This window comes from Xiphias gladius, chromosome 14 (assembly GCF_016859285.1).
Source record: "Xiphias gladius isolate SHS-SW01 ecotype Sanya breed wild chromosome 14, ASM1685928v1, whole genome shotgun sequence".
Classification (NCBI taxonomy): domain Eukaryota; kingdom Metazoa; phylum Chordata; class Actinopteri; order Istiophoriformes; family Xiphiidae; genus Xiphias; species Xiphias gladius.
In genome coordinates, this window is record NC_053413.1 from 3,590,788 (window position 1) to 3,734,966 (window position 144,179).

General features: G+C 39.5%; 5 protein-coding genes across 6 annotated transcripts in view; 2 read left to right on the forward strand and 3 right to left on the reverse strand.

Moving 5' to 3' along the window:
- Positions 1 to 25,851: 25,851 nt before the first annotated feature.
- tmem70 (transmembrane protein 70) lies at positions 25,852 to 31,647 on the forward strand. The gene is made up of 3 exons (XM_040142726.1): positions 25,852 to 26,158; positions 27,397 to 27,496; positions 30,164 to 31,647. Exons 1-3 carry the CDS (start codon positions 25,982 to 25,984, stop codon positions 30,607 to 30,609), a joined length of 723 nt encoding a protein of 240 aa, XP_039998660.1. The 5' UTR covers positions 25,852 to 25,981; the 3' UTR covers positions 30,610 to 31,647.
- Positions 31,648 to 40,876: 9,229 nt separating this feature from the next.
- Positions 40,877 to 53,780, reverse strand: bpnt2 (3'(2'), 5'-bisphosphate nucleotidase 2). Of its 2 annotated transcripts, none has more exons than XM_040144705.1 (8): positions 53,162 to 53,780; positions 50,406 to 50,478; positions 49,371 to 49,517; positions 48,254 to 48,413; positions 44,758 to 44,853; positions 44,214 to 44,375; positions 43,298 to 43,432; positions 40,877 to 42,491 (listed from the first exon to the last, which is right to left on the reverse strand). In XM_040144705.1, exons 1-8 carry the CDS (start codon positions 53,278 to 53,280, stop codon positions 42,349 to 42,351), a joined length of 1,035 nt encoding a protein of 344 aa, XP_040000639.1. In that variant the 5' UTR covers positions 53,281 to 53,780; the 3' UTR covers positions 40,877 to 42,348. The 2 variants fall into 2 exon arrangements, with proteins under 2 accessions (XP_040000639.1, XP_040000641.1); XM_040144707.1 differs by lacking the exon at positions 53,162 to 53,780 and adding an exon at positions 51,897 to 52,803.
- Positions 53,781 to 57,072: 3,292 nt separating this feature from the next.
- Positions 57,073 to 72,647, reverse strand: dars2 (aspartyl-tRNA synthetase 2, mitochondrial). Its single transcript, XM_040143407.1, has 18 exons — positions 72,536 to 72,647; positions 69,551 to 70,208; positions 69,088 to 69,187; positions 68,197 to 68,263; positions 67,885 to 67,986; positions 67,100 to 67,195; positions 66,822 to 66,945; positions 66,473 to 66,519; positions 65,984 to 66,090; positions 64,991 to 65,060; positions 64,207 to 64,386; positions 62,205 to 62,312; positions 61,975 to 62,037; positions 60,798 to 60,950; positions 60,414 to 60,632; positions 60,198 to 60,308; positions 60,025 to 60,100; positions 57,073 to 57,871 (listed from the first exon to the last, which is right to left on the reverse strand). Exons 2-18 carry the CDS (start codon positions 69,723 to 69,725, stop codon positions 57,681 to 57,683), a joined length of 1,989 nt encoding a protein of 662 aa, XP_039999341.1. The 5' UTR covers positions 69,726 to 70,208; positions 72,536 to 72,647; the 3' UTR covers positions 57,073 to 57,680.
- Positions 71,310 to 78,552, forward strand: cryz (crystallin, zeta (quinone reductase)). The gene is made up of 8 exons (XM_040143408.1): positions 71,310 to 71,495; positions 72,645 to 72,797; positions 73,117 to 73,280; positions 74,270 to 74,321; positions 74,424 to 74,573; positions 75,504 to 75,605; positions 76,833 to 76,928; positions 77,354 to 78,552. Exons 1-8 carry the CDS (start codon positions 71,388 to 71,390, stop codon positions 77,513 to 77,515), a joined length of 987 nt encoding a protein of 328 aa, XP_039999342.1. The 5' UTR covers positions 71,310 to 71,387; the 3' UTR covers positions 77,516 to 78,552.
- Positions 78,553 to 96,982: 18,430 nt separating this feature from the next.
- Positions 96,983 to 144,179, reverse strand: part of tox (thymocyte selection-associated high mobility group box) — a 53,909-nt gene continuing 6,712 nt past the window's right edge. Inside the window, exons 2-10 of the mRNA XM_040144142.1 lie at positions 131,210 to 131,275; positions 123,980 to 124,090; positions 116,865 to 117,149; positions 110,382 to 110,627; positions 107,263 to 107,499; positions 105,175 to 105,255; positions 104,558 to 105,052; positions 99,395 to 99,555; positions 96,983 to 98,330 (exon numbers count right to left, since the gene is read on the reverse strand). Of these exons, the coding sequence (XP_040000076.1) occupies positions 98,294 to 98,330; positions 99,395 to 99,555; positions 104,558 to 105,052; positions 105,175 to 105,255; positions 107,263 to 107,499; positions 110,382 to 110,627; positions 116,865 to 117,149; positions 123,980 to 124,090; positions 131,210 to 131,275 (1,719 nt within the window). The 3' untranslated portion in view covers positions 96,983 to 98,293. The remainder of the gene's footprint in view (positions 98,331 to 99,394; positions 99,556 to 104,557; positions 105,053 to 105,174; positions 105,256 to 107,262; positions 107,500 to 110,381; positions 110,628 to 116,864; positions 117,150 to 123,979; positions 124,091 to 131,209; positions 131,276 to 144,179) is intronic.

Consider the following 144,179-nt stretch of genomic DNA (forward strand, 5'->3'; position numbering starts at 1 on the left):
TACATTTACTGAGTTTATTTGCCTGTTGCTGCTTTATAGCTTGGGTGTAACTCCATCGCTCATTGGTGCTGTATTTAATACTGAAAGTTTGAATACTGCTTGATGAATTGTCATATATTTAAATTAGCGGCTCTTTATATTTCCGGGGACCGAAAGAAGGGATGAGAAGAAAGGAGAAAAAGACAGGAACTGATTCAGCACTTGCCCAAAGAGTCAGGTGATGGAGAGACATGGAGGTCTAACTCTTTCCTTTCTGATCAGGAGACCAGGTGTGTGTGTGTGTGTGTGTGTGTGTGTGTGTGTGTGTGTGTGTGTGTGTGTGTGTGTGTGTGTGTGTGTGTGTGTGTGTGTGTGTGTGTGTGTGTGCGTGTGTGTGTGCGCGTGTGAGAAAAAGAGAGAGAAAGTGTGAGAGAGAGAGAGACATTGAGACATTGTGGGATGTTAAGGTGCCAGGTGTCTATCGCATTACACCCCACCCCACGCCCAACTTTTTCTGTGAGTGGGTCAGCATAGTTATCTTGATGATTAAAGTACATTTCTTTACCATGCCATTTTTATATCGACAAATTGTTTTGCTGATATAACGTCAGATAGTAATGTCACGCTATCTTGCAAGGGTATTATGTAATTCTTTCGTAAACAAATTTGTCAATAAATCCCTCAACTCTATCAATCAAATGACAATGTGAAAACTATTTGACAAAGTCAAAGGGGTAACTTGTAGCGATGAACGTGCAGAGAATATCAGCTGAATCTGCAGCTCCTCTCAGCTTTATGGAGCTTTCAGCTCATTGCTTAGCTCTCCACCTCGCAACTATAATGCTTTGGTTGACTCTCACTGCTCTCATAGCGTCATAGCGCCCACAGCAGCAGCTGTTTTCAGAGAAAAGGCTCTAAAAAACCCACTCTACACTCCCTGCACAGCAGCAAACAGTAGACAGACACAGTTTGAGACCAGCTGGTGAACATAGTGGAGCATTCAACAGTTAAAGAGCCAGATGTTTCCTGCAGGATTCAGTGGAGGGGAGTAAAGGGGAGTAAACATCGGACTTACATTCACCAGGTAGACAGAAACACAACTCCAAATAAATAATAATGTTGCTCAATATGTGCTGGAAATGTAAATAAACAACTGTATGCTAACAAAAAATATAAATAAATAGATATATAAATAAAAATATAACAAATATCAAGTCACAGCTTCTTTATGCTGCCCCCAAAAAATCAGTTATTGCAGGTTTAATGATTAATGATCATTAAGAAAATCCTCTGGCTATGGCACTGAGCAAGTAAGCAAATTTCTAAAATGTAAGTTATAGAACTGTGCCGCCTCACTGCTTCAGTGTAGAAGGTTAAACACATTTTCTCAGCATGAGCAAGTCTCTATGCTATTATCCAAAATGTATTTTTGCTAGTTAATATGAAAGATATGCTAACAATTTTGGCAAGTATCTGCCCATTACAGCTGAACTCATGTAACCTTTAATAACCCACATTAGCCTGCAGTAACCTCTGCAGTCCAGACATAAACAGCTGACTGGGAAGGATACAGATTAATGCCACATCCCCAACTAATGGGTAAAACAAAGGTGTAATGTGTTGCTGATAACATACACACAGTTTTTTCAAGTCAAGGCTAGCTGTTCGGATACCTGTTAAGTATGGTATTCATTACACTGTGGAGACAATGATGTTATTTCACAATCACATTGGGAAGACTCACCTGTCAGGTGCCGACTGAAAAGCCAGTCCCTACAGGTCTGCTCATTTATTCGACTTGCTTTTCGGTTTGATGTTACAATGATGGTTATGTAGTTCGTGAGATGGTGTTGATGATGTGAAGAGGATGAAGGAGGCTCCGCTGACACCGCCTTGATTGCATATAAAGGTTTATTACAAAGAAGTACAGCGTCAAGTCAAGCATCTGCAGATCTGCTTGTGAGAGGGTGTGAAGCCGATGAACCACTCTGAAAATCAGCCTCGGTCACCGACTCTTAAATAGGGCAGTTGTTTTCCTAAAAACTGTCACTCACATATGGTTTCAGTTACAAAACATTACCTTCCTTTGTGAACTGCAAGACTTTTGACCTATGGCCTCTGAGCCATGCCTCTATTTTCAACACATGGTTTCAATTCTACATATATGGCCATACACCTCATTTACAATGGCTAGGCTGAGGTTAGGGTTTGGCTAAGGCTACATGTAGCTATGGTAAAGGTTAGGAGAAGCCTCAAAGAAATGAATGTGAGACAGTACAAGTATGATAATACTTCGTAATGTACAGTATATGTGCATGTGTGTATATTTTTTTACCTTCGAGGGAACACAATCAAATCTCAAGCACACATAAAGGGTAATAAGCAACCAGAGGTTATATCGTGTACAGGACAAGACTGATGATAGTCCACATTGTTCTCATTGTCAAAAAAAAAAACTTTAAACAGCCCCAAAGGTGTTTTAACTAGGGGGTCAAATTAGTTGCCACAAATATTTACTCCTGCCTGAGTGTTGTTTTTCTCCCTTATCAATAATCTGTCCATCGTGCATTGTACATGTCATTTTGCTCTCTGAGTAGATGCTATAAACCTGAATCTTTCTAGTCCTGCTAGTATCAGAGAACTACTGTTTCTCCTCAGTGCAGTCAGTGTACAATAAGTACACTCAGTTCCCAAGTTATTAGGTCCACATAGCTAAAGATTACATAGTCTAATACAGCCCTCCAACAAATCCTGTCTTAATGATTATAGTAATGATTAGTTTTGCTGGCAATTTGATGACACTGTCAAAGAGTTGAGTTCATTTTTGACCTTAGAAACACCAGTTTGAAAAAAAAATCTAGCTAGCTTTTTTTGAAGCTTTCAACCATGTCATGTCAGCAGACCTTGAACTGAGATTTTCTTTGTTGTTGTTTTTGTTGTTGTTGTTGTCGTTGCAGCAGCTTTAGAGACGTGGTCATTGTGGAGCCTGTAGTTCCTCTTCTTTACATAGGAACGACTGTCAACGTGTGTTAAATTCTGGCGATTTGCTAACAAAAAACAAAGGCCTAGGGGCCTTAAGCATAACAGGCATATATTTTAATAACATACAGGCCCTACTCCGGGGAATAGTGATGAGAGGTTAATGCAGGTGAAACCATGACAATATGGCTCAGTAAGACTATGACTTTTTTGGATATATCTGTGTAGATATTATTATGACACTGCAGCTGTGTATATGGATTGTGATAGACTGCTAAAATTGAGACCATAACATGAGCTCATGACTCACTTATGTTGTCCACATCTTACTCGAATTAGCTGCCATGTTGACAGATCCTAAAATGGCAGTGCAATGTGTCATTCTAGCAGGTGTATAGCACATGTGGAAGAGCTTCATCCTGATAAATTGAGCCGGTATATTAAAAACATGTTAATCTTTCCTTGAGGTCACAGTGTCAGTGGGATAGGAAGGACTCATGATAGGAAGGACTTTGAAGCACTTTCCTATCAACAGGGGGGCACATTAAAAATTACCTTGGTCTCCCGTCACAGTGTCTGTTTATGTACGGCAGACGTAAATACCCCCATCCTTCGCCATAACCTCTGTATAAACAGTGTGCGAGAGCAAACATGTCGTTGAGAAATATTAGTTTGAACTGGAAAAGCCCCCACGGATGACGCTGCAGCTTCACAGGCTGACAGGTTCCTACTGGTCAGAGTAGGAATAGGAGAAACTGAATCCATCCACTCTACAAAAGCTCCTCTAGATCCACTTTACCCCCGATAGTAAACTGCATTTTGGGTGTTCACACTGTCTCCAAATGGAGCAAGTGCTCATGAGGAGGTGGATGGTGGCTGGTGTATTGAGTGTCTACTTGCTCATGAAAGTATAGGATTCTTGTAAACAAAAAAAAAAACAAAAGAAAAAAAGACTGGTAAGAGGAGCCTCACCCCCAGCCTTCTCTGCTACATTTGTAGTGGCTCTAGTTCACTGCAGCTCTCTTCTAAAAGCAGCCTATGCACAAATGTTGTGGTTGCTTGAAGTGATTTACATTTCAGGCATTATTTTATTTTCAAGGGAGTGTTAATTTGGGCTCTGTTGAGCAACCAAAGAGAACTGTGTTCAAAAGACCTCACTTACACGCACACTGGAATTTTATTTAAATTTTTAACAGCTTGAAGTTGCATGAGTACAGTACGATTTTATATATGACTCTTCATACTATATATGACAACTTCATTATTTGTTAAAAAACTCAAACTTTATTTCAATTCAGTTTTATTTGTATAGCACCAAATCATAACATACATTGTCTCAAGGCACATTAAAGATTAGGATCAAGACCTTACAATATTATAGAGAGACACCCAACAGTTCCACCTTGAGCAAGCACATGGCAACAGTGGAGAGGGAAAACTCTGACAGAAGCAGACTGAGGATGGGCAGCCATCTGCCTTGACCAGTTGGGTTGAAAGGAAAGAAATAGGTGAGAGAGGAGAAAGAGGGGGGAGAGGGGGAGAGAGATGAGAGACAGACCAGGAACAGCTACTGTATATACACTGCTATAGTCTGACTGATTGTTATAATGGTAATACTAACAGTGATACATATACATACAACAGTGTTATTAATAGTAACAGCAGCAATGTTAGCAGCACCAAATAATAACAATAATAATAGTAATAATAATAATAATAATGATTAGGTGAGTGCTGAGTAGTAGTAGCAGATCTGGATCCTGCAGCTCGGGAGTCACAGATACCTCTAGAATGAGGACAGGGAGAGAGAGGACAGAGAGGAAAAGCACAAACTCCAGGAGAGAGAAGACAAAAACTAATGACATGCAGTAGTGTGATATAAATGCATGGGGAGAGAGAGAGAGAAGAAGAGAGAAGACTTGCTCAGTGCATCATGGGAGTTCCCCCAGCAGCCTCAGCCTATAGCAGCATAAGTAAGGGATGGTTCAGGGCTCACCTCAGCCAGTCCTAAATATGAGCTTTATCAAAGAGGAAAGTTTTAAGACTAATTTTAAATGTAGAGAGGGCGTCTGCCTCCCGACCCCAAACTGGGAGCTGCTTCCACAGGAGAGAAGCCGATAGCTGAAGGCTCTGCCCCCCATTCTAATCTAGGAGACTCTAGGAACCACGAGTAAACCTGCATTTTGAGAGCTGATTTTTCTATTGGGATAATAGGGTACTTTGAGGTCTTTAAGATATGACGGAGCTTAAGTGGAGGCTTTTCACAGTTACTGGGACATCCTGATAATAAAGAATTACAGTAGTCCAGTCTCTTGGTAGCAAATGCATGGACTGGTTTTCTTGCATCATTTTGAAACAGGGTGTTTCCGATTTTCACAATATTGCGTAGGTGGAAGAAGGCCATGTTCCAAGTCAGGTCATTTATGTCTTTAAGACATGCTTGAAGTATGACTAGCTGATTAGTTTCATCTGGCTTCATAGATAAATTCAGCTGGGTGTCAAACAAACTGGAATCTATCCGAAAGATATGGCTTAAACCATCTCAATGACATGTTCCAGTCTGTATAATAAAATCTTGTGATCAACGGTGTCAAATGCAGCACTAAGATCTAGCGGGACAAGTATAGACACGAATCCATTGTCTGAAGTCATGAGAAGATTGTTGGTAACTTGAACCACTGCTGTTTCTGTGCTATGATGTACTCTGAAACCTGATTGAAAATCTTCGAACATACCATTTCTATTCAAATAATAACATAATTGGTTTGCAACAGTGTATTTTTTAGAAATAAAGGGGAGGTTGAATACAGGTCTATAGTTGGCTAAAACATCTGGATCAAAAGTAGGTTTCTTAAATAGAGGTCTAATTAGTGCAACCATAAAAGCCTGCGGCACATAGCCTGTTAATAAAGATAAAGTGATCAGAGCTAATATTGATGCGTTAATTAAAGGTAAAAATTCTTGAACAGCCTTGAACAGTTGGAATAGTTGTTGTTGTTGAAGTTAGCTAAGAGAGAACTGTAGGAGAGACACAGTGTACATATAAATCAGGTTTTGCAGTTGATTCTAAGGCCACTATACTGACAATAATTCTATCACAGTTTTGGGAAGGAGGTGATGAATTTTTTCTCAAATAGTTACTATTCTATTTGTAAAAAAGCTCATGGAGTCATTACTACTCAGAGTTAAAGGAATTCATGGCACAATGGAGCTATGATTCTGTCAGCCTGGCTATAGTGCTAAAAAGAAACCTGGGGTTGTTCTTATTTTCTTCTATTTATGATGAATAATAGGGGCTCTGTTATATAGAGTTTTTTTTTATTATATATTTTATTAGATTATCTTTCCAGGCTAGGAGTAATTCTTCTAGAGTGGTGGAAAGCCACTTCTAGTCCAGCTTTTGCGATATCTGCTTTAAAGCACACATTTGTGAGTTGTACCACGGAGCTAGCCTCCTCTGATTCTCTAGCTTGTACTTCAGAGGGGCAACAGTGTCAAGTGTTGTACGCAGTGAGGCTGCTGCACTATCAAAAGGGTCATTAACTTGTGTGGGAGTAACATTGAGACACAATGGAATTCTTTTCTTAAATTTGATTACAGCATTATCAGACACCTACTGTAATGGATTTTTTTCCCAAATGCTGTGTAGTCCATTATTGTGAACTCAGAAATTACTATAAATGGTCAGGCAAAAGAGGGTTTGGGTGAAATATTACTGAATGTTCAGATTCTATGCCATATGTCAGAACAAGATCGAATGTGTGATTAAAACAGTGAGTGGGTTATTTAACATTTTGAGAAAGCCAAGTGAGTCTGATAGTGAATTGAATGCAGAAGTAAGGCTGTCGCTGTTTTCAGTTTGGATGTGAAAGACATAACTAAAGAATGTCATAACTAAGTTGAAGTCTAAGGTTGATTAATAGGCTGGAGTGAAAAATTGCTGCTACCAGTGAAGGAAAAGTTGGTTTATCATTTGTTCACTTTTGGTGATGCTCCTATAGGAGGTTCAAGGTCTCTTCCAGTGGCCTTAGACAGATGTTTTATGAGTCCAGGGGGCCTACATATGGAGCAGCCTGTCACCTTACCATAAATGGAAATAAGCCCAGCTATGCCTGTCTTAGGGTCAATTTATGGCCAGTGCATGGGTAGCATGTGAACATCATAAAAGTTTTTATCTTACTGATGTGTTTGGGTTGAAGTAAAGATAACCAATTGGAAATAAGTTCATCATCTTAAGAAACACTATAGAGGATGTTCGTAAGACTCTTTCTATTGAGAGACTCTCCTTTTACTTCTTGTGATAAGGTTTGTTACTTAGAATATATTTCACTTTAACCCTATCAGTGTTTTGTGTGTTTAATTGTGTTCAGTCTTTTGTAGAAAATCTTCCACAACAAACCCCTCCTCCTCGGCCTGCTCTTCGAGGAATGTGAGACTTAATATGAGCAGGGGGTGTTGATTTATTTAGATTAACATATTATTTTTGCCGCAACCAGATTTCAGTAATAAAGAATTCATCAATGTGATCAGTCTTCAAATCAATTACTAATAGGGATTTACATGACAGTGTTCTAATATTTAATAGTCCAAATATAACTGTCCTGTATCCTGGTTCTATTATAATAGTTGTATCAATTTTTATTATTTTATGAATTACTCCTCTTTTGTTGACTTTTGATTTATTTAATTTAGGTGGTCAAGGGGAGTTTTGGGAGGGTGACAGCTCCAAGGAAACTGCAGAGAAGTGTGTAAGACTGCAACTCTGACTGCTTGTCTCAACTCTGGGATGTCATGGCTTTGGCTTTCTAATAACCTCTATCAGATTTCTAGAGAAGAGAGCTGCACTATCCAAAGTGGGATGAATTCCGTCTCTCCTATTCAGACCAGGTCTTCCCCAGAAGGTCTTCCAAGTGTCTATGTAGCCCACATTGTTTGCGGAACACAACCTCAACAGCCATCAGTTGAATGACGACATGTATAGCCGCTTGTCGTCACTGGTCAGATTTGGTAGGGGTCCAGAGAAAACTATGGCGTTCAACATTGTTTCAGCAAAATTGCACTAATTTTACTTTATTTACGCTTATCCTTTGCCAGCAGTTTCAAATATGATTGAATGTTGTCCACTCTGGCCCCAGGGATACATTTAACTGTGGTCACTAGAGTTGTTAATTTCACATTTCTTGAAATAGAGCTGCCAATTGCCAATTACCAGACTTTGATCAGCGGGTGTGTCGCTGAGAGGGGAGACTCTATTAAAAATGTAAAGGTGTTAGTGGTGAACTGGGGACTTCTGTTTAGGGCTATGCTTCCTACAAACTGTCTCCAAGCTGCTTGGAACCTGACAGGGGACGGCTAACAGGAGCTATAATTGGTCGGCCCTCACCGGCTACTGGGGCCTGGTTAGCTGCCACAGCTAAAGTGTTATTTATACTCTATATTAATAGACCTTATACTGTAACAGCGCAAAAGCGATCAGGCAATAAGCAATAAAAATTAAACAACTGATTACATATAGATCAAAGGTGAAATCATAATAATTATGAAATAATTGGAAATTACACATGAAAGGTCAATGAACCAGTGAGAAAAATGTAATAGAAATGTTGACCATTTAATCCTAAATAAATGTTTAAATCCCAAGTATGACTGAAAACGTGTAAAATACAATTAAAGTTCAATTAAAGTTAAAACATCTTTGAAACCTTTTGCTTATCCAGGATGTGGTAGCAACAAGGTTCAAGGTTAAAGGTCTTTATTTGTCAGTTGCACAACAATTCTAGGCTTGCAGTCATTGCTGGTGATGAAATGCTTCGGCAAAAGATTTTTTTAAAAATAACATCTGCAGATAAAATGAGTAAGTAAAATAAATGTGATAAAATAATTTTAAAAATTAGATTAAAAATATAAAATACATTTAAGTTAACTATAAGAAACATATGGTTAAGGTTGTGGAACAGTCATGGTTTGGTTAGGTTTAGGCACTAAAACTACTCGGTTTAGGAAAACACTGTAGTTTGGGTTAAAATAACTACCTCCTTAGGGTTAGTGGACCTTCCTCATCATGGTTACAATGATCAACATGAAGAGGCTGACCTTTTGATCTAATAATACAATTAATGGCAGGTTGTAAAATTTCTTTATTACCCTTGTGGTCATCCAGCTGTGGAACTCTGGAAAATTTTTCAAAGCAATGTCTTCACTTATTAAACACAGCTGACTCTCTCTCTCTCTCTCTCTTTCTTTCTACTTATATATATAAATGTATGTGTGGGGGTGTGTATATTTATTGCAACACCCCCTTGCTTCCCCTCTCACTCTCTGATAAGAGCCATGCACACTCTGTCATAAATTGTCAAAAATATTCCTAATTGACATTGTACTGATTTTCTCCTTGTTTAAATGAAATGTCTGAAAATAAACATAAATCAGTTGCTCGGCTATTCAGTAATTCAGTTAATATTAAATGTTTTTATGAATATCAGTCCAAGTCCCATGTTTGTGTGATATAAAATGACCCAAATAAGAGATATAAAATGTAATTCAATGTTCACAGTGTGACCGTGGGTAGGTATGTCCTTGCAGCCCTTATGTAATCTTCAGAGTATGCACATCTATATTTATGAATTTGAATATGAATAGTAAATATACTAGACTGTAGGACTGTACTTTATTATATTGTTAATCAAATTAGTTATCTTTTAACTTCTGTTCAGCTATTAATAGTATTGAACATCATCTTGATAGATAACTAGTCCTGTAAACCATTCTGAATGATTCCTTAATATGCTGCACTGTGTTGTTATTGTTATCACCCTATGCTTTTCTTCATAGTCAGTATAATATGCTCTTACATACAATTTGTGTTTTCTTATTATGTTCTTATTATTGATTGACTATACTGATAAACTAAAGTGTGATCTCTGCATGTATAACTTCAATCAAATTAATCTCCCAACAGAAAAGAAAATTATCAAATCAGCTCCTACTCCCCCCGTCTCTTGAAAAAAAAAGTGGACGCTCACTGAAGGCAAGTTGAAGTTTTGGCACGAAGGCTGGTTCTCCAACCAGAATACACAGTTGACAAAGAGAGCCACGCCGCTTGCAGTTTTGCCTTTGTCTAGACTGGCATTCCTGTAACAATTTTTTGTATTCTTTGTTAAGCTGCGTGCGCATTTTGATCTTTATCTGAAACCAGCCTCAGTTTGTAACGCAATACCAAATTGAGTGAGCTCAAGTTTTGTCTTGATAGTGTTTTGGAAGTTTTGTCATCCGGCCAATAAAATCACTTTCAAGACTCTTCAACAACTGTAGTTAGGCAAAGTGAAAATAGTTTATCCTACAGAAAATATTTATCCAACAACAATTTCTGCAAAAAAAAGGACCAACTATGGCTGCATCACAACTCTTCCTCACGAATCACCAAGTAGTGGTCCTGGAAGGCTATTCCTTCAAAGCAGAAACAAGAGATCCCTGAACTGAGAGCTAATTATAAGACTGATTCATTTGGTTTATATATTTTCCTTTAACTGAAGGTGGTGCCCCATTTTTCACTCAAAGAGTAGTCTGTCTGCTAAACCAAGCAGCTAGTCCTCATCCCTAAATCTTTTCTTTGGTAAAAACCAAAAAATACTTTTGAAAACACTTCTGATGAAGTATAAATATCACCTTTGTATCGGTTGTCCAAGTAAGTTTTCTGGCATGGCGTCCTCTACGCCTCACTGGGGTATGCTAAAACACAAGGGACAATTTACTTCCTGCCAAGGCGAGAGGTCCAATGGCACAGTTGTTGAGAACCACAAGTGTAGTGGGTGTTTTTCCCCAAGCAGTCAAAAGTAGCAACAATCAGCCCATTACACATTCGAAAAACAAACTTCAACAAGCAAACCAAAGGTGAGATTTATACTTTATTGGAGGAGTTTACAAACATTATTTTTCAGTTTTACAAGAGAGAAGACTTTAGGGATGAGGACTAACTGGTTGGTTTTGCAAATGTATGCCTGGTTAACCACTCCACTTCCATTAAAGTTCAGCACACAATCACTTCCCAGAGCTTTTCTATGGGAGCTTCTGGGGTCTACACCTGCATATGTGAGCATAATAATCACACAGTGGAGCCTCGTAGGTACCACTACCAGAACAAGCACTGATTAAACAGAGCGGTTAGACTATGCTGCTGGCTTGTAGGAATTTGCGTCATAAAAATGACGTGAACAGGCTCAAAATCAAATCATGAGATACTTTTCGGGAGTATCTATATTTGCCTTAACCACAGCTGTGACAGGAGAGATGGGATTGGAAGTAAATTGGGCTGTTTGCATGAGTAGACTGTTGAAAATATTAGTAGGTATGAACAATAGCATCTGTGTAAGAAACTCCTCATGTGGAACACAAATACAATATGTGGTCCTCTGCAAGAGTACATGCACATTTTATCTAAAAAGGGTGTGAGGAAGCTTATATTAAGAATATATTATATGGTGGCCCTGAGAGCTCCATGCCGAAGCACAGGCAATCACATGCAAATAAACATATATAAGCAGATAAGGAAAAATGCTTAATCAATTAGACAACACGTGATGAAAACGAAAAACAGAAAACACAATCAAATACAGAAACACTGCAAAAAAGAAATTTCAACCAAATAGAGAAACAAGCTCCAAAAACAGAATGCAAAACCAAATACAGAAAAGCTGCATGTTATATAATAGTTAATAGCTGAATTGGTACGCTACTAATCACTGCTACTAATATCACTGTAGATTAAATGCAGTAAGTAGCAGAAAGCTGGAACCAAACTTAAACTTGAAACTTGAGTCAGTGGTATGGTGCAGACCAACCTGACAGGTGTTTCTTAAAAGGTGCTATATGTAAGTTTCCTCTTCCGCCGACCATTGTTTCTTCCCAAGAGTGGTTGGTGGTGATGGTCACTTGCCAAGTGCTTAAGCCATCAATGCATTTAAAAGACAAGAGGTTAGAATACGCCCTCTGAGCTACTTCTTCATCCTCTCTATTGGACTGAGGGCAGACTGGAAGCTTCATATCACTATCGCAATATAACATTATGAGACTGGACAGGTTGGGGCTAGCTAGTTAGCATGCTAACTTCAAAAGAAGTGATAGAAGCAAAACAAGAGTTAACATTAACGTTGCTTTCCACTTCTGGAGACAGCTCTTGGTGAGTAAAGGAATGAAGTTTGACACTGAACTCCCAACGTTTCTTCTAGAATGGTAAGCAGACAGCTGTTAATGCTAACATTGGCTATGTAGCAATGGCAAAAATGTACATAAAGCACTTTTAAAGTACGACTGCCAGTTAAACCAGGCTGATAACAGGAAGTCAGGCTTATTTTCTGGTTCTGTTTCATAAGGTGGTTTAAATGGAAATGTGAAATGTACATAGCCTGGTACTGGCCAGGCTAGTTTTGTTTTACCTTCACCTGAGGCTGAAACAGTGTTACAATAAATCTGATTTATTGAAACGTAAAATTTACATCAGATATTGATATGGGATGCTCTTAATTGCGTAATTAAAATCTGAGGTAATATTTTAAATCCATTGCACTTAAAATAAAGCTAATAAACAGCATTATTTTTGACGCCTGGTGCCCTATGGATGGGGGGTCATCCTGTCGCTCCACTAATTTTTCAGGTTTTTCCCTCAATATGTCACCTGTCTGTATGTATCACGGACGACAAAATACTGCAAATGGTGATGGAAAACACAAACAAGTATGGAAGAACATACATGGAGTCTGATTTGCTCCGCAAAAAATTACACTGATAAGAAAGGTGCGCAAAACAATGCCTGAGGTGCCACCAGAGTTTAGTGCGCACAGGGGAAGAGCTCCAGAATCAGGTCTGTTTGGACTTTGCTAGAAGCAAGCTGGAGATGGTGTATTATGTCCCAAAGAAGGGAAAAGTGGTCATACTGCTGTCCAGCATGCATGACAGGAATGAGGTGGATGAGAGATCTGGACAGTCTATGAAGGTTAGAGATTTTAATAAGACAAAGGGTGCTGTGGACCAGCTGTGTCAAAACTACAGTATAGAGCAACAAACAAGCGCTGGCCCCTGGCTAATTTCTTCAACTGCCTCAACCTTGCTGCTATAAACGCTCAAGTGGTGTTCCTGGCCAAATTTTAAACTTAAGAAGCCAGAAGATGTAACTGGCGACACACTTTCCTGGAAAAGCTCAGGTTCCCACTGCCGTGGCTTGGCTGGAGAAAAGGAAAGAGGTGCTACAATTTCCAAAAGTTATGATGGATGCTCTGAAATTGTGGTTTTTCCAGTGTTAACTGGTTCCGATGGACTCCAAGATCTAATGCAAGTGTCAATCTTGGCACTGCTCAGGAGCGAAGGCCACAATCCGATGAAGTCCTGTTCCTATTGGTTTAGTTCACAAGTACTGCCAAGGGGCTCGAGTTCCTAGGACTACTATGCTACCTGCCTATCAGTTAGGTTTTCAGGTTTGTCGTTTGTTTACGCATTGTAGTAGTACACCAGTGTGAGCGAGAATGAATATCTTGCGCAGTGTCTCTAATCACTGGGTGAAATAATAATAAGAACACAGTAACTTATTATTATCAGTAAAATCAGTATGTGTTAAAGAGGTCTTTTCTCCTCCTAGAAATGTGTTAGTGTCTGACAGAGAGCAACAGCACCGAGGCAGGTATTTCCCTTGTTCTAAGCTTAACGTTGGATACAGCGGCTCCTGTCCTAACAAATTTACTGCTATTCCCTCTCTTGAGGAGTATACATTAGCATATGTAAAATATTAGAGAACTGTTAGAGAGCAAGGGGCCTTACCAAGAAGTAGTTGAAGAGGCCTTGGATGAGTGAGCGGACAGGACCAAAAAGATGAAAAGGTGTCTTTCAACAGATCGAAATGATCCACTTTGTTTTATTTAGCACAGCAAGCAAATACAAAATCTAAAAATACAGAAAAGTAAAAAAAGGTAAATACTCCTTGTTAAATCAAGGAAGTAATTCTTCCTAAAAAAAAAAAATCCTCTAAGCCATTTTTCCCTAAGGTATTTATCCCTAAGTTCCTTCTTCAGTTTTCTTATTAAGCATCTTCTAAGCTAATATCTACCCAAGACAATTACACCCTTATCAGAGTTACAGTTTTTATATCTACCATATCAACAATCCATACATAGTATACAGCACATCTTAGAATTCTAGGCATTTGATTGGTTTAGACTCAAAAGCATTTCATTGCTGCTCTGGAACAGGCATTCGGTGAAGACGAAGGCAGATGACATTACATGCGTTGTGCACACGATCACGCGTAAGCTAAGCCCTGTTTTCTGAGAAGTCGCACGTACGCTGTTATTTCTACAAACGGTACCACTCTACTCATAACTGATAAGCAGCAGCAGCAAACATTAACAGTACATCACAATCACTTAAACAACAGCTCTCAAATGTCCTTTCAGTCTGTGAAATAAAGCAGTCATTTTCTCTCTTCTCTTCCTTTCTTTTGCTTTCCTTATAAGGTCTCATAACAGGGGGCTCGGGCAGAATGCGCTCTTGATCTGTGCGATTTCCCACACAACCATGCTGCAGTGACCACAGGCAAGTGACTGTGATATCTGATTACTTTGCGGACTAAGCTGTTTTTGGTAAGTTCTTGTCTATGTGAAGTTACAGCAGCCTATGTGTAAGATATAGTGTAGAAACATGAGATGTAAGTCTTGGTTTAATATTGAAATAATATATAGGGCCTTGAAGCACGAGACAAGATGAGTTTATTTTATCAACAATTAACTGACACCAACATCTTCCCTATGCCCACCAACCACACATACTAATATTTACATTAGTATGTAAATGTTATTTTAAGGGAACAAGGTTTCGTAACCTTACCTACAAACTAACACTGAGTAAACACATCAGTATCTTCATTGTCATTACTGAACAGCATACTGAAATACCTAAAATGGTTGTACACATTACATATCTAAACTTGTTCCAAAAGTACTCATCACACCCCTTACGCTATACCTTAGTCCCTCCTGGAAACTTTAAATTGGTGCTGGAGACTCTTATTGTCAAGCAAGGTAAGTGAAGGACCAAAGACTTTGCACTTATTATGGCACACTGTCATTCAGTCATTCACTTTCATTTAATCATGTTTGGTACATGTTACCCAACAACTGAAAACTTTGTTTCATGTTGGACCAAAATTTGCCTAAACCTCTTTCCATTTCATTCACAGGACAGACCCTAAATCAGTGCCAGCAGGGAGGCGGCTACAAAGCACTCAACAAAGTATTAACGCTCACTGTCATGGTACAAATCCAAAAACCCTCCAAAATTTCAATAAAATACATTCTAGTTTGTGCAAATATTTCTTATAATTTATACATATAGTCATAGGGCAAAACAGTAACAGCAACTCATTACACAATATGTTTCAGCTTGAGATTAAAGGTGGCATAGCTTTTCTGAATTCTGAATACCCTCATTAATGTGACTACATTGCATTGTGCATTTTGAAATGTCACGGTAGGAAAAGTGAAGGAGGAAATAACGAAATGAGTGAAAGCATTGACAAATTACATTTGATGTGCAAATCAAACATTATTATCAATATGAACATTTCACTTGTGCCAACAGCAGGCCACACTTCTACTTACAGTACAGTAATTCTATAGATTATTATGCCTTTGAAGGTTTGCGGCCTTGACTTATTATCCATTCTGAGAAAAATTGTTGTGTGGTGTTGTGCTGCCCCCTGCTGGATGACTGGAAGTGCTGCACCTGGGTGCATCAGGAGAAACTTCAAATGGCACTATGGAGTCGATATTTGATTTGGCAGCCGCATCAGTTTCCCCCTAATGTAGCCACACCAAGGCTATATTCCTATCACGGCTAGAGCCTGTCACAATCACTGCAATGGACGCAGCCTGAGAAAAAAACTCGTGGTCGAGCCAGAATGTGGCTAGTCTAGTTTGCGCCAGATGTCAGTCTTGTTTATAGAATAAAAGACATTTTTATTAAATGTTGTAAGAAATTCTGCAATATTTTCATTTACTGTGTCTGCTCCACAGAATAATTGGGGTGACAGAAGCTGTATACCCTTTATATATGAACTAAAATCAGCCTACACTTTTTCCAGTTCCATGTCTCGCTTCAGTGATACTCACACCTGGTTCTGTGGAAACCATGGAGAGAAATATTACATTGACTACCATTCCTTTACTTAAGTAAAAGTAGTTATACTTCAATACTCCACTAAAACTAAATGTCCAGCATGCAAAAATGTACATAAGTAGGTGAACAGAAGTATTATCAGCAAAATTTACTTTAATATTATTTTAACATTGGTGCATCATTTTGTAAGCTGAATTTCATTGCTGTAACAGAGTAGAAGATGAGCTCATTTTGGAAATTTTGTAACTATAACAGTGTATTTTATTATGTAAAATCTTATTCTGCAAAGCAACAGTAAGCACAGCTGTAAGGTAAAAGTATTGTAGTAAAAAATAAAGTATTTGTATTGTGAAATGTAGTGGAGTAGAAAAGACGGATAATTTGAAAATACTTACTGTAGTAGCTATTGCGGAAAGTACCTCAAAATTGTACTTAAGTGCAGTACTTGAGTAAATGTACTTAGTCACATTCCATCCCCTGTTGACAACCACGCTCACTGACTTTTAAAAGAGCTTTGAATATGTAAGTTTTTGTGGCTACATAGGCTACGTTAGCATTAACAGTGGTTTACTTACCAGTCTGGAAAAAACGCTGCAACTTCAGCCTCAAACCTCATTCCTTCACTCCCCAAGATCTGCCTCCAGCGGTGGAAAGCAACATCAATGTTACCTCTCGTTTTGCTTCTATGTCTATCACTGCTTTTCTCCTACTGAAGTTAGCATGCTAACCAGCTAGCCCAAGGCGGCCCGTCTCATCACTCTCCAATAGCAAGTCCCCGTAGCCTCCAGTCTGCCCTGAAGTAGTAGTGCTGCTCTGAGGGCGTATTATAACTGATTGTATTGTAAATGCAACGATGGCTGAAGCTTTTAGCAAGCAACCCTCTATGGTTGTCTTGGTGAGCATTAGCCCCACAGCTATGTCCACATCACGCACGCATTGCACCCAGTCCTGGGCGGAAAGGCCAAGCGCTACAGACAGGACACAACCAGAAGAGTTACAGGTTATCTATTAGAGACAAAAAATTGCTGAGGGTAACCATGTATGCAGATGTGCAATGAATGACTGATTCGTTTAAAAATATGAAGACTAAAAGTAAATGGAGACCAGCCCAGTACCTTGTGTGGGTCAGGAGAGATAAAACTACTACAATCAACAAGGTATGGAGTCTTAGGGACCATCTCATAAACATGCACTCGGCTGTTGCCCTGGAAAATGGATGAAATATCTAAATGTTACATCGATTCTGTCACCACTACTATCAAAGCTGTTATTAATACTCTTACTTTTCCAGTGAGAATGACCAAACTGATGTCAGGGTTGTAAAAAGGCATGAGTGGAGCGGGAGATGTCCTCAGGAGTGCTGGCTACTGCTCCAGAGGACAGGGAGTCAGCAGAGTACTGGTAGAGTACTCTCACTGCCACTGCAGGGGCAGGACATGAAGGGTGATTAAATCCGGTCGCATGATTTAATAGAATAAAAGGCTTTTGTCGAAAGCTCACACACCTCTGTATTGTTAAAGTTGCAGAAGTCACTTGTTGTTGAATTCACTCAAATAACTCAAATATATATATATATATATATATATATATATATATATTTATGGTACTGTAACACTGTAACACTCTGTTTTGAGCACCTGTCAAATTCTAACACAAGCAGGTACTTGTCCTCACACACACACAACACTGACTTGGAGCTCATCTGTGGCCTAGTTGTTAATATTTAAGCATCAATATGAGAAGGGAGTAGGAGAAGCTGCTACATGTTAGTACAGAGCTGTGGAGTAGAGCTATGTATGTGTTTTACCATTTTAACAACAACACACACACAAAGACGAATATTATCCTTTTATGGATGCAAGCCTAAAAACTTCCCTTGGTTGTTGTACATACCTGCATAAGTGAAGAGTCATAGATGCAGACTTTCCTATCTTTGCACACAGTGGCCAGGAGCTGGGCTCCAAGCCCGGCTCCAAGCCATGCAAGAAGAAACTCGGGGGCATTCAAAATGAACAATGTGGTATCTACAACTGTGATCAATTTCTTGGCATACTAATTTACAGTATCCTCTCATCATGACTGAATGAAAACTCTTTAGACTCATACTCTGTTTTGATATAATAGTTTGTCAGTATTTAGTATTGTATTTTGAGATTAAGATTTAAGTGGTTCCTGGTCCTCATGTCAAGTTAGGACCTGCTCTCCGCTCTCCAGGTTCGACAGTCTGATTGTGAGATCATCGGATGAAGACACCAGGACTCCACTGGCCACAGGGCAAAATACATACACTGACTCACCCACAGCAAGCCGGTGTGCGTCGAAGGGCTCCCAACAGAGGTCCAAAAAATTTGCAGAGTTTTGGATGGTGGGGAAAGCTGTGTCTGGCAGCCTGCCTGGCTGAGAGCGCTGAAAGAGGAGATGAATTAAATCAGTCTAACACACACACGCAGTGTTGCAAAGCCCTTCTCAATAACATCTGTTTGTTCTATGTCAGCGGTTCCAAGATGATGCCAGTCATTATCCGGTCATTCAGATACTTGACAGATCCTCCAACTTCAATCAGTCGACCCAGAAAACTGACTTTCAGAGAAGCACTGGTGTGCTGAGAGTTCAACTTTGTTCCCTCGTACAGTTCTCTCACTCCACAATATGAAACCTATAGAAAGCAGGAAAAATCAGCCATCTGCCAGGCAGGTAAATTATGTTGTTAACATACAGTCCCAGTAAGAGCTGATATCAGATAACAGATGTAATTATATTTTAATCAGTCCTGCTGTCTACGTAGACTGCTTTATGGCTTGCATTTCAATCAAGCTATACATGCGTAATCCTGGCCCCCTTTTTTTCCCCTCCATTTTACACATGTAATCACAGTAACTGTGTGTTATTCTTTGAGCACTGCCATAGCACAGGTGACCTAGACTCATTACTGAGCCTGAACGCATTGTTGTAGACACAAACGAAATATTTGATGCTGGTGCTGCCACTCCGGAGACGTGCTGTTTTCGATCAACCAAATGAATTGCTATAGATCTGTAGATGTTTGTGGGGAAATTGCCGAATATAGCTATTAAGTATGTTTTAAAGTGATTATTAAAGGATTTATAAGCAACTGTAACTTATCCTGTGGGGCATCTGTAATTGGAGTATAAACCATAGATCTTCTTGAGCCACAAAATGCAAGTCTGACTCAAGATTCAAATCTTCGCTGACCTCCAGTGGTTTAACTTCTCACTTTGCTGCAGTGATGTACAAGTGTACTCAAGGGTGTGTCAGTACACCATGACAACACTGTTGGATGTGTTTGCAGGTGCAAAAGAGCACACTTCTGGCCACACCTATCAGTTATGCTGAACATAGGAACAGTATTTAGGGGATAATACAAGTTGTACATTCCACGATTGTAATTGATGACGCAGAGGCTATGAGGGTCCATTACAATCATGGCACATATTGTATATGTTAGCAAAATGTGAGACAGACAGTCTGAGAGGCAGTCTCGTATATCTAACAATTATTTACTAAAAAGGAATGACAAACCTGACAAAGATACATTAAAAGAATACAGTTCAATATCTTCTATCATTTCATGTATTCTCTGCTACTGACTCCTCCACCTTTTCGGCTCCATGTCTGACAAAAAGCTGATGTCCCCGGAAACATCTTATCGCAAAACACTTGATTTATCATTGTTCTTAATATTAAGAATATGAATCGCTGAAAAGTAGCCACTGCTGCCTCCTGTGCATCTTTCAGCCCCCTGGAGGCGAGGAGAGTGGCAAAGAGACAGAGAGAGCAAGATGCTGTTTATCTCAATAAGTACACTTCAATGCTGATAGAAAATATGTTCAAAGACCATTTTACTAATCCACCCTCCTGTGGATTAGTAAAATGGTCTACTTGCACTTGTATTCCTTGAGTGCAATGGTTCATACATTGGTTAACTATTTTATTTTCCATTTTACATGGGCGAGAAAGAAAACCCAATCCTTTTCTGAGTATTGTATCTGCTGTTTCTGAACATGACACCCTATAAATTTGGATATGTTTAGATTGGCTGTCAGTGTTTTGATTGTTCATCAAATCGCTCTGAAAGCGATCCCAACTATATCGTTCGCCACTGTCGTTGTTGTTATAGTTGTGGTGTGGACTCCACCATCCACTTGAGTTAGAACGATTTTTAAAATGATATATTTATTGTTATCTTCATAGTTATTGCTCTTGGTGTGGACGGCTTATAAGAGTCTACATGCTAGCAGCCTTTGAAGCTGTTCTTGGGTACAGCGGTGCTTTGAGCAAAATGATAAATGCTAAGTGTGTTAGCACACCAATTACCATTAAACACAAACTACTGCTGAGGGTGATGGGAATGTCATTAATTTTGTGGACATAAACCAAAGTATTGAACATATTATTGGATGGAAACTCATAGTAGCCCTAGGGGAAAAGTAGGAAGACTGCCAAAGTCACTAGGCTCCATTATCTGTGCACAATAGATATCTGTACCAAGTTTCACGTCAACCCATGCAAACATTTCAATAAAAGCCAAAAGTGTCAACCTATTGGTGGTGCTAGAAGAAAAGTCAGGGGATCACCTTAGTCAGTAAGATTCATCATCTGGGTACCATGAATGTGTGTTCAAAATTTCATCTAGTAATATCTGATATATATCGGTCTTGACCAAACTGGTGGACCAACTGACAGACCAACATTGAAATCCCTTGAGCATTGCCGTTAGCCATTGCCAGTAGCTAAAAATTAATGCAGCGCACTATTTAACTATCAGCTGTTTCTATACACTTTTCATTCTTCCCATATTACTTCATATTTTCAGCCGACATCATTCCTTTCTCTATTATTTAATATTTTGACTCCAATGCCTGTGTTTGTGAATACCAATTGGCACTTCTGCAATACTTGTTTGTTTTAAAGAATGTCACTCACTACATGCACATTTAATATGTAATGTTCACATTTAGCTTGTATTTTTTTTACATATTGCCTAATACAAAATATCCTGAAGTCATTAGCAACTGTACATCTTTAAATGTGATTTATGACCCATCTATCTATCCTGATCAGAGTTTGTTTTCAAAATGTGCTACAGGCTAATGTATACTTGAAAAGGAAATATTGGGAATTGAATGTAAATCAGTGCTTTCGTACTATAATACCACCTGTGTGGTGGTTTTAGGAATTAGATATGACAGCATACACTTTGTCCTTTTCTATCCTTAGTTTGACAAAAGTCTATTTTTAAAGTCCAGGTACAGTACTGTACAGTACTTCTAGGTTTTTATGTTTGCTTCAAAATTCAGTGTGACAACTTGTTCAAATCAAATGCTTTTCAAATGCTCTAATAAACCAATAAGCAATTGATGTAGACAAACTGTAAGACTGATGCTGGTTGCAATAACAGAGACTTAAATGTTACATCTTTTTGGGAATACCTTGATGTTAAAACACTTTTGTCATATGCACTGTACGTAATTGTGGATATTTTATATATTACATGACCTGTTTGTGTCTCTTCTGGAGTCATGGAGGGAACTCTGGTATTCCAAAAGCAGGTAATTTAATGGTGGTGACTGTTTAGCCTGGGAGCTAATGACTCACTTTGCTGTGCTGTATCGCAGTCTTGGTCACAGTCTGAGATGATCAATTTTACTAGTTGTAGGGGAATTTTCCAAGAACATAGTGCAAAAAATCTCATTACTTCTGCCAAGGAGGTTATGAAATCACCTGTGTCTGTTTTTTGGTTTATTTGTCAGCAGGATTAAGCAAAAACTACCGAACCAATTTGCACTGAACTTGGTGGATGGGTGGAGCATGGGCCAGGGAAGAGCCCATTAAATTTTGGGGCAGATCATTTACTATGAATTAGAATTTTTTCCTCTGAATGTTGACATTGGCCTTGGAGGAGGTCTGTGCTCTACTGAGGGCATTTTCTAGTATTTTAATTGCATTTCCGTTAAGAGCTCTCAAGGGCAAACACATGTAAATGATTAAGCATGATAACGCTGGCTATCCATACAGCCTATACATTTTTTGTAGAGACAACAATAAACTCATTTGAATTGACAGATGTCTGTCTAGCCATCTGTGCATACACTCTGTGCATGTTTTATTTATGGTGATATAACTTTATTTATATATCGTATCGATCCAAGCTGAGAAAACCAGTTGAAAGGGCTGATGTTGGGCTTTCAAACAGAAACTAATTTATGTCTGTTGACCATCAACCAAATAAATAGTGAAGTAATATTTTCTAAATGTTGAAATGTTTTATTATAATATTTTGAGAGATTTTAATAGGCGTCTGTATTATTTGTCTTTTTTCTTTATTATTTCTTATTATTTCTTCTTTCTTTATTTTGGCATATTGGCAGCTTTGTACTTTGTTAAACTGAGTTTGTGCTGAAAAATAAGGATACATGCATGATGGGTAAAGACAGTCTTAAAGGTTCTAAACAAAGACAAAAACTAATGCATAGAAAGTTGGCAAAAGTGAACCAAATGAACCTTGACGCCAGTGGGTTAAATTAAATGAACCGATTGACTTACTTGGCCCAATAAAATCCCTGCATGTAATTTCATCTGATGCCAAGAGATGACACATGTTTTGCCTCCAGCTATGTGCGGGCTTACAAAGGACAATATGCGCAGGTGTTTTGATGTGTCACTGTGTTTTGCCTAATCGACTTTGACAGAGCTGGCTGCTGCTGGAAGCCCAGTAGCAAATGTTTTGTGATCCTGTATCGACTGACTTTGGTGATCCCCTGACTTCACCTCTAGCACAAACAGCAGGTAATAGTTGACACTGATCCAGTGAAATATCTACAAATCTACTAGATGAATTGGCACAGGATTTTGTGCAGTCATTTCTGGTTTCCAGATGATGAATCCTAATGACTTTGGTGATTCCCTCTCTTTTTCTCTGGTGCCACCCAGAGGTTGACCATTAGCCTATGGTTTTTGTCTCAACAGTGATTGGATGGATGACTTGGTGATCCTTAACCTTAACCTTTTTTCATTTGTCCAATGCAATGCCTAGTACCTACACAACCAATGACATTCCATCAGCCTAAGCTGTACTTTGTCTGCAAATTAACAAATGTTAGCATGCTAACATGCTAAACTCAGATGTTGAACATGGTAAACATTATACGTGCAAAACATCAGAGTGATAGCATTGTCATTGTGAGCATTGTTAGCATGCTGTCTTTAGCATGTAGCTCACAGCACTACAGTGCCTGAGTAGAGCCTCACAGAGCTAGTGTATTCACATTATCACAGACAAACAGCTTTCAAACGCTTTACCATTATTCAAATTTGTTCAACTTTAACCAGAGCTGCGCAGACATTTGTGGGTGCAGCCTACTGCTGTTGACCACTGCTTGAACTGAAAGAGGGACAGAAAAATAATTACTTGTGTGTCTGAATTTCTTGAACTGTACAATAACAGATTGGCCTCTGGTTTTAATCTTCATTGACTAGAATTCTATTCTTGTAATAGTATATGGTTGCTGCTGTATTTGTCATTGGCTATGTCTGCTGCAAAAAAAAGGTTTTGGCTCTTTCTCACATTTTGGTTACCGCTTCATCTGAGAAGTATCACTGGTCTCTTGTGGGTGGAACAACAACCATAGTGTTTCCTATTGAGGTGAAAACTAATAAAGAACCTCTCTTTCCAGCTCTGACTGATTTGGGACGGTCTTTGTTTCCTCCATCATCTTTACATGGGACCTAATAATGCTGATCTCTCTCTCTTTATGATCCAGCCACTGAAATAGTTTTTCATCTCTGAATGATTTTTCCCTGACTTTTTGAAATGAAATCTTATTTTCTTTACCTGACTGGTTGGAGGGTAATTTTTTCGCCATGGTCCACTGTCATAAATGGTTTTTTGACTCTACCCTAATCAAGTGATGGATGGAATTCCATTTGTATGCTCACAGAGTCGAAATGAACATTTTAGCAACATCTCTCTTCAGAATCAGTGGCCAAGAACACAATAGGTGAATGGATAATCCCCAGAATACACTAAGGTTTTCAAGGGGAATGTTTTCTGCCAAGGAAAAAGTTCCTATGAAAATTGCCCACAATGAGGTCTGTGGGAATTCCATTCACTTCCATTATATTAAGGTGGGGCAGAAATCACACAGACAGATATTTAAAATGAAATCAAACTTTGCAGCATAGCTTTAAATTGAAAATGACTGCCTTACCTGACATAAGCCTACCTCTACCTGAAATACTGTACATCATTTGTTACTAACTTGGCTTCTTCTCTCTCCCGTAGTTTTGTGCTTTCTTGTCTCTCTCCTCTCTCTTCCTGTTGCTTTCTTCAGGTATCTCTGCCCCCGGTGCTGGAGAGTCTGGATCTGTGACTGCAAACCACCTACTGCCTCCATGATCCCGCTCAACATCCACTGCTACAATTATTATGATTATTATTATTATTATCATATTAGTCTGATATAATTATTATTAGTCTTATTATTAGACTTATTATTATAATTAGTTTTATTATTAGTCTCATTGTTATTATACATCTTTATGTGGAACCTGTATTGTGCGATGTTCTCTTTCCTCCCTCCTGCCCTGAGATAAATTCTGTTATGATTTGGTGATGTATAAATAAAAAGGAATTGAATTGAATTGAATCCTTACGTTCCTGCTAGATGAAAGTATGAACAGGAACCAAACTCCAAACCTAAGACATCCATTTAAAAGCTACAGAGGAGCCAAAAGATGAACACAGTGGAAAATAATAATAATGATAATAATGATAATAATAATAATAATAATAATAATAATAATAATAATAATAATAGAATGGAGCTTTTGTGCACTCATCAGCTGCTCATTCACAGGACTATCAGGGGCATATTTTAGATACACTCATTTTGGGTGTATGGTGCCCTGCCAGACAGAACAGCATCATTTCTGTGCCAGAAAATTTCAGATAATGGACACAGATTAAATTTATACAAAAGCCCATGGAAAGAATTTACATATCTAGTTCTACAGTATGATGAAAAGTATACATGGAATAGCCATATAGGTCAAAAGGTAAAAAAAAAAAAAAAAAGTGTTGAATTAATGAGGTGTGTCGCTGGATTTGACTGTTCATTTTGTTGCTGCAATACACGGTCTAAAACCAGAACGAAAAGACGAAAATGAAAGAACCGAAATTCATGTGAGTCTGGTAAACCTTCAGCGATAGGAAATGATTTACATTATTTTTTGGATTTTGGATCATGTTGGAGAAGCAGAAAAGGAGGCAGTTGATAAGTTGGCAAAAAGAGCTTTAAAACAAAGAGACAATGATTTCTTAGGAATTATGTTTGGTAGAACGGCAGCAAAGTCTGTTATATGCTTTGGCAATAAAGGTGGGGATTTAGTGTTAGATTTAGAAATTATAGAGGTTGTGTTGAAAGTCAGATTTAGTCTCTTCAAGTCTAAGATTAGGATATACAGGACTCAACAAAACACTTTATATCGTGAACATTTATAAACGCACAGAAAATGTTGAGCATGTACTGTTAAGCACAATGTTGAAAGTGAAAGATTTGAGGCTGTGGCTAAAATACATAACTGGAAGGGCCTGGAGAATTAAAGGTTAGAGATAGGAAATAACAAGCGGGAGGCAGGAAGTATGTGTTTCAGTATCTCCAGGAAACAGGTTCATTATCCAGGTTGTACACTCTTAATGGACTCGTGACGTTGAACACTCCGGTGCAGTAGGTGGCGACATGCACCTTTCGTGCTGGTTTGTAACCCGCTATTAAACGAAGAAGAGGTATTTCAAGCAGGTGTGAAATTTCGGAAGTCATTGAATCGGACAGGATCATATACAACAATGTTTCTTGTAAATATCCCGCGTAAATTACGACCCAGCGTTGTTTCCCAGTTGTTCAGTTACATTCACATTACGGCCGCGCAACACGGCGCGCCGTCTCCCGTGGCTTGTTTCCGCGGAGCTAGCGGGAAACAGCTACATGCTGTCAGAAGGTCGTTCCTCAATCTAAACAACAAGGTATTTAACTCCGAACTAACACCGTGTTTTCTTGACAGCTACGTGGTTTAGTCAGCAGGCTAATTCTTCACTGGACATATTTACATGACTAATGTACCTGCAAACAAAACTGTCTTAGATTAAGTCAATTAGCATTAGCCGCTAAGATCAGTCTGCCTGGAATCGACTGGTCGTCCCTGCGGGAGTGTCAGATGTCTACTACAGGTCTGCTCGAATATCTCGCCAAAACGGTGCAAATACTGTTTTTTAGACTTCAGATTCTACACTGTACAAACTACAAATGTGTCATACGGGGTACAGAAAAAATGACCAGATGTTCAACAAAAAATTTCCCCAAGAATATGTCCTGTAGTAATTGTGCAGGATTTGGTAAGGGAATTGCTTTACTCTTAAAAGGACAGCCATGCCGATGCGTCTTTCTTTTAGGCCTGAACAGTAACAGCGCAAGGACTGTGTAACAAAAGAGAAAAAGCTGATTTCACTCTTTGTCAAATGGACAGACAGGTATATGTCTGATAGGTTTGTTCTGTTTGTTCAGCCTAATGATGGCCTCCTTCATTTGCATCAACACCTCTTTGGACCGCTTACTCAGAGTTCCCATGAACAGCTACCAAATGCAAATTCAACACTCGGAATCAGCTCCAGACCTTTTATCTGCTTAATTTGTCATGAAATAACAAGGGAACGGGCCACAGCTGCTCATGAAACTGATTTTCAGTTAATTGTCCAACTACTTTTGAGCCTCTGAAAAAAAGGGGGCACTATGTATGCAAATGGCTATAATTCCTAAACGGTTAATGCAATATTTTTGTAATCCCCCCCCCCCCCCAAAAAAAATGACGAAAATTGTGTTGATGTCCAAATACTTACGTATCTAACTGTTTATGCATCATAAAAGTAGACTTTATGGCAGAACAGTACATACTCTCTGCAGCCAGATGGGACTAGGGTGACAAATGTGTTGAGGGCATGTCCTGGGTCATGGTGCCTCTGGTGTGTGCCATGCAAGTAATGGCTCTGTTTTTGAGATCTGAGTTTGTTTGGGATTTGTTTTGTATGTTTGTTTTTAGATAGATAGCATAGATAGCAAGCCATTTAGAATGATAACGAATATCTTATAGAACATCACAACAGACTTTCGGTCAAGACTTTTAACAAAAGTCTTAACTGAAAGACTTCTGTCTTTCATATACAGAGCCGGTTTTTACTGTGTGTTTTTCTTCTGTTTGTTTGAGTAGGTGCAGTCCCACTGTCCGTCCACCCGTTTCCTCTCTGCACAGACCCACTCCGAGAATGGGAACCTCATTTACACTGGCAGCCTGGGCAGCGCTGTTCGAGGTGAGTCGCTCTCACCTTGTTACATCTGAGAGTGAAACACCTGATCGCCTTCTCTCTCTTTTCCTTTATCTGATGCTAGTTATATCTAAGTCACAATTCAGGCCCTAAATTTTTTTTTACTATATATATTAGTGAGGGTGTTTTAAAGCTGTTCATGCTATAGCAAACGCAAAGTGATTGTCCTTCCCTTTAACTTCTAGAAATGTCATCAAGAATCTGACTGATTTTTGGCCGGTTTTAAACACTATGACAGTGGGGGAAAGTTCCAAACATAAACTGCTGCTCCTCTGTCAGTCTGACTTAAGGAAATAATGCCCTTTTAATGGCAACATACTTTTTAAATGTGGAAAAGTTACCTGGTGCAAGACCCTCCCCCAGTGTTGTTAATATTTTCTTTGCGAAATCCTCCCCAAACATCTCAAAGTAATATGACAGTATTGAGTTAGTACAAGTCGTTTCACTGTAAATAACTAACAGCGAATAATGTTTTAACCTTAATTTGTCAATGCGACAATAATTTTCACGATTGCACATTAGAAGTGGAATTACAAAATGATGCATCCTGTTAACCAAATGTTCCAGCTACTCTCTATTTTTGAACTAAAAGTAGCAATATTTTTTGTCTTTGTAGGATATATTTTTTTGAACTCGTAGGACATGCTGTAATTGTTTCTGAAGCATGATGTATTAGAAATACGAAGTGTATTTGTTTGATAGATAGGTTTTTATTTGCAAAAGATAATGCATTCGTTTGTTAATGTTGTTTTGTATTTGCAAAACACACCGTGTTTGTTGCTGAATCTTAGAGCACTTGTAAAACAGGTTTTGTTTGTTTAAGTTTTGGCTGGAAATTAGCTCCATACCCGATATGTATGAACTCATATGTTTGACTGTTCTCCGTAACCTGACCAATAACATGACAACTGCTCTAGACAATGTCTGGTTTTATACCTTATGCAATATTTTTAGACAGAGGAAGTTAAGTAAAAAAGGCTCTATACTCTTCCTTTTCAGTAACAGGCATATTTGATCTAGTAAAGCCATCTCCACTGCAAATCTTATGGCTGCTGTTACTATCACTCTCACAGTGAATTAAACAATGTAAACATGATTTCTTCAGCTATTAATGATCACACAGCAATAGTGTAGTTTTCAGTTGTTAGTTCAACAAGGCAAACCTTTCTTTTAGGGCTGTATATGAACTTTCTAAGTCGAGTCACCAAATAATAACAGCCCAGTAAAAGTACACTCCAGCCTCACACTAACCTCCATAACAACTACATGAATCTCATGTTGTCTTGTGTTTCAACTGTAAGACTCATGTTTTGTTTTTTTAACTTGGTCTTTTTATACAAATCACAAAAGGCATATAGCCAAACGGACCATAGAGCAGGCATCCTGTAGTTGGTTTGATTATGGAGGAGAGTCAAAGTGTAAGAAAGAATTTATCACAATTATTGTGGAGTACACATGATATGGTATGATACCATGTCGTGTCGCAGTGATGCTCTAAATATGTGAAGTCCAACGCTGAATCAAAGCTGTGTGCAGTGATGATCGGGCCCTCGAACCGTCATGCACATTGGCGGTTCTGGCTTGGGATGTTACATGTATGTAACAAATTTTGCAAATGTCGGTGAAACATACTGCGAATGCCACTTTGTTGAAATTTCGTGGGGGGCGCTATTGACCCATTTTGCCCGACCCAATCCTAAGACCCATATTGGATATCATTTGTGCCACTTCTGACACATGTGCCAGGTTTCGTGACTTTTCAAGCATCCTTCGTCCCTCAACAACAACTTCCTGTTTCATGGCAGACATCAAAATTTGCTGTGCAGCCAGGGCAACGCAGTTAACACTAAAAAAACACAATCTTCAGAATAAAGCATCATCAAGGTCTTACGGCTTTTATGACCACATTTGAGGTGGATCTGGTCAACCTGTTAGGAGGAGTACATCAAAGTATAAAACATGTCATTTCCTGTTGCCAGTAGGTGGTGCTAGTACCGTAACTTGGCACGTAGGTGTCTTCATGCCTGGACTGTTATCAGATGTGAAGTTTGGGGCAGATAGGACAATGTATATCTGAGTTACAACAACTTCCTCTTTCATGGTGAAACATCAAAATTTGCCATGCCACCATGGACACACCGTTCAACAAAATCTCGAAAGCTTCTTAATTTAGCATCGCAAAAGTCTTAAGATTAGACTGACTGCAAATGATGTTGATCTGATTCATACTCTAGGAGTTCATTAAAGTACAATGCCTGTAAAAGGTAAAAATGCGTCAAAATTGCACAGTAAATTAAAAATGGCTGACTTCCTGTTGGGTTTAGGGGTTTCAATTCCTAAACCAGCGGTACATATAGTGGAACCACTGTACACTGTGACACAAATAGTCTATCTTTAGTATCAAAGTAACTAATATGAATGTAAATTTTATGCATCATAACCGAATTTGCAGTCACCTAAATCTTCAGTTGATGCATAAACTGGGAATTTAACTGTACAGTGAGTGACGTAACTACCTAATGCTGATGGAAGCGCATACAATACTTTGATAGAATGGATAAATGCCTGATGATTGCAGTGTATAGAGAAATGTATTCTGCAGCGGCCCTTCGTTCAGTAACACGCATCCTCTGGATCTTCTCTTGTTGCCAGGGGTAAAGATGTTCTCTTACAGCACCAGCGGCGCCAGCCTCTTCCTCATGCCCCACATCCTCCTGAAGACCGGACTAGGAGTCCAGAGCTTCGCCTTGCAGGCTGCTTTCTGTGGAGTCATCGGCTTCTTCACCTTCCTCACCCCTGTCCTCCTCCACCTGATTACCAAGGGCTATGTGGTCCGTCTGTATCATAATCCAGACAGAGACACGTACACTGCCTTCACCTACAGTGTCTTCCTCACAGAAAAAAAGAGCGTGTTCCACCAGAGCCAGGTCAGGATCCCAGCCGTCAGCAAGATGTTCACCACCCTCTACGTTGACAACACGGGGCTGCTCGTAAACCCGGACCTGTTCACCACCCCACACGACTACAATCACCTGATGGGCTACGATAGGCCCTTCAGCTTCGACACAGATGACATGCAAAGACCTGATAAGAGCTGATAGACTGACTGCAAACAGGTTGAATGTAGTGTTATATGAATTACATCTACAGCTCCGAACTGCACAGTACATACACTCTGTTTCAACCAGGTTGGAACATCAACCAAGGATTTGGCAACCGAAATAATTTCTAGATTACAATTTTTTTGTCAATATTTTGATGGATGTTCATTATCATGACCTGTTATCTGTTTGAAACGGTTTCCTTTTGTTGGCATCATGGTTGGTGTCATGACTAAAGAATAGGTAGCTTGGTTTTAACAGTGCTCGTTTGCCAGTACCTCTACTTGAAGTGAGCTGAGCAGGGTGGGGGAGGTTGTTGGGGGAGGCTGATCATATCCTGATAAAAGAATTAGTAAAGAATTTTACGAATCTGAGCAAGCATACCATGTCAGCTTTGCTTTCAATACATGGATTCACATATTTTGATCGGTATCAGAAACCGTACTGAGGTCCAGCTCCATGTCTCAGCAGATTATGGTTTGATGTTTGCAGGTTTTTAATTTATTAAGTAACTGTCATGACATTATCAACAGGAAGGATCTTGGAGTTAATATTGACAAGATTTTTTTGTCAGTAACTAATAAATTGAAAAAATATGAAATATGATTGAAACATATAATGATATATGAAGAGTGATTTGTTTAGCTGAATAAAACTGAACCAGCCAGAGTCATCGATATCAGTGTTCAGAAGATGAAGAACAAATGTTATTGTATGAATCTGCAAATCAAGGTTGGCTGGTATTGAAAAGGTGAACCCAGCCAATAGTTCTCTTTATTGTACAAGTGGATTTAACTCACGGACTCAAACACTGTCACCAAATGATTCCAACATTTCATATCAACATGCACAGTGGCCAGGTGGTGATTACGAGGAATGGCAGGATAATCTTTATGCAAACAAAACTAAAACAAGACTAAACCTAGTATGTGGCTGGACCGCCCTTTATCTGTTTGCTTCTCTCCTCTTCTCTGTGCTCACGTATACAGTGTTCTAATACAAGCGAAATTCCCAATAAAGCTGTTCTCATTTAAATGTTTTTCTGTTTCTGTTGTCAGACAACGGAGAAAGTGGGAAATAGTGACTGAAATGTGGCCCATTCAGACCACATGTTGACCAGCAGTCACTTCCAAGCCATTTCCAATCTGCTGCTCTCCACTGCTAAAATCCTGAAGATTTTGCAGACAAGTTTCATTAGGAACCACTAGATGGAGGAAAACATTGTTTCATTTGAGTTTTTAAAAAAATACTTTCTCAAAACACAGCATATGTTCATTTTGAGGTGCTTCTGCTGAAAAAAGTTCACATAGATAACATAAGTCATGACTATTCCTATGGATCTTTGAGACCTCACTCAGACCATCACCACGGTCTTTACCTGAATGATGCCATCCTTCTACCTATCTTTGATCTTTTACATTAATAAAGTCGTGACTGACCTCAGCAGGTTTTGCTCGCCATCTATAAAAGCATCCTGGTGATGCTTTTATAGATGGCGGACAGGGACCTGTCCCTGGTTATCTCGTAGCAGGTTCTGTCCTTAGTAGGCATGAGAAATCGTGTTGACCATCCAGTGTGATAGAAATTGTTTAGACAGAAAACTGCAATTTATTTATCACTGTAACATCTGAACAGCTGTGAGTGTCAGCATCTCGGAGACTGAGTAAGCCTAACACCCTTACTGGACACAATGTCTGTAGGTGGGGAAAACACTTCCCCCGAAGAAGAGGCTAACTGGTTGAAATGAGTTTATCTCAGTCACCTGGTTCACTGTCTGGGATTTTACCACCTTCATGAAGAATGACAGATTTAGCCACAGCGACACACCAGTGTTAACAGCCTTCCATCTAAAACACTCCTGACTTACAGATAAAGCATGTAATTCACTAACACTCTTGGCTGAGCATATAGCCGAAAGGAAGACCATTTTATGAGGGAAGAACCTAAGGTCCACATGCTCGAGGAGCTTATAAGGAGGTTAAGTCAGCGATCTTAGCACCAAGGGGAGATGCCTAGATTGATTTCTCGGGTTATGTACCCTTAATGAACTGAGATACCAAGGAATGTCTCCCAACTGACACTCCTCCCACTGCCTTGTGGAAGCAAGACATGGCTACTGTGTAACAACATAATGGTGCTAGATGCTCTAACTAAATCTAAAAGCAACAACAAGAAGCATAGCCCCAGGTGGATAGAGCATGTGGATGGGTCTTGCCGCCTACTTTGACACCATTCAGAGAGCTCTCTCCATTTGTGGTTGAATGTAGTAAGCGTGGAAGGACCCCTAGCATTGCTTGTGGTCTGCATGACAGCCTTTTCCAATTCCTCAGGGAGGAGCTCTGAAGCCATGCCAACAGCTTCACGGTTATTGGTTTAGGGTGGCAAATCTGTTCAAATCTTCCCTGACAGGCAAGGGCCATGGTTGGTCGTGGATCAAACAGAGGACTGCTAGAAACCAATCCCTCCCTGGCTAACGTAATGCCCTTCGTAATGACAGTGCTGTCCTAAAATTGGCAGAATATGTAAAAACAATAGTTCCTTCACTGCTCACCTCTGTATGGATGTGAACACAAACTGTTTAAAGCCCAGTCAGTGCTTTAATCTCAGTAATTGTTTCGTTTTAAATCAAATGAGCTAGACATAGGGTGGGTAGCCTCAGTAGTCCATGCTGTTGACGATGACATTAGCATGAGTAAGTTTATACATTAGCTTACCCATGGAGGACCCACATCTATTAAACAGGGGCACAGGACATTTATTAAATTTACCAAAAAATTTCTTTGGTCTGTATAGTCTTCATCCACACACACAATGCTGGTAACGTGCACATTTGTGAACATTAAGACCACACTAGAACCTTATAAATAACAAGAATAGGTCAAAACCTAGTATATGGCTGGACCACCCTTTGTCTGTTTGCTTCTCTCTTACTCATTATGCTCACAAATATAGTATTGTAATGCTGAAGATTCTTCGAGATGTGGAACAACAGAGAAATAAAGTTTCTGCATATTGAAAATATTTGCAAGAAAATGGTGAGTGAAGAAGAGTTCTGGGTGAAAATAGAGTGACTCAGGGAGTAATAACAGGCATTGTTATTGATGGAGGCAATGTGAGGAGGATAAAGAGATTGTTAAAAACAGTAAAGAGTAGAAAGTTTGTCAGTGCTTCTAGAGTTTCAGGACTCAGCACTTGCGTATATAGTATATAATAAAGATCTGATGTATGAGTTTCCCAATCAGGCCTAATGTTCCTCCTCTGCTTCAATGCTACAAATGTCAGGGGTATGAACATATAGCAGTGGTTTGCAAAGGAAAGCAAAGGTGTGCAGGTGATGATAAATTTGAAGATTGTGGAGATAATGTGCAGATAAAGGGCGGTCCAGCCACATACTGGGTTTTGACCTCGTCTTGTTTTAGTTTTGTTTGCATAAAGATTATCCTGCCAGTTTTCACCTGACTTCACCCCCTCCATTATGGTGGCCAGCACAGTGTAACTTATGGAGGTTGTGAAGTCAGGTGAAAACAGGTAACAACATAATGCAGAAGCAGTGAAGAGGATGCAAGGACAAATGCGAACGGGAATGGAAGAAACCAACAAAATCAAATTTCAAGAACAGGAGCAGGTCAACAAGAGCAAACTAATACAGAACTAACCACAGGAAAGATGAATTTGTCCATTGCCTATGTCATCAATTGTACAGATCATGGGAAACACAAAACTGAAAAAATTAAAATAATTGTGAAGGGAGTCGAAAAATTCTTGGCTATGAAGGATCTAGCCTGGGAACAAATCAACAACAGGCTTGAAGCAGATGGGAACCTGGGGTACTTAGGTAAAAGGACCTAATAATTATTCTTCATTCTTCTGGAATGCAAGGGGTTTAATCGCAAAAGGTCTCTTATTAAAGGTCTCAGACATAGACCAACAATTATAGGTGTTCAAGAAACTTGGCTTAAGCCAGCATTAGACTTAGTTTGGGAGGCTGTATATTTCCAAGAAATGCAATGAAGGAGGCCTGTACTAAGAAGGAGGATTTTGGGGTAGTGAAATAAGTTCAGGTTTAACCCTTGGTTTTCAAGGTCACGCCGGTGGTTGACTTCTTACTTCTTAGGACTGTAGCTGCATGATGGACCGCTGTTTCTCTACTCTCATTACAGCACTGAGTATCTCTGGTCTGGACTTATGTGAACTTCTGGGCCTCGAGCACAAACAGTGAATCTGAGTTCGATTAACTTTTGATGTGGTGTTCGTTGTCTTTGTCAGAACTCAGTCATTTCCAAAGCTTCAAGAGTAGAAGCGGTGAGCTTTGTCTTTAAATGTGACAACATTTGGCAAGCAGGTGAGTGTCCAATCATTCATCAAAATTTAAACGGTTGAAAGTTTGTCGTGCATTTGAAAGTGGGTGCCCCTGAAAGGAAAAATGCGCAAACCCACTGACAGTCGTGTCTTGGTTAGAATCAAAATTTTTATTTGAAGTGGGACTGGATATATTGAGTAATATAAAAAGCTGAGTGATCACATTTCTTAGCCCTTGTGGAAATGTATGCAGGCGTTACAATAAATATAAAAGAATTAGTCATATGTATTAGATGCTAGGTGTAAAGTAATGTGTCGTGTTGTTTTGAGACACAAAACAACGACAAGAGTTTGGGGCCCATAAATGCTCACTCAATGACTCCAGTTCATGTATAGTTGATAGAACAGGTTGGCCTCTGGACCCATTTACGCTGTCAAGCATAACAGCAAGATTGTGACACATTTTTGTTTGGCTCGCTAAGAGTCATTTATCAAATCTGTAGCATCTCTAGCACTCTATCGTCAAATTGTTGAACTGTTTCAAGCAACAACCAAAAGAAAACTGATATGAACTGTACATAGAATCTTCCCTAAAAATACATTTGCTCCAGAACTGGCCATTGTAACTTGTGCTGCACAACTAACCTGCTCCAGACCAGGTAATGTTTGAGATAACAGATCAAAGTGTATAAAAGTTATTTTATACACTTTATATTTAAAATAATTAACAATTATTTTTTTGTTTAAAATGGCAAAGGCACTGAAATATTTGAAGAGGCCCCTGTGCCTGCACGTCACCGTGGGCCAGCACACACCATCTGCGGCCATCACACAGCAGCAAAGTCAATACGAGTGTCTCCACATTGAGCGAGGGGCTGTGCGCAATTTATGCACTTGGCACAGCAGCACTCTCTTCCTTTATTATTGAAGTCTCCTGATGTGGCATTGTGATCCTGTAGAAGCCTCATCAACCTAAATGCCTTTCTGCACAGAAAACAGCTGAGCTGTTGCACGCAGATTCCAAGTTTACACCGTCAAATCGTTGGGAACAAAGCGGCCATGCTCATAGAGTCCAGCACCATCAAAGCTGATGCTACTTTTTTATATTCAGCTAAAGTCCCCACATAATTTTTATCAGTTGGACTACCGTGTTTTTTTCTGGTGTGTCAAGTGAATTACAGGGAGTTTGCAGTTGTGCTGCTTAAATACATTCATATTTGCAGAAGTGGCATTACTGCGAACACGGGACTTTTCTGATCACTTAATTAAACAAGAAAATAAGGTTAGAGTTCGTAGGCCTAATAACGAAAACACAAGTGTACAAAGAATAAATAAGTTACTGTAGATGCCTACAATTGCCTCAGTGCAAAGGTATGTCTTTTTACACATGGACAGAAATGCTATTGTTTCGTGAACCATTAATTCGGTGGCAAAAAAAGGAAAAAGAAATCATTTACTATAGATATCTGGATATCTGTCTTTGAAATTTCACCAATAAAATGGAGGTGAACGGCATTTAAATCCCAATTTACTGTACACTGACTTTGCTAAGATGAATTATAATGATTATATAATGATATAAATACAGCAACAATGCTAATAAGTGTCTTTTCTGTCATTTAATTTTTGTTGTCATCAGCTCAAGTGTTTTTTTTTCACTCTATGTTTCTCCTGTCTCTTGTGTAAATTTCTGCACAGAACATCTGGATGTGTGTATGCCCTGCCAAGTCAGACTGGATTCAGAGCATCAAAAACCCAGCAGTCTCAGACTTCTTAGCCCAAAGGAAAGACATAGAGGACACTCTTCCGCCTGCTCCCAGCAAGCTGCCAGCTCAGTGTAAGTGTTAGTATTATTATTGCACAGGAGTGAGATTTGAGATTTTTTTTTTTTTAACACAAACAAATCTCTCCCCAATGTAGAGACCGTCTGAAATGAAACCAACAACTATGGACTATTTATTTTGTTCATAATTCCTACTACAAACGCTGCAGTTTCTGTGGAAAGGAGATAACTGTAAATGTGTACTACTGCAGTAAGTTGTCTTTGGGTGTACACAAAACTGCAGTTTATTTAAGATTCTGTGCTGAACTTCTTTTACCATCTCAGTATGGTTTAATGAGTGTAATTGCACTTTTGTATCATACCAATGGATCGCCTTGTTTCTCGTTGCAGCAGCCAAAATTGCCTGCTAAACCAGCTGGAAAGGTTTAAAGTAGAGGACGATCTGTGCAATGTCAGTGTTCCAATAAATCCGTGTAATTATTTGGAAATGGAAATTCATTTGGAAATCATCTAAATCACGAAAAAACGGTATTCATTCCTAAACCTCAGTGAGATTACTGTATATTTGCTTATCTGAAACGCTCTAGTCTTTCGTGCTTCAACCATTTGACTGAGCGTGCATGTACCTTTTGAACGTGCTTCAACTGCTTGCGACAAGAAGACAAAGCAGACACCGCCCATGTACCATCGTGCACACTGATGTTTTATTGGAAATTCACAGCAGAAGCAGGATGAGAGACAGATCAGCTGTACAACAACCTGGTTATCAGAGCAAATGACAGACACAGCCAGCCACGCATGGAGTACCCCTCAGTCCACACATGACAGCCTTTTAATAGAAAGGTAGACGGCAGTGTAGCTTTTACTACTCAGTTCTCGCTTTTTTGTACTTTCATAACATAGCTGTTTGGATGAATGAAAATGTTTGGGTTTAGGTTTCTACTTAAGGCCTAAGAGAGTGATCCTTACTGCCTTATCATGCTGCCATGTATCAGTGGGTAGAGGCAGATGCGAGTAGTCAGTTAACAACACAACGACACGATTTAGCCATTACAGTATAGTAACTCTCCACACATAAACAGAGACCAACAGAAGACATAACTGACACAGTACTATATACTTGGTCTTATTTCCATTTCAGTCGATTTCGAAGCCCTCGGCATAAGTGAAAATGAAGGCTACCTCCTGCTATGTAGGGATTTAGTGGGGTCTCTCAAAGGGTAATTTTTCAGAAAAGTCCCAAGTACCATAACCATGCAGAACAGAATAATAAAATTATATACTTAAGATAAACAATATCACAATTTCCAACAGCAGGCCAGATTTGTGGACACTGGTTACACAACACATGGGCGCCCCTGGTAAAATCTGAGGCTATGCCTGCCCTCTTTACCCTATAGGTGAGATTTAGAGATTTAGTAATGCATTCCTATAACATTGTTGAGCTCACTATGGAAAGTTGACATAAAGGATTAAAATTGATGCAGCAGAACGAGAGATATCTTTTTTTTTTTTTTTAATACCACACCTCCTTCTTTTTTTTCCCCCATTTACAAACTTGGAGTCTTAAACTCCAACTGACATTGACTCAAGTGACTTCACTTGAGAATATTGATCAGATTTCACACAATACCCTGGAGCCACTAAAACTTTTGTCCAACTTTTTTAATACTCCCCAAAACCTGTAAACAGCCTGTGAAGTGTAAAATAGGTTGAGTTCCCTTTAATCATAACTTCTTATTCAAATTCACTTAAAAAATCTTTTCATACAGTACAGAAGAAGCAGAATCCAAGGCTGAGTGTATTGACATGTTCATTCAAACAATAGTACCTATATGATTTCCATGTCATTGTAGTACCAGTTTCATTGCTAGTACAGCATTACCTTTGCATATCTTTCACTGAGATCATAGCAACATTTACAAAAATCATGCTGATTGCTGTGAACAACATTGTCATCCATCGACAATGTTGTCTTGTGCAGATTAAAGGCACTCAAATAATAAAAATCTAATTCAGAACATGAAGGCCCAACCTCCAATAGGTGTAACAGGTTTAGCTTTGAGACTGACAGCTGTTTTCTCTTGTTTCTTTGAATTGAGCTGACTTCTTATTAATGTCGTCATGTGGTGATGACATTAATAAGGAGACAGCTCATCCAGATGGGCCTTTAACCTTCTAAAAGCTTCTCCTAATCATTAGCATATTTTATTATCATCTTCAGTCTGTGGCAGAACATGTTGTATGAACATTTAACTCTTAACCCTCTATACACCTTTTTAATCTATACAAGGTTATCAACAACACAAGGGGCGCTGAGACAAACAGAACATGAAACAGGTCACTTCTATCTTCAAGAAACTGAGATTAGTTCATATTTTGCTGGTGTTTTTTCCCCAACATTTTATATGGTTTCACAGCAAAAGTCCAACTTCATTTCAGTGTTTGTTGTTGAACACACTGCAAATACTGGCTATAGAAGTGTCAATTGCAACACACTGACAATGGTAATATTTTCAGTGGTGTGAAATGGACACATTTTACAGGCTGTGATAGCGCACAGTACATTATTCAGTAGCACAAATGGTTGGCAACAGAGGAGAAATGTACCAGTTCAGCTCAGGTAAGTTTCATTGCAGACTTGTTAAACACAGTCCTCAACATGACATTTTTCAAGGCCTGGGTTTTAATTAACTTAAGTCTTTGCGACATAGAACCACTGAAACATTAATGATTTTCTTCTTGAGGTCTGTTTTTAAGTCTTGACTTAGACTGTACATATTGGATTGGACTTGTTTGTGTACATAGTTCTTTCAGCCGAGGTGAGACCACACTGCCATCCGGTCTCTAAACTGGTTCCACAGGGCCTATAGGCGATCCTCTGCCCCTAATTCATTGAGTAATGCAATAGTCCAACAGATACTGTTTGTACTGGGGAGGTGGTGGTGCGTGGAGTATCAACTGTCAAGCTACTTCATGACTTCAAGTCAGAGCCCAACCCAACAGGATATGGAGTTTGATAAAGACAACAAATGAAAACTTTATGGCTTTTAAGTTATTCTAGCTGATTAGACCTCTGCTCAAGATTAACTTTAACTCAACTTTGTGCTTCTACTCTTTGTAGAAGTTATTATATTGTGCTATGTTTGTGTATAACTTCTTACCACAGGGAAGTCAGGGAAACGGGAAAATGTATCGAAATTCAATATATCGCCCTATAAAAAAACGTCACGAAATGTATCACGTGGTCTCATGATATGTATTGTGTGGTCTCCACCAGCAACTTTTTATTTTTGCCTTTATAACAGAACAGATGTCAATAGCCATCAGTAGTCAACCATACGTTACTCCTCAGCTATTCCTTACTTTGTATTGCAGAGGGCATAATTGCCTTTATTATACAGAACAGTCTCCTGGAACCTACATTTCTTAAAGATGGTTGCAAATGCTCCTCCTGCATTGAAGTCATTGCTGTGGCAGTATTTCAGTTTCCCTGTAAAGCGTGGAGAAAATAATGAGAGTAGCGCCACACAACAGCTAACACAACCAACATGAGCAACCATCTGCACCGCCATGACAGTCACGACAAAGAAAAAGGAGACACCGAAAAAGCCGCCACAGGACCAAACGGTGCTGAAATCATTTTCAACCTGTCTTCCACAAACCAGGGTAGCTAAAGAAATAACTAAAGCAACTGGCAACTTCAACGCAACCAACCTATAGTCATTTCCTGTAGTCAAAAGCAAAGGCTTTAGAAAGTTGCTCACAGTGCTGGAGCTGAAATACCCAGATCCATCAAGAAACAGTTACTAGTGTAGCCATACCAAATGTCTACAGAGAAACGAGACAAGGTGTTATGGAAATCTTGAGAGTGGCTGACCGAATTTTGCTCACAGACAGGCGGACCCTGCGCTACTCAGTGCTATATCACAAAAACAGCGCACGCTATGAGGCGGAACTGGAAGATGGCTAGCTACATCTAGCAAACTCGCCCTCTGTTGACTTCACACATGGGAGCTACCATAGCAGAAGGCCTTCTCAGTTCTATGTTTTCAGCCCAGTTGTTCTAACCCTGCAATGGATCAGGTTGAATATACATTAGTAACTGGCAGCTACATTTGAAAGTGGAGTTTAGACTAGAAACCTAAAATGAGAAACAAGTATTTTAATTACAGATTACATTTCTCTAACCTAATTTATTTTGAGAATTTATTTTATATATATTTTTTTTTTATTGGGATGAAGAAAAAATGGGAAATATTAGTTGCGTTTTAGTGCATATATGGTTATTTTTGTTCTAAGTGATATTTTAACTGTACCGCAATTGGATCTAATCGTAAACCCCATATCTTTTACTTAAATATTCCCACATTTTTTCTTTTTACCATTTAATCTTTATTCATTTGTAAAAAAAAACATTGTTTTTTTTTGTAGGGGGCTGTTTGGCTAAAACATATTTCAGCAAAATTAGTAACTTAATAAATCTGATCCCCTCTGGGCCTAATATAATCTACAAAAAAGTTTACTCAAGTTTACTCTTTGAGTTTACTAAAATGTCAACTGAAATGAAAAGTGTGGTGGCTATTCTGCAAAGAATTTATTGAATGATTTTTATAATTTTCTTTCACTGCAGTTCTGACCTTTGTGTTTTGCTTGCTACTATTCACTGAGGTGGGACTGCTTTAAAAATCTTTCATTTGCTCCAATTTTTGAGGGGGAAGAAATGAGCTTTTCTTAACTTTTTTGAAGCGAAGACCAAATCAACGCAATTCCACTGTGGCCCTGGCTCTTTAAGATATACTACTTGGGTCCTGACCCAGAGTTTGAGAGACTAGCATCTATAGTGTGAGCAAGGCCACCGAAGTCCAAGAACAGATCCATAGCTGAAATGCTCCATCTCAGATGAAAATTTTGAAGTAGCATATCATTTAAAGAAGAGTGTGAAGTGAATTGCCGTGATGTAATGGTGGTGGTGAACATAAAGTTTGCTGTTAAAGTAGCATAAAGTGGCCAGTAGCCCCATTTACAGTGGTTGTTTACCACTGAGGCTCATTGTTCCTCGTCAGGGTGAGTTTCTATTTAGTCTCAAATAAGGATAGGTGATCGTTTCTTTAACTGAGCTAAGCTGATGTTATGAATATTATGTGATGAAGATGGGCCTTAAGATGATAAATGATGTCAGTCACTCCGTAGGATTTCTTGTAATGTTCAGTATTGTGCTCCTCAGTTTAATATTTCCCATTGGAGTCATCCTGTTGTCCGTGAGATGAAGGAAGGAGATTCAGGGATGGCAGCTGATGTCCCGTGTTCACTGTCAGCATGGGTTTGTGTGTATATGCACGTGAAGAGGAAGATGTACCACTTCATCTAGTTGTAAGTATGTATGTATGAAGGGGAGTGTGTAGTCAGAGCCAATAAATCAACCATTGCAGTTTCCAGTTGCAGCTATGTTGGTTCCACTGTCCTGTTCAGCGGCCCATGCCAGTGACAGTGACTCCAATCCGTCTGACTGGTAGAAGTTGGATGTCCCACGATGATGAAATCGTGCAGGCCTGGTAATGTTTCCAGACCACTCTTATTTATAGAAAAGGGCTGCCACATGTTGCCCTTATCACAACCTAACCAAGCTACCACTGGCTCTGTACTTGTGTCTTTCAGTGCTTTTCAGGGTCCCAGTTTGGTAGTCTCTCCAGTATGGCCTTAGGGTCCACACCCACACTGGCCACCAGTCCTCCTTTGTTGAGTGGTGTTCCACTGTAGTCGATGTCCTCTCCCTTTAGGGTTGTCATGTGGCCTCCTACAATCATAGTGATAACCTGTCACTGGTACAGTGCACTACACACATTAAAGAGTCATTACAGAGATGACAGAAACATATTCATTAAAAATAAAAATAAAATACAATAAGGATAAGTTATTAATCTATTTTGAAATATTACTGACACTGGTGCATTGTAGCATATTTGTTTATGTTGTACAAGCATTTATCAGAAAGAATAAGGAAAACTAATCTTCTCCATCAGCCTCTTACTAGGAGTGAAGAGGTCCTACATGAACACACTTGCTTAAGTTCTAAGTTTGAACATTATTTTATTTTTATTTTTTTATTTTTTTCCACATTAGAGATTTCTGTATTTCTGTTTTTGTCCAAGCTCTTCTCACTGATTTAAACTGAGCATGGATCAGTTGGAAAAAAATGTGATGTCACATACTTCAGGATTTACCAATCAGGATTTACCAACATCTGTATCAGAATCTGATGAAAGTTGTGGGGAGGTTTGCTTATGTCAGTCACATGGGATCAAATCACACCCACACAGTTTTTGAATGTTTTACTCTCACTAAACAATATCTAAGAGTGTAAGTTTTCCAAACTTAAAATTTTACTGTTGCTTATTTAGTTATGAATATTTAATTTTATAAGAGAACAATTACGACTTGAAACCAAGTTTTAAGGGGCTAAATGTAGTGAAATGTAGTCCAGTAAACAAAGTATCCTATTAATAGGGGTTTTTGTTAGTCATTTAATCAACAGGAAAATCTGAATAGATATTGAAACTGAAACGGACAACAAACAATAAAAAATAATAGCTGTTACAATACCCAGTGCATTTAGTAGTGCTGCACCAGCACAGATGTCCCACTTCTTGATGAAGGTGATGTGCACATAAACATCTGCCTGGTCTATAGAACCGGTTTCATGTCCAGGCATCTCCAAGAGTGACAGAACCTTATATCCTGATAGAGAGTTTGAGAGGGAGGGAGAAAAATCACACCGTGGTGGATATGATCTTTATCACACATCATCCTGCAAATGAAGCTTACATTTGGCACAAACAACTTTGCAGGTTTGCTGCCCTTCCAAGGTTTTACTTACTAGTAACACCTGTGTTTGACAGGTAAAAATGTCTAATGTGAGAAAAGTCCTGCCGTACTGTGAACTACTTTATCCTTTAAACCAGCTAAATTTTTCTAATGCACGGCCTGGTACTGATGCCCAGTCATTCATTATCAAACTGCATGTACAGCATGTATGTTGCAACATTTAGTTAGCTAGTGGGGGGAAAAAAAAAAAAAAAAATCAGCAATTCAGATGACAAATAACAGATCATACATGGCTATAAATGGTAAATATAACATGAAAACACCTAAGAAACGGTAAAAATAAGAAAGGAGTGTATCAGAACTCAGAGTTGTGGGAGAGTCCCATTTCAAACTAATACTCAAATCTACTGATTTAGCCATTAAGGTCTTATTTCACACTTCTAAACCTCTTTCTTTTGAGACCGAAAAAAGGACAAAGAAAGAAATTGAGAGTCTTGTTACTAAAGGACTCCAACTGGCCCAGTGGCCCACAGTGAAGTTCGTATGAGAAATTCCAATTATGAATGTGTGTACATTTATGGGGAGGTAAAATGACTTTTACTTGAAATTATAGTTACAGACAGCATTTGAGCTTTAGCTGTACATGCAATACTTTTAAATGCAATACATGAATGTAAAAGAATTCTCTACTCACCTGCTCCACCTGCTTCTGTGATTGTTGTGCTGTTTCCAAAAGCATCATGGATATAACTTTTAACTTTTCCAGAGTGGGAACGGGATACAATCACATTAGGGGGGCTAACACTATAGGATGACCGGGGACGCATATTTGATCCCTGACCCACAAACGCCCAGGCTGGGGGAGATGTGACAGGGAGGCAGAGAGACAAAGGGAATGGAGGGTTACAGAGGCGGAAGAAGTTCAATACATACTATTTTGTCAACCAACAGTTTAACTATTAAGTTAAGCAGAATTTATGATCCATTTATACCAAAATAAAGAGAGACATTAAATCTTATGGTTTCAACAAAAAACTGAAATGTTTTCTTCTGAGGTTTTCTAGAAAATACAAATGAACTCACTTGATATGATTTGGTATTTCATTGAAAAAGTCAGATTATTATTGAAAAAAGCATATATTTTGAGCCACAACCAGAGACTAACCATGTAAAGTTCAAAAGTAGGAGGCAACTTAATTAACATGCAGAGGTTAAGCTGTGGAAGCACACATGCTTACCAGTGAACCCAGTGAATGGCTGGTGTATGACCCCAATGACTGGTTTACCATCTACAGCCACGCATACCATTGTGGTCACATACTTGATAAGGTTCTCTATGGAGAGAGAGATAAGCAGATAGGTTAGAGTGGGGAAGAGATACGGAAAAAGAGCCAGAGGACAGATAAAGAGTATCAATAAGAGTTCTAGAATTGATTGAATCCTAACCGTTACCTATCCCTAGTTCCGAAACTTGTATTAGCAAAGTGCATTGTACATAAAATGCCAGTAGCAGCTTTTCATTTTTTCTTTTCAGTGCCAGTTGTCTCTTTTACCCATTAAAATCAACATAGCAGGTCATATCAGTTGTCACTAATTAATGTTAATTCCATTTCTAATGTGATACTGGATTCAGACTGGATAAAATTGATCAAACCTAACCCTATTTACAAAAGCCTAAAATTAATTAATAGACTGGTGATCCTAAAAATAAATGTAGGCATTGCGCCCAAAAATGTCGAGTGAAAAAAAAAATTCATTTTATTTAAGAGGCTTGGTGGCCACGTTACTTTGTCTTAGCTATTGGTGTGTGTTAGTTATACCGTTATCTATGGAAAGAAGACTGGACTATTATGGTCTTTTGCAGCAATTTTGCATCTTAACATTCATCCAGTTAGTCTCATATAGCCAGGAGCTGACCATTAGAGTTACTGTTTACTCTGTTGGGCTCTCAGTCATTCAACTAGATGAGCTCAGCCTTAAGTATCTAATCATTAATTTTTTATTTATTTATTTTTCTCCAAATCACAACCAAAATTAATTGCTTCAGGTACCGGGAGACATGGAGTACAATCCAGGGAGTCTAGTTTGGAGCATTAGAGATTAGTGCTTGGAAAAGCTTAACACTAAAACCCTGCACAATGGTTTAGTCTCAGACAGGATTTTAAAACTCTGCAAAGTTATCAGGTTGGCAACTTTTCTGTCATTGCGTTAGTCTTTACAGCATTGATGCTACAAAGTAATCCACTGGGAATGTGCGCTTGCATTTATGTGCTTGGCCAATGCAGCGCCTTGTCGGGTAATGTCAGGTTGTGGCAAAAGTTCAACTTTTTGTCAGAAGACCTTGCATTTTTTTGGCCAGCCTTCTTCGTTGGCACCCATGCTATGTTGCCGGACTGGCACCATTCAAATGAATGAGAGAGCTGTGTTTTTTTAAGGCAGAGCCAAAGTCAGTCTGAACACGGCTCTAACTACCTAGTTGCAACAGCATTAAGAACACAGCACACGTATATTGAGTAGCTGTGAGTGATGACGGACTGATTACCTACTACTTTAGTTCAAAATCATTATCCTGATTGTTGTGGATCTAGACAGGGAGTACTGAGGAAAAATAAAGCTCAGAGAGATTTTGCCAAGTTCAAGATCATTATAGCACAAATGGTAGCCTAGCTGTATAATTATGTGGAGTTAAAACAATTAGTAGATGGCTTGAATAGTTGATATAAGTCAACAGAATTTATGAATCCGCAACTACTTGGATAATTGTTTGTCATTTTTCAAGCAAAAATGCCAAACATTCACTTGTTCCCGCTCTTCCATTGCAATGATTTGCTGCTTTTCTGTTTTACATCTTTGGGTTTTGAACTGTTGAACAGACAAAACAGACAAAAGCAATTTGAAATGTCATGTGCTCTGGGAAACTGTTATGGGCATTTTTTTTTTTTTTTCAAAATATATTTGCTATTTTGTACATTAAACAATTCATCCAGAATATAACCATCAAATGAATTGTTGACTGCCACTTGATAACTGTCACTCTTCTTTTTGTCAAATCATATGGTGTCCATGAGGCCCAGTGGCAAATGTTAAGTGTCCTGGTACTGTCTGTCTGAGAGCACCTCACTGTTAGCTCTTCAAACAGGTCTCTACACTTTTAGGGGCACTTGGGCCAAAGAACAAGGATGCCTTGTGCTTTACGAATGCACCCCTTTTCAAACAGCATAGAGTCTACTAATTCATTTTAGGCTTTTGTAAATAGGGTTGGGGTTTGATAAGATGTTATCCAGACTGAATCCAGTATCACATTAGAAATGGAATTAAAGTTAATTAGTGACAACTGACATGACCTGCTATGTTGATTTTAATTGGTAAAAGAGACAACTGGCACTGAAAAGAAAAAACGAAAAGCTGCTACTGGCATTTTGTTTACAATGACCTTTGCTAATACAAGTGCCCGAACTAGAGATGGGTACGGTTAGGATTCAATCAATTCTAGAACTCTTATTGATACTCTTTATCTGTCCGGTTCTTCTATCGGCACTTATGATATTATCCGGTCTTTTTTCTTACTAAAAATATTTTTTAAATTATTATTAAAAAAAACTGTCTAGAGCAGGAACAGCGATATGTAAAACGGCAAAGTCACAATATAAACTCAAAAATATCCCCCAGGAATTAAATGTAAAATCTGAATAAAATAAATAATATTCCTGACATTAAGCAATGGATGAAGTTTAAAAAGAATGAAGAGCATAGAAATCAGGCACTATCACTCATTCATCCTCTTAACTCCACCATCTTACTGCTGATGTGGATTCACTGTTGGGCAGGGTAAAGGGAGGAGGGGGCTGGTTTGGGAGTGGGGGCTGTCATCTCAGACATAAAGTCTACAAAAACTTGCTCAGTTTTAAGATATCTGACAAATTAGGCACAACATTTACAACACTACATACAATCAGCTTTTGTTTTAACTTCTTGATAGCGATTTGCTTTTAGCCCAGGTTTGCTATGGTTAAGACATACTGGTGCAGACTGTGGGCAAAGCTGAAAATACAGCTTTTCTGCTGGTTTATGCTTGTTTAACAGGTGTTTTGATAAATTAACGTGCTTGGCTTTTCACTCGGGAGGTCTGATTGCACACAGAGTAACTACACTTGATGTCATGTCTCCGTTCACAGCCTCTCTGCCCTGCTGTCCGCACTGTGTGTGGAGAAGCTGGGCCCTGCTCTCCATCAAACACAGACATAGAGAGCAGAGGAGAGACACACAGAGAGAATAAGCTGCACGCACCATAAACACCAAAACCAATTTTTCCAATCTTCTAATCTCATTCACTGGTCTCTTGAAGTTCCAATAAAATGCTCTGGGTCCTTACAAATTGAGAGCCAATTTGGAACCAGCAACCCTAGGAACTCTGGGTCGGCCGCACCAGTGCACCAAAGTAATTTTTCACATTCACTCTCTGTAAGTTTAACTCGCATATGAAAGCAAAATGCTCGCACTCTAGAGCCTTGCATTTTACAATGTACCCTAGACTTCAAGTGACTCCCATGAACTTGAACTCTGAACAAAGACCCAATTTTTCACTTCAACCGTTCACACTTCTCATTCTTATTTATTTAAGAGGAGTACCATCTGTTAAGGTGTACCACACTGACAGTTGGAATATTACTGTTCAATATGACTTCTGAAATGATAACTTCAGTTAAGATGGTGGAACTTCAGTAACATGCACACCTGTATATTCCTGTGTAGCATCTAGAGGATCGATCCACACTGTGATGCTCTCAGCAGGAACATCCTTGCCTCCCTCTATCTTGTCTAGTATGTCAGCTGGAATGGCCTGGCTCCAGGTTGCTTCCTTATCCACCATGTTGTCATGTTCCTCACTGTTCACCTAAAAACAAACACATGCAGACAGAATTCCTGTGCCTTAGGCTTATTTTAAACTTTAAACGGTATGTGGAGGCATCTTGAAGCAACTACAGGAATGATGAGACCACTGAAGCTTTCCTCAGGGTCCACCTCTAACATCACAGATTAAAGCCTTGGTTCTGTGTTTTCTAGCTATGTTGCTCGTGATAGTCTCTAGCCGAGTCCTGCACAGGATCAGGTACCCAACGGGTAACCCGCAAAAATGATTTGTAATGGGTAAAAAAATACATTTATATTAATTCACAGGTATGGGCATTGGTAAAAATGAACTAAATTATTCCATAATTGAGGATGCAGAAAGACTGACGGCAACGAGGTAGGCGTTCTGGATATGAGGAAACACAATTACCGCAAAATTGGTTATCTGTGTGTCACTTTGCATTACCTCTGCCTGAAGTGGGAGCTAACTGAGTGAGTACTTTGCACATGTGAATGGGGCAGTTCATTACGCCAAATAGCAAATAACCTCAGACCGGCCACCAGACAAGTCCTGCGTAAATACAATCTGGATAAGTTTGAAAGTGAGTGACTGTGTAGACTAAGTTTAATTAACGTTACAGGTACGGGTTGGGTTGCGGGACTTATTAAACGGGTCGGGGCGTGTCCGGATATGATTTAGAGATAACTGCCTTTCCTGGGTCGGTTCTAGTACTGAGCATAGCAGGTGCGGGGCATTTACAGGCTTAAAGAATTGGACCCCTGCAGGACTCCGGTCTCTAGTTTTCGATTTAACTGTCTCAGACTAGTGGAACTGGTCATGATTGAGATCTTTAACCCTGCATCTAACAAACAAGTATTCTGCAACATTACTGGCATGTTCATAGTGGACAATTCATGACTGAAAAAGAGAACACTGCAGCAATTATGCAATATGCAGAATAAAAGAAACTTGTACAACAGCCACAGTGGTTGTGCTCACCATGATTTCAGGAAAGGTGTTCCTTATGAGGTTATACATCTTTCTATGAGACTGCAGGTCACCCATAGTCAGAAGCTCATTTGCTCCCTCCTTCGTCTTGCCCTTTGACTTCTCCTTCAGGCCATTTTCATCACGCACCTTCTTCACCTAGTGAGGAAAAACAGTCACATGCCATTGATACGGTTCAAGGACCCCAGATGTACAGCTGTGGTTCCTTTAGAGATTATAGTCAAAATAATTTTAATGTTTCCACTGCAATGTAGACAACTGGTTCAGAGTTGCATAGGAAGATTAGCACAGAATAGGGGAACATCACTTTTAGTGAGTTACACAACAGACCAGTGCCTGATAACTCTATCACTCAGGATTCAAAAATTCAACTTAAGACTTAAGAGTCATGCCACAATTTATCCAATAACTAAAGACTTAAATTACAGTAAGATCACTAGTTAGTTACAGTAACTCAACTATTTCTATTTCTGAAAGTAGTTCCACAGAAAACTTTTCACAATGACACCAGTAGATTATCCTCAGGACAAAAAAACAAAACTGTGTTTGTGGCTAATACAGGAAAGTAAGAAAAAGTGTTATTTGTAATCTGGTTGATATGATCATTAATTAACAGCATTACCTATAATGAATCAGTAATGACCTGATAAAACATGGGTGTCACAGCAAAATCATTCTAAACCTAGTGTGGAAATGTTTAATCATTTGTAAGTGCTCTAAACATGAGACAGTTGGTCCTATGGGTGGTAACAAACATTACAGCCTTGAAAATATAGTTTATTACTCCAAAATTCTATCTGTCTCTCTGTTAGAGGTCACATGCTTAAAATGACCATAGTCTACTCCAGAATGTGTGAAATAGAAGGAGGAGTGAATACACAGTCACATTCTGGATGTTCTCATGACACTGGGTAAACAGTGATTTTCTATTTTTGCTAAGAGGGATTTCAAAAGCAACTGTAAAGACAATTTTATGGAGAGCCTAGTTAACATGTGATCCTTGAGCTGTCAAACAATGATTCTTACCTCTTTGCCACCTAGTACCGCAGCCTCCATTGAGACAGCCAGCAGGTCCCTCAGATCCACTTTTCTCCGCTGTCTGCAGGGACGAAGGGACAGAACAAGGATGTATTTGGCTGAAAACGGCCCTGACTGAAAAAAAGCTTTTGCCTTTCTTCAGACTAAACATGATGAAGCTATTATCAGCCTTACCAGCTTTTGGTAGGTGAATGAGATGGCAAGTTTTGGACACTGCCCCAATATTTTTGAAAAGAAGCTGTGTTTTGTGCTGATATTCACTATCTTACAATCAAACCACTGTCCTGTCAGACAATGGTTTGACAATGGCAAAGATTCAGTGTTTGCCCACAGACCACTTAAACCCAGATAATGGTGACCTCTTAAGGTCTGCAATAGGGCCCAGTATCACTTGAGATATTTTCAAAAACCCTTCTTCTATTATTATTTTTTAGTTTTCAATGGTTAAATGTTGTCTAAAAACACATGTAGCCTAAATATAATACTTGTGCCTAAATATAATACTATAAAATTGACAGAAATTTCATTTAAAGGTTCTGTGTAAGATTAAGAAAAACCCTTGTTGTTAATGACACCGGTAGCCGTTAAGTGAACTGGCGCCCGCATCCTGCTCGCACTCCATAGGCAGGAGAGAGCAAACATCCTGGGCATTGTCCAAACAGCGACATGACATACATGACAGACATGAGACTGAAGGTGATTGACCGGCATCACGTTGATAGATGAAGTAACTAAAGTTACACTGTTAGTATAGTTTGACTGTAAACTATATTTTAGACTATAGACAATATTTGACTCTCCAGCACTGGCACTGTGCAAAAGTGAAGTGTAGAGATAGTTCTGGCTATGCAAGACTATAGTTTGACTACTATTATGTTTTTGGTTTGTTTTTTTAATAGGATTTCGAAAGCAATCGGCTTACTAGCTATATATAGCAGCACAATATAGGCTAACAACGTTGAATTAATCTATTCTCATTGCATGATATACTGACTGCAGGCGTTAGCTAGCTAGCCAGCTTTAACAATTGCTGTTTGTCTAGCTTTCACTGAGGGGCTCAGCAAAAGGCAGCATAGCTAAATTTGCTGGCCAATGGTTAGTGAACTAAATGGTATATTATAAATAAGATGTGTTGCAACACTTCATTTTTTATGTGGTAGTTTCCACCGCAACTCTCATTTTTCTAAATCAATGCGCTAATGTTTCAGCATAACAGAATAGACCTTTTATATTGTCAAGTAACATTAATGGTCTGAATGGGACAGGCAGTGGGTTGAGACGACGATAATCCTAAACTAACATCAGTTATGAACAGATGATAGAAGTGGCATGAGTAACGTTAGACTGGAGATATTTCAAATAAAATTTACAAACAAGTTCTAATGAACATGTTTTTGCTGGGACCTGGTCGCTTGGCAAAGTAGGGAAGCCAAAGAGAGGCCTTGAGGAAAGGTACTTGGGAGCGAAAATAAACATCACATCTTTTGGATTTTCCTGGAAAATTCGTCCTCAGTCCTTTACATAGAAATCACTCCACAGGTTGCTATAGCCAACCGAGAAGGTCCGGGTAGGTCTAATTTTTCAAGTCATGTTACATTCACACATTGGCAATACAAAAGCAATTAATACATGGAAATTGCTTCACATTCTTACATAAAGTACGTTTAAGTCAAGAAGAATCTGGTCAAAGAATAGGTAACAAAATTACAAATCTGTCCGGGCATCCAGTGGCAGCTTGTGTAATTGTAGTTGACAATCTTTGATACTTGGGACACATCTAAACTGTTACTAAAGAACTATTGAGGTTTAATACCCAGTTCTAATTCAGCAGCCATGGTCACTTTTATTCAGTATTCAATAGAGGTTGAATCTTCTTGACTCAACAAGACTGCTGATGCAATTGCTCAAGATTGTTGAGCAAAAAAACCCGGAGGTCCGTTCAAAAAACATTTTCCGCTGTTCTGAAGGTATTACCATATGTGTCAACAACTCTCCCTACAATCAAAACCCGTTTTCCAAGTTCTGACAGAATTTCCTAATCCAGACAGCTGGAAATTTCATATGTCCTTGCTCTTTTTGTTAAAAAAAAAAGTCATGCAGGATATATATTTTAGATGAAAATATATTGGACATTAGAAAGAATCATCAATATATACCAATATATTAGATTCCGGTTCACCTTGTACAAACTGAGCAAAGACATATGCCACTTCCAGCTTCCATCTTCCATTCCTTCAGAACAGAGAAAGAATATTTAGAATTTTTTAATTGACTTTTCGGCACAGTACCGTATTCTTAGCTCTGTGACTTGAAGGTAATGGAAATGTTGTACAAAAGAGGTAGGAAGTCGGGCTGCAGTCAGGCAGGAACCTCAACCTTAAGGACAACTGACACCACCAGCCAAAGTCAGTCTAATGTACATGAAAATGGATTCAGTGATATGACCCTACCTACACTATTAAATACCTACACCTATAAGTTTGACACATCCCGAGCCTATCGAACTATCAACATGTAGTTCCAACATTCATACAAGAGATTGAACATTTTCTGAAAGATAATGGTATTAATCTAGCTTTCTTTCGAGGCCTCAAATGTATTGTTATTTTCAACTAACCAATTAGCTTCTTTACCACTGACACAAGCAGCTGCTGGTGGACTGTGAAGAACGTTCAAGTCAACCCCTGCTATGGCAGATACACTTGCTGTACCTACATTGGGAGGTAATGGCAGAAGAGCCTGACCTGAAAGCAGCCAGGCGGCTGGAGATGACCCCGGCATACAGGTGGTAGATGACACCGAGCCCCAGAAGGCAAAACACTGCCACACCGAGCGGCGACAGCCGGATACCCATCGGAGCCATGGTTGCAGAGAGACCCTCTGAGTTAAACACCGAGAACACAAAACCAAGCGCCCACGAGTGCTCGCGGTACAACACGCTAGAGAGAAGGCAGCTGACGTGGCTGTCACCGCCAAGGTGTCCAGGAAAAGCAGCTAACTGGCAGCTTCACTGACGTTTGGGTTTCGGATAAATACGTCCACTGTCATACAGCAAGCAGCTGAAAGGCGAACAAACTGAATCCGCCAGAGAACCCCCACACACGGGCTAATTTCGATTAGTTGGCAAGCGGTTTAGCATCGTCCGACGTCTTCACCCAATAACAGACTCGTATCTGTTTTGTAACGACATTCCGTGTCTTGGACAGTTTGGCTGGTCCTTATTCTCGTGGCTAACTCGCCGAAACGAGCCAAGTGTGCCCTGGTGTAGAAGGCAAAACAGAACAATCCCACCTCTGTTCAGTCATCTTTCCTCTCTACGTACACAGCACAGAGGTCACTGGCTGTTCACGTCTCTTCCGGGTCATCATCATTGGTGTCGTCATCAGTCTGGTTTGCTATGTGCTTTTATCCATTCATTTTTATAGATCGAAAAATGTCATAAATGCAAAAAAAAAAAAAAAACATTATTTGTATCATTTTTTTAAAATTCGAAAATATATTATTTTTAAAAAATAACAGTAAAGAGGAAAAGGAAAGAAATACATCTGGGTCATATTTATGTAGAACTAAGGTTATTTGGAACAGGGCTAATTGCTACTTTTACAGTTGTTAAAATATCTTAATAAAGTGCTTCCATGTGTATAACAGCCCAACATTCATTGAACAGGTGACGTCAGCAGATCATTTGTTGACTTCACCTGTTGTTTTTGCCTTTTGGTAAAAAGCCAGACCGCTTATTTTGAGGAAACACCAAAACTTACCCATTGTTTGGTAAAATGCTTGGCAAGTCCATTTTTCTTGCCCTTCAAGGCAGTGACAACGTAAACAGGATAACTGAATCATTAAACAACAATATGTTTATTTAATGGCTCTACTCTGCAAATTTGATATGCAAATTTATGGACTTTTTCCTATATTCTCTCATGAGTGTATAGCTTACTCACTTTTTATGTGCTATCTTTCTGGTGCATTTGTTGTGTTTAAATATATACAAGCTGCCCTTCTGCAAAAGCAATTTCTTCTTGTAGGACGATAAATGACCCAGATTGACCACACTGAACTGAATACATGGAGCAGCAACAAATATCACTTTTAAAATGTCACGAGAACAGTGGTTACTACAGCTCCAGGAACTGCCCCACATTACTTCCCACTACTCACCTGAATCACAGTTTCTTTCTAGAAACATTGTAAACTCAGGGAATGTGACAGATAAGAAAAATAAGCAAATAAGATATAAAATTATAATTCAAATCCACAATCAAAAAAACATCATCCACAAAATTTTTTGTCATGGAAAGGGCTGAAAACAACTTTTAAAACAGTAAAAGCATCAAAAAGGGATTGTAAAATTATTTGGAGAAGCTAATGAAGCTCAATTATGCATCATATGATGCTGCATCAAGTTTGTTATGGTTGGCTGCAGAGTTTCAGTCATTTTCTATCAATTTGTAATGCCATAAAAATGACAAAGGACATATTAACACATTAAAAACTGTCTACCCCTTAAATAAACCACAAAATTCAATTTACCCCCATTGTATTGGTACATAGGCAGAAATCTCTGTAAATAGATAACTTGAAAGTAGGCCTGCAAATAATGATTATTTTCATTATTGATTCATCTGCCAATTATTTCATCAAACAATCATTCAGTCTACAAAATGTCAGAAAATTGTCAAAACAGCCCGTCCCAGTTTTACAGAGTTCAAGGTGATGTCTTTAAATGTCTTGATTTGTCTGTCCAGCAGTCTTAACCCTCCCACTTTCCTCGGGTCCTTGTGACCCACGACACAAGTCTCCTCGACGACAGCATTGCCCGTGGAAACAAAATGACTTTCCTACACCAATCCCTAGGATCACACTAACGACATGTGACTTTTTCTACACATTTTCATGTAAGCTATAGGCTACTACTAATACTGTCTTCGGTGCATGTTCAGACATGTGACCTTCTCATGGTGCAGCCATGACTGTGCCTGTCAATGCTGAACCGGTTGTAGACCAAATCTTTTCTGATGACCAGCACGAATACTATAACTCCGAAGAGGGGGTGTCAGAAGAAGAAGACGGGGAAAAATACAACCCAGCGCTAGATGCATCATCATTTTAAGAAGAAGAAATCCCTCAATCTAAAAAACAGACTTTCCTTTCGAAAAACGGGAAAATCAAATGGTCCTCAGCAACAAGTGGTTCCATTCAGAGGTCATATAGTTTCATATCTGTAACAACAGTTGTTTTCACTACTGATTTCTGTTTTGGTTTTGTTTGTTTTTTTGTGTGAAACCGATACTAAAATACCGGCATATAGTTTCATATCTGTAATAACAGCTGTTTTCACTACTGATTTCTGTTTTGGTTTTGTTTTGGTTTTTGTGTTACACCGATACTAAAATACCGGTGATGCTAATCTCTTCCGTCCAAAGGTCGTTGTCCTTTCCAGCAGTATATGCCCAGCAAGCCAGCAAAATACAGAATCATGTCATGGGTGGCCTGCGACGCCAAATCCAGCTACGCTTGGAAGGTGCAAGTCTACACCAGGAAGCCGACCAGTGGAAGCCCCAAGAAGAACCAGGGGATGCGGGTTGTGTTTGATGTGACAGAGGGACTGAGGGGCAACAATGTCACATGCGACAATTTCTTCACCTGTTATGAACTCAGACAGCAGCTCCTGAAGAGGCAGATCACCATGGTTGGCACAGTTCGAAAGAACAAGCCTGAGCTCACACCTGCACTGCTTGCATCAAAGGGAAGAGAGGTCTTCCCATCAAAAGTTTGCCTTCACGTCCCCCGCCACTATCGTGGTCTACCTCCCAAAGAAAAACAAGAACGGGGTACTCCTGAGCACACTGCACACAGAGGCTGACATTAGCGATCGCCAGGACAGGAAGCCGGCCATCATCCTAGACTACAACTGCAACATAGGAGGTGTGGACAACCTAGATAAAGTGATTGGAATGTACAGCTGCAGAGGGATCACTGCCTGCTGGCCCCATGTCATCTTCCACAACATCATTGATGTGTCTTGCCACAATGCCTTTGTGATATGGAGAGAGATCAACCCTAGCTGGATGCCCGGAGAGCGGAACAAGAGGAGGGTGTTCCTGGAGCAGCTAGGGAAGGCACTTGTGACTCCATTCATCAAAAGAAGGGAGCATCTTCCCCGCACAGAAGCATCTGCGGCAGTTGTGAAAGCTGTTCAAATTAAAATTAAAATAATTGCTGATTATTTTTCTGTTGATCAACAAATCATTTATACTTACTAATTGTTTCAGCTCAAAACAGCTGAAAATAAAAAGAAAACTTTTAATAAATGAGCAGATAAACTTGCCTCCAAACAGGACTGGAAGGCCCACTAAATGGTTTAACAAGGAGCAATGAAGCCGGTCTTGTATCTCGTGGTGGACTTGAAGTTGATTTTTACTTTGTAAGCCAGCTGTATGCATAACTAGACCACAAGATGTTAAGAGAGGAAATATATTTTTTTTCCCCATTATTTGGGTGCCCTTCTAAAAATATACTGTACTAGTGTCTACCCAAACATGATCAAAAATCATGGTCATAAATACCTTGGAAATGCAGTATGATAAAGTTCTCATTGTTGTATTAGTGGCAATACGCTCCAGTATGCTTAAACTTGTTTTGCATCCCAACAAATTGCAGGTTTGAAGCATTTCTTCAGTTTTATTCTTGTCAAGGTGGAACATGCTCTGAAACATTTAGACCAGTACATGATAGAAATCAATACAAAATAAACAGCTCTTTAGACTCATTACAGTTATAGCCCTGCTTATGCAAGGGAGGGAAATTCTTTAAAACATTACACATTTTTAATTGAAGAAATTGTCCTTTATAGAAAACTTGCTCTTATTAGAGAATCAACGGTTATATGAGGTGTTGCTCTGGGAGGAAACATCATCATAGTGTCTTTCATTATCAGTGAGACTTGCAGTAAGCTTTTCTTCTTTCTTGAACTCAGTGTTCTTAGATTTCCATACTGTATGGTATGGCTGTTTCCAAGCACCCTTTTCTCTTCCATTTCAAATTAACAGTACTGAGATTCAGACACAACACCACCTCCTCCTCATTTCTCTCCTCCTTCTTGTCTCTGCCGGCCAGCTAAGTTTTTCATAGAGTGCTCGTTGTCTGCTCATCTCTGTCTGCTTGTCATCATCCTCTTTCCTCTATTGTCAGGGTTACAGAGATCTGGGGAGGCATCACCCCTTCCTCCGATGTCTCTTTATCTCTTCCTTCTTAATCTCCTCACTTCCCCTGATGTTCTCCTCCTTGCTCTGTTGGCCATCTGATAGAGATGTGGTAAGGCATCAGCTCCTCCTCAGATACCAAGTCAGGGGCGCGGCTCATAATGTCATGTCCCCGGAATGACTTAGGGAAGGCAATAACGTCACGAATGCTTGGAGCCCTGACAATTATGGAGACCAGCCGGTCCAAACCTAGAAAAGCATGGAAGATTAATTAGACAGCTAAATAAATATATCATCATTTTCACCTTTTTAGCTCATTAATGATACATTTTTAGTAGTAGTATTACATTCTGCATTTAAATTATGGTGTACATGTTCTGCTCAATACACTGCTGCTACTTTAATTTGTATTCCCTGATTTACTGATGTTTTTCTTCCTAGGTCTGCTTCGTCACACATTGGCATTATCGGCTGATATTGGCTTGTCAAAGATAAACGGTATCGATATAGCGTATAGTGTATTCTGAGTGTACACTATAGTGTATGCAGCTGTAATATGCAAATGTTTTACTGGCTCATTGTATCACTGTTACCACCCTGCATTCAGGAACACTGGGCTTTGGCCCTTCTGTTGTCTCCAGTGGTCCTTGACCCTATCCCCTTTGGTGGCAGTGGGCACAGCTCCTAGCTGACCCCACACCCCTGTCCCCACCTGGACAGCCCAACAAGAGGCCCTGAGTGCACTGAGAAAGAGAGTTGCAGCATCTCCATTGATTCTACAGACGGGTTTCCCATTTACAAAAAGTCAAGGCTGTTTATGCAGCAGGAGGTTAGAAAACTCATTGCAACAACAACATTATATTATGTATATATAATTTTTAGTATTTAAAAATTACCACACCTTGGTGGAAATCACTAAAATTACTTTTTAGAGGTGAATTTGTATGTGTCACTTGTCATTGCATTTACCAAACTGTTTTTTTTCTTTTTTTTGGGGGGGGGGGTGACTGGAGGGACAGTTGAAAGCCAAGCAGCCAACCAGGGCAGGGTGGGTTAACAGCCCAAGCTGCGGATCAAAGAATGGAAAGACATCCCCAGGGAAGCCCGAGAAGGGAAGGCTGAAGAGATTCCCAGGTAGACAGACATCAGGCTACAGACCCAGAGCAATAGACCAATGACAACGAGTATACAGTGCACCTGTGGCAAAATGTGTAAGAGCCCGGGAGGCTTGAAAATCCACCAGTCAAAGATGAAATGTAAAGAACTGGTGAAACAAAAGAGGAGCAGGATCAGGAAGTACCCTACAGTACACAGAGCCTCCACATTGTGTTCGAAACAATGGTCAGAGGTGAAATCCTCTGGCCACTGCTTCTGTATGAGTTTCCTATTGCCACTGTTGCTGAACTAAAGAGGATAGGCAGCCAGTTCTTGCGAAGATGGCTGGGTTTACCCAGGAACATCAGCAGCATCACTGTGTACGGAAACAGCTACAAAATGAGGCTCCCCCTCCTCCTTCAGATCCAAAGGTTGCCGGAGCAAGAGTGGCAGTGAAAACTGGGAGAAAGTGGAGAGCAGAAGCTGCAGTGGATAAAACTGAGGCTCGTTTACACCATAAAGTGCTTTCGGGGGCAGTCGCCAAGGGAAGAGTTCGTCTTGGAAGCCTTGAAGTCCCCACGTTTTGACAAAGTACAAGGGAAAGAGGGAAATTGTGAAAGCACCAGTCTGACACATCAAAGCAAATTCTTATGCTTGAGCTCACCAAGCCATGGGAAGAATGTACGGACGAGGCCTACAAGCGGAAAAGAGCAAAGTATGAGGAGCTGAAGGACTGCCCAAGAAGAGGCTGGAGAGCCAAGTGCTGGCCCCTGGCTTTGCAGGGTACACACTACACTAGGAATCAAGGGAGAGATATGAAGGAGAGCCATTTCTACCACCACAGACACAGCCGAGAAAGCATCAAGATTGCTCTGGCTAAAGAGGCCAGATCTGCGGGTTGCTGCTAGGGCACAAGCTGGTGTCTGATGAACCCTGGTCAGGTTGCCTGGGTAAGGGTGTATGATGTTCAAAAGACCCAAAACACCTGTTGACACCAGGTCACTGATGACAGACTCTAGCGTAGCATCAGTAAGATGTTTTCGTAAGAAATATATTAATATTACACAGTATCATTTTTTGTATTTAAAAATTAAGCACCTTGCTGCAAACCACTAAAATGACATTTTAGATGTGAATTTGTATGTGACAGTTATCCTTGTATTTGCTGACCATATACCAGCTTTATTTGACATGCTTCAGCTCTGGCTAGCTGACATGACACATATTCCGGTGAAAACTGGCAGCTAGTGGGAAGGATAATTCTAGCAATAATATACTTTTGTTTTTTTATTGTGAGTTAGCCTTACCCAAAGCAATGCCTCCATGTGGTGGCGCTCCTGAGTCCAGAGCCTCCAGCAGGTGAGAGAGGAGACTGGGGTCCTCCTGTGGCAGACACATGTCAAAACCAGTCATTACCAGCGACTGATTCAACCCAGTTGCAATGGTAGGCTAACCTCTGTCAAAACATACAATGACTTACCTTGAGGATATTCTTCAGGACATGAAGCTGCTCTGAGGCTTTGTGGATACGGATGGATCCTCCTCCAATCTCACAGCCGTTCAACACCAGGTCATAGTGCTGACCACGTACCTGGGAAAGTGACAATACATGGCATTAGGGTTGTGCTTCTAAATATCCCAAAAAGAATTTTAAAAAAGGCATTAAAACAGATTTTGAGAGGATCTACATGACCACCTTGTGTGGCTCTGTGTAGAGTAACTGTGTGTCCTCTGGCAGTGGAGCAGTAAATGGATGGTGGGCTGACTCCAGCTGCTCCGGCTCATCTTCTTTAGGTAAGAAGAGAGGAAAGTCCACAACCCATAGCAAGTGGAAGGCTGAAAGGTCTCGTAGTGGAACGCCGTGAGACTCCAGGAGCTCTGCAGACCGCAGGCGAAGATTACCCAGCAACGGGCGCTGAGAGCAAAGCAGGGGCGTAGGGAGATACAGGAGAGAGGAAGGGTAGGATGGAGAGACAGAAAAAGAGAAATGTATAATCATGTAATGTTCATTTTTATCTATCACTGCTAATCTTTTCCCTTCATCAGTCTAACCTAAGTTTGATGTCAGTGATTCTATTACCACAGTGTGGAGGGAACCAGCTGCCATCAGCAGCAGGTCTCCTGGTTCAGCTCCAGTCCTGTTCAGCAGCTCCTCTGTGGAAGAGACAGACAGCAGCTTTTTCAGGGGAGACTTCAATGTCCCGTCTGCTCTGACCAGCACCATGCTCAGCTCCTTGGGACGAAACAAAAATGAAGAAAAAAAAAACACAATGAAAAAATTCTTGGGGTGGATACAATATTACTGCACCTGTAATATGCACCTTGTATTAAGCCTTTGTGAACCTTCTAAAGTTCTGTTTTTGTTTAGAGTGTATCAGAGAGGAGTTGCTTCTTCTCTACAGCACGTTTGACAGGAGTGGACTGCTGTAATTTTGCATATCACTTTCATGTACATTATATTAGTTTTAGACATGTTAGCAGCAAGGCTCTAGTGATGGCAATGTCAGTAAATCTGACAGTCGGTCCACCGCTCCAGTCTAGACAGAAATATCTCAACATCTACTTGACAGATTGGCATGAAAGTTTGTACAGACGTTCATGACTTCGTCAGGATGAATTGTGGTAACTTTTGATGATCCCTTCACTTTGCCTTAAATCAAATTTTTTATTTGTCCAAAACTTTGGTGTTTTGACTCGATACCTACAAAGCAAATCACATTCCCATCATTTCAGGTGTACTTTGAGTTTAATGCTAATTAGCAAATATTAGCCTGCTCACACACTAAACTAAAAGGGATCATGGTTGACATTATACCTACTAAATATCAGCATGTTAACATTGTCATTGTACGCCAACATAAGCATTTAAATCAAAGCACTGCTGTGCCTACGTACAGCCTCACAGAGCTGCTAGCATGGCTGGAGCCTCTTAGCTTTGCTTAACTTTGTCAGCTTCACATGGTCTTATTTGTTGCAGGGCTCTTATATACACACAATCAATCACATTCTGTATTTATAGTCGTGCGCAATGTGAAAATGAAACAATCTTTTTTTCTCATTGTCATTCATTTTTATCCATATTTGTTCTGTCACATGATTTTATTTCCTGTATCCATTCTCCATTCATTCTTTATTAAGTATTTGTTACAAAACAACAAAAGACAAAGAGTAAAAAACTGAGACAAAAATGAAACAACACTTAAGACTATACAAGATATGAAAATGAGGGAAGAGAAAAAGAGGAAAGACAAATCTACCTGTCCAAACTGAGTCTTGGCTATTTGTTTCAGTTCAGCCAAATCTTTCCCAGTGAAAAGTTTCTGTAGTCAAACAGAGAATATCATAGATAAGTAACCGGTTTGCTGATATCTATCAAACATAGTTTCTGTTAGCTCTTTCAGTTTTCATGTCTCTTTACTGTACCACACCATGTATTTTCTGTATATTGTAAAGCATTTAATGCCACAGGAAACCTTTCTTTTCTTACCTCTCCACTGGGGACACAGATGGCCTGAATGGAGCCTCCTGGATGGCTGAGAGCTGATCTGAGGACTTCAATTTCCGTTGATACAAAAACCTCACTGAGGTCAATCAACTGAACAGAAAGACAAGAGGAAAGACAGGGATTCAGACAGAAAGATAGATATGTTCGTTTTTATTCGGTTTGTTTCGATTAATATAGCCCCCGCTCATCGTCTGGCAGGGCTCAACCGGCTTGTTCAGGACAGGCGTCATTTCAGGTAGGCTGTGCAATAGACGACTGACACGTGCTCTCCGTTTGCTAAATGGATAAAGACACCACTCACTGGGCTCTCTCATTGGTCTTTGGTGGCCATTGTAGAAACAATGTTAAATTTAGTTTAGTAAATTATCCACCAAAATCAGTACAATACAGTACACAAAATTTTATATATAAAAATGCCTGGTTTATAAGGTTTTATGAAGTGGCAAAATTGTGTCATTACCAGACCACTAAACCGGGGGCCTGTACCACGAAGCAAGATTAGTGGTTCAGCCAGTTATCTCTGAGCTTAACCCAGGTTTTCTGGTATCTCTAAGGTGGCTCACTTTAAATCGGGCTAGATCAACATGGTAACCCATTTTGTGCAGCTGACCTGCTCCGGAGTAGTTTATCTTCAGAGGGTCAGATCCAAACCTGACCACTGACCAATCAGCTCACTGGAAAAACTGAGTCAACATTCCTACAAGGTCGACAGGGATAAAAGTACTGATTTGACAATAAAGTGACAAATAACAAAGAGCAACAGATATTTTTATAGTTTACCACACAAAATACGTAATGAATGACACTAGCAGCTGCATTAGCTGCATTTGCACTACATTTCTTTCATTCTGACAGGATTATCGTCACTGTAGATTTATTTGACGTTCTTGTTCCACCATCCCAGCTCAGAATGATTTAATAACTGGAATAACTGGTAAATTATACTGACTCTTTTTGTTAGAAAAAGAATCCAAACAGTAATTAGATCCCAGTAAAATATAAATGCAATATTTCTACTACTTTTCTTCTGCTCTCTGGTTTGGCAGTAGGAAAAGTCACATCTTCATATTGTAATAGTTTGTTCATTATGAGACAAAAAAGTTCAAATGCACTCTATATTACTAACCAAACACATTTAAAGGATGATAGATGGAAAGTTCTTGCACTTATTTTTAGCCTTGAGACTTACTCTTAATATTTGGATGTTATTCCTGGTGTTTCTACATCTTCTTATTCTAGTGGTATGATCAGGTTGTAATCATATCACCTTGCTGAATATCACTTTTTGCTGCTGCATTAATGGAATTTTCTGCAGATAGCACAGTTTCATCTTATATTGTATTAAGCCCTTCACTCATGGTTCTTATGATGATGCTTGTAATTTCACAACTCTGCCTCTTTCACACGAAAATGCATGTGGCCGGACAGGAAAACCCAGAGTTAACAGAGCCAGCTGGTAACCAGCTTTATGATACCGGTTATCCAGGATCACCAGTGTTCGGCTCAGTGAAGCAAGTAACCTACAGGAAACCAGAATGAGCTGACGACTTTGCTTCATGATACAGGCCCCAGGTCTTAGCTGCGGGATTCAAATAATCAGTGGATAATTCAGTGGCTATTTTCCAAACTAAAGTCTAATGTCATCTCACCTCAAATGACCATGCTTGAGAGATTTAGGATGGATTTTTTTGTGAAATTAGTGTGTATTAATTAGTAAATCTGAACATAAAGGTATGACAATGAGGAAACCAATCATTCAAAAAGGCAGAAAAAGGTTTATCTCAAGCGGCAGCAACACAATATTCAAGATACAATAGTAATTACAGTAATTATAGTCACTGAATTACCTTTATTCTTTTCTCTTGCAAATAGTTCAGTTCATTTGACCCCAATGAAAGCAAAAGAAACTGTCTGATATCCAGTCATCTAAGAGACATTCAGAAACAAAAAAAGAAAAAAAGTCAAACAAGCCACATTCACCCACCTTCATAGTGAACCTAGTATCAGGTTTGTCCACACCGTAGTCCCTCATGGCCTCTTCATACGTCATGGTTTGGAAAGGAACCTTAATCGGACCTTTCTCCGCAGGCCAGGAGTGCTGTAACAACCCCTCCACTAGGGACATGACACCTGCCTGGTCCATAAAAGACATCTCCATGTCTACCTGGGAGACATAATGAGAAGAAAACCATTCAGACAACACTGGATAGCACTGTAAACCGGCTAGTAAAGTCCAAGTCAGCACCTGGATAATGTACAAAGGTGATTTGGATGTAAAATAGCACAAACCGAATTTAATGAGCACCTACATGAGTGCGGCACATTATCTGTACCATTCACCCCAACATGCAGCTAATTAATGCGATGAATGAGGTGAAGGGTGAAATCCCGCAGAGTGCTTTTTTAATAATGAAGGAAAAATAAACAACAAATAAAATTACACAAGTCAGTGTCGAACATCAGGAAACTGGTCTCAAGACTCAGACCGAGTTGTCTTAATCTGTGTATTCCCATACGGTCTAGCAGTAAGGATTTTCACCCAGGTGACCCAGGTTGGACACCTACTACAGGACCAACTCTTTGAGTAACTTCGCTGACAGAAAAGTGGTCTCAACTCTTAGACCAGATTTGAATATTTCTGCTCCAACACTGATCACATTGGTATAAAACTATGGAAGGAAGTTTTTTTTTTTGTTGTTTTTTTTTTTTTTTACAAATGTTGTGTGTGATTGCATTTTGTCCTTTTCCCATCCCTGCCCCTGTCTTGCCTGGGTGAATTCAGGCTGCCGGTCTGGTTTGGAGCCTTCATCTCTGTAGCACCGAGCAATCTGGAAGTACCTGCCCCAGTGACAACAGAGGAGGAACGATAAACTGATAGCAGGTTGACTCAAAGCAAAAAAGTGTGAACATATCAAGAGACAGAAAAAGTTGCTACCTAAAGGTATCCAGCCTCTCTGACTGACAAATTTTGACACCAAACACACAACATTATTTTGTAAATATAATAACAACAAAATAATAATAACAATAATAACAACTTTACTTGTATAGCACCTTTAATGCAAAGATCAAGACATGATCTTGTCAAAAACTAAAATTAAAATAAACCGTAAGAATAATTAAAAAGAAAATTAATGAAAGTTACTCCAAATTAAAAGCCAAAAGATAGGGCTTTAATTTCTTTTTAAAAATACCAAGGGAGTTCTCAGATCTAGAGGGGGGGCGTTCCACAGTTTAGGGCCATAAAACCAGAAAGCAGCCTCACCAGGTTTACCACCCGAGAATAAACCTCCATAGTGTAAAATCCTGCCAATAAAATAAAAACTTCTTTGATTAAATAGAAGATCAATAGTTTCTATAAAATATCTTTCGTGTTATTGATCCAACACTTAAGCTAATTGGCCTTTAGATCAGGGGAAAGCCTGACGTTTCCCATCATGCACTGAGGTCTTGCAGTCAGTGGAGAACAAGTGCAGTGCCTGGCTCCAACAGTGGTGGAAAAAGTGCTTACATGCAGCCTAGAGAAGCAGAATTCCAGCTGCATTCCATTTAGCTGCACAGACCATAAGCAACCTTTATACTGAACAATAAAGTGAACAGTGACACAGCCAGTGAGCCCAGATCTTATAAAGCGGTAGTAAGATATACTCTATGATATGCAGGTTCAAAACCAACCAAGAATCACCTTAAAAATCAATGGAAAATTCCTTTCAGTCAACAAGAAAGATGTTTTGTTTTCTTCTGCTCCAGCCTGTACCCACCTGTCTATACCGGCCACCATCAGCAGCTGTTTAAACTGCTGTGGACTCTGGGGTAGGGAAAAGAACAGACCCGGCTCTCTGGAAGGAACCACAAACTCCTTGGCTCCCTGGAACACAAAGAAATGTACAACACTTGGGCTTCAGTTAAATATCAGACATTGTAATGTGTTAGTTGTGTTTTTTTTCCCAAAATAAGGCCTTTTGAGAAAAATGGCGCCTTATCTAACAAAAAGAGTTACACCATAAAATGTCAACCAAAACTTCTTTTGTTGTAGGTAACTAAAGACCAAACGGGGACAGACTAGACTAGATTATTTGAGTTTTAAAGAAATTATAGGACTGTCTGGAAGGATTATTTTGCCTAAATTCATGTTAAAGGCCTTGGAGATAAATTCTGTCATTCTTTGTATGTCTCCATTGCAAAATTTAGTAAATGTGACTTACATTCTATGTTACTGGAATTATTAAAACGTCAATGGACCTTCTTACCCCTGGTGTTCTTTTGAACAAAGTAGGAGTTTCCACATCAACAAAACCTATAAATTAGAAAAAAAAAAAACACATGGTGAAAATCAGGCATGATTAAGCAAGAAGCGACTGGATTCTATTCCTGGTTTCTATTGTTTCAGTGCAGTGTTTGTATGGATTTCCTCCGTCTCCTCTGTTGCCACAAACTCCAGTGACAGGCAGGTTGTGGTAGGTTGTCCCTCAACAGTGGCAGTATGTAGTGATGGTCAGGTAACCTGTCAATGTGTTTCCCAGCCTGAGACAAGCTCCAGTCAGCCATTACCGTTAAAACGACTGAGCAAGCATTAAAAGTGAATCTCACTCTCCATACCGTGTACATTACAGAGGTATTCTCTCATCTTCATCACCAGCTGAGATCTCAGTCTGAGGTTCTTCTGCATCTGAGAAGACCTCAGGTCCAGGTAGCGATACTGCATTCGCAAAGACTCCGATTTCTGCACAATCAAAAACATAAACAAACATAGAACAAAAACACAATTGATCATTATTAATCCCATTAATAGGATTTATTATTAACAATAATAAATCCTGTTACTTGTCCAGAGCATTTGGAAAATGGTGCACATGCATGTAACATTAGCCACTTACTTTGACAAAGTCTTTAATCTCAAAAGGCAGTTTGCGGCACAGATTGAAAACCTCGACGTCCTCAGCAAGGACTTCTATTTCTCCTGTTGGCATCCCCTGTTGGTATGAGGCAAAGATACTGTGTGAGGTGAAAGGGACAGGTGCATGCAGGTGTTTCAAAAACAACTGGAACTTAGCCATTGTAGTTTGGCTGCTATCAGCTACACCATCATCAGTTGGAGCCCCACAGCTCATGGAAGCAATGAAGGTACTTTAAAGCCCTTAGTGCCCAGTTGCTGCACTTTGCCTCAAAATTCACACTGCTTCTCAGAGTGATAACTTATGAACACACAGACATGATACACATATTTTTTAGATCAGGTGTGACTTACAATTCCCTAGGGATAAACCCAATACCCAATATCATTATATCCAATGTCCATCAGGAATAAATATCCATAAATCCACTTGAAAATCATAGGGAAAAAAAAGATGCTCCGGGATGATTATCCCCCAAACAGAATTAAGACAAAAAATAATAATTGGAGAGATAAAATCCATTTTATCCACGTGCAGTAAACAATGTTTTTTGGGGGGGGTGCAGTTGTCTCCCTTTTGTCTGAGGAGAGGCCTACAGTGACAAACTTTGAAAATGTCTAAGTATGCAAGGCACAACTGGTGGTTCAACACTTTCCCCCTTATTTCCCTACAGAAACTGTTTTTTCTGTGGTTTTGCAGTGCTGAATGAGAGGATCTGCTTTTGAAAGCTAGTCATTGTCTAATATCATACACAAACATACACACACCTTGTTCTCCTGCCCTGCTGGTCGTCGTCTGACAGTTCCTGTAACTTTGATGACAGACTCAGCTGTGAGATCGCACAGCACCGCTTTCAAATCAGCTGCAGACTTCAACGGAGAAAAAAAGGTGACGTTTCTATGATATATATCATAGCTTTACATTATTTCTTCTACTTTAATAAATTCCTCTTCTTTTTGCTGGAGATAGTTTTACATTGTTACCAATAGCTTATTATTATTATTATTATCATTATTATTAGCAGCTGTAACAGGCATAACAGACACTGTATTATGGTATTTAGCTGTTTCCATCCTTACTTCTTCTTGAGGAATTAAAATTTGTGTCAAGCCACTGAAATCTCTCAAGATGACAAAGCGGTCTTGTCTGTTGGAGGCAGAAACACATTGTTAAAACACAGCTTTGCATGAGTCCTCATGCTGATCGTGCTTGAGCCTTGCTCCCACCAAAAGTAACAGGTTGTAATTGAAATTAAACATTTGCTGGCCTCATCACACGTCTCCTAAACAACAGTGAGTCGGCGTCCAAGAACACATGGACTGACCAACAACAGAACTCAAATCATTTTTAGTGTGAGGCTTAGAATGGGAACATGCTGAGTACAGTCTACTGACATACCAAGGTAAGGGGCAGTGAAGCTCACATTTTTAGCCATGCTAGTGGCATGGCTCTAGGGATGGCAATGCCGGTCTGTCTGTCAGTCACCACTTTGTTCCAGACTGAAACATCGCAACAACTACTGGATGGACTCGCCATGAAGTCTTGATCAGACATTCATGGTTCCCAGAGGATGAACCCTAATGACTTGGGTGATCCTCTGACTTTCCATTTAGTGCCATCATCAGGTCAGAATTATGATTTGTCCAGTGCCTTGTCTGTGAAATTTTGGACATTCCCATCAGCTTAAGCTGTGCTTTTGTCCTCAGCGCTAATTAGCATATGTTAGCAGGCTAACATGGTAAACATTATACCTGCTTACCATCAGGATGTTAGCATTATCCCTGAGAGCATGTAAGCCCGCTGATGTTAGCATTTAGCTCAAAGTGCCAATGTGCCTATCGTAAGTACATGCTCACAGAGCCGCTAGCATGACTGCAGACTCTTAGTCTTGTTACCTGTAGTTTCTCACTGCCATGTGTAACATAGCTTGAAAGTCGTATTTTGATATATCATATGTAACAGAGTAATACCTGAGGTACTGGACCCAGCCACACAGAGTGACTGTGTCTCCCACGTGATCTGATCTCAGTTCCCCACAGGTGTGACTCCTGAGTGTCAAACTGCTGGGACCTGATAACACACCAGAGTCGGGACAGATTCAACTTTCAGTCACCCAGAGGATGTACATGTTAGTGCCCAATATCGTATAGTGTAAATACCAACATAAAGCACCAGCAAACTGGAGTTATACACATGAGCAGAAAGACTACGAGATAAGGTAAAGCCTGATTTATTTCAGTGCCCTGAAGACATCAGTCAATGATGGAAAGAACTACTGCAAAGAAATACCAGTCCTCAGTTTACTGGTGTAGAGGATGGACCGTCATGTGAGTCACTGTCCGAAGGTAAGAACAAAATCAACTAATCGGCTCATCGCGTTGAGCTAACCCAACGAGTGCTCTGGTGATCAGCCACCCGGTGACTTCAAAGTACCTGTGAGGGGAGAGACAGACTTGTAGAGTCTGCGTGAGCAGCGAAGTTGTCTGAGCTGAGGTCTCCACAGTGCGCGTCCTTGACCCGAGGTCCAGGCCGAGCTCCGGGACCGAGCAGAGTGAGCCCTGAGTTCACCGAACACTCGCTGCAGAAGACATCGGCTTCTGGATGCCATTCTTGCTCAAGGTGAGAAACCGGGCTGACGCAACGCTGCCTCAGGCCGGAGCAGGCACTCGGCGTGTCCTGCTGTTTTAATGACGCACACGAGAGTTCTTCTCACACGGAGACAGACATGACACCATTATTCAACACGAGTGTGCTGACAGCGGGAAACCAGGACGCACAGACCGGGACGAGGGGCGTGTGCTGGATAAGCGAAACCGCCGCTGTCACTTTATCTGCTCCTAGTTCCGCGTTTGGGTCGCGCTGAGCGGCGTGTCACGATTCTCTGCTCATGCGGATGGGCTCTCCCGCAGCATTGCACACGAGGTCAGCGCCACTCCCTTCGCGCGGGGGTCGGCTGATACGTAGGCGGATGTGCCGTCACGTAGCTTGGACCAAAGTAGTCAATCTGCAACACAATCGATTGAAATCGGCAGAAAACAGTTTGTCAACAGGCTACTGGCGACATCGCCAAGACGCGTGTAGAAATGATGATCTGCTGGGAAGAAAAATGGAAAAAAGTTTGGGAACGCCTCTAATAACAACACAAACAATTAAATAATAATTGAATTAAAAGATAATTTACCGAATTTTATAATTGCATTTAAAACAAGAAAACATATAAAACTACAACAATTCATCATTTCATACAATTGTATTTAAAATTTGGGATCCATTGGACTGTTTGTCACTAGGACACACGTTCTTTATTATTTTCTTTTTATGAATTAGAGACATATTTTAAGGTCTACAAGAAACCGTTTGTCCTTGGACTTGCAGTTAGTTAGTCTTGGCCTGTGCGTGTGGACCTTCTACTGGTACTAGCATCCAGAAACAAGACATCTGTTCATTTGGAGACAAGTAGAAATCTTTCATTTGACAACTAGCCCAAAATACTTTTACTTTCAGGACTGTCGGGGCCCATACATGTGATTTTACACTTTTCAAGTCAGCGTCTAAGTGCACATGATCTTCGGGTTTAGAAAACCCCACTTGCATACAGTGCAGCAGTTTTTGGTTCTTCTGTTCTGCTGAAATATCTATAGAGGGGAAACTATCGAGGGGGGGCACTCGTGTCTCCAGGGGCTCTGGAGGAGCTCCGTCAAGGCTGACAAAATATCCCTGATAATGTCATAACCAGGGTTATCCCAGCTTGGGCTTGGAGACTAAACAGTTATAAAAGAAAATCTGTGTTACACAGTGGACGTGAAGGCAGGGAGGCTGTAACAAAAGGTGGCTGCATTATAGGAAATGTTGGATTCAGGATTGAAAGATTTCTCCCACTCTTTAAATGTGAGGTTACTTTTTTTGTTGTTTTTTTCTGCTGTTGTTTTTTTTTAAGTCTCTTGATGGATGCGGAAATCACCGGACTACCCTTTTAATAGTGTGGCACTTTTAGATATTCAGCGCAGCTACTGCTGCACATGAAATGCCTTTTGTATCCTAGTTTAAAAACAACTCGTGGCAGGTGCGTTGTAAAAGAGAGAGCGAATTAAGTACATCATAATAATAATCAATAAAATAACAACAACGACAATAAAAGAGGACAGAAAAGGAGAGAGAGCGCGCAGAGAAGAGAAAATACCCCGGTCCAGTCGGCGGCGCTGATGCGCTTAACGCCCGGACCGCGGGCCCCAGAGGGAGTGTGTTCTCCCGGCTCTCCGAGTCCGCAGGCATGTCGGGCGGCAGGCTGATGAGAGCCATCAGAGCGAGCGAGTTTGGAGCTCCGTCGGTCCTCGAGCTCCGCTCAGATGTGGCTGTCCCACGGCCCGGGCGCGGACAGGTAGGTGCGCGTTGCTCCACAGGCCGGAGCGAAAGCGAGCCGCGGACCCCTGGTAGCAGTAGAGCCTCGGGGTCACAGGGGTGTCGGTGAAGTTTAAAGCACGCCAAAGAGCACGACCAGTCACTCGTCGGTCCACGGGCCCGGTCTGTTCTCTGCTGAACGGCCGCTGTCAGTCCAGTGGTCGCATTCAACAGGCGGCACCAGGCAGGGCTTCACGTTCCTACCCAGGAGCCGCCGGTACTACGGAGCTGAAATGACTTCATCGATTTTGGTCGATCAGCAGAAAAATAGTTGGCAACAATTTTAATAATGAACAAACTGTTGAAGCCGTTGTCTTTTAGCTGGTGGCAGCTTCTCACATGGTCTCCCCAGTTCTGTGATCGCAAGCTCAACATATTTGGGGTTTTGACTCTTGGTCAGGAAAAAGAAAACATGGAGAGCACGTCAACTTGGGCTTCAGGGAATAGTGATGGGCCTTGTCCCCTCTTTCCTGACCTTTTATACGCCGACCAGTCAGTTAATTAGTGAAGAAAATCATTTTCAGACGTCGTTGATCCTGAGAAATAAGTGCTGGTTGCAGCCCTGAGGTTCTGCTCTGATGGAACAATACAACGGCCTCGCCCGAGCTTTGCTGTGTGGTAATTGCTCCAACACTTTGATAAAACTCCACTTTACAAGAAGTATGCTCAAAATGAACACAAGCTATTCAGGTGTTAAAAACCAGATGTTGACACATGAGTCGCTCTACAAGACCAGGGGCCACGAAATAGAGCAAAAGCCCCCGGAGGTCAGGGGCCCGGTTGGTGATGCGGCCGTGTCTGTACGAATACACCTCCCAGTGCGTTAATGCAGCCAGGAGCGTAAATTTTCCCATGAAATGACAATGAAGACAGAACGGTGCGTGTTATGAATATGAAAACAAATTGAATACAAGATATTCGAATTCACAAGGTTTCAAATCTTGAGTTACTGATCAATTGCAGCTGAGCTGGGGAAACCTATAGGACTAAATGTTGTCCGTTGCGCTCGGCTTGTCTCACCATAAAAGGTTTTGCACACGCATCCGTCTGAAACTGATCACATGCTGGGGTTTTTTTAAACCGTCTTGTCCGACAAGCTACCCCCTCCAGTGACGTGTCCCTGCTCCAGGTGTTGATCCGTGTCCATGCCTGTGGGGTGAACCCTGTGGAAACCTACATCCGTGCTGGGACGTACGCCCGTAGACCCCCCCTGCCGTACACGCCGGGCACCGACGCCGCTGGCGTGGTGGAAAGTGTCGGAGAGGGCGTCGCTGCAGTAAAGGTCTGAGTTAAACAAACTCTTTGGGCCTGATGGAATGCACATTAAAGCAGAGTCAGAGGTCATTTTATCTGTGTGGTATGTCTCAATTTACACCATACACGTTATAGGATGTGAGCTTCATTTTTTAAAATAGAAATTCTAGTTTTGATCTAGTTTATTATTAACAGGCTTGTTAGTGCATGTACTAGCAGAGGTGCCTGAGGCATCAATGTGTATTGGTAGCATTCACCCTGCATAATTAACACCTCGGAGACTGCTGTTATTGGTAGAGTAAATGCATTCCACGTATACATTTAGTTGATATGTGTGTGTTTGCCAGGCAGGAGATCGTGTTTTCACCACAGCCACGGAGTCTGGGGCCTATGCAGAGTTCGCTGTAGCAGCTGAGGCCTGTGTCCACAAACTGCCTGATGCTTTGGATTTCCCACAGGGAGCAGCGTTGGGGATCCCTTACTTCACTGCCTACAGAGCCCTCATTCACAAGTAAGACCTTGTCACTCTTAACAGGCTGCGAAGGCAAAAGTTCAAGAGGCACCGTGCTGCGGCGTACCATGAATGAACGGGAACCCAAAACTAATTTGTGCCCACATCCTTTCTGCACATGTCCATATTTAAAACTGTCATGCAAAATGTAGCTCTGAGGGTTAAAAAAAGGCAATATGCAATTGCAAAGAAGCGACGGAAAGCTCAGAATATAAAGCTGAGGAAAATGTCAGCAGAAGTAAAAGTCGTCACACACTCATAATGCACCCGTGTTATTGAATTATTAATGCAGCTTCACATCATACAATCGTCGGTGTCACGGCCCATCAATTGCTTCAACAATATAAGAGCAGTATAAATCAATCAAAAGATTTTCATTATTGGCTTTAACCCTCACCGCCATTCCTCTATCAACGCCATCGGGACACACTTCATATTTTTAGCCCTTCTTCTGGAAAGGATCCAAGATTAGAAAAATTATCTGTTGTCGTTTGTTCTGTCAGATACTTAAATAGTTACTAGGGCCCATTTGTTATAGTAATTATTATATATATCGATTATTTCCATAGTGTGCACTGTGATTATGTCAGCGTACTTCATGATATTCAATTACTACAGAAGATGTACAGACGATTTTCAGTTTTTCCGTTTTTCCGTTTTCTTTTAATTCTATCTAAGACGCACCCAATGTGGGCTGGGACAGGCTCCACTTCAGTGATCAGTACATCTGCTGCTGAAAATAGCCCCCAACAAATGCACCATTTTCTCCTTTAGTGTGCCCAGCTGTTTTAGAAAATTACAGAGCCTTTAAAAAAAACAAAACAAGAGTGTATAATTACTCATGTGACTGAGTGGGGAGGTAGGAAAGTAGTAAGAGACAGACTAACCCATTGATCTGTTCATGGGCTTTTTATACAATAAAGAAAATATAGAACAATACCGATGATATGACCAGGTTGTGTTTTAATCAGCTATGTCGTGTGTTGCAGAGCCCATTGCAAGGCTGGAGAGACCGTTCTCATCCATGGAGCCAGTGGAGGGGTGAGAGGTTTTTTTTTTTTTTTTTTTTTTTTCTAATTACCTAAGGAAAAAAAAAAATCTAAATGGTGCCCACATCCTAATTTTCTGTCTGTCTGTGTGCAGGTGGGCGTGGCAGCGTGCCAGTTGTCCCGTGCTCTGGGACTCAGGGTGCTGGGAACAGCAGGGACACCAGAGGGAAGGAAGCTGGTTCTCAACAACGGAGCTCACCTGGCCTTCAATCACAGAGAAGAGGGCTACACAGATAAAATCATGGTATACGTGCACACTTACACACCCTGCAGACACACCGGGAGGAAAGGACCTTTTTAAACATTTAAGCATTTAAACAATTAATAATCTTTAATCTTTGTTTCTTGTTCATGGAGAAAAGCTTATTTTGATTCTGTCAGATGCAATGCAAAGTTATGTCTGTATCTGTTGTCACAAAAATATCTGGGCTGTGTTCAAAACCACTCCCTCGTTCGTTTGGGTTATCACTGCCAGGTGGACAGATGGACGAGTGTAATTTCCACATCTATAAAATACGGTGCATTGCATTGTGGGATTGTCAGCAGAAAGTAGTGTGCGTGCCATGGACACTACATCTTTCATTCAATTGGGGAAAAATATGTCCGTAATGAATTGGGCCATATTTAATCATTTTCCTCTGTATAAACTGGAGGTTGTGTATATAATGGGAAGAGGCCCAAATGAATGTAGTTGGGATAATAGCTCATTGGATCATATCGCATGTTTTCAAACAAAGACACCGTGCATGCCGTGGGAAGTCGAGATGAAAAGAAACTTCCTTGGAAGTATTTATGGAAAAAGGAGAAAGCTTTGGTCAAGCTTCCTTTGCCCATTTGCACGCCCTCATGAGACAGTTCTGCACCATGACAGGCTTCAATCTCAGCCCACGAATTAAAAATAACACCTGTGGAGCATCGCTTTAGTTTTATTTCAGATTGCAATGAAAATGAAAAGCTATTGACGATGAGGATAGATAAATGTCTGAATATTAAACTTGTGTTTTAGCCTATTTGTTTATATTTTGACACATCCGGTGCGGATTACTGCAAAAAATTCACATTCGTTCAGGGCACATTATCTGTGCATATCTGAATATTCTATCCGTATTTGTTTACACCTCTAGTCAGTTGGAGTTCTCACAGAAATATGAGACTATGTGTTTGTTTGTTCCAGGAAGCCACAGGCGGCAGAGGCGTAGATGTGATAGTGGAGATGCTGTCAAATGTCAACCTGAGTAAGGACCTCCAGATGTTGGCCTACGGAGGACGTGTTACGGTCAGTACGTCTACATTCTGTGCTTCTGTAGCTCTATACTACAGCACTGTCTCTATACTGCAGCTCAGATTTTTTATTATCAGATGTCTGAAACGAGTGCTTACTGTATAATGCCACAGAGGTAAGAGAACTACAGTGCATTTCAGTAACGGTTTGCTCTCCACGCTCTGATTCGCCTCCCTCTGCACTTGATATTACGTAGCACCAGATATCACACAAGGGTGCGGGGTCCAAGGGGGAGCAGGAGATTGCAAATGGAAATGAGGACACTGTGTTTTTGGCAAGTGGTTGCAATATATCATCAGGTGAATTCATCAGTGTCTTCATTTATAAAATAAACTGTATTTAAATCACGTTTTCCTGAGAGAAGTTAGACGCAGAAGTGTGAGGCGAAGATACTCCTCTTCTCCCTCTCAGAGTCATATTTCACAGACTTAATTCACATATTTTTAGGTTCAGTACGACTTACACTTCCCGGGGACATCATTATCTCCACCTCCATGGAAATGGCGATATGTCTGTTGCGAATACACGGCCAAGAATCCGCATGTAAATCATAGAAAAGATGCTCCTTAAAACTTGCCTGGGTCCATTGCAAACAGTGACTTCTAATTCAGTGTACTTGTAATGGTGCAAATTTGCCAAAACTTAAACAGAAAGGGGCTAAAGAAGTGGGGCTCGAGTTGTGGCTCACAGCTAACTCTCCGACCCCATGGCACCGTTATATTTCCCGTTTGAATCCCCCAGACTTTGAGAACCCCTGGTCTACTTCATGGTCCAGGCAAACTCTCAGCCCCACAGGAGTCCACTTTTAGAGCACTGGGTTGTCACTTAACATGGCGACGGAGAAGTGATCAAGGACCTGTTAAAAGCCGATAAAATGCAGATACTTAACAGAATCACTATCCTTTTATTCCATGTATTTTACCATGTTCCTTCCAGTTCCATTCAGTTCAAATTTTCTACTGCCTTAAACAAACTTTCAGATGCTTCTTTACTGTTACTGGATACATAGTTTTACAAGTCAGTTTCTAGTTGTTTATTTAGCCCTGTAGTTACCTGATGTTTGGTAGTAGCGTCACAGTAGTATCATTATCTCAGAGTACAGCGATCTTACGCGGTTGGCTTATAGTTTTATACAGCGGTTGTATCCCAGTCTAGCTCATTTCTGTGCGTTTCTCCACACACCTTCATCCCTCTCACCTCTGGTTTCCACTTCCACTGTAGGTCGTTGGCTCCAGGGGCCCCATAGAGATCAACCCCAGAGACACCATGGCTAAAGAGAGCAGCATCATGGGAGTTGCTCTCTTCTTTTCTACCCCGGTACAGAGCAGTGACATCACACAAGCCATGTTTTACGCACGCTTAGTGGTTTTATTTCGCTGGATTTCTGTACGGATTTTGGATTTTTAAAGCCCACACACTATGGAGGTTGATACAAGTGACCGTTTCATGCAACATAGCTGTATGTTACTGAGATTAATGAAAGTTGTTCTGTGTATCAGCCAATGCAATTAAGTGAAATGCTGTATACGAACTGGACTTGCAAATGCAACTACCAGCTTACCCAAGTAAATCAAATTTCACCTCATGTGATTCTTGGCTAAAGCTAAAACCTGCCAATTCTTATAACAGAAGTAGACGGAAAACAGCTTCTGACATGGAGGCAAGAAAAACCGTTCCTGATACAGTTCTCCAGTTAGTGAAAATCATTTTTTATATATCTCTTCCCTCCCTCCCTCCCTCAGGAGGAGAAGAACGAGTGTGCAGCGTTGCTCTACGCGGGGATGGAAGCTGGTTGGCTGCGCCCGGTCGTCGGTTCCCAGTATCCGCTCGAAAAGGCCGCCCAGGCCCACCATGACATCATTGAGTCCCCCGGGGCTGCTGGGAAGATAGTCTTGACCATGTGATGCCATGACCATGTCACAGGTCAAAGTAGGGTTTGGACTGTTTATAACGGGGAGACTCTTAGGGGGCTGCTGAACATGACCTTGAAATTGGTTTGATTTTTTTTTTTGTTTTTTTTTTTTAACTACAATACAGATGTGCTCACTGATGCTCAATATGGTCTGTCAAATTGAATAAGACAAAGACAGTAAGGTTTACTCAAACCTAATGATGATTATATGACTATATTTTATCATTCATTTTGATAAATCATTCTCTCAAGGAATGATGTGAAAAGTTTCAGTGTCACTGTGGATTCTCCACTTGTTCGGCTTGGTGCTTTTCACAGTGCAAGACTAGCTAGCCAGGCCACTTTGGCCACCTTTTTGTAACTTAAATTACATTCTCCATGCTCATCGTAGCTTTATAGTGAGTGTCAGCTCATTTTTAGGCCGTCTGACCCACGAGCTTACTGTTTAGGTTCACTCTCACTGCTCTCATAGCAGCAGAAAAACCTCTATAAACCCACACTGCACAACCTGCTCGGCTTATTATAGCTAGGCTGTCAGCGAGCAATGCGTCATTACTACAAGCGAGCCCCTTCACATTACTAATACTCATTTGGTCCATCCTTAAGATAGAATTTTGATTACTGCAGTTTTATGTGAATGTTTCAGATGAGGCACTGTAATCATTAAATAATACACTGTGCAAGGTTTTCGACTGTACACGTTCTAATTTAATCATGAAGGTGCCAAAATGTTTTCAAGCTGACTGATTCAAGCACTTGAACTGTGAAATGAGAGTAAGAGATGAATCAAACAGCTGATATAAAATTGTAAGATGAGTATCATCATTCCTTTAACAAGGAATTCTAATACTTTCAAACTGTTCATTTGCTCATTTTGGTCTTCTCCAGACCAAAATCCCATCTTGTCTCTATCTTTGATTTTAAAGACATTTGAGGAGATGGGAACTAGGCATACGTACAATAGCCTCACCTTGCAAGGAAATAAATGTAAACATTTATCTTAGCTGTAAATTGTGAATGAAAATAAAAATTAATTAAAAAGAATTCATATATTTGTATTTTTTTTGTGGCAATCCTATTAAACAATATTGATATTTAGGGAAAAAAAGAATTAAGATAAAAGAGTAAAGTTAAAGACTAATTTCTGGAAAGTGAGTCAGTCGTGACATCTGTGCCTCTCAGGTGACAGCCAGCTCTACTGAGCATGCTCCAGACACAGCCAGGTAACCTAAGCTAGACATTCACATTCACACAGTACCTGCTACACCACCGTAGCAACCTGAAAATGACAGCAGCCGTAGTTCATTCTTATGGATTAATAACTGAGTGGAGTGTCCCATGCCGTCAGTTGGGGTGGACCTTTGGGTTCTGATCTACAGGTAAGCCGTTTGTAATGGGTGTTTCAATGATCTTGCACTTTGACCATTATTTGTTTGGTTTAGGAGGAAGTGTATGGAAGTGTTCATTTATAAAATAAACTGTATTTAAATCACGTTTTCCTGAGAGAAGTTAGACGCAGAAGTGTGAGGCGAAGATACTCCTCTTCTCCCTCTCAGAGTCATATTTCACAGACTTAATTCACATATTTTTAGGTTGAGTATGACTTACGCTTACAAGTTTACTGCTCTCTTTGGTGTATTTAGAAATATTTACAAAGATAATCAGCTGTGGGTACCATGGGAACCTTGATTGTGGGTGTGGGTGTGGGTGTGTGTGTGTGTAGGGCAAAAGTTTTTCATTGCTTTGGAATGCACTGCTTCTAATGCATATGGCAAAGACAATAAACTTGAACTTGTTTTAGAAAGAAATTGTTAATCCGCTGTGGGTATTTTTTTCTCTCCTATTGAAATAATTGAATTGTCTCGTCACCAGCTTGTAGGACGGAGGGAGAAGATATACGCTATAGCTGATCCTGGGGATCAGTGAATCTGATCCATAGGGTGAAGGAAAATTTGGACCAAAGACCACAAAAATCCTTCCCTTTTTTAAATCTCATGCCTGATAGAGAAATATGACATGTCCACAACACCTTCTAGACCTAACAGTAGCCACACTATTGAAAATGTTTGAGGAGAGTTAGTAGCCCATTAGCAGTAGTTCATTAACTGACACACCTGACAAGGAAACCAGGGCTGGATTACAGGCAAAGCAGGCAACTACCCTAGACTGTGAGTCCCCAAAGACCCTGGGTTATGGTCGTTGCAATGACGTTGTGGTAATACCATTAATTAGCTTGATATTAAGCACCACTAAAACATAATTAAAAACTAAATAGTAAGTGCATTCTGCATTTTGATGCTTTTTAATACCTTTAAATATTTCAGTTGATATTATGTGTGCATAACCTTAGACAAATTTGTGTATTATGAAATTATGATTCATTGCCAAACAGCAAACCTGGGGTGGGTCTCCTTGTCGGTTAAACCGGCCTGGATGTAAACCAGTCATAGAAGACACACATTACTAACCACGCTCAGCATTCAGCACTGAGTGATCTCTCACCGCAAATACCTTTGGAAGAGCCCATCAAGTGGGTACCAGCAATACTGTTTTAATTTAAAGCTACATTCAGTAATTTTTGACCGCTAGGGTGCAGAAAACTCCAAAACAAACACAGACACAGACTCTGACATAGCATGAGTTTATCAAATGCTTTTGGCTTACGAATAAGCAAGCATCAGCCTAATTAGACATCCAGCAGAGACAAAGCAACATTAGCATTTGTTTGAAGTTGTGTTTCTGTAAATCCCTAATCAAATATGCAATCTTTGTTTAGCTCTGGAGGTAAATATCTCGCTCTTGAGCTAAAGGTTTCTCTGTCTTCTCTGCTAGTTGCTAAGGTTCTATCATCTGGATATAGGCAGGTAGTGTACCGTAGGTTTATCAGACCTTTTTGTTGGAAACTACCTATTATGATTTTATGTTGAGCGTTTATGAGAACATTTAGACTCCGCCATACAGCCGTGGAGTGATAACTGCCTACTCGGCACAGCCACAGGCAGGTTCTGCCGGCCCCTGCGTTTCACTTGCAAAATGTTACTGAAAAGTCACACAAAATGACCACAAAGAGGTGTAGAGCAACTACGAAGAGACCTAACTCAAATGCAAAAAGACACACAATGACCACAAAAAGATCCAAAATTACCACAAAGAGACCCACAATGTCTACAAAGAGATGCAAAACAATGACAAAGAGACATAAAATGATTAAAAACCACACAGCCAGTCTGGGTGCCCTTCTCCTGTATAGGTGGGGGGCCTTTTACATGTTTGAACCCATTGTCTCATAATCCGTCCATGCATACAGTTAGTGTGAGCAATGGATATTTGCCTCACCTAAACAATGAGCTAAATGAGGAAGCTACTAAGAGCTTTGTTGATAGGTTAGGTGATGATTCTCAGTTAATTCAGCACTTTAAGCATCTACATTACACTTGATACAGTGTTAATATAAATATTGCTTAAATATCTCTTAAATGTCATGTAATACTGCAGGTTTAAGCGATGCCCAAGTTTGGCTGTTTTAGTCAGCGGAGGGATCTGTGCTTGGTCCGCAGCAGGGGAGACTGCAGTAGATAGAGGTGTGTCAGGATATAGCGCCATCATAGTGTAATGTAAAGGAGTAGCTCTCTGGTTGGTCATGCTCACATTCTTTTCTGTCCACTTGGTTTATAGCACGGAAACATTGCGCACTAGAAGAAAGTCCATCAGGAAAAGAGCCTTAGCAGAAACACAATAGGCCTCATTCAACTGCAATGTCTGGCTGTCATCCATCAGCATCCTCTGGGGATGATCTGATCCTCCTCTGATGATACTTCACACACATCTCTCTCTCTCTCTCTCTCTCTCTCTCTCTCTCTCTCTCTCTCTCTCTCTGTCCTGCTGAGGTCCCCTGATGGGGTTTCCCAATTAAATTCAGTTTGTTCCTTTTACAAACATAAATGTATGATTATGAGAGTTCAGCTCTCACCTGAGCAGAGCTGAAGAGAGGAGATAGGTTATTATAGTGTATTTACAATGATGTAATGATATATTTTAACAGACCCAATATATGATGAAGATGACAGTGATGAAGCTCTAAGGGGTTACAGCCCTATGGAAGAGATACTACGTCATCACCATGTTGCCTCTACTGTAACACAACATGAGCAGTAAGTATAATGCACTATGGGTTTCTGTTATCAATATAATTAAAATGAATTGAACTGAATTGAAATGAATTGCAACCTGTCAACATTTACTGAAGATTATAATTATTGCGAAATGTCACACAGTGGGTTAATAAAGTAATAAGAATCTCCAATCTACCAACATCAGAATTTAAGGGTTTTTTTTTTCAAATATATCATTTTCATGCAGTTCTAAGTTTCTAAGGAAAATATGAATTTGTCAGCAGATATTTTACTGATGTTTCTGCTGTCAGTTATCAGAGCCCTGCAGGTGTCCCCTGTCCCATCGTCCCCTGCTTCCTGTGTGGTTTGTTCTGAGGATGCCATCATCTGCCAGAGACCGGCTCGCATTATAGGTAACACACATACTGTGCGTGCATACCCCATAACTCGGTAAAAGATAGGTGCTTTATGTTATCAAGTCTAAATAAGAGTAACTGCACCGGATTTAAGTTTCCCTCACATACACTGCAATAATCCGACAAACTTTGCATTGTATGTCCCATGAGACCTCATACGCTTAGATTAATGTGTGTGTTACCTGTCTGACCATACGCTCCGGACACGACCCAGGCTCTGCTGCTAACAGACGGCTCCATCTCAATAGTCCAGTCAGCCTCACTGTCTGACTTCAACATTGTCAAAGTCATAGGTCAGCACATATATGTCTCTGTGTATGCATGTGCATTTGTATTTATGTACACATATGTGTGTAGTCATATAGTTATGGTTGATGCCTCTCTTTCTGACTACATCTCCTTTAACCATTCCACACTAAAAGAAGCTCTAACTTTTGAGTCTAAAATTTTTTTTTTTTTTTTTAAATTCTGTTCAAACTTTGAAATCTGCCTAATTACTGGAAACAGAAAAAGGGAGCTGTTCTTCCAGTGCATTAATCTTACATTAGTGTCCAACAGAGCGTCTTTTTTATACTACTACTGTGATATAGGGGTGTCAAAGTCAGGAATTTTCAGATTCCACGCTTAATGGCATTAAAATGTTGAAAGTATGACCTTAAAATATGCAAATAGGTCCATAAGTACTTGGACAGTGATGATTATATGACTGCCTCTGTAAACTACCACAAAGGATCTGAAATGAAGCCATCCAGATGAAGTGTAGCTTTAATTCAAGCAGTTTAACAAAAATATTGCATTAACTTTTTAGGAATAACAGTAATTTTTACACAGTCACTCATTTCAGAGGCTCAAAAGTAATTGGACAAATTGATATAATTAGAAAAATAAGGATTATTTTTAATACCTGGATGAAAATCCTTTTCACTCAATGACTGCCTGAAGTCTGGAACCCATGGACATCACCAAATGCTGAGTTTCTTCCCTAGAGATGCTTTGCCAGGCCTTTACTGCAGCAGCTTTCAGTTGCTGCTTGTCTGTGGGTCTTTCTGCCCTCAGTTTTGGGCTGAGGTCACGTGACTGACTTGGCCATTGAAGAATTTTCCCTTTCTTTGCCTTGAGAAGCTCTTGGGTTACTTTTGCAGTATGTTTTGGGTCATTATCCATCTTTACTGTGATGCAGCATCCTATCGGTTTTGCAGCATTTGGCTGAATCTGAGCAGATAGTAGAGCCCTATACACTTCAGAACTTCATCCTGCTACTTCTATCAACAGTCACATCATTAGTAAACACCAATGACCCAGTTCCATTGGCAGCCATACATGCCCATGCCATGACACTTCCTCCACCATGTTTGAAAGATGATTTGGTGGCTTTGGATCATGAGCCGTTCCTTTCCTGCTCCATATTCTTCTCTTCCCATCATTAAAGTGAATCTTAGTTTCATCTGTCCAAAGAATCTTGGACTCCAAAACTTGGCAGGCAACTACATGTTTTCCTGCAAAGTCTAATCTGGCCTTTCTGTTTTTAGGTGTTACCAGTGGCTTACACCTTGTGGTAAAACCCTCTTTATTTACATTCATGAGGGCATCTCTTGATTTTAGATGTTGATAATGATACATATGTGAAGGGTTTTTCCTCGCCAAAGGAAACAATTCTCTGATCATCTACTTTACTTGTCTTCAGTGGTCTTCCAGCCTTTTTGTGTTGCTGAGCTCGCCAGTACATTCCTCCTTTTTAAGATTGTGCCAAATTGTTTATTTGGCCAATCCTACATGTCAATCCTAATGATCGCCTTCTTCATTTACATCAACATTTCTTTGGACCTTATATTGAGGGTTCCCATGAACAGCTACCAAATGTAAATTCAACACATGGAGTCAATTCCAGATCTTTTATCTGCTTAATTTGTAATGAAATAAGGAGGAAACAGGCCACACCCGGCCATGAAATTGATTGTAATGTCCAACTACTTTTCAGCCTTTGAAAATGAGGGACTATGTATAAAAATGGCTGTAACGGTCAATCTGATATTTTACTTGAATTAAAGCTGAAAGTATACACTTCGATCTCATCTTAATGGCTTTGTTTTGAATCCACTGTGGTGGTGTACAGAGGCAAAATTATGAAAATTGTGTCAATATCTAAATACCCTGCCTCCACACCTTAGTGCTGGATCCTCGCCCCTGTAGGGCCTGGATCATTGGGAGGTACCCAATGAACCAGGCCCTACAGGGGCGAGCTCTGACCAGTCTATCTCAGCTAGGGGTCCTTGCCCTGGGCAACAAACTCACAAGCAGTGAGCATACCTTTTAAGCTTGTTTTTAACTGGTTGTATGTAATTTTGAGAGAGATGTTAACCGGCTCTAATGATTCCTTTAAGCCTTTAGCTGTTACTATGGGTTTCTTTTTTTTTACCTCACTATGGAGTCATATTAGTTGGGCACCCACTTCTAGGGAGAGTAGCCACATCACTAAATCGTCTCCATTTTTAAACTGTTTGTCCCACTGTGGACCGATCAATATCTAAACTCTTTGAGATTAGTTTACCCTTTTCAGTTTTATGTAAATCAGCAGTTCTTGGACGTAAGTCTTCTAAGACTTCTTCTTCGTGAGGCATGGTTCACATCAGCAGATGCTCAATGTGAATATCAAACTCCAAATGTTTGAGTGTTTTTTATACATTGAAGTAGCTCTAACCCACACCTGAAATCTGGTTTCACTGATTGGACTCACTGATATATTACATTATATTATCGAAAAATTTGAATAATTGCATTCTGTTTGATGACACAGGTATATTTAATAAACAATTTGAGGAGATTATACTGGGCTGTAAGAAGGCTTTTGAAAAGCTGTAATTTCCTCATACCAGTTTACTTGTCAGCAAGCTGGTCTAACATGGTCCAATCGCCCAAATGATATATGTTTAGTTATTTTAAGGAAAAAATATTTTATGAATCGGTACAAGACTAGCTGACTTACACCTGACATCTTTCTCCCTGCGGCCTTCAGACCCTGTGTAACAGTCGTAGGAAGGTGTGTGTGAGCACTGACAACCCGGTTGGAGCCACGGTACCGGAGGTGACTGAGGCCAACTGTGTCCCATCCAATCAGAACATCACAGTGCAGATTGAGACAAGAGGCAGTGTGATGCCACGGCTGTACACTCGGGATCTGGCCATCACTGGAGTCATCTGCTTTATTGGTGAGAATGAAAGAAAAAGAAAAAGAAAAAAGTTACATTCGTAAGTTTAGCTGTGTCATGTCACTAAATAATCGGGAAAAGTTAAAGAGAATTAGATTCAGAACACAGAAAGTTTCATCAAGTAACAGAGAGTGGAGAGATAACTTAATTTCAAGATTTGCACACTTGAATAAAGAACGCTGTCTGGTCAGTCTCAGTTGTCCTAAATGAATGTATATATTCTGGGCCCAGGAGACAGCCTCCATGCATGAGAATCTGCTTTTCTACCCCAGTCCTCACCAGCCTCTTCTCCCAAACTGCAAAGAAAGAAAGCCAGAGTTAGTCTCTTGTCTGAGTAACAAATTCCAGTCAGAACAGTTTACAGTAGGCATTTCTCAGTAAATGAAACACTACAATCTACACGACTGGTAAATCTGATGTCAAAGGTTAAGATGATCCTTATGAGTTTACAAAAGTTAATTTAATAGTGATTCTGAAATTACCCGTATACATTTCAGTAAATTCTATGACATAGACAGTGCAAAGGTTTACATTCAGTGTATTGACCCAAAATATGAACAATATTAAAAGGTATTATTTCTTTGTCCAACACTGCTGCAAATCACTATGGATCATCCCTTTCATAAAAAGCACTGTTGTCCTCATTAGTTCCAATTGGCTGATATACAGAAAATACACAATTTTAACTCCACAACATTAGATAAGCTGATAACAGTGATATATGACAATACAGAACATACACAAACACAGTGCCTGTTTGCAGCTCTAATGATTTACTGCTAAATTAGATGATTAGATGTCATGTCGTTCATTTTGATATTATCTGCACTAACTGTATTTTTCATTGTGCATTTGAACAACTAATTGCTGTATGTAATCATTACTCATTATAATTGTACATTATAAATGTTGTTTTTTAATATACAGAACTATATATAACTAACTATCTATACCAAAACAACTCACGACCTCTGTTTTGTTCCATCAAACATATTTTATGGCAGTACATTTGTCTTGTCGTCCATATATTTTATTATTTTGTGCCTCTGTCAGTGCAAGTTATGCCACATTATGTCACATTGCACTAAAATTAAAATTTAGGGTCTTTTTACATCAGAAGTAATAAGTACATCAGTGGGTTGTGCCATGGCTACCAGCTGCAGGCAGTTATTAACAGTACAAGTGGTTTATTTACTGGCAACACTGGCTATAAAAACTGTCTACATTGGGCACAAACATATCTTGCCTTAAATTAATTGCACTTTGTTACCTTGTTTAACTGGTTAACAAGCTGGCATGCTAGAAAGGATGCTGACTGGTAAAGTACAAGGTAGCTTACAAAACAAAGCAGTTTTCTGAGCTAAGCTAGCTAACTTTCTGACTACTGATTAGAACGCAATCTAGCTCAGACACAAACTGTTAAGATATTCATTTAATTCAAGGAAACTTGCTATTCATTAATTTCTCACAACTAACTGCACACTATGTCATATCATTGTGTGGATCAACTTATATTCTTTTGGAATTAGATGTTGGGACACAATTAATATGATCCATCAGTTTCAATTTTCCAGTTTCAAACTCATAACTCCCAAAGATATACAAAGCCAAAATGGTTTGCTATTGTTCTGTAGTGAGAATTTTCATTCAAATTGGTGCTATATCCCTGCACATTTACTTTGCTGTTGTGAACAAATTTTGTAATTGATAAATTAAAAAAAAAGAAAAAAAAGTAATTAGATTAAGTATATTTTTAAATGAAATTAATTTGATGCAATATGACCCTATTAAAAAGGCTGGTGTCCCCAGATCCTTAGACAGAAATCTTTTGGATTGATGGGACTGTATATGATATCAATCAATTTCTAATGTAAAAATACTAAGATTGTGGACCCATTACAGACACCACTATTTAAAACCCTTCCTTTCCTGCTGTGCTTCAGGTGGCATTGGCTGGACCCTGCTGGTAGTCCTGATTTACTATCGCGTGTCTCACAGGAAGAAACTAAAAGAAACTCAAAGACAGAAAGAGGAAGAGGATGGAAGCAAAACAGTGATCAAAAACCATGTCAGCCCCCTAGATGTTAGTGAGAAGAGGAGGGATGTTTTCTTGCAAGCCAATAGCAGTCAGCCATTTGACAGGAAAGCCATGATGTTGGACACAAGGTTAGAAAACAATGGTGGCCAGTTTTGGTCCAGAGCGGATGAGGATAGCAACCATTTTAGGTGCCTGGACTGTAGCACCAAAGGACAGAGAGATATAGGGCCGAATCCGATGAGATGGAACAGGATAAACAGAGAAATGGAGGCAGAGGAGGAAAGAGAGAAGAGGAGAATGAGGATGATGACAGAGGAAGAGAGGAGAAAGCCGGGGACTCAGCAGGGAGACCTGAGTAGGGACATTCCTAACAAGCTTGTTTCTCTTGTTAACTCCAACTCTTCTACTCATCCACGGAGAGAAACCTTCAATGAGAGACCAGAGACCCCGCCAACTTATAAGACAGGCAGAGACGTGGACAGCTACAGGACTGATGTGGAAGGTAAGAGTAGTGGACATGACACTTTACACTGCAAGAGCTGCCACAACACCTACAGACCACCAGAGCAGATGATGAGACCAGGGAGGCTTCACACCAACATGAGAGACCCTGCTCTATTTGATAGCTTCCCTCCACAACACAGACTAATTCACAAGTGTAGGAATGTTAACCACAACCAGTTTGACATGATGAAGAGCACAGATTTGAGAAGAGAATCAAGAAACGTAACATTTGATCTGGAGTGTTTGAGAACCTTAGAACAAGGAAATATTAAAGGTGAGGACAAGAGGGAGGGGAAGGCAAGGAACACCAGCAACAAGGAGAAAGGAAGAAAAAGGAAACACAAAGTTAGAATCCAATCCACTCGGCTACTGAAGGTTAAGCTAAACTTGAGCCCTCTACGAAAAAGCAAAGTCCATCCTAAGAGGAAAAATGAGCAGGGCCACTCTGAAAAAAGCAGCTCCAAGAAAAGTAAAGAGAAAAGGAGGGATGGAAAAGAAAGAGAAGAGAACACAAGGAAACCAAATTGTGGAGAGAAAAGAAAGGGTAGCAGTGAGAAAATGAAGAAATCCACCAAGAGTACAGGCTCGCCCAAGGAAGAGAATGAAAAAAAAGAAGACAGTGGAGAAGGAAAAAGCAAAATGACCTCTAAGCAGAAAAAAATGACTTCCAAAAGAGAGCAAGGTGGCCACGAAAATACCGCAGCTGACCAGGATGAGTATACACATCCAGACAACTCCCAATCTGGTGATGTCACCAGTACTGGTGATCAGTCAGCCTCTGCTATTGTCATTGGGCAGGGACAAAACTTGCAGGGTGGGAGTATTCAGTATCAGGCAGCTGAATTGGTTCTGGGAAGTGCTCAGCTTTCCTCCCAGCATCCCATCTCCCTCTCTGCCACTGAGACAAATGGTACTACCAACCTTTCTCTAATGGGCTCAGCTGGCTCACAATTGACTGGCAGCAGCCTCTCTCTTCAAGGAGGGAATATTCTACTCAACACCATGACCCCAAGATCTAATGTACTGTTCCCCAATGGACCAGCTAATTCCGTTGCTCCTGGCATAGCAATCAGTGGGTCCAACTTGACTTCCAGTGGTGCCCTAGACAGCTTTAGCAGGCAAACTGGGGTAGGCCTCATGTCTCCTGCTACTTCTCTTCTGGCTACCACTGTAAATGCTAACCTTTTGCAAGCAAGTGCAATACAAACTGCTCTTCTTCATAACTCCCTAACTGGAGAACCTGCCCTGAATTTAGCAGCAAACCCAGTTGTTAATCCTGCACCCCTCCTTTCCCTCTCTCAGAACCAGCTGCCTTCTGACAGCTCTCCTCTTATAGCTAGACTGAAGTATGATCCAGCCCAGGGACCAGGCGTTCAGATTGGGGAAGGACTACATCAACTGCCCTTAGAATCTCAAAAATCCCAGACCAAGGAGAGCCTCCCTGTCCAGGCTCAGGCACCTCCAAGTACAGATGGTTTGTCTGGGGTAACATCTCAGGCACCGGGATCAGTGACTACAGTGGAGAATCTGTCAAACAATAACAGTCAGACAGTGACTGAGCGTGTACCTGGTGGGTCAGCAGTCAATATGTCAGCTGGTGGTGTGGCTCTAACTGAGGGACCAGTAGTACGGGTGTCTGGAGAAAGCATGCAGGCAGCAAATGTGTCTGTATCAGGTGTACCTGCGCCTAGTATGTCTACACAGAATGGATTCTCTACAGGTGGTGCTACTGTGGCTGCTACAGCTACTGCACTCTTGCAACAAGAGTACATGTCAGAGGAGGGAGGCTCCTCTCCAAGGAGGAAGCTGAGGCTGGTGCTACCTGAGAAGACATCCAGCCGACCACCCACCACACTAGAGAGGAAACTACGCTAGCAGCTCAAACCATATTACAAGTTCTCTTTTTTTTTGATGGTTGTATGAGTTGTGTAGATACATTTACTTTAGAAAGTTGCACACTTTATGGTAGAGTTAATTTTAAATGGACAAAACTGCTATTTTTGCCTGTCAATCAACACTCAGTACCGATAATGACAAACGTTTTTACAGTCAGCTTTTTTAGAAATTTTTCCCAATTTATTAAAAATAAAAAACTGAGAAATCTCTCACTTATAGTAAGTATTTGTAGAAACCCCTTTGGCAGCAATTATAGCTTTGAGTCTGCTTGGGTTAAGCGTTGCACACCTGGATTTGGGCAGTTTATCCCATTCTTCCAGACAGATCATCTCAAGCTCCGTCAGATTGGATAGGAAGTGTCTGTGAGTTGCCATCTTCAGGTCTCTCTACAGATGCTCTACGGGGTTTAAGTCTGGGCTTTGGCTAGGCCTCTAAAGGACAGTCATAGACTTGTCCTGAAGCCATTCCAGTGCTGTATTGACTGTATGCTTTGGGTCATCATCTTGCCTGCACTCTGGAGCAGTTTTGGTGTGGAGCTTCTTCAAGGACCTTTCTGTATTTGGCTGCATTCATCCTTCCCTCAGTTATGACCAGTTTCCCTGTCCCTGCTCTGAGAAGCCCCCATATTGCACGATGCTGCCACCAATGTGCTTCACCATAGGGATGGTATTAGCCGGATAATGAGCAGTGCCTGGTGTTTGTCAGGCATAGTGCTTGGAGTTCTGGCAAAAGAGTTCACTTTGTGTCCCATCAGATCAGAGAATCTTATTCCTAATGCTCTTAGAGTCCTTTAAATGCTATTTGGCAAACTGCAAGCGGGCTGTCATATGCCTTTTATTTAAAGTGTCTTCCATCTAGTCACTCTACCATACTGGCCCGATTGATGGAGTGCTGCTGAGATGGTCGAGCTTTCAGGAAGGTTCTCACATCTCTGAAGAGTACTTGTGAAGCTTTGTTCAAATAACCGCTGGGTTCTGACTCACCTCCCTGATCAAGGCAACCTCTTGCCAGGTTAGTCAATTTGGCTCTAAGCAACCACCTCTAGGAAGAGTCCTGATGATTCCAAATTTTCTCAATTTCACACTTATTGTGGCCCCTGTGCTTCCACTTGCCATTTACCACAGGTGGACTCCAGTCAAATGAGAGATTTTAGTTTTTGATTTTTACTAAATTTGCAGAAATTTCTAAAAACATGTTTTCACTTTGTCATTACAGGTTATTGAGTGTAATTTAAATGGTAAATAAGTTAACTGTAGCCATTCAAAGTTAAATCTACGACAAAGTATTGTGTGCAAAAAGTGAAGTGGTCTGAATATTTTCTGAAACGATGTCTTTATGGATTAGGGGTGTTTTAAAAAAGGTTAGAAGAAACACTTCTTCATGTAATGTTTAATATCGTACAGAAGTCACTGTTCCTAAGACTGATGCCCTCATACTTGTGCATTCTTAATGTGAGCTTACATACTGCAACAAAATGTCATTTGTAATTTTTGGGTGATTTATTGACATTTGATGTGGTTTTACTTGTATAATTATAAACACTGAGTAAAAATCCCTGCTGTTTATGAGTTTAAGAGTTCATTCTTGACCTTAGTATCAGGTCTGATACCTGATACTACGATATAAAGGTCCATTTAGTAGCTGCGCTGGTGATTCAATCATACCACATGATTTTCATCCACAGATGGAGTTTGCTCAGTGGTCATGGAAATGTATTTGTTCAGTGTTCCATTTTTTTAAAAAACCATCAGTGAGCTTCATTCAATGTGATTGCCACGAATCTTTAGTAATGTTTAGTAAGCAAACTATGCTGAAGATTATGTGATGTGACTGAAATCTCCAGAGCAGCTACTAAATGGACCTTGAGTGGAAATTGTATTTTTAAAAAAAATATTGGATACATTTTAAATTATGATTATTCTGGATATTAGCATTTAATCTCAAACACGGTATAACCAGTTATTATTTGAATAACAGCATAGTGCAGAAACACATATTTATTTAGCATAAAATTGAAACTAAATTAGAAGCAGCTGTAAAATAAATGTATTGACCATTACAAAAACATCAGTACAAACAGTTACAAACTGTAACAGCAGTGACTTTGACCTCTCTGCTGATTGTCACTGGTTGCTGAGACTTTATGCCAGAGTTATGCTTCTCCAGGCTGCATGTGAGTGAACTGTACGGGAGAAGTTTGAGGCATTTGCTGGTATGTAGTACATTTATGTTTGTTTTCATGTCTTTTTGGAACCCACATCCTGACAGGAATTGAGTCAACCAATCAGCTTGCTTGTTGTGCATGACTGCACTACATGTTGTTGAGATTTGGGAGGTGTGAACATCGGCTCCTCTGTGAGACTGGGTGACCCATAACACCCTTCCCTGCATAGGTCTGCAGAGACGCTTACTTAATACTCAGAGAGAAGCACAAGTCCGCCATTAGTGTGTCACTGCTGGGTTGAAGTTCGGTTTTTGCACCGAGACAGATGTTTGGAGTGTGTTGGCTTTCACTGGTCACATCACCGACTTCTCAACACTGACAATAGGGGGTAAGGTTTAACAAACCTTTACCATATCACCATCTCTACCACAGCTGGTGTTTCCTCAGCTCTTTACTGACTCAGTGTGATCTGTTCTCTTCTCCTGTGTGGTGCCTCAGTGGTGGAATGAGTTACCGAACTTTATTCGGTCAGCAGAATCCCTCTCTGTCTTCAAAATTCACTTGAAGACCTAACACTCAGAATGCTTACTCACCTAATATGCTCTTTGTCTCTCACTCTCTCTCTCTCTCTCTCTCTCTTTACCACTTGGTACTACTCTAGCTCTTCTTTTTCAAAAAAAAGAAAAAGTCATTTGCTATGGACTTACATGTTACTTCATGCACCTGCAAGCCTGGCTCTTGTGTAAGATGGAACGTGGAGCTGAGTATTGAGGCACTTTTTCTCAAATACTTCTTCTTGATCTACTGGACCTCATCTGTACATTTCTCTGGACAAAAGCATCTGCCAAATGAATAAATGTAAATTTTAGCTGCTATTTTCCACATCCAGCAGACAGTGAGCAAAATAATAATTTTTTTAGAGTCATGTTTCTGGCCACCTCATAATCCACATCTACTCACATTTTAGCTCTGTTTTGGTCTCCACCAACTCCTGAAAAATATCTGGCTCTCTAGCAGTTAAATGCTATATCTTTTTATGTTAATTACCCAGTTGCTAACTTTGTCTGTCTGCTGTTTGATGCTGGGAAGGTAGTTTACACTGGGTTTATCAGAACTTTTTCCTGAAAACAGATGCCCGTACTGCTGGAAGAAAAATGATAAGAGCAGTGAGAGTCAGTCAAAACAGTATAGATGCTGGCTGTAAAACCAAAACAATGAGCTGAAAGAGGCTAAAACACTACACAGACCTGAGAGGAACTGCACAATGGAGTGATAATGCTCTGTGTGTTCATCACTACAAGTAATCCTTTTCTTGTTACACATAGTATTTTTTCCCCCATTCTTATTAGTGATGAGTGCAGCTTTAAAGACTTTATCCCAGTTTCAAGGGAACCAGGTAGTTAAATTTTGGCTTTCTGTCTCTTATTTCCTCCGCAGCTGCTTATTATCCAGGTATTTGATTTTGTCGATTGCTATTTTTTTATGTTAATGTTTGAATTAATGTTTGGAAATTTTGTCTTATTCAATCTCACCATTTCAGTTAAATAGTAATGCATCCTTGCTTTAAAACATATCTGTTCCACAAGACTTTTATTGTGTGACATTCAAATAGGAAAAATAACATAGAGATAGATTTATAGTGAACTACAGAACCCCAATCCCAGCCTACTGTTGCTCTGAAGCTCTATTGTGAACTTTGCTGAATTTCAAATGATCTACAGTGAGCCAGATTTGGGGACAATGTACCCTTAAGTGAAGAAAAAAAATAGAAACTAGGTGCAGCTCCCTGTTGTTGCCATCAGGGGACAGTGTGTACCTGCTGACCAGGAGAGAAGCAGTTTATTAGAGGGCGCTGTGGATTCATTGATGGGATAAAATTAGACAGGCTTTTAGGGCTAAAATGTGATTAAAGAGGAGAAATACATGATCCGCCTCAAAGAACTATGGAATGCATTTTATTATACAAACGGACTCATTTATTGAAAAATGGACTACTGAAAGTGAAACCACTGTTTGACATCTGGTATTGTCTTCCAAAATATCAAATGTATTCACTTAGGAAAAGCAGAAAACTTTCATATCTTGTGGAGCTTGACATGTTTGTGAACAGTTAAAGATTACGTTTAACTACTGATGGGGATGATAATTGGCATAAGACTGTTTTGTTGGAATTAGATCCACCTAGAAAACGTATATGGAACTCTTTCTCGTTAGAGAAGATAAAAGAGGGGGAATACTACAAATTGATCAATCGTACTAGATACCAGCCTGCACCGGCACCTGGACTACTACAACAACACCATGTATTGTTAGCACTAATGTAACTGTGTCCCCAGGCATGTGTGTGTGAAGTGCAATTGTTGAATGCAAGAGAAGAAATGCCTGGTGGGCTCTGTGTGTTATGGCTCTCAATCGCCCCCCACACCACTGTAGGCTTGTTTCTACTGAAAAAAGGAAAATGCCCATTAATATCTTGTGATTTATACTATTAGTAACTATTAGTATCCCCTCACCTCTGATTTTTATAAACTGACATTTGAAGGTGCTATGACTTAATCTTGAGCCGGTTGTTGTGTTAGTGTTTCTCGAAAGTAAAACCAAATTATCCTCAGTTTGAGTCTCTCTTGTAATATCATTATATCGGAGTCACAGAGCGAAGTGTTTCTTTTGATGATATAAATCAAAATGTAAAGCTTTTATTGCCTATATTTGTCTATAATAGAGTAGAATGAATCAGTTTTTTGACCACTTGAAATGAAAACTCATTAATAACCTGAACATCACACAATTTGACATACAGTATTATGGCAAACATATAGCTGCCTATTTACACATTCAGCACACACTGAGCAACAATAGTTGATTGATTGGATAGATCATTGATTGGACGTTGTGTTTCTGGTCACCTGATGAATTTTCCAGCAATTATTCAATCTCTGTTTATAACTGTTTTTAGTCTCCGCCAGTTCCTGGTAAAAACACCTAGCTCTTTAACTTCTAAAGGTTTCACTATTTTCACCATATAGTTGCTAACTTTGTCTGTGTGGTGTTTAGTGCTGGGTAGCTAGTGTATAGTGGGTCTATCAGAGCTTTTTTACTCAAAACAGCTTCCTGCTGCTATTGGAAATGACAGTGATTAGAGTTGTGAGAGTGAACCAAAACAGCAAGTTGTGGACAATAAAATTAAAACATTGAGCTGTAAGATGTTAGAAGCCTCTGAGTTTTGTGATCATATGCTGAGCATATGAGCAACTCCTTTCAGAAATTTATTCCACTGTTAATATTAGAAATATTAACTAGTGAAGCTTTTAATCCTACTTTCCATTATATTTTAATACACAACAGTAAAAAAAAAAATTTTTTCACGTTTTGTACAAATTGGAAGGAGTTAATATAGTATGTCAGTTACAGGATTTAACTGACATAGCACATTTGTTTGTACTATATAGGGAATTAGATGACCAACTTGGTTAGGGAGATGACCAAGAACCCAATAATCAGTCTAACAGAGCTTCAGAAGATTGGAGAACCTGATGGAAGGACGACCATCTCAGCAGCACTCCATCAATCAGGCCTGCAGAGTAGAGTGGCTAGATGGATACCACTTTGAGTAAAAGGCTTATGACAGCCCGCTTGGAGTTTGCCAAATGGCATTTAAAGGACTCTGAGAGCAGGAGGAAAAAGATTTTCTGGTCTGATGAGACAGAAAATGAGCCCTTTGGGCAGAACTCCAAGCACAATGTCTGACAAACAACACGCACTGGCTAATACCACCCGTATGGTGCAGCATGTTGGTAGCAGCATCATGTATTATGGGGGGGGCTTCTCAGCAGCAGGGACAGGGTGACTGGTCAAAACTGAGGGAAGGATGAATACAGCCAAATACAGAAAGGTCCTTGAAGAGAACCTGTTCCAGAGTGCAGTCGACCTGAGACTGGGGCGACGGTTCACCTTTCGGCACAAGAATAACCCGAAGCAGTCAAGACAATGCTGGAGTGGTTTCAGGACAGGCCTAGTCAAAGCCCAGACTTAACCCCACATTACATCTGTGGAGAGACCTGAAGATGGCAGTTCATAGACATTTCCTTCCAATCTGACTGAGCTGGAGAGGATCTGCCAGGAAGAATGGGATAAATTGCTCAAAGCCATGTGAGGAAAGCAAGAAGACTCAAAGCTGTAATGGCTTCTACAAAGTACTGAATTAAGAGTCTGAAAACTTTTGTAAATGAGTGATTTCAGTTTTTTATTTTTAATAAATTTGCAAAAATTCCTAAAAACATATTTTCACTTTGTCATTTTGGGTCATTGAGTGTAGAGTGATGGGCAAAGTGAAAATTTTATCCATTTACAATGAAATCTACAACACAAAGTGTGCAAAAACTGAAGGGGTCAGAATATTTTTTGAAGCCAATGTACAGTTAACCCTATTCACCATCTTGAATGGAATGTCATTAGTTTTGCAGGTATTTGGCCATAAACTAAATTATTGGACACACTACTATTATTGGACACATTATAACTGTGAGCTGATGACAGTGCTATATGACAAGTCAAAGGAGCCGAATGTTAACGTTGCTACCAAATTTCATTCATCAAGGTTCATCGAAGTCAGTAAGATTCTTTATCTGGACTCCACACAAATTGGTACAAAAATGTATTCAATCCAAAAATGTTTCCATCTCTAATACAGCCACATGGCTCACATGGCCAAAAAAGCTTTGGGAACCTCTGTAATGAAATTTTCCAAGACTTCAAAAGCATTTGTTTTGCAGTTACAGCTTACTTTCTCAGCATAAATGCAACGGCCAAGATACAGACACAAGGTGAACTGTGTCACAGCAGTGGTAAAGGTGTACTTTATTATGTTCAATTAAATTAAAGCAGGTGTCCCAAATTCTTCCAAAATAAACAACATAAAAGAGGCAGGTTTTGGAGTAATGACTGCACAGCAATGCAGCACTGACTTTATTCTCAAACACATTATTAGAATCTAAAAATAAAAAAATCTTCATGGTTGTTGTTGCCCAGAGTCCTTTCATCTGCCAAAAAACACATTAATACAAAGAGATACAGAGCGAGAGATATGTCTCTCATCATCATCATCATCATCATCATTAACACTAAAACAAAACTTGAATTGATTAAAAAAACAACATTAAAACATATCCAACCCAGCAATAGTTATAGTTTCTTAAATAGCCTCTCAGCACAGAGAAACCGAGTTGACAAAAGAGACCATGCAACCCAATCAACCACTCTTTGTCATTAACACTTCACACACTCACACACACAGTTTGGATTCAAATCAATATTATCAACAGACATATGCCAGGAGGAGGAGCTGTCATTGTACAAAGGAGTATTTTTGTTTCTTTTTTTTTAAACAAAGAATTGTTTGACATTTCATTATTTCGAGGACTAAAATACATTGGATTTCTACCCTGCAGATCTGAACCTAACTGCAGGATAACAATGAAAGTTCTATAATCATACACAGTTATTCACAGTCAGTGTGTGGTTAAAGAGGCACAAACAAACAGCTTCAGGTGTTGTTCCACCTCTTTCTTGTATTTGTCTTTAGCTGGATAAAGCAGTGTGAATTAAGTCATTACTGTGTTCTGCACTGCTTCTGCTTCTTCAGAATCACGCTACTTTTTTTGTCTCTACAGACAGTGTGTTGGACCTCAGGCAATACTGCATCAAACCGAAGGCTTATATTCATCGAATTAAAGAACCAGTGGGGAAAGACAATTTGAGAAAATCTGTTGTATTTGGTTATTAACCCTTCATTTGTGTGCTGTGTTCCTCTAGCTTTGGTCATAGAAGGATACAGCTATTATGAGGTCAAAGAAAAAAAAAATTAGTTGGTTTTAAATCGACAGCTCACAAAATTATGTTACAACAATTTACACTTGCTCTTCAGAGCCTTTTTGAAATGATGGTAAACACCTCTCATTCATTTTCAAAAAATGAGAAACTTGGCATGAAATTTTTAGGGCTACCTCGAAACCGGACAGAATATCCCTTTTGGAGTATATACAGTATATCTATCGGCACGGTTCACAGCACAATGCCTGCCTACCTCTCCTCACTGGTATACACATTTTCAATTCAAATCATAGTCTTCATGTCTTATGCAGTAAATGATCAGGAGAAAAGATACAACCGATAACAGATGTCCTTGTCAGTTTATAACACTGTCCTGTTGTCCCTTAGAGGAGACAAAGTATTAATGCACAGAAATATTCCATTATTCAACTGCTTGGGCTTTTGTTTGGAGTGTTGAAGTTTAGTTCAGGTTTAGGTGCTCTCTTGGTTGGTTGAGTCCCCCTTGGGCTAAGGTTGGACTAGGCTGGCCTGTGTTCATCGAGAAGTGAGGCTAGAGGTTTCCATGGTGTGGCAGTTCAAGGACTTGGTTGAGGTTTGTCCTGAGATTAGCTCAGATACAGGGGTTTGTCCCTCTGAACACCTCTGGAAGTAGAGAAGAGAAACAAAAAATGAGGATAAAGATGGAAAACAATCAGCTGCAGCGGCCAATACAGTGGATATTTACTCTATGTGACATTTGTCCTATTTTGTCAATATATGGGGCTGATATCAAAGGTTTTTGGATATCAGGGTGATACCTCTTGCAACTGATGGATGCAGCTTGCAGAGTACATTGAGTACATTGTAGGCTTGGTAATTATTACACGAACAGATACCATTTACGAAGCTGACACATTTTGATCAAATTCCACACAAGCGGGGCTGTAGCTAGAAGACAGGTCTGGGTGCCCTTGAAATCCATCCTTGGTGCTAATCACTTTGTCATTCACAACGTACATAACACAAAATAATACATTTTCTGTTAAGTAAAAAAAGGCATTGTTTCTGACATGCAGACAAGCCAATTTAAACCAGAATTTAATCCAATTTAAACAAGACCAGGCAATTTCCAATATTTCCAACATGTAAACATTTGGCTTGGCTTATTCATAGTAATGTCCTGGGTTTCAGTGGTTACTCTACCAAACCAGAATAAATGCTGACTTGATGTTAGCTTGGGGAGGCTTCAACAGAGGCAGCAGAGGCGGCGCAGAGCGACCGAGCAGGGGATATGAATGAATGGTAGTGAAGTTCTAAAGTTGCACCAAACACTGTCAAATACTGGCTTACAAATTGTATCCGTAAGCAGCCTCCAAAATGATCATTTACATGAATCAACACCTCTCTAAAACGGTTTCAACACTGAACATTCCAGTCTTCATGAAGGTGGGATGACTGCAGGACTGTTGTATGTTGTATTCGTTTTAGCTAGTTGTACCTAATAAACTGGCAGCTGAGTGTACATGTAATTTACAATCTCAAAAAAGTGGATTTAGTGTTGAGATACTTCTTAAAGAGTAGTCTTTAGATAATAACTTAACACCAAACTGTAAAGCAGTGTTTGCTGAATTCTCTGGACATCACTGCAGCAACAAGCGGAGAAGTTTATTTTTGGGGATGTTAAGTTACTCTTTAAAAACCTGTAATAGTCAAAGACTAATACCCACCCATTGCCATGGTATTCAGTGCTCCAGTCCAAAGAGGGGTGGTGATGCGGTGTGTGTCGACCCAGCTGGTGGTAGTCCACTGATGATGACATCACTGCGCCACCATTAAGCATACCTCCTCCCATTGGCTGGTAGTCAGACTGGAGGGAAGGAAGGTAGCCCTGGGATTTAAGAAAAAAATCAGGTAAATAATTTGGCTGGAAGGAGAGAAATCTAGCTACGTAAACAGCATGGATGCAGACTGGGTAAACACACTGAGAAAAGAGAAAAGGAAAGGAAAGAGGATTTCCATGTAAAGATGTCTACTCTCCTAATATGAGCTGCAAAAATCCAGACAAATAATATTCCAGTTGCTTATACACAGTTGTGTGTGATACCAGATGAGCAACGCTACTGCAGTGGAACAACAAGACGCATTGCAGATGCAGATGCATACTTTCTGATTTACCTAAAGTTGAAGTTGTCAGATAAGGGGTGTGTGTCCAACTACTTCTCTAACTGTCCCAAACCGACGATCCGACAATCACACTCACTTCATGCTGTGACTGGTCAGCTGTAAAGAGGTGAGAGAGGAGCCAGGCCTTGTACTTCTCTCTCTATCTCTCTTTTTTCACTATTTGGTGCTACTTTTGAAGTGAGTGCCACACTATGAATGACTTCCCGGAGAGAGTGTCTGAAAATATGTGTTGTTTTTCCCATTTTTAAACAATAACCCTGAGCACTGCAGTCTGTGTCAAAAACACCACTCCTAGTCAGAGTCCTTACTGAAGCAAATCCGAACACAAAGGCTTGTTACACATATTTTTAGATTCGGTGTGACTAAAGTTTCCCAAGGATATCATTATCTCTGATCTTTATCACAAAAAAGTCCATAAACCCACTTGCAGACCTGCAGATTGAGAATCATCACCTTTTTAAGTTTCTCCCATTTAGTAATCCTGTGATAGTTGTCTGTATATCCATGGGTACGTTACAAATGAGAACTGCTAATAGATAATTTGGCATACTTTAATGGTGCCAGTTTGCCAAAATGTAAAGACAGTGTGAGACTTCAAAGTAAGATATTAGGAAGTAAGAAAGAAGAGAAAGTAAAATCTTTAACATTCATCAACGTGTTATTGCATGTATTGCAGGTGATTTCAATATTCATGTGTACGTTGATAATGATAGCCTTAGCATTGCATTTATCTCACTATTAGACTCAATTGGCTTTGCTCAGAGTGTAAATAAACCCAATCACTGTTTTAACCACACCCTGGACCTCATTCTGACTTACGGCATCAAAATGTAACATTTAATAGTCTTTCCACATAATCCTCTTCTATCAGAACATTATTTAATAACTTCTGAATTCCTGTTACCGGACTACACACTATTAGGCAAAAAAACAGAGGACTCCTATACTAACTTTAGTCCCTCCCAAATTGATCATCTTGTTGATTGTGCTGCAGGCTCAGTGAGAATGAAACTCGACTCTATTGCCCCTCTAAAAAAGAAGATAACAAAAGAAAGGAGGTTAGCTCCATGGTTTAACTCCCAAACCTGTATATCAAAGCAAACTAAGTGAAAATGCTGTTGCCAACCAGTTGTGTGACTTTTCACATGATAATAGTTTACTTGAGGATTTTCAGTCAGGATTTAGAGTGGATCATAGCACAGAGACAGCACTCGTGAAAGTTACAAATGAACGTCGTATTTCATCGGACAAGGGACTTGTCTTGTTAGACCTTAGTGCTGCATTTGATACCATCGATCATCATATCCTATTACAGAGACTGGAACATTTAATTGGCATTGAAGGAACCGCTCTAAGCTGGTTTAAGGCCTATATATCAGATCAATTTCAGTTTGTGCACGTTAACGATAAATCCTCCATATGCTCAAATAGAGTCATGGAGTTCCACAAGGCTCTGTGCTTGGACCAGTTCTATTCACCTTATATATGCTTCCTTTAGGCAATATTATGAAGCCCGATGAAACCAATCAGTTAGCTAAACTTCAAGCATGCCTTAAGGACATAAAGACCTAGATGACCAGCAACTTTCTGCTGTTAAACTCAGACAAAACTGAAGTTATTCTGCTTGGCCCCCAACACCTCAGAAACACCTTATCTAATGATAAAGTTACTCTGGATGGCTTTACCCTAGCCTCCAGCACTGTTAAGAATCTCTGAGTTCTCTTTGATCAGGATATGTCCTCTAACTCTTACATAAAACAAACTTCAAGGACTGTACGTAACATTGCAAAAATCAGGCCTTTCTAAAAAAAAAATGCAGAAAAACTAGTCCATACTTACTCTCTCTCCCCTCTCTTCCTGTCGCTTTCTGCAGGTATTTCTACCCCTGGTGCTAGAGAGTCTGGATCTGTGACTGCAAACCACCTACTGCCCCCATGATCCTGCTCAATGCCCATTGCTTCAAATATTATGATTATCATCTATTATTATATTTAGTTTTATTAGTAATATTATTCACCCTGTTATTATAAATATTAGTTGTATTATTAGTCTCATTATTGTTACACACCTTTATGATATATATCTACTGTGCTGTGACCCCCCCCCCTTTCTCCATCTCTCTCTCTCTTATTCAACCCAGCCGGACGAGGCGGACAGCCGCCCACCATGAGCCGGGTTCTGTTCAAGGTTTCTACCTGTTAAGAGGGAGTTTTTCCTTGCAGCTGTCACTAAGTGCTCGGTCATGGGGGAATGTTGGTGCCCTGTAAATATAACTATAAAGAATACGGTCTAGATCTGCTTTACATGAAAATTGCCCTGATATGATTTGGTGATATATAAATAAAATTGAATTGAGTTGAATTGAATTTAAATGTGAGATGTGTTTGCAGTAATGTTGGCTTATTTACTTTACTTCCTCCTACAACATGGATTAGTCTTTAGGCAGATAAAAAACGGTTTTTGATGAACAGGGATGCGGATGAAGTCATGAATCCAACCGAAGTAGAAAGGGAACAGAGCAGTCACAGGTTCACCAGCAGTTGTTACAGAGTAATTACCAGGAGGGAGGAGGAAATGTGAGGAAAAAGAGGAGAGGAAGAGGGAAAAGCAGGTGAGCATGTCTCTTACCATAAGAGATGGAAAAATGGAAAAATGAGGGAGTGCAGTGACAAAATGTGCAGAAGTGGGTGTGTATGGGAGAGAGAGAGAGAGAGACAGAGAGAGAAAGACAGAGAGAGAGAGAGAGAGCCTGAAAGGGAAGTTAATCTGAGTGTTCTGAGTGAAAGAGGAGGACAGCAGGTGGTTGGGTTCTCCCCCTTCGCCTCCCCCTCTCCTCCTCTACCTCACCTATTCATCCATTGTTCAGCAAATTCTTCTCCTTCGCTCCTTCACAAAGACCCCATCTGCCTCTTTTGTCTCTCTCTCTCCTCTCTCCCTCTCTCTCCCTTCCCCCATAATTTCCCACTCTTCACTTCAAGAAAAAAAAAGTTTTCTCTGTCACTGTGTCCTCTCCTTTTTTTTCTACACTTTTTTGTTTTCTCTTTCTTTTTTGCTAAGCATATGCAAAATGGAGGAGAGAGAAGGGGGATTATGGGAGTGTGAGATTTAAAAGTGCACTATAAAAAGGCAGATAAAATGGGAAGTGAGACTCAGTGGCAATCCATCCCCCCATTTTCTAAACTATTTGGAGGAGACATTCGCACATCATACTGCCTCATACTGGACTTAACACAAGGTCATATCTACGATCCTTTCACAGCCACTGGTCTTCTGTCTGGACAGAGTTGCTATCAACAGACTAACTGACAGAGGTGAATGAGGAGGCAGGAGGGCTGACCGACAGTGTTACATGAGAGACAGATGGATGGACACAGACAGAAGTAGAGAATACACACCAAAAGTTTGAACATAATTCAACCAAAAACCCATGTCTGTGATTAAAAATTGATTTTCCATAAGAGGTTTCCAAAACTTGCCTATTACAAACAATTTTTTATAATTTCCACAGTATTTCCACTTGTCTGTATGTCATAAAATATCCATTTCTGGGTCAACTAATCCACAAACCCAGGGCCAAGATGACTGGATAACAATTATGATTAATAATTAGGATGGGCTAGATTCATTTCCAACCACATCAGTTTTACTTAACTTAATTCAATACAGCTCTATTCTATTAAGTACTCAGGTCCACAAGGAAAGGTTGATGCGTTTATTCCCACTCTAGCATTCATCTCATTTCCACTGTGTGCATGTGTGTGTTTTATCTCCTCTCTCTCCATCCACCTCTGTTTTCAAATAAGTGAGTTGCCTAGAGGAAATGGGCACACTGAGAGTGTATGTAATAAATATTTTGATGACCCATAGAGGAAAGCAAAAATTGAAGAGTACAGATGAAACATCTATCTGTGTCCCAATTCGCTACTTAAGTAAAGTGTTCACACCAGAGGTGTAACAAAATTAAGTATACAAAAAGTCCGTAAGCAAACGAAAAAAATGCTTGATTTCTGAGTAACAGTATTGTCCCACAATATTTTGCACAAGGAAATAAAGTGCACGGTATGCAGTTAGTATATAGTAATAAATTAGGACAAAGTAAAAGTTCTGCTCCCTAGTTGGGACCATATCCACATATCAGCCAATTAGGCTTGTGCTGTTAACATCCATGATTGGAATCATCAGTTGAGAAGCGACCAAAGCAGGAACCACAAGCACATGATAAATTTTAACATAATTATCTGGAACATTTGAGAATCAATTTCATAAGTACTTAAAATTCCAAGGGAACCATAAGGTGCACATAAAGTGAAAAAATGGTCACCAAACAGTTTTTCATCATCTCAATGAGTGACCCTGTTTCTGGTTGGCTTCCAAAACGATTAATATGCCTGACCAATTTATGGCTTTTCCTCTTTGCTCTACCTGACGATAGTCAACTAAAATGTCATGGCAGAAACTGAAAATGCTGTAAAATATAATATGGCATAATTCTTTTCTCATATGTTTGCTGAATAAGGAGGGCTTTATGTACGCAACACATTTCATGTCATGTCGTGTTTAACAACCACTATGGTAAATATGACTGGTAGAAAGCTTCACCCAAATCACATCAGCAGTCTATAAGACTTCAAGTTTAACTTGTACTATTACCAACTAAACAAGTAAAAAACAGATGGAGCCCAGCATAGACTCACATATTGACTGACCTGTGTGATGGCAGGGGAGTGTGTCATTCCCAGTGAGTGTCCACTGAGCTGCTGGTGCTGATGGTGTGGACTGTGCAGCCCTCCCAGGTGTGCCTGGCTATGGAGGGGAGGGGTGACCTGGAGGGGAGGGGTGGACGCTGCCACCACGCTGCTGAGGGACAGAGCTCCCTGATGGGGGACACTGGGCCGTGGCACGTTACCTCTGGAGGACAGAGCCTGGAGCTGGGGGTGGATCTGGGTGTGAGGAGGGGACAGGTGGGGGCCAAGGCCAGGGCTTGAGGCATGGGAAGGATGGGACGGGTGAGGGTACGTCATGTACATGCCTGGGTGCTGAGGGGGAGGGAGAGGGTGAGGGTGGTTGAGTGAGCTAGAGGAAGGGTGCTGGCCTGGGTGACCGGGGTAGACTGAATGTTTGGGTGTAAACATTGAGGTAGAGGAGGAAGAGGAAGACGAGGAGGAGTGGGGCAGCTTCATTTCAGATGGGTCATTGTAACTCTGGAGGACGAAAAAGAGTATGACAGAAAATCAGTCTGCAGGCTTCTAGACTGACAGGTTTATACCTTTAAGGCATCAGTTTAATTCCAATAACGTGAATTAGCAGTGTGTGCGTGTAGTACCTGTGAGACCAGGCTAGCTCTGTAGGCAGCCAGTTGTTTAAGATACTCCTTCTTAGCCGTCTCTGTCTTCTTCTTGTACACCTGAAACGCAAAGATTTTACTTATCTACAAAACTACTGAATTATCAACCTGTACCACAGTTACTGCATTTGAAAACAAATAACTTCTACCAATGTATGTGATTAGCAGTACCTCATTGGTGAAATAACACTTTTAATGTGAGAAATCTTCAGTATATCAGGTATAGCCATCATGGGGCTCATAGTGTTTCACTCAGCTGACTCATTTATCTACTAACAAATAACCATAATGATGAATTCCCAAGGCACCTACTACAACTCTTCTCTGAATCTGAATTTTGTTAAATCCAGTCGAGTCGCCAGTTCTTGGCAATTTTGCAATGGAATGCAAAGGAAATGATCGATAGTCTCAATAATATTGTTAGACCTGATTTTTTCTGTCACATAGACGATGTAGCTACTAGTTGTCCTGCCCTGATATGACTCAGGTTGCATTTGTGTCCTTGATGGTTTACTGAGGAGAATAAACATGTTATTTCTTCCCACTGGGTTTTCTTTTCTTTCACCATCTACCATTGCCAAAATTCAGAAACAAGACTCAGAGTCTACAGTCATGCTAGTGGCTCTGTGAGGCTAGTGTCAGCATACTAACATACTCACAATGACAATGTTAAGCAGGAAAAATGTTCATCATCATCTTAGTTTAGACTGTTAGCAAGCTATTACTCTAAGCTAATTAAACAGCAAGTACAGCTGTGGCTAATGGGCATATAATGAGATGTTTTTTGTATTTGTAGAAATTAAAAACATGTCACACAAGTCTTCTCTAGTACATCAAGCTTTATCCACCAAATGTCCTTAACAGATAGGCATTCTGGATTTCTAAATTGGGCACTTCAAGCCCAAGAGGGTTAAATGAGGAATTACATTTGAATCAATTTCTATACAGCCCACTGGATTATGTCTTTTCTCAAGTAACAGGAATTTTTTGACAATAACTGGTGATTTAGTTCATGAGTGGATGTGTTAAGTTAAAACACAGATGTACTTTTTTGTTAGTTGAGTTAAGTGATGGAAGTAATCTAAATATCCAGTTTTCAAAGATCAAATACTGAGGTTGAAGGAATACAGAATTAGTTTGTTTAGACTGAGAAATGGATATTGAGCCTTTTACCCACTGATGGGTTAAGATAAATATCTGATGAATAAGTTTAAATAAAGAATAAAGAATATATAAAGATAATTGTAATGTTATATTCTGAATTTATGGTCAGTGATTTTTGCATCAATAGACTAATGATATTTTGTAACTAGTATTTTTGAATAGAGGATAATTATACCATATAATAAATAAAGAGGATAATTGTAATGTTTTGTGTAAATGGTATCTGTGGTAATTTATTCGTCACATGACAGATCGATGTACTGTATACAAGGAAAAAAGAAAGCCTAACCCTGATGCAGGCAAGACAGCGAAAACATTTGGGTGCTGGAGAAGAGTTGTGCGACGCCTTTTAATTTTGAAGGACTTGCATTGATGCTCAAACGGGTCTGCACCTTGCTGTGTGTGTATTCTCAAAGTAAGAAACAGTTTTATGTATTTGGTCATAAACCAAATACATAAAATAACACCACACCACATAACACCACATTTTCAAAGTATTGGATAAACTGAAATTTTGACCTGATGATGGTGCTACATCAAGATATTTTAGTCTGGATCAAAGTATTGGTCTGACATCCTTCAAGCCATGCTGCTAGTGTGGCTAAAAATTCTAGCTTCTGAAACGTCTAACAATAACCTTTTTTAAACTAACATTATTATTGTGTTTTTATCTATCACATTTCAACATCAGCGAGTTAATGTTAGTTAACATTATAATTGATACAGTTGCATCATTACCATAAATATCCGCGAAAAAACCTGCTAGTCAATCAAATGAACATTTACATCACATCAATTTTCCGCTGAATTATTTTCAGGTCCTTGTTAGTTTGAATCTAACTGCTATGATGTTAACTATGGATTTCTTTTCATAACTATTTATTATGAAGAAGGAGGATCTACCTGTTTCTGTTCCTCTCCAAGGCCATCCCACATGGAGGCCACAATCTTTGACACCTCCCCAAAGGTGGCATTGGGGTTCTGGGCCTTGATGTTGGCTTGGGTGTCCCTGAAGAACAAGGCATAGGCAGATACTGGTTTCACTGGCTCATTGGGGTCTTTTCGCTTCTTCTTCTTTGGTGTTTTCGGTTTCTTGGAGATGTCAACTGTTGCTGGCCGCTTCTCTGCTCCACTACCATGCTAGGAGGAGAAAGAGGTTGAGTATGACACTGCTAAGTTTAATTTTTAAGTTTTTTAGTTAAGTTTTGTAGCAAAAATATAGAAAAAACTAAAATAGTGGTAGGTGGCAAATAACATGGTTGGTAATATGAGTATCGTGTAGTAAACTGACTGTATTGTTAAAAAAACTGTACAAATCTTTTGGGATTTATTTTCCAATTTTTTGTGTTCAACCTGGCATTTTAACAATTCACTGCTCTGTTCACATCTTCAATGACTATCCCATGACTGACATCTGACCTGAACCATTCTTGCTTGATGTCAAGCAATTTTATATGTCAACCACAGAGATGAACTATGGGGAAACTCCAAACCAGTCAGCAGAACTGATGAGTGGTTAAGTATCATCCACACCCTGCACTAATAGTGTCTCCATGACACCACAGCAAAAGTAGCACGTCAGCTGCAGTCCTCCGTCTGTGTCTACAATGGATCTGTTCTGCTCAAAATCATTTTGACAGCACTAACGTAAGAAATGGGTGAAGTGAAAGCCTTTGTGCAGCTGGTGTAAACATTTGGTAATTCTTTATTTTATATGCCTGTAAATTCAGTTACATAATTTCCTTTCAATTTCATAGGATGTTTTTCTCAAAGAAACCATTTAATTTGGTTCTAATTATTGATAAAAGAGACATGTTCAACTGGTCTATTTAATTACTAATTAATTAATTCCAGTTAAATGCCTTAAGTCAGAGCACAGCAGGTCAGCCAAACAAGAAATGTGAAATTTGTCTATAAACAAGCATACAATTAAAACAATGTGAAGAATAAGGTTTCCAATATTAGATGACTGAGGGAAATATTTTTAATGTAGCATTTTTTTCTTAAATCGACAACTTCTTTAAACTCAATGATTAAAAAAATTGGCCACATTTTTGTCCTGTAATTAGCTTTGACTTACATTAACTAGATATCCATGTTCTGGATGACTGAGACATGCACATTCCCCTTACTTTCACCTTTATTTTCATCTATTAGTCACAGGAATAATGTATCTCTAATGTGTGTCCACCATTTTTACCAGTGTACTGTACCCCGGTAGCCAGCTGTATCAACTTAGTTTACTTCTACCAACCACTGATGTTTTACAGCTATGTAATACATGCAGAACTATAGCTCAGTCTGTTGGTGGATTTTAAAAAGGCATGTTAAACAGACAAAACTCTCTTAGTATATGTGTATGGATAGCATTATATATTTCTTGACATTTTTGAAAACATGATCAAGGTCAAATCACAGCTGTAGAGGTCACCGCTGAACGAAGGCAACAAGTGAAGTACAGAGTGAGGTTTCTACAGCTTTAGCCAGGGAGCATCACTAACTGTAACAATAAAGACTGAGACGTGAATGGTAGCTTCCATGCTCCAGGTGCCCGCCAACGGAAACATGGTGTATTATTGTGGACAACTAGACCTTATTGGATTGTATTGTTGATGTCAGTGACAACAGTTGCTGTAAAAATCTGTATCTTTAAAAAATCGAAAGAAAAATAATAAGAACAGGAACAATATAACAGTTGACTGATGGGTGTTTCTGTAACCTAAAACTTTGTCTCAATTAAATATTCACTTAAGTACCACTGAAAAACTCAACTAATCTACTTCATCAGGACTGTGTGGACGGGGTTTGATTAAACTGAACTGAGAGTAGCATGGCCACATGAGCAACAACCCCAAAACTGCCCTCAGATTTTTATTGTAATGCTAAAGCCTGATTGGTGCACAGAAGTATTTAACATAATCTTTTCCCAACCAGTGACAAGAACACAGAGAAAAACAAAAATGCAGAAATCACTTGTGAAATTATCAAACCAGCTCTAACTTTGGAAAAGAATTGTGTGTTCATGTAGGAACCCATCACTTACAAGAAGAAGCTGATTAAATGTGATAAAATATGGTTCGTGGGCTTTTAAACGAGCCCCAACTTATCAAATCTAAATTGACTGATTTATTGTTTCCCGTTTTAAATTTGGGGCAACTTATTTCTTTATTTCCTTTCTATTATTTTTGTCCATTTGTATTTAATTTCATTTTTTAATATTTAAATGTATTTTATTTCCTTCTTCATTGCGTTCTTAAATGTTGCTTTTACGAATTTCTTTGCCCTTAGATTAACCTATGTTTTAAAAGAGCTATCCAAATAAACCTTCCTTGCCTAATATACATGTATAATTTGCTTATGATTACTAAAGGCTAGTGGCTAGTATAACTGGACTATATAAGTGAGTATAGCTAATACTATATTTTTGTAATTTGGCAAAAGCAGCCACTGTTTAGAAGGAATGCGTTGTAAAGGTACAAGCAATCTCTATTTTGTTTCATATTTCCTTTTCTTCCTGAAGCTATTATTACATGTATACTGGCTTATAATGTTTCCCATCTATAACTCATTGTTTTATATATAAAAAATGAGAATGATCAAGCTGGTAAATACTGTATTATTCAACAGTACAGTAATGGTTTCATTTCACCAGAATATGAACAGTCAGTTTGGTGCAGTGCTTGTTTCAGTGTGAGACACCTAACAGTGAAGGAGCTGATTTCCATCTAGTTGATATGCAGGGAGAATAGATTTATTATGACACATAACATTAACATAACAACTCTTCACTGTCTAGACACATACATACACATACAGACACACACACATAACAGATCATAAATGGTTGTTAGAGCTCAGCAAGATATGACTCACTAACTCATAGAAACAGGAGATACAGTGTTTGTGTGTGTGTGTACGTGTGTGTGTGTGTGTGTGTGTGTGTGTGTGTGTGTGTGTGTGTGTGTGTGTGTGTGTGTGTGTCTGTCTGTTTGTGTCTGTGTATGTGTGTGTATGTGTTTTACCCTGAGTCCATCATCATTCTCATCCTCATGCGCTGAACTGGAAGGAGATGGTGTGGCGGATTTACTCTCAGGAGGTGAAGGAGAATTATGGGTAACAGAGTTCCCATTCAGCCCCAGCTGAGATTGGTTGATGGTGGACAACTGACTTTGCTGATTCATGCCTGATTGGCTCCTGGGTCCAAGAGCTGCTTCAATAGGCTGTTGGCTGCTGGTAAACCGAGAATCGGAGTTCACCATTTGCTGCATCTGTGCAGAGACAACAAGCGATAACGACAGTGAATGATTTTGATGACTTGATGGGTGTTCAACCAACATCTACATAACATTCCTGTCTGACAGTAGGATTTATATTAGTGTAACCATTTTCTTTCTATTCTTTCTATTTTTTAAATTTAATTCTTGTAGATTATGGTAAAACAACTTGCACAGACATTTTTGTCCAATGTTCTGTTAACAGATTCAAGGTAAGATGAAATGTAAAGTTCCAGAGGAAATATCAGCTGGATGTAGGAGGTAATAAATGGGTGTTTTTAAGCAAAACAGCTCTGACAAACCTACCTTATGCTACATGTCCAGCAGACAGAGTTAGTTAGATACTATAGCCGGCTTTCTAACTTTAGCAGTAAAGAGTATCTCAGGAGTTGCTAGAGACAAAAAAAGCGCTAAAAGAAGAGTGGATATTGACACATGACTCCGAATGAATGCTTGAATGTTGCTCTGAGCTGCTGGATGAGTAAACGGTTAACTGCTTACATGTTCACCACAACAAGTTTATAAGGCTACTAGCTGGTCAACAGAGTGGCGCATTTAGCAGCTACAGAGCCAGGAATTTCCCATGGGAGTTGGTGGAGAGCAAAACAACCCTACAAGGAGAGTTTATATTACTTAAATTCATCCGGTGACCAGAAACAAGACTACAAATGAAAAATAATACTTACTAACAAGCATACATACAGCATAACAACTTTATAAGGTGACAGTAATTCAATGTTGTATTTACTGCTTGTCCCCAGTGGTCAAAAAAGTCAATTAATTCTGCTTAAAATGTCATTGAGACAGAACAGAAGGACTGAACAGAAGGTGTGCTGAAACAATATCTGAGCTACATAACATGTTCATGTAACAGACCTACTTGGGCTGTGAAACAGAGTCTGCCTTTGCCTGATAGGATTTGTACAGTGTCTAGCAGTCCAGGACTCACTAATAATGAAATCTGATAGTAACCATGGCAACAGGTAATGCAAGTCAGAGAGAAGATGGGATCAGAAGTCATTTAAAATGTCAATTCCCACCCATGTGTAAATACATCAACAGAGATTTTAAACTGCATTTGCTACAGTCCAGAGAAGTTGCTATATGACATTATCTGGACAAATTGTTATAGTGTCCACAGGTGCAGACTGAATACATATAAGCACTAGTTAGCACCCAGTTTCTCAGTAATTTGTCAGGAAGTTTTTTTTTTCAAGATATAAAGTGACCAGACAGCCCTGTCCACAGTTCTACTGTCACACCTGTGTCATGAACAGGGTTTTCTGTGACACTGTAAGACTTAGCGTTAAGCTGAATGAATAGGAAAAAAAACTATGCTAAGAGTTCTCTACCACTCTGGAGGGAAAGGATGACGTATTTTTCTGGAAATTAGATTTGAAAACGTGGGGGTCATCTTATATTTGAGGCGGAGACAAATTACGTGTTCATTACACTCCCCCACCCTCCACAGTGCCTAGGCCCTCCAGAAGCCAAGGGGAAACCCTGATGAATGCTTAATGTTTCGTTGTGCATTGTTGTGTTTCAAAACAAATGTCTCCCAAGAGACAATGGAGAGAATCTTGAAAATATCTCATTTAATGTTTCAACATGCCTGAATCTATCCATATACATCCAAATAAAGTGAAGGACATCTTACATAATTATTTCATTAATGTTGCTATTTCAATGTCACTTCAAAATCCATCTTAATAAAAGCTACCTTCAGTGCCATGAAGCAAGAAGCAACAAAGCAGTTTGAAGCAGTTTTGGACAAATGTTATTTCATGGTACATTTTGGTGTGTGCTCCTTTTCACAAGCCCCGTCTGTGACCCACTGTGTACGGTAGTTCAGTCACTAGCATTGCCAAAATGTAAGCAGCCTAATAGTGAGTTAGTCATCATTGATATTCGGTCCATTTCTCAGGAAAACAAAAGTTATCATTGCTAACACCCTCACCAGGGGAACTTTGACACCTATCATTGCAAATATGAAGATGGGACTCGGAAGATAGCGTGTATTTAGAGTTTCCTCTTAGTAACCATCAAATAATAACGGATGTGGTCTGGTGCGCTGTGCTCCTTTTGGGAGTTCATTACCTGAACTCGGTTACCGGCAGCAGGCTCTGAATACTGCTGTGGTATTTAGATATAACACAGAGTGACATTTCTCTAACATGGGAAGAGGTTTCAGATTGATGTACGTGCTGGTAAACATGATGAAAAATAATAGCTGTGGTTTGCCATGGGCTGGGTTAGGACTTCAATGAATGTCAAAAAAGTAAACAGTCATAATCCCCTGGAAGCTTTTACTTGCTCAACTCACGTATATAAAACTATTTAAAAAGAGTTGTTTCAAAACCTGAGGAACAAGCTTAGCTATTGATGATGCAATGTTAAATAAAAAAATAAACACATTTAAATGACCTAATCAAAAACTTTTACTGAAAAACATTTAGTTTTTGGAAAAACGTTTGTGTGGATTGAATTTAAGGACTAAAAATTATGATAAATGATAACATTATATTATATATTATTATTATGACTCTGTATTATATAATTAAACTGCCTGGTTTAGGATGTCAGATTGAAACTGACTTAACAAAATTAAAATTTAATTTAAAGCGTAGTAAGGAGGTACTTCAGCTCTAATTTTAGTTTGGGTGGTAACAACATTGGCAGTTTACAGGAATAATAGGTCACAAAGTGACAGCACATAACTTTATTGCAATTCTAAAACACAATAGGAAATAGATACATTAACAATGGAAAAAATATAAATCGGATTTTCCTTCTGGGGGTCAAAAAAACACTTCTGTTGATGCCCTAAGAGAATAACAGAGGGGAAACCCCTGATGGCTGAGTAATGACTCATGTCATGAGAAGGGAAAGAGTATTGATGTGAGCTTAATCATTACTGGGCTCATATCTTCACATAGGTTTGGTTAATGATGGGATTTCAAAATGAAAAGTACATAAAAAATCACAATCTGTTCTTGCTTTAAGCATAATCTGGAAAATCAAAACTTGCAATTGTATTTCTTTATTTTTATTGTTGCACAATAACAAATGCTAACCAAATTATGAATGTCTCATCTAAATTAGAGAAAAAACATGCAAGCGTTGACAAGTTGACCATTATTATAAAGTAAAGCAATACAGCAGTTTCTCTATACTATTTATGTGGTTAATACAGTTATTAAATATTTCCAAAAAGTACAAAGAACAATGTGAGTCAACTGATCGTTTTTGGTTGTCATTCAACTCAAAATCACAGCTGCATAAGCTTTAACTGAACCGCCTGACTCTCACATTTGTGACACCTGAACGAGTATATGAAAGATGTTTTTTTCTACGTGCTGTATCATTACTTTCCTGTGATCAGTTGGAGCTTTTAATGTTTTTATGTCCTTCCATAAAGATGATGCTGATGATGATTATGATGGCTATGCTTGGTCTATTCCTGACACGGGACCAAGACTCATCAGCAAGCAATATGTCTAAGTTTAGTAGTCTTACTGTGACTGTCTAATCTGACAGATCTGATTTTAAAATGAGAAATCATACTGTGTGTCCAGTGCTGTAATGAAATACAGTTTTCAGGAAATTTAATTAAAAAAACTGAGATGGGAATCTCTGTTTTTAGCTAATTCATTATATTAAACATGCAATATCAAGGCACTTCATCACACTGACAGAAAAGTCCTGTAAATCCAATATTTCCATAAAGTAAACCTGCTCATTAAACTGCAATATTGCCAACAAGGGCCTAATCAAACAAGGCATATTAAAGGGATTGGACTCAGTAAAAAATGTATAGTAAAACCTCTGACAGTAGTCTCATGCTAGATATCCTCGTATTGCCTAACACTACAGCAATGTATTAATGTCCTTGGATTTTCTCTTTTCAAGGATTGTAAGTGTGAACCCAGTCTGAACAAATCACTGGCAGACAAGCACAAAATTAACTTTTCTGACCGAAACAATTTCAGGTTTCAATCAGACAGCAAACAAACAAACAAAAATAAATTCAGATCTGAATATTAACTGCAACTGAGTAGTTGCCTCCTTTAAGAATAATAAAAGCACACACACACATTAACTTGAATCTTCATAGCCCCCCACCCACCCTGTTTAGGCTGAACCAGGCATGGTTGCTAGGCAACCATAATTCATGGACTGGCAGTAAATGTATGTTAGCATGAGAATATAAAAGTGAGCTAGAGAGAAGGAGAGAGAGAGAAAAGTAGGGCTGAGACAGACAAAGATGGAAAATAAGACCTTCCCTTCAGGTCACTAAAATCATTATCTCCACTGTTACACACTTCAGAGACACGTTAGTCACAATCAAAGAAAGAAAAATCTGAATTTAATTAAAAGTTATTTAAAAAAAAAAAAAAAAAACAGTGTTAAGGCCTTTAATAGTCATTCTAATTCAACTACAGTCAGGGCTGAGAGCTTATCATGAGGTTTCAAACTGACACTAGCAAGTAGATGTAATATGGAAATGGAGACAACAGACAAAAAAACTGACAGATGAGCCCGAGTGGGAGTGGAAAAAGTTTCATTCTTAATAAAATGGGAGAAATCTTTACTGCAGATACTGACACATATACACCTTTTCTACCACACTGAATATCTAGTTTCTATGACAGTTGTAACTGCAAGTCTCAGGTCTAGCTTTTATTTCTTTACAGTCAGCCACATCTAAATGTCACAGCTAAAAACAAGAATTTCACTTTACTGTGAAACGAAGACTTAAAATATGAGACAAATGTCGCATCACCGGCTGCCATGATTGGCTTTCAAATAACATTGCCCCAAGAAATATCCTATTTCACATAGTTAAACTGAATAAAATATAAGAGTATAGTCAAAATATATCTGATGGCTAAGACCCTAAATTTTCTTCCAATAAGTACAGTCAAAACATGTTTGAGTGAGGCACAAAGCAATAGTCCACCCTAATATTAATCTTTTGAGTACTAAGCTCAATTCCAGTTTGGCTTTTTAAAGTAGGTAGTTTCCTCTCCGTTGGGGAGCAGTAGTTGGTCAACTTAAGTTCACCTCATTGTCACTGATTTCAATGGTGAAAGGTTTTTACAGTGATAAAGGTATGTGTCTTAATCCACTTCTACAACACAATGAACGTCTCTGCTGTCTATCCATATGCACAGTGTGTTCCAAAGAATAATAGTTGGACCAAATGTGTGTTCACACACTGTCTCTGGTAGTACTAGAACTAGGAGGGGGACAACAGCACATGAGAAGTCGATCATGCAGCAACCCTGGTGTGAGAAGTTTCTAAGCGTTCTGCTACTCATAGACAGATTTTGAGTGGAGTACCAGCCTTGAGCAGATCTTTGACTGCAGATGGTAGAGCAAATTAAGCAACGAGAATGCAAAGCGTATGTAAATTTTCAAAGTTCTGTGGTTTTAAACATTTTTGCTTTGATTCCGAATGATTGAACAAGGCTAAAAATAGACTCAATCTTTCCAGATATACCAATTCCTATTACAAGTTTGAGAAAGGCGCTTTCTACTATCTAGAATTTAAAGCTGCTCAACACCCATGGTCAATCAACACAGGTCATTTGCTGTATGTTTCCATGATTGGACTGCTTCTGCAAACTGTGTGGCCCTGTAAACACTCTGAAAACAAAAGGGAAGGGAAAAACTTTGCTTTTTGCCGTTCTTTTAAAAACTCCCTCCACTCAAATGTTTTTTTCTTTGTGTTGCTTCACTAGGATGTTTGACCCTCACTGTGTAGAATGATGTATACACAGAGTTTGACGCTAGAAGGCTCTTTTCATATTCGTCTGCTGAAAGTGAAAAGCTTCTCTGTGCTCACCTTTAACATGAGTATGCACCAGCAGGACTTTGACATTACAACTATTTTGGAGGCCAATCATGGCCGAATATGCAACTTTCGGAATTGTGGAAACTTAAAGCCTCCAGGTTAGGAGAATGGGAATGAACCTATCAGTGAAGTAGGAGAGAGCAACTAAACTTTTTTAATTAAACATATTTGCATTTCACAGATTTTTGATTTTTCAGTGAAGGAGGGGGAGTAGAGGTACATTTAGGATTTTTTATGGAAAAACCATATCCGACACAAATTAGTATTCCAACCAGAGCATTTTTATATGTCATAAAATATATCTGGCTCTCTCATATAAATGGCTCTTTTTTATTTTATTTCAATATGTGATTTTTTTTTTAATATCTACTCACCACTGATAGTGTACTGGTCATTGGGCCACCATCTGGGCTGAATGTGCCACCATCTTGGTTCAACATAGTAGCTCCATCTTGGCTCCCAGGCATGCCAGGCAAATCCATGCCCTGCAGCTGGTAGAGGTGGTGTGGAGCTGAGCTGGAGGGAGGGTCCAGAGGGTGGTACGCTCCAGAGGGAGAATTGTGAGGGAGATGGGGGGGCAGCATGTGGTCTGGCAGGGTGGGGGGAGTGATGGGTGGGATGTTGAAGTCCTCATCACCCAAACCACCCACTGAGTATGACTAAAGAGAAACAGAGAGACACAATTAAAGACAACCACAAAACTATACTATACTTTTTAGATCTCATAACTGTGTTTTTAATCTTGTTCACCAAATTGTTGTTTTCTTCACTCAGTCTATACTGATACAGTATGGGACAAAGTCAAGATTGGAGCTGACATATCATAGTATGCAATGCTTGGAGCCAGGGTGGATGGGCAGAGTGAAAAACTTGAAGAAAATCAAAAAGAATTACATAGGGGGACTATAAGAGACCAAAAAGTCATGAAACTTTACTGTCAGAGATAATAGATGGAAAAGATGGAAAAACAGCCCATCACTATTAGCTCAGAATGTTGAATCCATGAACTAAGGCTCTGTGTTGTGTCATGTAGTCATTTTTCCCTTAGCCTGAGCTCCTATCACAGACTAATTATCACTAATGATATTCCCAGCCTGAAAGAAAGCCTTGTGAACAAATACTCACCCATTCAGGAGCAGAACAACACAGTAATTTATATGTACAAATCCCATTTGCTTGAGGGAATACACACAGGCAGCTCTTTGTGTGTAAAAACACATCAGTGCTAATCTGACATGCAAAAAGAAAACCAGGAGGAGTCCAGTATATGATAATGAATTATTCTGTGAGCAAATACAAATGAGGAAGACGTGAAGAGGGAAATAGAGTGAGAGAATCATGCAAGAGAAAAGTGAGAGACACAAGGGCGAAAAGAGAGAGAGAGGCAGTGTTAGAGAAGCCGTCTCATACTAATCTGACAGAGGAGATCTTTTATAGAGACTGACAGCCTTTTCTGCTTGGCTAGCCACACTCTTTTGCTCTTCGTTTCTCACCAGCCTTCTCCTTCCACCCCTCTTTTACTCTCTTACTCTTTTAATCTCATCCTCAATTTCTCTTCCATTGCTCTCACTCTTTCATTCTCTCTCACTCTTTTCTGGTCTATCTCAAACCCACATGCAGTGTTGTGTTATGAGTTGCATGAATTGTGCTGAATGATGAACTATGAGTTGATTTATATGCTGTATATGCTCACTATGTAATAAAGAGCCACTGTGGTAGACCACGATTTGTCTCAATAGTCACCACTTTAAAATAAAATGTGGGAAACAAAAAAAGAAATACAGAAAATGATAAAATACCTTGCAACCTAACGGTGGAAATTCCTCCCTATATTTCCTTTTCACCTCCCAACTATACACAAAGGTAAAATATAATCTAAAAACTTCTTATATTATCTACCTTTCCATTCTTAATCTTAATCTTATCACTGCCACCAAAACTGGCACGAAACCAGGGGTGACAGTACAACCTGAGTGGTGGAATGCATTCAAATATAAAATGACCCCTTTGCATGCTTTGCCAATTTTTGGGCTTTATTTGGCAAAGGTGTGTGAAGAATGTAGAGATGACATGTAATTTCAGTTATGTTTGTTTGCCTACAAATTCTTCAACCAGTAACCTTTAATATTCACATCCTTAATTTAAAGGATAAATCACGTGTCAACAAATCCCATGAAAAAAGGATATGTACTAACAAGTATTGTGTGTGTGTGTATCCAAAGATTGATATATCTTGTTCCTCGGGCCATAGAGCAGCATTGTGGTCCAAAAACTATTAAAAACACATCAGTGAGCCACACTGTTGCACTGGGTGACATTTTCCTTCATTAGTATTAATACACACAATGCAGTAGGAGTGTATATTTCTCCCTGTCAGACATTTCGATATATACTGATTGTCGATACATAGTCCATGGTCTTAAACAAAAACTGATACATTTGTAACAATATTTTGCAATTCAAAACCAATTTGATATGACTGAATTTTGGTATTGTCAGTAACACCATATGGGTGCATATCCCTGTACAGTAAACCGCACATGCCATAAGTAACAGCTTTTCATGCAGCTGGTAGGGGCCAGGTGGAAGAAGCGTTAGCTGCTAACCATTGTGAAACTTGCCTTGTATGACTGCTCCTTTCGGTAACTTAACTATGAGAGCACACATCGCCTTCTTAAAAGAGCAGCAAGGTTTGAGGTGCCAATAGCATCTTTATGTTACTCCTGTGCAATTTGAAGACTGCGAATGCAATCATTTTATGCAACATGGCACATGGTGGTCCCAAAATAGATAGATAAATAGATTGAGTATTTTATGAATCCCAAGGGGAAATTGCACTTTTAACATTTCTTTCAGTGCAGGAATGTTATGAAGCAGGTATGTGACTATGTATCAATGTATCCGAATCTGTGACTCTTGTATTGGTTTTCCAAATCAGTTCATCTTCATACCCATACACTGTAGTTTTTTTCAGGCAATCTCACATACACTGTCCTGCTGATGGAAATACTCACTAAGTAACAAATGTGGATTAATTTGCACCTGAAAGTAGTCCCCAATAAATGTACTTTCATTTTAGCAAATGTTACTTAAACAGTAGTAAAACAAACAAACGAAAAAAAAACGCAAGTAGTTTTAGGAAAGTACTGAACCTTTTTAATAAAAATCAAAATAGAATAATAGAATAATTTAAATTCATGTCTTCAGGAGAAACTAATGGGTTTAGAGCTAAAAGATCATCATCATTAAAATGATACAATGAATTGCAATCATAGATAAAAGTAGGGGGGAAGATTGGTTCAGCAGAGGCAGAGATTACCTGAGTCAGTCCCTAGTGTGGGTAAAGCTCCAAAATCCTACACTTCCCACAATGCAACTCAGTAACATCTTTTGTATTCGTTGTGACTAGTAAATTGACTTTGACATATAAAATTAGTGGCATTCACCTTTAATTACAGTTAAAATGATCAAGAACAGGCACCCACTGGGACATGTAACTTTGGCCTCTAATTTAAGGAATGTACCATGCATTTTCGCTGCTGTCCTCATCAAAAGTACTTCTGGTACAAGTAGAACCAGGTTGTTGCATCTTATTTATAGTGCAATGCAACTTCCATATACTTGCATACATATTGTAGTGAATTTCAGCTGTCATTGTCAGGGTCACAAGAACACAGACAATTACAGCCTGAGGATGCTTTTGAAGTAGTAGCTCTCGCAGATACTCTGTAAAGTTCTCTTCTCGAGCTCTTCTTCTCGTCTCCATCTGGGCCAATGGTTGTGTCATCAGATTCCAATCAGTCCCAAATGTATGTGAATATTATAAACTACTAAATACCTTATTATGAAATTTAAATACTACTGAAATGACCTATGAAATGTTGAAATATAGTAGTGGATAGCACTGGAATACTTTACTTTAAAAACCATCTGTTTGAATTTATGTGTTGTCAGTTCCCCTTTTAAAATTATCAGTAGTCAATTCCAAGTTGCACAATTTATAAATGTCATTTCCAGTGTGTATTTTTTTTTCCTTTATCAAAAGAGCTGTAAATAACAGTAACAGTTAATAACCAGTAATGATAACAAATAAACATCAACAGGTTAACCCAATCTCTCCAGAGTGGACTCCAGTTTTACTGTTTTTTTACAAATAATATGTATACCTTATCTGCATGATGGGAGTGACTTGTGCGTTGTTCACTGTAGCTCACATTGGTACAGCTACTGGAAATACCTACTCAGCTGGGACAGATCTCCTTGGATGCACAAATACTGTCGTGCCAACTTTATCCGTAATGCCAAACTTAATCCAGTCCAGTATGGCATTAGCATGAGCATCAGATAGCTAGCTAAACCGGGGCCAAACAACAACTCTGTATGAATTTTCACAACTTTATGCTCCAATGTTCGTCAATATAACTACTACAGTGGGCACAGAAAGCCACTCTGCGACTTATTTCTTTATTGGTTGGCAAGGAAGTGCACCCTCACGGGCTGTCAGCAAACGCACGTGCAACTCCATCTCATTAAAAAGTAATATGAACCAACTAGTGGTGCAACCGGGTACTAAATCAAGCTACAGTACATTTTCTGACAGTTACACCACAAAGCCTCGTCTTCAGTATTGTTGGTTAATATATTTTACATCAATTAAAAAATTAAAAACAACAATTAATCAATAATTAATGATTGACCTAACTCAAATCTAAAAATTAAAAATTAAGTCAAACAATTTTGATTGCTTACATTAGCTTAGTCAGATTCAGTTCTGAAAATTCAAGATGTGAAATTCAGACTGAAAATCCAGGATATGGAAAGTGCTATCCAAATGGCACAATAAATCACTAAGGGCACAGGTAAAAATAAATATTGAAATATTACTGTATCATATATCACTACAGGTCAGGTGTAAATGGAGCCATATCTTTGTTTTCATTCTTGTTAGTCACCCAACAAGTTCTCTTGTCCTGTTCTGCAATCAAGAATCTAGCAATTCGAGTCTAGAGTCATCCATCAAGTCACATGGTCACAAAAAGTGAATTATTACATGTTTAATCATTTTCTCCTGCTACATGTTTTTTTCCGGCCTGGACATCTTGTCCTATCAGTACTCTGTGTTTTTCAGGTTCTGACAAACCAAGTCCAACAGTCATGGTCCTACTCTCTGACACCGTGTCCTGCTGAAGCACATAGCTCTACATAAATTACACTGCCTGTCTGTTTTCTGTCTGACTCTCTCTCTCTCATTCTCCCTCCCTTGTCTACTCTCTCTATCATTTCTTCAACTTCTGCATAAATTACTCCTTTCTCTCTCCCTCTCTCTTTGCTCTTCCATTCAAGTCAGTACAATAGCCTGCTCCCAGTGCACTAGGAGCTTCTAGAAAGACTAATGTAGTCAGTATTAAGTTCTTTCAAAAATGTTGTGTTCACAAACACACTTCTCAGAACTCCATGTTCATGACAATTTCATACTATATGAAAAAGAACATATGTCTGTTGGACAGGAATAAAGTGTGACCATCAAAATCTGTTTTAATAGTAGAATGGTGATTAAATGTCTCTCCTAGGGCTCGATAACGGAATTGTGAAGGTCATTGAATTAGATCAGAATAGTCTAAAATTTAAATGTAATTCACTGTATATTTTAAGAACTGTTGCAATTGTCAATCTGAAGAATGACTCTTTCTATCCAGATGTTCAGAAGGTGTAAATGCAGCTGTGTCTCCGAGTAGCATTAGTAATCTTTGCTCTTCCCATCTGTACTACTTCAATAGAAGGTCTGTGGAAACAGCCACTAATTGTCTGATTTTTCTAATATATCCACGGTCTGTCTCTTCAGTACTTCTGATAATGGCAGCTAAAGTTACACTAAAATGAAGCTGAAATTAGCCATTGTTCTGTCTAATAAAAGTAACAAGTAAAATTAGGTTTGTGTGGGTGAGAGTGCAGAATGAGTTTCATGCAGATACAAGAAGCTTGAAGTGACAAGTTTAAATAGGGCCTTAGTTCTAGGGAAAAGCTGTTAATAATAAACAACAAACTGCTTTCACATGATACAGGGCTATAGTTTTAAGGCATATGTGCACTGTGATGCCTCATACCAGCAAAATGGCATTTAGATGAGATGAGATTTTTTGCTCAAATGGACTCATTTGATATTTTGCTGATAAAGCAGTACAGCACATTTCATGTGAATCATAACTGTGATTTGTGCTTGGGTCTCCTCTGCTCAGACCAGGTCAAATGCACACTACGCAAAGTACAGTTAGGTTCTGTAATGTCAATGGTAAAACCACGAAACCAAACAAGAAATGATACTTTGCAAAGGCATACAAAACTTTTTAGTTACTCATGGAACTCGCTTGTAACATACTAACTTGCTCAAACGTACTTCACAGGGGGAGCTGTTGAGTCAAACCAGTTCTACACATACCAAACTGTGCTACGGCAAGGAATATAGTAGCAGCAGAAATGTAGAACTGCAGACGTAGACGTGTTGACAATTCATGTTGTTGATGTCGTTTCCTATAGGCATAGTACTAGCTACTGCAGTTTTAAAACTTGTGCCACCTGCAGGCAATGAGTGTTACAACTCAGTTTTTTCTTCATTATGGCTGTTCCCTTTCTTCTGTGTTGGCTGTTAATTAAAATAAAGTGACTAGTGCACCCCAAACCCTCTGTTTTCCTTTGGATAAAAAAAGAAAACAAAGTAACGGTTACTTCCTCTTCAAAGTAACCGGAGGGACAGAGGACACAGGAGGACAGTCAGAGCAGTGTTACAGGGGAAGTCCACTTTATAGGTGTTGAGGAGTACTACTGCATACGTGAAAAAAAAACAAAAACAGTTGTTTCGTCTGTTTAATTAAGCAAGTTTACCAGACCTCTGTAGCCTGCTAACAGACCCGATTCTCTGACCGAAATGTCGGCATACAAGTTGCATTATGAGTAATGTAGGTGCCAGGTTTTGACAAGGAAGAAGAATGTGTGAAATTAAAACATATTATGAACATGATATCTCTGTTTCTGCTTCACCAATTTTTATAACATTTTGAGTCCAACAATGTTATACACGTGCAATATTAAATCAGTGAAGTACTCTTTTAAAAGAAACAAAAACGACTATTAGAAGAAAAAAACTGTACCTCTAACACTCATGCCAGCATGGTGGCACAGTGTGAAAATCACAGAAGCTAATATTTGCCTTACCTGTAGATGGCGAACGTAAACATGTCTACATCTGTAGGTCTAAACTACTGCTGCTGTAACTTTCCTTCCCTCTAGGTGGTGATATCTGGATTAGAACTGCAGGACCAGATCTGTCGGTGAATTTGCTACACTGGGATGTAATATAATTGTTTGTGAACATTTGTGAATTTAAGCCATTTAAAATCACCTGGAACAGCTGCAGTGTTACATTTGCAGGGCTGTGTGTGTATTTGTGTGTGTGTGTGTGTGTGTGTGTGTGTGTGTGTGTGTGTGTATTTACCCAAGGCAGACGGTGCGTGTCGGTCATATGTGTGTCCCTCCTCCAGTGCTGTGAGGGTTGGTTTGGTGGCGACACCTTGCAGAGAGGGTGTGGGGGCTGTGGCACACGAAACTGTGGGAAGAATCACAAAGACAAACAAAGGTTCAAATGGGCCCATAGGTCAGGTAAAGGTCAGAGGTCAAATAAAAAGGTCATGAAGAGGACAGGGACAAAGTAACAGGGAGGGAGGGAGAGAGTGAGATAGATTCTCCACAAGCTCTTGCTCACAAACACAAACACAGATTTGACGGTATCAATACACAGTTAAATTTGCCAGAAATTGGGTGAGCATTTCAAATGATGTTTTGATCACTAGGCCTCAAAGTTGGTATCAGGCTTTGCCGTCATAAAGATCCTTTGCCCCTTAACAGGCAACACCATTTGCTGGCCCTGACCTAAAGTAGTAAGCAAATGCTTTGACAAATTGGGAAAGGCATTCATTTGGTCCATGATCCCCAACACCCTGGATCCTCTGCAGTTCACTTACAGAAAGAGCAGGCTCTAACACTGCACACTGCCCTCTCCCATCAGGACCTGAAGGACACTTATTTGAGAATGCTGTTTGTAGACTAAAGTTCTGTTTTCAATAGCATAATTCCCTCCAAACTGGACACAATGCTCAGAGCACTGGGCCTGAATAGTTACCTGTCTATTTGGATCCTGAACTTCCTGACAGACCAAAATCAGATGGTCAGACTGGGAAACACGACATCCTCCCTCCTCACTCACAACACTGGAGCACCCCTGGGTTGTGTGCTAAGTCCTCTCTACAGCTATGACTGCACAGCCATAAAAATCTCCAACTTTCAAATTCAATTTGCGGATGATATGACGGTGGGCCTGATGAGTCAGCTTACAGAGAGGAAGTCAGTGGTCTGACATATTGGTGCCAAGAGAACTTCCTTGCCTTCAACGTCACCAAGACCCAGGAGATGATTGTGGGCTTTGGGAAGCAAGGAGGAGGTCACACCTCTATAATCTTCAACAGGACTAAAGTGGAACAGGTTCAAGTTCCTTGGTGTGCACCTCACAGAGGACCTGACATGGACTGTCCACGAGGAAAAAGTGGTGAAGAAGACATACAAACACCTCTTCTAACTCCAGCAACTGAAATAGTTTGGCATGAACCCCTGCATCCTCAGGACATTCTATACCAGTACAAATGAGGGCATCCTGACTGGATGCATCCTGGTCTGGTATGGAAGCTGTAAGAACCTGAGTAGGAAAGGACTGAAGAGGGTCTTAAGGTCAGCCCAGAAAATAATCAGAGGTGGGTTTCCCTCCCTCCAGGATATTCACACTGCATGGTGTCTGAGAAAGGCTGGGAAAATCACATGGGACCCCAGTCACCCCAGCTTAGACTTTTCTCGCTGCTCCCGTCAGAAAGACAGTACCGTTGACTCAGATCCCGAACCAGCAGGATCCAAGTGTTTTTTTTCCACAGCACTGTCATGGTGTTGAACAATGGGCAGTAGCTACAACAACACACACACACATAAAAAAAAATTAACACATACTGTAGTTATCATAATACACCAGTCAACTTCTGCCTGTTCACTGCTCACAGATGCATAGCGTGCACTTAATTGTTGTATACTCTGCTCTCATAATATACTGTGTTTCTGTATGTGTGTGTTGTATACACAAAATTCAAGTATCATTCTTGCCATGATGCTGCTACATGCATATTTTTTCTATATGTTTTCTATATTTTATACTTTATATTAAAATTGCATCCTATTATTTTCTTAATTTTACTGTCAAACCTGCTTTGCTTTTTGCTCACACCCAAGAATTTCACTCATTTTTACTGGTGTAAGTTGTGATGTGACAATAAACTTGATTTGATTTTACCAAACAAAGGAACATGGTATCAAAATGAATTTGTGTGTGAGTGTGAGAGTTCAGGCGAGTCTACATGGGTCATCAGGTGGGCACCCTCTCAATAACCTGTATTTCGTTTGAGTTGGATCCTCACAACCCTTGGTAAAAGGTTATTTTCACTTTTGTCTACAGTATCTCATACTTAAAATGTTGCTACCAGCAGCAGCATGCTGCTCAACCCACCAAGCTAATTAACTGCTAATTAACATGTTAACAGTGTGATAAGCTAAACAGTACACTGCCTGAGCCACCCCCTAGACCAAACAACACAGTGTTCAACACTGACTGCAAAATGCTGATTGACACATTGAAAATTCCAAAATCTTATTTCATTGTAGAGCTGAGCGCATTGATTCGCTCAGCCACTCTTTGCCCTGTTCTTGCATTCTCTCTCTCTATCTTTCAATGACAACTGTCATAGTCCGACTGGCCACCGGGAGCACCGGGAGAAATCCTGCTGCATCGGTGGACTGGTGGACCGTCAAAAGATCCATAAAGTTTTTACCGTCCCTGTCGGTCTCTTTACTAGCCCTCTCTCTGTGCCTGTCATTCGCTGTGCGCATGAGAGCGTGCTGCACACATGTTCTGGGACAGGGCTCACTGGCCAATCACAATATGTAATTGACCCTCACCATTCTGACTTGGTGAGGGTTGTTATTTGTTTGACACAATGTGAAGAAATGGGGCTCTATATATTGTTCAGTTATATGTCCCAAAGTACTTGGCGATTAAAACATCTGCAGTGGTGCACCTTATATGTGGTGTTATTTAATAACTAATCCACCAAACCACCCAGTCAAACCTCTTAAGATACCTCATTTTAGCAAGCAACATACCATAAACTGTGTAAAGCATCATGAGTTAACATGAGTTAACAGCATACAGCCTCCTGCACATGGATCTGAGTGATATTTTATCTTTATGGAGGGGTAATATTGATTTTATTTTTACACCGACAAACAGCTACAACTGAACTGAGTTGACAGAAAGAAAGAGAGATAAATAAAATGAGTCAGAATGTTATTTAGAGAAAGAAAGAGGGAGACTGTAAATAAATTGTTTGTTTGTTCCCTCCACAGTTAATCCTTGATAAGAAAAGGTTATTTTGAATACTGCACAGCTGCAATAAAGGAAGAAAGACAAACACATAAAAACATCGTTTACTGTGTTTAAACATGCACTTAAGTAACCAGGTTACAGTCGGCTCTCTCCAGCATGATGATTTCTTAACGTTTTCTTAAATGAGAAACCTGGTTTCCGTAATCGGGGTAGAGGATTAGAGAAACCTTATTTCCCCGGGTTGATTTCTCCGAAGGAACACCGATTTCTCTTCCATGTATATGCATAGACAGGTTTCCCACTAGCTTTTTTACATGCATGACAAAAGACTGATGACATGGCAAGTGATCATTACATAGGGCGATGTGTCCTCGTATTAAAAACAGTATTCCCAAAGTCCAAGTAAAACTGAAACTAAAGCAAAGTGGCCAGTTGAAGTTTTAATAATTCCATCCCTACCACTAAACATTTGAGTATTTGTCAAATTCAGACACTTTGTGCCGTGAAGAGGAGCACTGCTTTGTCTGTCAGCCTGCCAGTCTCTCTCTTACTTCCCATTAAAACTGCTCCGACACAGACGCACAGGAGGAAAAAAAACAAAACAAAACAAAGAAAATCTCTGGATCCAGTGTCTTCTATCATTATACAGTTAAAATCTGTGAGACATGTTTCCAAAACAAGTAGGGGGTAGAGGAGAAATCTGGTTATTGATCTTCTGCATGTATATGCAGCTTTACAGTAACCAGGTTACTGCCATGCATGTAAAAGTTTTCCCCGATTGCCAGCATAACCTGATTTCTCTGAGCAACCTAGTTTCTTGAGTACATATAAATGCGCTGATTGACAAATAATAACACTGGCTCAAACAGGATAGTTAGTTTGTGTAGTTTATGTTTTCTTTGATGATAAATTTGTCTTCATTTATCGAGCCAGAAAAAGTGTGGTAATCTCCATGTTCTTTTTTTTAAAACACCACCATGTTGCACATTTATTCATTTTTATTACGTCATACGTGGAAGCCTCCTAGTACCACCACAACCCCTGGCCAGCTCTTTAAAACAGAACAGACACTGTACTGATTAAAGGAATAGTGTGATCTTTGGGAAACATGCTTATTCAGTTTCTTGCCAAGAGTAAGATGACTCTCTACAGTTATTTCACTTGTATATGTGAATGAAAATTAGAGTGTGCAAAGTTCCTAGGGATGTTGGTTCTAAGCCAGTTTTAAACATTTAAGGACGAGGACCATTTTATCAGCACTTGAAGAGCACTTGTTATTTCTTTTAAAAAATAACTGTGCCCCTAACTTTTAATTTGTTCCCCTAAAAATAAATGTGAGCATAGTGCCTAGCTCACATGTGTTAACTAAATATGAAGCTGGAGCCAGCAGTTACTTAGCTTAGCATAGCATAAAGACTGGAAACAGGGAAACAGCTGACCTAGTTCTGTGAAGGCAACCAGTAGAGGCGCCCCGAAGTGACTGCACCTGATTACAGCTGATAACCCCCCGTAAAACCACAACATATTTTTTTTACATGTTGCTTTTTGTATAGATTAAAAAACACAAGACATAACATTTTTATTATTGAGCTTTAGTGGTTAGCGCTGTCATTCTGAGCATCTTAGCATGCTGATGTTAGCATTAAGCTCAAACTACCGCTGTGTCTAAGTACCGCCTTGCAGAGCCACTGGCATGGTGGCAGCGTGTTACCGTTCACACGTAAGGGTCAAAAAGCTGGACAGCGGCTGCTGCTATTCATTGTGAATTAAACCTGGCTTTGCAGTCCTGCGCCCCTGCTGAGCTTGACAGATTAAAAGAGTGCCCAGCTATACTCAACTATATGCAAATATCACAGTGCAAGCGACATCCAGGCTAGAGCCAATTGCAATCACCTTGATTCCAGTGGAAATCAGGCAGTTTCCACTGGAATCAAGGCTCTTTGAGAATACTTTTCAAAGCACTTCATGTAGTGCAGTTGTACTACCCCACTATATGAAGAAATTTTGAACAAAATACGGCATCAGCGGCATCAGAAAACAATTATCCAGTTGGACCAGAGTGCATAAATTACATGCTCAACCCAACACACCCCTAGAACTACAGATTCATGAGAGGCCACCTACTGTCATATACTTTGTATCCATATACTGCATGTGAACGCACAGATAGTCTTGTTTCTTCTTACTTTCTGTTCACAGTAGGATTTCACAAATAAACTGATTGTGGAAACGAGAGTCCCCGTCACCTCCGACAGCGAGTCCCAGGTTTTACAGAGGCAAACTTTCTGTCAGCACCTTCAAGACAGTATTTCTCAGTATTTACTGAGTCAAAATGTCTCTCCATAAAGGAAAAAAGATTTCTGTATTTTGTCTGTAGCCAGTAACATCACACTGCTGCTCATTAACAATTCAAAAAATGACAAGGACAAAGGTCAGACTGGACTAAAACTGGTCACACTCATCACAAAAACCTCTAATTTTATGAAAGCAATGGTACTAATAAAGCCATAAATTCTTATTCCAAACACCACTCCCCTTCTTCATATGGCACAAGACTATGAATAAAACATCAAATCAGAGATTTATATACCACACAATATTCTCTATATTGTACTCTATGAATAATGTATCTCTAGTGGTGTTTCTTATTAATATGGGCTTTGCTTGGTGGTGAGGTAATTCTGTACTAACAAATACACATCCTACTCTCTAGAGGCTTCAATAGGCCTCTGGAAACCACATACTGAACGCAGTGCTGTCCACACATACACTATAACTTTATGCAAAATAGTGTTTGCTGCATAGTGCTGTTCCAGGGCTGTTACTAAGTAATAAAAACAGCTGATCCTTAATACAGTGGTCATAACACAGAGGCAATGTAACACGACAGCTGTACATACACTATCAAGTATAGAAGAGTAACTGACATAAGATTCAATCAGAAAAACATTTTTAGAATTTGTTCCTTGATTATTGCCATTTAAAAGGCTTCAAAAGTAAATAATAGTGAATTGACTGAGAACATATTATTAGTTTATTGAATGATTCTATGTTTCTATGCAAACATCCAAAATACAGAAACTACTTTTGACCTCAGAACTGTATTTAATGAGTAACTCCTGTGACAATCCATGCATAGTGCTGGATAATCCCACACAGCATTATAGTAGTTCTCTATTTGTGGTAAGAAAAGAGAAGCCTGGAGACAGAAAATCATTGTAATGCTTTATGTGCCTCAGGTCGAGTGCAGTAAGTGATATTGATTTGTGGAAAAGAATGGGAGGAAAACTTTGTTTGATGTACCTGGAAATAACTGTGAAGATTGAAATAGCTAAAGGTCAGCTCAAAGAAACAGTGGGGCATGATCAAATGATCTTAGAGTAAGCATCAACAAAAGTCTGCTGTGAAATAATATCATTCATGCATTACAGTGTAAAGTAGTCTGAACATGGCCATAATAGCAACATTTTTCTCCTCTAGACTGATACCTTGCAGGCTGTTTGTAGAATAACTGTACTTTAAGCAGGGCTCTCCATCAGAGCATTCCTAAATATCACAGGTTTGAATGGTATTCCCAGCTTGGATAATAAAGCCTATGATAGCAGAATCATATTAGAAGGTAGTTTATTAAAGCCTCATAGGTCATGTTCAATGTGTCTACTGACTGGTGATACAAATTGGTTTATCTCACTGTATTTTAAGTGTCCTGCAGTAATTAAGAGCTAAATGCTAACAGATTTTCGGAAGCCATTCCCTCCTAATGGAACAATTTCCCTCCCTTTGGCAGGGACCAAACAGCAAAACATTCATTCATAAATATTATATGTTTCGGTTCTTCTACACTTCCTTAACCACATTAGCAAGAAGACAATATAAGGGAATTTCCTGCTACAATCATGAGTGTGAAAAATGGATTTAAAATGTGTATGAATGAGATGATTGATTGCAAATTCAATTAAGTAACTCATTTGTGAATTTTGTGCACACCAGACAAGTGTATTTGTTTATACTTGCAACAAACTGTTTCACATTTACACGTTAATGAGTAAACTTTTGAAGAGTGTTTTGACAAGATGTAGAGCATCCAATGTTACTACGGAAACATTTTCACAAGTCTTTTGTTCCATTTAAAAAATAGCTCAAGGCAATTAGAAACAAGGAAATGTCAGAGAAACAACTTCACATGTCAAACTCTGTCTCACACACACCCACAAAAGAACAAAGCAATACACACAGATAAACACTAACCTGATTGGTTGAGGCGTAGTCAAGGCCTGCTTCTGGCGTACCCAGGAACATGGTGTCCCCATCCAGCTGGAGGGAAGAAAAAGCAAGAGCAACAATGTCTCAACAATGCAAATAAACTATAAAACACAGCAAACACAGAACAGTCCGCAAGGGGACAATACGTGGAGATGGAGGTAACAGATTACTGGGTAGCAGCCAATCCACTCTCTTTTAGACAGAATCCTGCTAGTGGTCTGAGTAAGAAGTGGTAAAAGGTTGTTAACAGACCTACAATGGCTTAAGACCACAATCTGGAGTGCCACAGCAAGGGGTCTGACTACTTTCCTAAATGAGAGATTTCAGCTATTGATTTTTAATGAATTTGCAAAAATTTGTACAAACATGTTTTCAATTTGTCATTATGGGTTATTGAGTGTAGACTGATGGGTGAAAAAAAACAATTTTATCCATTTAAAATCTACAACACAATAACGTTTGTTAAAAGTGAAGGGGTCTGAATTCTGAAGCCACTGTTAACTGTCTTATTGTCCATGACCATCACACAGAGGCTGAGATGAGGTTATTTTTATGCTAACTGTCCATTAGTCAAATGAAGGTTTACAGTATTTGTAGAATCTCAGATGTCAGGATCCACTGTTGCTTAGTAGTCAGATATTGCTCTGTTGCATTTCCTCTGAAACCCTACCTACTTCAGTAGTGCTAGTATCGTGTGGGGAACATAAGTAATTAATAAATGACTGCCCACACTCAGGATAATAAAAACACTGACAGGTTTGAAGGATATCGTGCAGCAAAACAAATTCGGCCAGAGAGAACCTCACAGTATTACCTTGTCCACATGGGGTGACAGACAAGTAAATAACATATCACGCACATCACAGGGTCTCCAACAATTAAATAAATCGCTGGAAATCAGTATGGTTTATAATGTGAACTTATTAACTTACTCTTGTTCACATTTTCTCTTTTCTTTCTAATACCACTTCCTGACATCAAACCCCCCTATAACCTGGGTCTACTCAACCTGTGTTTGATCCACGTAGGACCCATCCATGAGACAGCTGTCACTCTGCTTCTCACTGTCAGCAGATACTCCAGTCTCCAGTGTAGTTTTAAACTCTTTACTAATAGACCTGAGAATTTCACTGAATTAAATTGAATAGTTTACCATAAAAGTTTCAGTTTAACCGCTCTGTCTGTTCATCTACGCTCCCTCTCGCTTGATCACCCACGCATGCGCTATATTTCTTGTCTTTTTCTCTTTCGTTCTTTCTTTCTCTTTCTGTCTCTCCATTTGTGGGTTGTTTAAATGATATTAAAACATTGGTATCGTTTAATTAAATTCCATTCCTGATACCAGCACTTATTCCAGCTGAAATACCAGCTCACCAAAGCCAGGCACTATCCGACCTGGGTCTAACCCTGGTCAAAAGGAGGGTCAGCTGACACGGGTTGACCCATTCAGACAGAACCTGGGTTTAATGGGTGTGGGTTTAACCCAGGTCACTGTGTCAGTCTGAATGGGGTATAAGGTGCCTGTATATTTCAGTATATTGTATGAATTATGACTTGCTGAAGCTTTTTTGGTGCAATGTGTTTACCACAATAATAAAGATGAATAATGTACATTAGACCTATAGTACATGGACTGCATTTATATAGCGCTTTTCTAGTCTTATCAACCACTCAAAGCAATTTACACTACTGCCACATTCACCCGTTCACATTCACTTTTCACAAATGGTGACCAAGTCATACTAAATTTTTCTCCTGTATTTCATAATTTGTGTCTCAACTTTGCCAGTAGCATCATTGATACCACATTTTCCACCCACCACTTGAATGAGGGAGGTTTAACTGACTTCCACCGGAAGAGGATCAGTCAGTTGCCGTGTGCAGTTTGTTCACACTCAAAAATCAAATACACTTAAATTATCAGTGCGTATACTAAATCTTAAGTTTTGATCGTGCTGTTGATACACTATTGACACAATGACAGGAACATTGAAAAGTCACAATATGATCAGCATGTTACAGAATTTTACATAGGTGCAAAACAAGAAATTATATAGTTTTATTGCAGACTTAGTACAAACCATATACTATGACAATATATTTTATGCAGTACACAATGAACCTTGTTATGAACCTTGTTAAGCTTGTTTGTTTCCCAAAGCATCTTAACTGAAAATGCTCTTAGAAATGATCGTAGATTAACGAGTGCCCATACCCAGTGTAGGAGTGGGTACAAGTGCCTCCTCCCCTCCTAAAAACCGGCCTACAAACTACATGATTTATTGATGTTTTTATTATTTTGGTTCATTTTAAGTCTATACTTTTACAATCACAAACAGCAGTGTTCTTTGTTAGAAAATATAATTAAACACAAATAAATTCAACAATTGATTTGCATGATTTCTGTAGTTATCATCCCTTTTTCCCTATTCTCACATATACTGTTATTTGCCACATTTACATACAGCAGGTCTACACACAACAGATCAGGTTCATATTAATGAAACTTATGAGAACCATCCCTGCTTCATTGTATCTTTAATATGAGCTTAAGAACAATGTCTGTATCAAGCAGAAGCTAAATCAATCAAAGTTTACTTTTTTGATACTGCTTCCACCCAGCGCAGCTTGCTGCCCTTTATAAAGGTTTTTATAAAGCCATAGGCTTCACTGCAAATTAAGCTTTGTTTTCAGCCTGAACAATTCTATGTATAAAACATTTGTTTGTGTTGTATACAACACTTAAATTGGATTGACATATGTATTTTTAATATATAGCACGGCTTCGAGGTAGTTAAATTTGCAAGGCTACTTTAAAGTGTATTCAGCATTGTCTGGCAAAAGACAATGCTGGTAAATATTTATCTATTATTTATCATTATCAAAATTTGACAAATACATTTCTTCTCTTAACTGTTGTAGCAGTATTAAAATTAAAGGTATTGAATACTGGCACTGGTATTGGTAGCCTCCATCTTAAAACAGTATTATCAGCTGCTGCAACCATTACTGGCCAAACCCTACACCCACACTAAGAAAACACAATATTTGAACCCATAAAACATATTCAAATAACAATGGTATCCTAGGTACATAATCATTGTCTTGGATGACAAACATACACACACAAGAACGTTTGAACAGGTGGGTAGAAGTAAAGCACTACACATACACACAGCCTCACACACTCGCATACACACACACACAGAGACACACAGGTGGACAGACAGGTGTAACTGCCTTTGCCATTCACCAGCTGTTGGGTATTATGCAAATGAGGTGTAGGTTTACAGAGTCAATAGCCAAAGCCAAAACAGTGTTGTGACAGACCCAATACACGCACACCAGCACACAAACACACAAACACACACACACACACACACAGACACACATACACACACACACACACACACACACACACACACAAACTAGCAGTGTCAAAACTGGCCAAAAATGAAACATAAGTTTGAACCATTCCAATATCTATTTTTTCACATCACGTCCATAAGAGGACAAACCAATACAACAAGAGACATAACCACTTGAGTGTATATTTTCAAGATGTGCCTGCAGGTTGCTAGTGCTGGAATGGTAGGATAACTGTAGCTTACATAGTTTACATACAACTTTATCTCGAGGTCCAACAATTTTGCAGTCTACTGACCAAAATCCCAAGTATTTCCAAACGGAGCTATTTCGATTGCTCAGATTGCAAATCAATCTCTCTGCGTCTGAGTTGGGTTGTGAACTCTCTCCCATCATTACCACACAGTTGTTGTTGAATTATTTGCCCGTTTCAGGTTGACCTACATTTCATTTTCAATCAGTGAAAGTGATGTTGTGTGACTCCTGCCCGTCATGCGGTGCATTCAGTGCAGTGGCCCAGGCCCACATGAGAATTCGCGAGGCAGAGAGCCGCAGTAGTGGTGCTTTTTTTTCCACAATCAAATATTAAGTTTCAAAATCAAACATCTGTTTTCTTTTACAATTCAATTATATAATTGAATTTAGAATAGTTGTTGACAGCCCTAACACGCAACACACACACACACACACACACACACACACACACACACACACACACACACACACACATACACACACATACAGTTTGTTGTCTTATAGAATTAATAGTTAATTTAAAATGCTTTACATGGAACAGTTCCACATATGAAAAAATAACAACAGTAACAGGAATGGTGAGAGCAGAGGATGAGATTTCCATCTCTCTCTCTCATCTGTCTGTCTGTTTTTCATTCTTACTCTTTGGGAGCTGACAAAGTTATTCAGAACAAACAGAGGAGAGGAAGAGGCAAGCAGACATGTTGACCTCACTGTCAAATTTGCTTTGTCCATTTACCTTTGACAAGGCCTGGAATTTGACATGTATCACACACAGACACATGTACGGTATACAACACACTAATAAGATGCATGTAACATAATGTCCCAAAACTTTTAGAAAGAATTAAATGTAAATGGACTGCACCTATGGAGTTCTTTTCTAGTCTATCAACCACTCAAAGCACTTTGTACAGTATGTCTCATTCACCCATTCACACACACACTAATGGTGCATCATCAGGAGCAGTTAGGAGTTCAGTGCCTTGCTCAAGGACACTTCCACACGCTCTCTGGAAGAGATGGGGATCAAAAAGGAACCTTCCAATTACTAAGCGACCGCTCTACCTCCTGAGTCATGCGTAAGACAAGACAGCATAAACTAGAAACAAAATAATATATATAATAACTACTAAAAATAAAAAAGCCAGCCTGTAAAATGTGTAAAAAATACTGTCAGAAGTAACAGGACCAGCCTACGTGTCTAAGAGTGATTTCACTCCCTTATACATTAACAACTTGTGTTTAACTCCCATTACCCGTCATGGAACTGACCCACAATGGACCATTTTATGTGGAACCTGGGCTCATATTTATCAAACTGCTAAAGTAAAATTTTGGACTTAACTGAAAGGTAAAAGTAAAAATCTTTCACTTTTACTTTACACACAAACTTATGAATAAAAACTATTTATCAAACTTTTTTTGACTTGAAAATGCTCATAAATATAAGAAAGCTCAAGAGGTCATTTAAGTTGGTCAAAAGTAGATCTTCGATGACTGCAGTATAGAAACACAGCTAAATGTAAGAAATAATAATAACAATAATAATAATAATAATAATAATACATGCGCTGAAGCTGTATAATCAAGAAAAGAGAAGTTTTAGTCTGTTATTTTCATCTGAACACTTAATGATGTTACACCACTTTTTGTTTTATCCTATTTTTGGCATTTACATTAAAGAGTAACCAAAGATGTATTGCCACAAGCCTCTGCCATTCAACACCAGCGTTTAAATAAGTAACCCACAAAGAAATGGTTCAACCATGTGTTAGCAAGCCGCGGTATTGTTTTCTAAGAGAACTGTGAGTCTGTGAGCCTTGATGTTACCAGGCTAGCTACTGGCTTTTCTCCTACAATTTTGACACGTGCAGTGTGATAGATGGTGTATTGGTTGAGCATTCGATGATAATGTTTACAAACTACCTCCCCCTAACTTGTTTGGGAGGCATTTGTGTAGCAGTGAGGTATTTTCTTTGTAATATTTACCGGTTTTCCACCTTGTAAACACAACCACTTCATAATTTAAATTTGAACATGCTGAAACACCAAAAAACCCCTGACGTCATATTTTCCATCACAGAGATATAACATATCCTAAGTCTTCATACAGGCAGATTAGGCAGATGGGACCCTCATCTGCTTTGAACTAGGTTTAAAATTTATCTACCAATTAACAAATAAATCCAGTTCAGTAGGTCACACTTGATGTAGCACCTTAGCTTCAGTCTGAGACTGGAAAAACCCATATTATTTTCATGTTGGGGCTTTTATGTTAAAAGGTGTTTTTTGGGGGGATTTTAGCATTCATTTTAAATGTGATGGTAAAAGTTCCATAACAGACAAATTACACATTTTTACATGTATTTATGTTTTAAGGTCCAACTATCTTACAAGATACCTGGTGGTTCAACAGAAAAATATGCTTCTCAAAATGAGTACTTTTTCAGAATCTGTGTGTGTGTGTATGTGTGTGTGTGTGCGTATCTCAAACCTTACAGTAAGAGAACTTAAAAGGATAGCAAGGTTTGTAGTCAAACCAAAGTACCCCCTCTCCCACTTCATGCCTCTGTCTCTCTCTCCCTCCCTACCTGCTTCCTCTCTTCATTTCTGTGTGTGTGTGTGTGTGTGTGTGTGTGTGTGTGTCTGTGCTAGTGTGGCTAAAGCAAAGGTTTGAATAACAAGCAGCCAGCTAAGTGGATCAGGGTGGAGGAAGGGGAAGAAAGGGGGAGAGAGACTATTAGGATGACAGAGAAGGACAAAGGAAAAGAGAGAAATACAGTGTATTGAGAAAAAAGGCAATAGAGTGAGGAGGAGAAAGAAGGAGAGGTTGGAAGAAATTACAGTTACAGTTGATAAGGGGATGGAGAAATGGAGAAAGAGGTAAAGAAGGGAATTAAAGTGTGTGTGTGTGTGTGTGTGTGTAGGTTTGGGGGGGGGGGGCATTCAGACCTGAATATCAGCTACTTTCCTCTTCAACTAAATTGGAGGGATCCTTCAGGCTCTAAAAAAATACACTCAATCTGAAAAAGTCTGGTAGTGAGATAACAAAGATACCATAGAATTGTGAAAAAGAGGAATTATCTGCCCTCAGTGTGGAATTTTCTTACTTGAAAAATGAGATTTCAAAACTTAGAATGACAAATCTGATTAAACTTTAATTTAAACAGAATACAGCAGACTTACAGATGCTTCATGTAGTTAAAAAAGTTAAAGAAATACTAATAAATGTACTGTAATGAAAGTTCTGAAGTCAACAATTCTGTCAGCATATTGTTTGAAGTGTTCGGTTCTACTTCTTCTTTAACTACAGCCTATGTTACAGATGGAAACATGATGTCTCCTCAGGGCTGTGAAGCTATCTTTGAGTAAATGTTTCAAAAAGACACTGTTAAATTGCTGGTGCCCACTTATTTTTAATCACTCATGGTTTTGGGTGGTGTGTGAAACTATTTGGCTGGACTGGAATGAATGGATTTCCGTTGACTCTAAACTGCATGAGGGGACTTAAGTCAACTTACAAGTCTTCACAGTGAGAGACAGATGGAGAAAGAGAGAGGAAGACTTATGAGTGACTTTGTATGTGTGTGTGTTTCAGAGAAAGAGAGAGTGAGAGGTGATTCACATATCTGTGATTCAGCTCAACAATTGATTCTGTCTTATATCTGTCACCATGACAACAATATAAACCAAGTTTTAATGGCTTAACTTTATTGGCCCCAACCCTGTACACTGTAAATCATTTTAAGTTTGATCAAATTAGAAATGTAAGTCCCCCTGCTACCTTAAGTTTAACTTATATGAATGTAACTAATAAATAGTAAATAGTTAGTTCAATGTTGTTTTATGAGGTTTAAGAACAAAAAAGTCTCTGGAGAGATTTAACTGTCAAACAGTGCATGCTGGCAAGCCTGTTATATGCTAGTTTTGTTTCTTTAAAAACTCAAATTTAATGAGTTGAGTGATCTCTCAGCAGTTAATTCATTCAACTTATCATTTCAAGTCAAAAGAACTTGAGTTGGAACAACTCATGTTTATAAGTTCTGAAGTGGTCTGAAAATTAAAACAAGACATACGAAATTGAATTAACTTGAAACTAACAAAACTTTATATTAATTTAACAAGAAAAGTTAACTTAATATATGTGTGTGTCATACTGTTGCCCTTGCATTTGTTTGCTTCTCTCCTACTGTCTGTCCTCACATATACAGTCAGTTACATGTTGTTCTGTTTCTGTTGTCGGCCAATGGAAAAGTATGAAATTGTGACTGAAATGCGGCCCATTAAGACTCCATGGTGACCAGCGGTCACTTCCAAGCCATTTGCAAGCTGCTGCTCTGCTCCAGATTTTATAACAAAGTCACCTTACACATAAGTTAAAGCCACAGCTGTGTTGTGATTTTGGCTACATTTACTTGTAAAATGATCACTAAGTGGGAAAGTTAGAAGCAGATTTACGTCTGTCTCAGCTGCTGTGCGGTCAGTTGAAAGAGACGCATAGAGAGGTGTGCCTGAGAAGGGCAAGCCCGACCAGGGCAATACTGTCGACTCTCTTCTACAGAAAGTAGCTAACGTTTGTCCAGAAAGTTGCTAAATTTGTCACTTGGTGCTTTTTCAGGGGTCTGGAAAGTTGTAAATCTAGTGACAAAGGTGGTAAGTAAATGGTAAGTAGGTGGTAAGTATAGAAACTGTTTCCAATAGTGTAACTTTATCCCTCACTCGCTCACTCAGTCACAGAATTCGTGTTTGTACAGGCTAGCCCACTGTTCCCCTCCAGCAAGAAAAGTGCAGTTGGTCATTTTTGCAAACATTCACCCACCCCCATCAGAAACACAGATTACAAAATCACTCACTTTAGAACTGATCCAAGCAAGGCTTGCATGATGGCTGATCTGAGGTTATCTGGCATTTTGCATAATGTCCCATCCCATTCAGATGTGCAAAGCACTTGCTCTGTCAGCTCCCACTTCTTGCTGATGTAATGCAAAGTGACACAAAGATAACTGATATTGAGGTAATTATCTGTCCACATATCCTAAGTGACTGCCACCTGCTATCAGTCGGCTGCATTCTCAGTTCTGGAATGACAATGAATTCAGGGGCGCAAGGTTGTGTCATAGGCATTCACAATTTAAAAAAAATAATAGCAACTAATTAGGCTTGACAAAATTACCCTGGTTTACGTGTTTAAAACAGCTGTGCCTTTATTTTTATTCCCGTTTTTCTTTTTTTTCATTCTCGTTTATTTCACCCCCTGCCAGTTCGCATTTAGTTCATTTTTACCTGTGCCCGCATCAGTGAATTCATAAAAATATATTTTTCACCCGTAACAGATACATTTTTTTTTGTTACTCGTTGGGTGGGTACCCAACCCCCTCTGCAGTGAGTCAACTCAGAAACTGTCAATGCAGGGTCTTCTTGACTGAATCTTTGACTCATCAATTTTTAGGGGACAGCCATACTGTATTTATAACTTAGTTGGTCATCAACAGAGTTAAGCTACAAACTTTATTACCAGAAATCAGCAAGAATTTGTAACTTTGCGCATTATCAACAGAGCTAAGCTACATACCAGCAGCCACCAGTGAATCGTAAGAAACATATTCACATAATGGGTAACTCAACAACTGTCCGTTGCCATGGTTTGAGTTGTTACCCCTGCCAAGGGAAGACTCTTCCCTATTGATAGTCACTCAGTCGCTGAAAAGCTAGCTCCTAGCAACTACATTTTAGCACACAACTGCTGTGGGTTCAGATGTTTTTGGTCATGGTAATCAGATTAGCTGAATGCTGACTCAACAACGGTGGACAGCACAATTTTTGGTTTGCAATGAGATAATGTATGAGACTGTGACTCGGAGTACAACAAAATCTAATGCACCCTCTTACATTACCAGTGGTGGCTGCAGAAGCCGCTGTTGCCGCTGTTTAGCAAAAGTTACATTGTCTCACTTTAACTCATTGACTGCTTTGCTTTAACAAGACATTTTTTACTTTCTAACTTCATGTCAAACCCCTTCTATGACTACTGACACTACCTTTTCCCTTGTAGTCGGTTCATTACCAACAGCAGGACTTGAAGCTCCACAGCAGGTAGCCTTACATTTCAGTCCGGGGGCATCGATTATGGTAGTGATCACAAATGCACGCCAACAAATGAACTTCAACATTTATGACTGTATGATCGGGAACAAAAGCCTAGAGCAAAAAAAAAAGGAACTGCAACAATACCTGAAAAATGCCTCAGGAACTGATCCCATCTCTTCCACCACAAGTGAACTGATCCAAGGCATTGTCACTAATATAGTACACACACATACACACAAAACAATGCAACAATGATTGCAGTATGTGATTTGATTGCAATATGTTTGTTTTGGAAACGAAATCCTGATAATTAGTCTCTTCTGGCAGAGCTCTGTTTCCACCCATCTGTTCCATTTGGCATCCCCCCGCCAACCAGGGGTCCCTCTTTGCTTCATGCCCATGATTCAACCAACTGAAACACCTTCAGCCACATCGACACACAAGCAATAGTGCTACAAGTCACCGAATCATCAGTGAGCATCAGTGGAGGGTGGGGGCTGAGGGGAATCTGGCGAAATGTTCTGTAGCAGGAATGACAGCCAACAAGGACAGACGGACAGACAGATTGACTGGTTGTGTTCTGATAGATAATTAGATGAGATGCCGACACTTTGGCTGGTTAGAAAACTGTAGGAGGAGACAATAGCAGTATGTGATACGGAAAAAAAAAAAACACTGGAAAGGGGGCAAAGAATAAAATGATAAGATAACTGTAGATGTACTGTATATCTTTTTTAATGGCTGTGACTGAATTAGCAAATTACTGATGATTTATCACAAGAACCATTCAAGCAGTTAAGCTGACTGTGTTAGTGAACATACACGACAGATCATTTTAAATACACTGAAAAATCCATTCTAATTAACTTCTGTAATCCTGACCGACTAAAATTGTTCTTTAAAAATGATAATATTGCCGTGAGGGTTTTGTGTGGAGTGAGTTATTCTGCACAGAGAATAGGAGCATCCTGTTTATGCCATGGCTAGTTGCCAGCAATCACAATAAGTTAGCTCAGCCAACTGATGTGGAGCAGATTTAGTATTAGAAGAATGTACAGTATGTACCTTGCACATACACACAATGCCCAGCACTAAGGAGAATAGGGTATGATGATAATAAACTGTCCCCCCAAGGTGACTTAGAATCACAGCCTATTGGTGCATTCTGGGGTGGTGGTGTGGTTTATTAAATGCTATATGAGCAGCAGCAGTATTTGCAGCAGTGTAGCAACAGCAGAGCAGAGCAAAGGAATGGGAAAAAGCTCCAACTGACCATTTATTTCTAATCGATGTGTTGGTTAAATGTTGCAGTGAGTCGAGTACATCATTCGTGGGTATAGCAGGCCTAAAGCTGTCTTCCAGAACAGACAATTATTTTTTATTCACCGTCTGGAGTATTACCCTTTTTAAATGTAAACTTTGTGTTGGCATGTCGATTTTGGAATACAATACTTTCCTGCACCAAAAAGCAGAGGAAGCCTGTAATTTGGTAAAGGTGAAGACCACTGTAAACAAATCATGCTAAAATACCCCCATACTTCTTTCTTGACAATGTAGGTGTATCAATGTTCACAAGCAAGCAAGTAGCTTATTGTTTTAGCAAATAGTGTATAAATAAGCATCCTGTCTCTAACAATTTACATGACTTTGTGGCAAGCAACATTTTTGTTTGTATCTGTAATTTTCAAGGCTAGGGACATGAGAAATAGGAATCTCACTACAATTGGCCTTTTTTGACCGCAGACATTTTGACTTGTCATATTAGGAAAAGCGCAGGTTTTAGTACTAACATTATAGCATGAACAATAACAGGACCCTGAAACTGAAGCAGCTAAAGATTATTATAGATTAGTATTAGCTAAGATTATTATAAATGTTTGTGAATGAATTCCAATTCATTCACAAACATTTATAATAATCTTTTATTATAGATTATTATTTATAATAAAATGAAATGCAGTTGTGGGACAGGAAATTTAGTCACTTTATTTGTCAGTTTTCCATCAAGTAACAACGAGCTTACAGGTGAATATGCAATAATTTGCATTAAGTTAAAGTGTCCCAGCTTTAAACTTTGCAATTTTTTCTTGTCACTAAGGAGTCCCCTATTGCCTGCCATGACGGGCAATTCACAAGCGTCCCATAGAAAATGAAGACAATTTTGCGCTTTTGCGCACCACCATGATCAGTGGGTCTTTGCCATAAAACTGAAACCAGCATACAGTCACATATGACTATTAAATGATAATGATGATGATGACACCACACCAGAGCCATGCCCATAGCTGATTTCAGTTTAAACAGCATACCTACTGAGCTAATACTATGATTTGCATGATCTGAAAACAAGGTATGACTTCAGATGATGGCTATGTGACCTCTTGACCCCTTAGCCCCTCTACCACGTTTTGAGTGCCAGATCACAGGATATATATTATAGTTCTTAGTGCTCTTGATCATTTTTCTCATTCTGTCCTCTATTTGCTATTTCTCGCTTTCTCTCATTTCTGTCCCTCTCTGCTTTTTTTCATTTTTAAATCTCATCCTGTCCCCTGTGCAATTTCTTTGTTGCTCTCCTTCACTCTATTCTCCTGTTCTTTAGTAAGGCCTACTTCTCTCCTCCCTGTGCTCTCTTCCTCTCTATTTGCTTTAGAAATACCTCACTCAGCTTTCACAATCATCATGTTTACATTAGGCCCTCTCACCCTCTCCCTGTCCCTCTTGCACCTACCATTCCTCTCCTGCTCTCCCTGATTCATCCCATCCCATTCTTGCCACTTTCTCTTTTTCCTTTTTCCTTAAGGCAACAAGTTTAATTTAATGGTTTGTGGTGTAGCAGTATTTAGCGGCTACACCACAATTAAATCTGTAATTTCATACAGATGCTAAGTCACCACTTGATATTGCAATGTCACAATTTGTTCACTTCTGGTTCAAATTAATTGCTCATATTCGCATCTTTGGACACTCACTATGAGCACTGTCACCCAATCAAAGCGCAGCATGGCTCATTCACTTTTTTTCATCCATCCTGTCTTTCACGTGACTAAACTGTGCACGAGTATCACAAACAGTGACACTGAGCTGGCTTCTGGCCGAGGAGACACCGAGTATGACACTTTATTTATGATAAGTCGCTTTGTTAACAATGGTAGTAAAAAAAAGAAAAGACAAACAGAGGAAGTAAATCTGTCTTGCAATACACATTGCTGCAGCAATATAAAAAAAAAACAGCCATCTGTCA

Excerpts from the sequence above, each read along its gene's own strand:
- tmem70 (XM_040142726.1), top strand. The coding sequence starts at position 25,982 with ATGTTTCTTGTAAATATCCCGCGTAAATTACGACCCAGCGTTGTTTCC. Across the intron at positions 26,159-27,396 it reads TCCTCAATCTAAACAACAAG|GTGCAGTCCCACTGTCCGTC; the intron begins GTATTTAACTCC and ends TTGTTTGAGTAG. Across the intron at positions 27,497-30,163 it reads CCTGGGCAGCGCTGTTCGAG|GGGTAAAGATGTTCTCTTAC; the intron begins GTGAGTCGCTCT and ends TCTTGTTGCCAG.
- bpnt2 (XM_040144705.1), bottom strand. The coding sequence starts at position 53,280 with ATGGCTCCGATGGGTATCCGGCTGTCGCCGCTCGGTGTGGCAGTGTTT. Across the intron at positions 44,854-48,253 it reads TGCTACACAGGAATATACAG|AGAACCTTATCAAGTATGTG; the intron begins GTGTGCATGTTA and ends CTCTCTCCATAG. Across the intron at positions 42,492-43,297 it reads AGCACTACTAAATGCACTGG|GAGGCCACATGACAACCCTA; the intron begins GTATTGTAACAG and ends CTATGATTGTAG.
- dars2 (XM_040143407.1), bottom strand. The coding sequence starts at position 69,725 with ATGGCATCCAGAAGCCGATGTCTTCTGCAGCGAGTGTTCGGTGAACTC. Across the intron at positions 66,520-66,821 it reads ATACCTCTGTAATGTACACG|GTTTTGTTGATGTGGAAACT; the intron begins GTATGGAGAGTG and ends TCTAATTTATAG. Across the intron at positions 60,633-60,797 it reads CTGGTTCCCTCCACACTGTG|CGCCCGTTGCTGGGTAATCT; the intron begins GTAATAGAATCA and ends CTTTGCTCTCAG.
- cryz (XM_040143408.1), top strand. The coding sequence starts at position 71,388 with ATGTCGGGCGGCAGGCTGATGAGAGCCATCAGAGCGAGCGAGTTTGGA. Across the intron at positions 75,606-76,832 it reads CCTACGGAGGACGTGTTACG|GTCGTTGGCTCCAGGGGCCC; the intron begins GTCAGTACGTCT and ends CTTCCACTGTAG. Across the intron at positions 76,929-77,353 it reads CTCTCTTCTTTTCTACCCCG|GAGGAGAAGAACGAGTGTGC; the intron begins GTACAGAGCAGT and ends TCCCTCCCTCAG.